A 143,029-nucleotide genomic window follows, 5' to 3' on the forward strand; every position below is an offset into this window, starting at 1 on the left:
ACAACAGTTAGAGCTACATAATGAGATCTTGTCTCAAAATCAGTAAACAAACATTCTTTCTGTCAGGTATGGAGACACATATGTAATCCCGACATTAGGAGGCGGGGTGTACAGGAGTCTAGTCTAGTAGAGAATTCAAGGCCAGTCTAGACTACATAAGACCCCGTCTCAAGCCTGCAAATAAAAACCAAATTAAGGGCTAGAGAGACGGCTCAGCGGTTAAGAACACTGATTGCTCTTCCAGAGGTCCTGAGTTCAATTCCCAGCAACCACATGGGTGGCTCACAACCGTCTGAAATGAGATCTGATGCCCTCTTCTGGCCCGCAGGCAGACAAACAAGACAGAATATTGTATACATAATAAATAAATATTAAAACAAAAAACAAATCAAAACGAAGGATCTTCCCACACTGTGCCACCCCCAGCACCTGAAGAATTCTCTCCTTATCCCACATGGATGCTCTGTCCCCAGTAAGCATTTACGTCCCAGACCTCCACCATTTATCTGTCTTTAAAAATGTCCCTACTCTAGGGACCTTGGAGAAGGGAGGTATTGCAATATTTGGTATTTCTAGGTATGGCATGGTGTGTAGGGGGAGTCAAAGGGCAATGATGAATATCTTTTTGTCAAAGGGCAGCAACGGCTATCTTCTTCAGTTGCTCTCCACTTTTGTTTTTTGAGACAGGGTCTCTCACTGGGCCTAAAACTTGCTCATTTTTTTTTTTTTTTTTTTTTTTTTTTTTTTTTGGTTTTTTCGAGACAGGGTTTCTCTGTGGTTTTGGAGCCTGTCCTGGAATTAGCTCTGTAGACCAGGCTGGTCTCGAACTCACAGAGATCCGCCTGCCTCTGCCTCCCGAGTGCTGGGATTAAAGGCGTGCGCCACCACCGCCCGGCTCCTTGCTCATTTTTTTAAGACCGTCTGGTTCATGAGCTCCAGGGAGAGAAAACTGTCTGCCCCAGTATCCTCTTGAACACACACTGCTAGGATTACAGGCAAACACAGGCACAACAACAACACTTTTTTTTTTTTTGAGACCAGCTTTCTCTGTAACTTTGGAGCCTGTTCTGGAACTAGCACTTGTAGACTAGGCTGGCCCCGAACTCATAGAGATCCACCTGCCTCTGCCTCCCGAGTGATGGGATTAAAGCCATGTTCCACCACTGCCCAGCAAACACCTGTTTTTTATGAGGGTGCTTGGGATCTGAACTCTGATCCTCATGCTTACACTGAGGCATCTCCCCAGCCCCAATATCTAGCTTATTTCACATACTATTAATCCTTAAAGTCCATCCATGCTGGAGAGTGAGTCAGAATTCCCTTTCTTCTTAAGGCTGAATTATTTAAAGATTTTGTTTTTGTTAATGTATGCCTGTGTGAGTCAGTGTATAAGAAGATCTCCTGGAGCTCTGGCTACAGGTGGGTGTGAACCACCCAGTGTGAGTGTTTAGAACTGAACTCTGGGGAGATGGTGGTGCACACCTTTAATCCCAGCTCTGGAGGCAGAAGCAGGCAGATCTCTGAGTTTGACGTCACTGGTCTACAAAGAGAGTTCCAGAGAGAGAGAGAGAGAGAGAGAGAGAGAGAATAATAGAAAAAAGAAAGAACTGAATTGAATTCTGATCCTTTGCCAGAGCAGTAGATGCTCTTTTATAATTTTTAAAGGTTTATTTTTATTACTTGAAGTTACATGTACTTGGGAATTTTATATGCATCAAGTACAGTTGCTGGTAGAGGGAGAAGCATAGGATCCCACCGGAGCTGGAGTTACAAGCACTTGTGAGGTGCCTGACGTGGAACCTGCGCCTGAGCTAGTGTGTGCTCTTAACTGCTGAGCCATCTCTCCAGCTCCTAAGGCTGAGTTACCACTCATGTGTCTGGACCACGTTCGGCTCGCCCTTTCTTCCACGGCCTTCTGGCTCACTGTGTAACCTTGCCGCTCTGGGCACAGGTGGTAGCACACCACACCTGCAGTCCCAGTCCTTCGTTGGCTGACGCAGAAAGATGGCAGGATCCAAAGCCAGCCTGGGCTACAGAGTGAGTTTCAGTGCAGCCTGGTGGAACACTCTAAGACTCAAAAGCAAGCAAAACAGTGTAAAAAAAAATCGTTTTTGAATTCCTGTCCCGATCCTTTTGGCTGGGAAGTGGAATTCCTGGGTCATGTGATAATTCTGTGGAAGAACGGCCAAAGTCCTCCACAGTGACATCACTAGTTGACCTTCTCACAACCCATGGCCAGGGCACAACATCCAACAGCTGTCAGTCTCTGTCTTTTGACAGTACTCATTCCTGTGAGTGTACTTTAATAAAAAAGATGGAAAAATCTGTATAGCATAAAGTTGACCATTTAAGGCCCAGAGAAGCAGCCTAATGGTCTAACATGAATCAAGCCCTGGGTTCGGTGCCCAGAACTGGAAAACAAAGTTACTTTTTTATTTTGTTTTCTTTTTAAAACATTTATTTTAATGCATATGTGTGGGGTTTTTTGTCTGCATGCCACAGGTGTGCCTTCCAAAAGAAGGGTATCAAAGCCCCAGGCACTGGAGTTATAGATGGCTATGAGCTATCATGAGAGTGCTGGGAGTTGAACTTGGGTCCTCTGAAAGAACAGCAAGTATCCTGAGTCATCTCTTCAGCCCTTGTTTTCTTTCTTAAAGCAGATTTGTTTATGTGTATTTGTGACCATGGGTGGGCAGGTGTGTGTGTGTGTGTCCATGGAGGCTGTCTGGAAGCTGGAGATACAGGCAGTTGTGAGCAGCCTGACATGGGTGCTAAGAACTCCTCTTAAGAATCTTCTAAAAGGGGCTGGGGAGATGGCTCAGTGGTTAAGAGCATTGCCTGTTCTTCCAAAGGTCCTGAGTTCAATTCCCGGCAACCACATGGTGGCTCACAACCATCTGTAATGAGGTCTGGTGCCCTCTTCTGACCTGCAGTCATACACACAGCCAGAATATTGTATACATAACAAATAAATAAATATTTAAAAAAAAAAAAAAAGAATCCTCTGAAATAGCAGCAAACACTCTTTTTGGCTTTGGTTTGTGTTTGACACAAGGTTTCTGTAGCTTTGGAGCCTGTCCTAGAACTCTGCTGGGATTAAAGTTGTGCACCACCACTTGCTGCAGCAAGCACTCTTAGCTGCTGAGTCATCTCTACAACTGCCAAAGTTACCTTTGATTGATTGATTTATTATTTATTTATTTATTTATTTTTGGTTTTTCAAGACAGGGTTTCTCCATAGCTTTTTGGTTCCTGTCCTGGAACTAGCTCTTGTAGACCAGGCTGGCCTCGAACTCACAGAGATCCACCTGCCTCTGCTGGGATTAAAGGCGTGCGCCACCACCTCCCGGCTCTTTGTTTTATTTTTATTTATTTATTTTTTCGAGGCAAGGTTTCTCTGTAACTTTGAAGCCTGTCCTGGAACTAGTTCTTATAGACCAGGCTGGCCTTGAACTCACAGAGATCCACCTGCCTCTGCCTCCCAAGTGCTGGGATTAAAGGCATGTGCCACCACTGCCTGGCTCCCAAGTTACCTTTTAGGCCAAATCACACAATTAATTCAGTGCACCAAATAAATACCTATAGTGTTGTCCAATCTATCACTGCTGTCTACCCTAATAACTTCTTGCACTGAAAATTATTATTTAGCCAGACAGTGGTGTGCATGCCTTTAATCCCAGTACTCAGAGGCAGAGGTAGGCGGGTTTCTGTAAATTCAAGGACAGCCTGGTCTACAAGAGCAAGTTCCGAGAAATCCAGGGCTACTATATAGTGAAACCTTGTTTCAAAAAAAAAAAAAAAAATCAAAAATCCAATTAACCAATCAAACAAAACCCCAAACAAATGAACTCTTGAAGATCTTCCTGCATCTGTCTTAGGAGTGTTGACATGGGCTTTCAGGTCAGGCTACAAGAACTTTTCCTTCCCTCAAATGGGAGCTTCATACCCAACAGGATTCCATAGAGCTCCTGCTGACCACAACCTGCTGTCTGTCTCTGTGGATCTGCCTATTCCGGCTCCTCACATACATGACATCATATAATAAATATGTGCTCTCTTCCACCCAGGATAATATCTTCGAGGTCTGTCTGTTCTGTAGTGTGCACCAGCCACTTCTTCCCCTTTATGTCTGAGTGACATTCCATTTTCCAGCAAGGCCATGCATGACCGGCTCACATCTGTCACTGGCCGTGTAATGACTTCCACATTTCCGCTGTTGTGAACAGTGCTGCAATGAGCGTTTATGTATTAAATTCTGCTTGCATATCTAATTTCAGTTATTTGGGATATCTGCCCAGGAGTTAAATCTGGTAACACAGTATGCGTGTAACTTGAGGGGTTGTTAGCCTGTTTCCCACAATACCCAGATCATTTGTAGTCCCAAAAGCAGTTTATGAACTTTATATTTTTTCCTTTCTCCCTTTCTGTCTTTCTTTCTATTTCTTTTTGTTTTTGTTTTGTTTTTGTTTTTTGAGACAGGGTTTCTCTGTGTTGCTTTGGAGCCTGTCCTGGAACTTGCTCTTGTAGACCAGGCTGGCCTCGAACTCACAGAGATCCACCTGCCTCTGCTCCCTGAGTGCTGGGATTAAAGTTGTGTGCCACCACCACCTGGCTTGCTTTATTTTCTTTTGAAATTTTTTATTTATCATCATTATCACCATCATCATTTGTATAAGATGTGTGTATAGAGGTCAAAACACAAGTTAGTGAAATCATGGTTTTCTTTCCACCTTTATGTGGGTTCTGAGAATTGAACTCAGGTTGCTAAACTTACATGGTAAGAGCCTTTCCCCACTGAGTTATCCTGCCGTGGATGGTTCCTATTTTCTACATTAGAGGTGTTTCCTCTTTGTATGTCTCTGTGTGTCAACAAAGTCTGCACACATTCAAATCAAACCCAAGACCTCCTGTATATTAGGTGTGTGCCACTCAGCTACACCTCAGTCTGCAAAGGAAAAGGAAGACTATGGAGAGAAACACAGAGAGGGGTATAGACTTAGTTTTTTTGCTTGAGACAGGGTTTCTCCATGTAACCCTGGCTCTCTTGGAAGTTGCCCAGTAGACCAGGCTGCATTAAAAGTTTACACCACCATGCTTGGCTTGCTTTTTCTTTCTTTCTTTCCTTTCTTTTTTTTAAAAAAAATTAGATATTTTCAAGGATTGGAGAGATAGCTCGGTGATTAAGAGCACCGTCTGCTGTTCCGGAGGACCTGGGTTCAATCATCAATAACAACGAGATGACTCACTGCCACCTGTAATTCCAGTTCCAGGTCTGACAAGTTCTTCCGGCTTCCTCAGACTCCAGGTGCGAACTCTGTGCACAGATGTACATGCAGGCAAACACTCATACACAGAATGAATAAAAATGTTCATTTTCATCTTTATTTGTGTGTATGCCCACAAACTCTTGTGCACACGTGTGCAAGTGCACATGAGAAAGCCACGTCAGTGCCCATGGAGGTCGGAAGAGAGTGTCAGATCCCCGGAAGCCGCACACAGGCAGTTATGAGATACCAGACATGGGTGATGGGAAGGGAATTTGGGTCCTCTCTAAGAACTACTGAGCTATATTTCAGCCTTTTTTTTTTTTTTTTCCCGTTTGTTTCTGAGACAAGGTCTCAAATAGCCCAGGCTGCCCTTAAACTTGAAAAGTAGTCAAAAATGACCTTGAACTTCTGATCCGATCCTCCTTCCGAGCACCAGAATTACAGACTTGTGCTGCCCGGCCTCCTTTGTGTGGCCTGCGTATTGTGCGCAAGGCAAGGACTCTGCCAGCTCAGCTACATCCATAGCTCATGAAGCTCTTTTATCATAATTGCTTAGGCTGAATTTAACTCTGCATTTATTTGTAGAGGTTCACCATGAATCATTATTAAGACCTTAAAATATGAAAGAAGAGCCATAAAAAGAATAATGAATTCAATATATATTATTCTGACATTGAAAAGGAAATTTTTTTAGGTCACACCAAAAGCATTAGTATATTATGAATAGGCACAATGAGTAGATCCTTAAAACTGTTTCATAATTTAAGTAATAAAAGAGTGTGAAACAAAAGATTTAAATTTGTGGTTAATTTATATACAATATTAACATTGATGAGCATGAGCTGATATAATCACTACACACCATGATGCCAGAAAAGCCAAATGGGTTGATGCACACATTGATTCAGAATATTATAATTAATCAGAGTATAATCCAGCACTTGGTGGGCGGGGGAGGAGTAGGAGGCTCAGAAATCCGAGGTCATCCTGGTCTAGGTAGTGAGGTCCAGACCAGTCAAGACTACAGAGTGAGATTCTTTTAAACAGAAATGACATCCTTCTAATAAACACAGGGGTACATACTTGTGATCTCAGGGTTTGGGAGGTGGAGGCAGGAAGATCAAGAGTTCAAGGTCATCCTTGACTAAATAGGGAGTTTGAGAACGGTCTGGGCAATGCGAGCCCCTAACTACCTAAATGTTGGTAAAAATCCCTTGCGCTGGGGCTCTAACTCACTGGTAAGTTGCTTGTCAAGCATATGGGAGGCCGTGGGTCTGGAGTTTAGTACTGTAAAATAAGAACAAAAAACTAAGACTCATTACTTGCAAAGTTAGAGGAAAGGAGCCCGTGGGATGGCTCAGTGGGCAAATGTGCTTGTCATCAAGTCTCCCAGAGTTTGATCCTGAGAACCCAGAAGATGGAAGGAGAGCACTGACCCCAGAAAGAAGTCCCCTGACCTCCACACACATGCTATAGCAGGCACGTGCCCACACATACACACTCAACACACATAATAAATACACGTAAAAACATTTCATTCTTTATTACTTAAATACTTTTATTTTTTGTATTTATTTTATTTTTATGTGCATTAATGTTCTCCCTGTAAGTGTGTCTGTGAGTGGGTGTCAGATCTTGGAGTTACAGACAGTTGGGAGCTGTCATGTGGATGCTGGGAATTGAACCAGGGTCTTCTGGAAGGGCAACCAGAGCTCTTAACGGCTGAGCCATGTCTCCAGTCGCATAAAGAAGTAGTAAGTTACACGAAGTTTTTTCTTTTCTGCAAGTAGACCCCGAGTGCTCTCACGACAGTGGGCACTGGGCCCTGCCAGTCAGTGCATACTAACATACTAACACTTGAACCCTTGGGCGTGAGCCTGTTAGAGGAGGTGTGGTTTAGCGTCTTCTTATTTTGTTCTAGCCACAAAACTGAAGCCGGATTGACCCCACGGACAGAACACTTTGACATTAAAATTTAAGCTTAATATATTAGTGGAAAAATTTTGGAGCAAGAGATAGAATTAGCTCATTTGGCTATAAAATAAAAGCAGGGTCAAAATGTTCTCAATTCCAAGGGATTCTGAACATTAATTCCTGACTGCATGGTGGTGGCACACACCTTTAATACCAGCACTTGGGAAGCAGGGGCAGGTGGATCTCTGTGAGTTCGATGCTAGTATCTAGCATGGTCTATAGAGCTGAGTTCCCAAACAACCAGGGCTGTTACACAGAGAAGCCCTGTCTCAAAAAACAGAAACAAACAAAATAAATTCCCGTGTTTTGAAATGGGAAAATATGGTTGTAAGGAAATTGCTGCTGGGTAGATTTGTGTGGTAATATTTTGTGTTTTAACAAATAAAGCTTGCCTGAAGGTCAGAGTACGGAATGGATTACTGTGAGGAGAGAGACATCATGACCATGGCAATTCTTTTTGTTTTTCCGAGACAGGGTTTTTCTGTAGCTTTGGAGCCTGCCTGGAACTAGCTCTGTAGACCATGCTGGCTTCAAACTCCCAGAAATCTGCCTGCCTCTGTCTCCTGAGTGCACCACCATCACCTGGCTGACCATGGCAATTCTTATAAAGGAAAACATTTAATTGAGTCTATTATCATCATGATAGGGATTATGGTGGTGTGCAGGCATAGGTGCTGGAGCTGAGAGGGCTATATCTTTTTTTTGTTGTTTGTTTGTTTTGTTTGTTTTTGTTTGTTTGTTTGTTTTCGAGACAGGGTTTCTCTGTAGCTTTGGAGCCTGTCCTGGAACTCCCTTTGTAGACCAGGCTGGCCTCGAACTCACAGAGATCCGCCTGCCTCTGCCTCCCAAGTGCTGGGATTAAAGGTGTGCGCCACAACCGCCTGGCGAGAGGCTTATATCTTGCATGGAACAGGAAGTAGACTGACACACTGGGCAGGGTCCTGAGCATAGGAAATTTTAAGGCCTGCCCCCCAGTGACACACTTCCTCCAACAAGGGTATACCCACTCCAAAAAAGCCAACCTTCTAATAGTGCTACTCCTATGTGATTATGGGGTCAATTACATTCAACTACCACACTTGGCTACAGCTTGATCTCCACATGACTGTGTGGCTATGCTTAACGATAGGCCCGTGTGGTTGGTTGCTAAACCCAGGAAGTAAGCCAGTGCTGCTGACTCAAAGGGCCTTGATCCATTCTTCTTTTTAGGAACCCCTCATCATACTGCATTATGGGCAAAGCCCTATACAGGACACGGAGGTGAGCTGGTCAATTAAGGCATACTAATCATGACCTTGCCTGTGACATACAGACAGACAAGGGGAAAAAAACAGAGAGCTAGACTACATGCTAGTTACATGTCAAAAAGGTTTAAGAGAAAGCATGAGCAACATCCGAAGGCTTTTTCTTTCTTCCTTTTTGGGGATGTGGCTCAGTGGCCTCCCCCCAGTCCTGTGCAAAGGAAAAAGATGAGTTCATCTGGTAGACAGCTTAGCAGGTAAAGGTACTTCCCACCAAGCCTGTTGACCTGAGTGCAATCCAGAAACCCACACAGTGGAAGGAAAGAACTGATTTCTAGAAGTTGTCTGGGTTTGCAAGAATGAAGGCTTGAGTTCAACCACTGTATGGAGGCATGTGCTTGTCAGCCCACAACTGGGGAGGTGAGGAGACAGGAGGATCCCAGGACTCACTGGCTAGTTTCTAACCAACTGTTAGAGACCCTGTTTCAAAGGAGGTGGATGGTGTTCCTGAGAGGATATCCAAGATTGTCCCCTGGCCTCACACACATGCACACACACATACATAGATGTGCACATACACAAACAGGCACACATGCATGTATACTTTTGGTAAATTAATGAATGCATGAAGGAGGAAACTACATTTAATCCAAAACCTAAAAGCTAAGAAGGAATAAACCATGCAAAATCTAGGAGATGAGTCTTCCAGGCAAAGGAGACACCAGTGTCAGGCGTCAAGGAGGGAAAATGTTTACCTTTCTGAACCATGAAAGGGCAGTGGAGTTGAAGGACTGCAGGAGGCGGGGTGTAGTGTTGGCAGAAGCTGTTGGTTTGTTTTCGGGTGCTTAGACCTGAAAGAATCACACAGAAACTATATTATTTGCAATACTGCTTGGCCAATAGCTTAAGTGTATTTTTAGCTAGCTCTTATATCCTAAACTAACCCATCTCCATTAATCTGTGCATCACCATAAGGTCACTGCCCACAATCCCCATTCAAATGCTCTGTGCGAGAAGACAAGAGAGACAGGTAGTTCAAGTGCAGTGGACCTATGGCTCCTGCCTGAACAGGAGCTTGGGTTTAGCTAAGTGGAGGTTAATTAGGCAGCTGCCTGTCAGTATAGCAGGTCTGCCTCGGCTAATCATCTTACAGGAGAAGAGATTGATCTGGCTTACAGTTTTGGAGGTTCCACTCTGTGACTGATTGCTCCCGCCGTTTTTGGGCCCAAGGCAAGGGAGAACATCATTCCCAGGAAGCAGAGTGGGGATGTGTAGCATGACTTCTAATTATTCTTTTTAAAATTGAACTTATTTTATTTTTTTAAACAATCTTTTATTTTACATACCAATTTCAGTTCCTTTTCCCTCCACTCCTTCCACTTCCCATACCTTTCCCCCACCCTCTAATTGTTCTTAATAATAGAAACTCAGAGTCATATATTAGGGGGTGAAAGCTGAAGGATCAGAGAAGCAGAGCAGTCACTACAGAGCTCTTATCTCTACCAATGCTCAGACCTCAAAAGGGGCAATCCTGTCTCTACAAATCTCTAGCTACACAGAGAAACCCTGCCTCAAAAAACAAAAAACAAAAAAAAATTTTTTTTTTTTATTGCCATCCTTGCCCTTCCACCACATGCTTCTTTGTCATAAGCCTAAAGGTAACAGGTCCAAGTCTCCATGAACCAAAAACTAACTCTCTCTCTCTCTCTCTCTCTCTCTCTCTCTCTTTTGAGACAGGGTCTCTCTACATAGACCTGGCTGTTCTGGAACTCACTATGTAAACCAGATTGGTCTCAAACTCACAAAAATCTGCCTGCCTCTGCCTCTCAAGTGCTGGGACAAGGTGTATGTGCCACCACACCTGGCTAGGAATATTGTTTGTCATTAAAGAAATGAAACACTGTTGATGTGCTGCAAGACACATGAATCATGGGGGCCAGATGAACAGATTGTTTGTGATGGTGCACACTGGTAGACAAATGCTGAAGAGAGTTCAGGAGCCGGGGAATCTGAGCTCCATCTGGGCTACACAGAAAGAATAAAGGAAAGAAAGAAAGAGGGCTGGAGGCCGGGCGGTGGTGGCGCACGCCTTTAATCCCAGCACTTGGGAGGCAGAGGCAGGCGGATCTCTGGGAGTTCGAGACCAGCCTGGTCTACAAGAGCTAGTTCCAGGACAGGCTCCAAAACCACAGAGAAACCCTGTCTCGAAAAACCAAAAAAAAAAAAAAAAAAAAAAAAAAAAAAAAAGAAAGAGGGCTGGAAAGATGGCTCAGTGGTTAAGAGCATTTGCTCCTTACAGAAGACCTGGGTTCAGTTCCCAGGCCCTGTGTGTGGCTCATCTGTAACTCCAGTTCCAGGGGATCTGATACCCTCTGCTGGCCTCCTCAGGCACTGCACACATGTTGTATACATACATACATGCAGGCAAAACATATGTACCCATAAGGGAAAGCTAAAAAATAAAGATTTATTAAGAAAAAGGAAGATGGGAGGATGGAAGAGAAAGAAAATACAAGAGAACGTGAGAAAAGAGGAAGAGTCACTAGAAGTAGAATGTTTGCTTTATTTGTTGTGAAAGGTGCGGAATAGGTGAATCCATGGAAACAGAAGGCAGATTAGTTACAGGAGGTAGTGGCAGGAAGAGGAGGGACATTTATTTAGTGTGTTGGAGGGTTCCTTTCTTGGGTGATTAAAATGTTCTGGAATTAGAAAGCAATGATGTTAATCAGCTATAACTATCTTACAGCCATTGTATACTTTAAATGTGTGATTTAATCTGAGGTTACATGGCAATTATGATGTTTTTTAAAAAAAGACAGTGTAATTAGCATCAGTGTTAACTAGGGGTCCAGAACAGCTCACACAGAATTCCTTTCCTGAAAAGTAGAATGCCTTCCTGAAAAGCCTGCAGACTTCAATTTTAGTCACAGATTCTTTGCATATCTAGTAGTCATGTTCCCATTTTTAGCATGTAGCAAACAAATTGTAGCTATTTTAGTCACTTCTCGGCCTTTCTACTAAGATCAAATGTAACTCTTTTAGGCTAGAGTGGAATGTTTAAGATTATCGTTCAACTAGGAGTAGCTGTGCACTCCTAATCCTAGCACTTGGGAGGGTGAGGCAAGCTGATCTCTGTGAGTTCAAGGCCAGCTCAGTTTACATAGCCAGTTCCAGGCCAGTGAGACCCTGATACAAATAATAAAGAGACATAGCCGGGCGGTGGTGGCGCACGCCTTTAATCCCAGCACTCGGGAGGCAGAGGCAGGCGGATCTCTGTGAGTTCGAGACCAGCCTGGTCTACAGAGCTAGTTCCAGGACAGGCTCCAAAGCCACAGAGAAACCCTGTCTCGAAAAAACCAAAAAAAAAAAAAAATAAAAAAAAAAATAAAGAGACATAAATAAATGGTACAGTTCGATAGTCTGTGATGGCGGCACACACTCCAGCGTCAGGCAGGAGGATTTCAAATTTGAGACAATGTGAGATACATAGCAAGATTCTGTTTAAAGTACAGTTAAGAACAAGATTATGGCTTTTGTACGCCAGACAATATATATTTTGTGGCCATATATTGTAAAGAAGTTTTTGTCGGGCTGAGCGGGCTGTACAATGGGCTTCCTTGAGAAGCTGTTCAACACATTTCTCAATCATTTAAAATGTCTCTCATTCACTGACACTTTCAGATTGTATCAATACTCTCGAGCACAAAGAAGAGCGCCTCTCTAAAAGAGCAAGGTAAAATAAAATAAATCAAATTCCCGTTAGTTTTCTTCCATGGGCTTTCTTGGGGGAGGGGAAGAGCGCAACAAGGCATCTGCAGCCTGGTGCAAAAACGCTCCCCGCAGAGAGCAAACGTTTCTCCGATTCCTCTCTTCTCCTAGTTTCTGCCGCAGCTCGCAGCATCCAAGAGGTGCGGGTGGCCCGATTCCCACGTCATTAGACAGCAAACCCGAGTAGCGAAAACCCTAGGGGCCAAGCAAGCGACCCCGGCACGGCCGAGCCTACCCGAGCCCCGCCCACCGCGCCCCTCGCCTCCGCGCGGTCTCCATGGAAACGCACCGTCCCTCCTCCCTCCCTTCTCAGCCTGGCAGCTCCCCTCCCACCCCTCCCCCCGCCTTGCGCAGCTGGGGGGGAGGGGGTGGGGCAGAGGGCGGGGACAGGATGCAGGGGAAGAGGAAATCGGCTGCGCGGCTCCCGTCGCTTATTGGCTGCCGCGTCCGGGCGCCAGAAGCCCCGCCTCCCCAGCGAGGGTCACGTGATCCCTTTCAAAGATGGCCGCCCTGTTGTTTTGATGAATAATACTTGGTGGGGCGAGGGGGTAAGAGTAGGGTTGGAGGGGTAGGAGGATTCACGCTCCCGGCGAGGGCTTCGCCAGTCCCGTCCCTCCCCTCCCCCCACCAGGGTTCTTGCGTGGAGGCGGGGCGAGCCTGGCCTGCTTTTTAGAGGGGCGGGGCTTCCCGGTCCTGCGCTGGGCTCTAGCTGGGCTGCCGTAGGGTCGCGGCGCCTCGGGGGCATCCAGTGTGCAGCGGAGCCGTTCCCGCCAGGGGCCAGGGGTGGGACCCGAAGCAGGGTCTGCGGGAGAGAAACGCAGCTGCCGCGTCACCGCCACGAAGACACGGCGCGCAGCGGGCACGAGCCGAGCTGGAGACCGTGCCGCCCGCTCTGGGTAACCTGGGAAGCTAGGGGAGTCCGTGGAGCCTGGAGAGGACCCCGTAGCTGCGGTCGTGGCCAGAGGAGGCGGCTCGGGGCGCTTGCAGCTGGAGGAGGTTGGGGCCATCTGAGCGACCGGAGCCAAGGCGATTCAGTGCCTCGTGTTCTTAGTTTTTAACCTCTGACTATGCAATTCTGAAACCTCCCCCATTGGGGGGGACCAGACAGCCCGCTAGATACCTTCCCGTCTCCTTTGCTCCCGCCCTGATCTCAAGAACTGAGGATCTCTTCCCTAACGCCTTTCACCATTAAGAGGAAAGCGATGGAGGAGCTGAGCGCTGACGAGGTAAGGAGGCTGGGGCGTGGGGGGCGGGGGGGCACCTTGAAAGGATTACTTGGCAACTCTTTGGAGCTTTGGACGGGGACGATTTTGCGCTAGTGGTGTCGGGCTTTTGGGATGGGGAGGCGACGGAGATGGCATTTTCAAGAATAATGAGATATTATGGGAGTAGTCCATTCATCATCAGGTTGGTTGTATTGTAAGAAGCCCTTGCTCTGCTTTGGGCTACGGTCTCGTCAGTATGTTTACTCAATCACTAAAATATTCCAGGGATAGAGAATGCAAGACTCCGGAGAGGGTCTCATGTTTTCTTCTCCTTTATTCTCTTTCCTTGTATCTTCATTCGGAACTCCACTTGCTTTTTTCTTTTAGGGTCTGAAGACAAGGAGAACATCTTGAAGGTGTTCGGTCTTTTTAAAAGGGTTTTCAAGAAAGAGGGCAAGATTTAGATCATGGTATACTGTGTATGCCTGTGTCTTTAGAGATTTAAAGAACACTTTTGTATAAAACCATAATATTTAATGGTTTTAAAAGGAAGTATTGGAAATCCCAGATACATGTGGCCATTTCATTGTATAAGTTGATAAGGTACCTTTGTGTTTGAGAGGTAGTTACAGATTCCTTGATATTTGACAAAGTGTATATCCTTTTTTTTTTTTTTTGGTTTTTCGAGACAGGGTTTCTCTGTGGTTTTGGAGCCTGTCCTGGAACTAGCTCTGTAGACCAGGCTGGTCTCGAACTCACAGAGATCCACCTGCCTCTGCCTCCCAAGTGCTGGGATTAAAGGCGTGCGCCACCACCGCCCGGCTTCAAAGTGTATATCCTTAATAGTTTAAAAGATTCCAGTTAAATCGTAGTAATTTTAACAGACTACTAATGACTGCTGGTCTGCTATTTTACTTTTTTTTTTTTTTTAACTCCCTTCCACCTTAAACTTGGGTTGTGCTGTGTATGATTGTCAGAAAAGCAGTGGCAGTTAGGGCACAAGGAATTTCCTGTGAGGTTGACTTTTCCCATCTTTCTACAAATTGAAGGCCTTCTTTTCAAGACCCCCACTGGTTTAATTTCTTCCACTGCTTCATGTAAACTTCCCCTGCAGTATATGAAAGTAGTCATCTGTCATCAGGTTGGTTGGAAGAGGTTCTTGCTCACTTTTGGCCATTGTCTCCTCATGTTTATTTAGTCACTAAAATTCTCCAGGGATGGAGTCTGCACATGGGTGGGTGAAGGGTCAGGTGGGAAAAGAAACAATTTTTAGGATTGTGATACTTTAGTTGTTAAGTCATTTTGTGTCAACTAACTTGGTTTTCCTCAACTACAGCAGGAGTGTAATCTTAAATCAGAAAAGTCTTGAGCAGTTTCAGGAAATACTGCCTTGGAAATATCTGGTATTTTAAGTTTTTAAAAGTATTCCTCGATTTTTCTTTAACTTTAAAAATACACAATCTGTGATTTTCAGTAATCTTTTACTTCCAGAAAGTACTGTTTTTTTCTTCTGACCTCTAAATAGTTTGTGTTTTAGAGGCCTTTACAGAGTTGAGTTTTTACTAATTTTTTTCAAACCATAAAGTATACAGACTGGCCACAGATACTGTGTCAAAGGTGTCTTTTCATTTTGCTTAGTTCTTGAGATGGTGTAACTCTCTTAGTGACCCTGAAAGGAATACATATAATCTTTGTGGAAGAAAATTTTCAAGGTCAACAGGACACTAAAACATTTATGAAAAATTAAATTCACCAGTGCAGGATTAGTATAAAGTTTATGTCAGCAAATTAGTTGGCCTGACCACAATGGTGGTATAATAAGTGGTCTTTTTTTTTTTTTGAACTTGCTGCTCTTTTTTTTTTTTTTTAAATATTTATTTATTTGTTATGTATACAATATTCTGTCTGTATGTCTGAAGGCCAGAAGAGGGCACCAGACCTCATTACAGATGGTTGTGAGCCACCATGTGGTTGCTGGGAATTGAACTCAGGACCTTTGGAAGAACAGGCAATGCTCTTAACCTCTGAGCCATCTCTCCAGCCCCAATAAGTGGTCTTTTTTTCCCCTCATTAGAAGCTAGACCAGAATCTCTTTAAAGTTTTTTTTTTTTTTTTTCCTTCTTCTTTTTCTCTTCTTTGCATCTAACTGGATAGCCCTGACTGGCTTCCAACTCACAGAGATATCCCTGCCTCTGCTTTGAATGCTGGGAATTAAGTTGTGTACCAACTTGCCTAGCTTTAATCCAGTTTCTTTAATACTGGGTTACGTACATTTCTCAACAGATAAGTTTCCAAAGTTTTTTTTGCCTTTGTATTGTTACTTTGTTAGTAGAAACCTGTATCACAGATATTGCAGGTGATGTTGATTTGGTTAAAAGATAACACACGTGTGTTATTGACTGTTGAAGGATAGCTTCAGAATTAAAGCAGTCATGCCAGTGATTCCCTCATCTTAAGTTAGGAAACTGGGTTAAATCAGAGTTTCATATTTTAACAAAATGAGAATATTTGTGAATATTTTTACAATACAGGCTAGAAGAATAAAAACTGGTTTAACCAGACTAGGTCCCTTTCTCATAGGTCACCTTGGATTCTCTTCTGTTTTCTGTGTATTTGAAAGAGTTGTTGGCCTGCATTGCTGGGTGTTATTTATGCAGTGCTCTACAGTGAGCTCTGCTCTGCAGAGCAGACAGGGACTTTACCCTCCTTACATTCCACAGCATCATCGTTTGCATTATGTTCCTGCTACTCATGTGTTGTTCTTTTTCTTTTTTTTTGTTTTTTGTTTTTGTTTTTGTTTTTAGAGACAGGGTTTCTCTGTAGCTTTGGAGCCAGCCTGTCCTGGAACTCCCTTTGTAGACCAGGCTGGCCTCGAACTCACAGAGATCCGCCTGCCTCTGCCTCCCGAGTGCTGGGATTAAAGGCGTGCGCCACCACCGCCCGACTCACGTGTTGTTCTTGTGGACCAAGTCAGTGCTGCAAGAAGGGCAGGCATTTTCAGCTGCTTTTCAGCAGTGGTGATGAAATTGCCTTGAAATGATTTGTACCTTTTCTCCCCTTTTTCTCTTGTAAATCTTTCTGACCTACTTCTGAGAGATGGTTGCCTGGGACTTAGGGTGTGGTCCAGGTTTAGAAGAGTTAAGTGTTATTCCCAAGTGTAGCACATATGACCTTGGAGTTTTCTTTATTTTTTTTCTTTATTTTATAAAATCATATTTATCAGTTTTTACTTATTTATTTGTTTGTTTGTTTGTTTGTTTTGAGATAGGGTTTCTCTGTAGCTTGGAACTTCTCTTCCTGGAACTAGCTTTTGTAGACCAGGCTGGCCTTGAATTCAGAGATCTGTGTGTGTCTCTGCCTCCCAACGGCTGGGATTAAAGGTTTAAAGGTGTATGCCAAGACCGCCCCATGGATTTTTCTTTATTTTTATCCAGTGAAGTAGGAACCAGTTTGTATATTTTATAGGTGAGGAAACAGATTTAGGTTAAATAACTTGGCAAAAGAGACCTGGTTTAGAAGTCACATGGTTAGAATTCAAACTCCAGGCTCCTGATTCCCAAGCCCCTTTATTACATTTCACTGCTTACCAGTTGGCCATTGACTGATCACAGCATCTGTATAAATATTCTATTACCATTATCTCGCTGACACTCCTAGTTTCTGTAAAGCGGTGTTTTTTGTGAGTACATTTATAATGTGGTCTGGTCCTTTTGGAATTGACTGATTGGCAGTAATGTTCCCTCACCAATTCTCCCTAACCCAGCCTCAAATGGTTCACTCCATAAGTTAGGAGGTTTTGTTGGGGGATGGAGATAGGAACCTAAAATGTACAATATATAGGGGCTGGAGAGATGACTTAGTAGCTAAAAGCACTTGTTCTTGGAGAGGACCCAGGTTCAGTTCCCACCAGCCACATGGTGGCTTTCAGACATCTGTATCTCCAGTCCCAGGGGGTCTGGTGTCGTCCTCTTCTGACTTCTCCAGGCACCAGGCACATATGTGGTCATACAAACATATGCACACAAAATACTCATACACATAAAATAAAACATAAAATTTATTTTAATGTACAGTGTAGTTGTGTGATGTCACTTGCACATGAGACACTCAGAATAGGAAGAAGGGACGCCCTGTGGAATGAGGTCTTAATTAAGACATTAGAAAAAGGTTATGTTGTGTTTTTGCCCCTGAAGGGTACTGGGAGTTGGGTGTGAGGGACAGGGGCTCTGAAAACAACACCAAGTCATGGCGCTGGGGTGTGGGAATTGTTTGCTGGTGGCACTGGCTGTCATCAGCCTTGGAGAGCTGTCTGAAAGTTTCAGCTCTCTGTGAGACTGTGATCTCTCCCCTGCAGGGTGTTAAGGCTTTAAGATGACTGGTAGGAGGCTGTTGTTAACCATGTGTCAGGTGGTAGAGCTCCATGGGCTGGAGATATTGACAGTGAGAAGTGGGGGCAGGCACACCAGGCATTGATGGTGAGACGTGGGGGCAGGCACACCAGGCATTGATGGGGAGACATGGTGAGCAGGCACACCAGGAATAAATACTGAGGTCTGCTTTTTCCCCTTCTTTTCTTCTTTCCTTCTTGTTTGAAATGAGATCTCACTGTCCATAGCCCTGACTGCTGCCCTAGCACCCTCTGTGGTCCACGCTGGCCGCAGCCTTGCAGATTTCTCCTGCTTCTGCCTCCCAGGGCTGGGGTGTGCTCTCATGGCCCATGCTAGAACCATGATAGAATGCTTCACTAACTTCATCCAGTTCCAACACCAGCTGTGAAGGGGAGGGGGATGGAGACTCAAACCCTTGGTTCTAACTAGGAGCAGGGTTGATTGGGCTTGGACACGGACAGGCTTTAGAGAAGGCAAGGTGAGTTCTTTGAGATTGTTGAAAGCGTTGTTAGCCTGGTGGTACAATTCCACTGGGAGGGTGCTGGTCCAGCATTCCTGAATCCCTGGATTCCATTCATAGCACTGTATATAACCAGATATGGCGGTGCATTCTTTTTTTTTTTTTTTCAAGACAGGGTTTCTCTGTAGCTTTTTTGGTTCTTGTCCTGGAACTAGCTCTTGTAGACCAGGCTGGACTCGAACTCACAGAGATCCGCCTGCCTCTGCCTCCCGAGTGCTGGGATTAAAGGCGTGCGCCACCATCGCCCGGCATGGCGGTGCATTCCTGTATTTGAGAGTTTGGGACACAGAGAAGGGTAAGAAGTTAGAGTTTGTCTTCTGCTACATAAGAGTACAAAGCTGGCCTGGAACACATGAAGCTTGTATCAAAGATACCCAATAAATAGATGCGTTCACCTGGTGTCTCCCACCTGACCTGTATACTCTTAATGCATCAGCCCCTCTTTTTCTTTCTTTCTTACCCAGAGATACATATTTATTTATTTTGAGGCAGGTTTTCCCTGTGTAGCCCTGGCTGTCGTCCCACTGGAGACCAGGCTGGCCACGAACTCAGTGATCCACCTGCCTCTGCTTCCTGAGTGCTGGGATTAAAGTCGTGCACCACCAGTGCCTGGCCGTTTATTTTATTTTTAAGTGTGTGTGTGTGTGTGTGAGTGTGCATACGTACGTGCATGTGAGAGAGAGAGTGCGCTACTTGTACATGCAGTTGCCTTCAGAGACGAGACAGATCTTCCTGGACTTGGATTACAGATGGTCGATTGTGAGACTTCTGATGTGGGTACTAGGAGCCAAACTCAGGTCTTCTGCAAGAGCAGTGTTTGCTTCTCATTGTTGAATCATCCAGTCAGCCTTTTGCCTCTTCTTTTTTTTCTTCCATTGACAGGGTTTCTCTGTGTAACAGTCCTGGCTGTCTTAGAATTCGCTCTGTAGTCCAGGCAGGACTTAAACTCAGAAATCTGCCTGTTGCTGCCTTCCAAGTGTTGGGATTAAAGGCCCCACTGCCTGGCCCTTTGCCTTGGGCTAGGGCAGTGGTGGCCCACGCCTTCAAACCCAGCACGCGTGAGGCAGAGGCCTGCCTCTGTGAGTTCAAGGCCAGCCTGAACTACAAAGCGAGTTCCTGGACAGGCTTCATAGATACTGAGAAAAAAACAAAACAAAACAAAAAACAAAAAAACGCAAAACAAAAAAAGATAAAAATAAGAGGCCGGGCGGTGGTGACGCACACCTTTAATCCCAGCACTCGGGAGGCAGACGCAGGCGGATCTCTGTGAGTTCGAGGCCAGCCTGGTCTACAAGAGCTAGTTCCAGGACAGGAACTAAAAAAAGCTATGGAGAAACCCTGTCTCGAAAATCCAAAAAAGAAAAAAGAGAAAAAAAGAAAAGAGGAGACAGAATGATGATGGTGATCTTTGCTGTCACTTCAGAGTTCTTTGTGCTAAGCTCTGAACTCCCCTGACACCTTTGCTATTATCATCTCTATTTTACAGATAGGAAAATCAAGGTTAATAGAAATTAATTAGCTTGCCAAAAGGCATGTAAATAGGCGAGCACTCTACCAGTTGAACTACACATAGCTCTAAGGCATACAGCCAGTTTAATGTGGGATCTGGATGCCTCAGTCCCTTTTCTAAAGCACCATTAGAAACCTCCCTTTATGAGTTGGGAAGAGGGGCAGTGGAAACCAGGAGACTTTTATTCTCCAGTTGTTGTGGCTGAGAGTACAGGCCTCAGACAGCCCTGGATGCTGTGTGGCTTGAAGGCGGGAAGGCATCTGTAGTGGACTTAGTCGCGGTTTGCCCTTAACTTTGCTGCTATTCCTTGCTGTATGCCCAGTTCTACTGAGACCTGCTTCTAGGGATCTTCATTTCCCTCAAAGGAGGCAGACACATAGGCACAGCAGATGGTTTTTCATGATCATCCCTATAAAGGGAAATAAAGTAGCCCGAAAAGATAGAGAACACTGGGGTGGCTTTTGTGGTTTTTGTTTTATTATTTGTGTGCCGGAATGTAGATCTGCATAGGTGGTTGTGAGACATCATGTAGGTGTTAGGTGCTTTTAACCACTGAAGCCATCTCTCTAGCCCCAAAATGTTATTGTTATTATTATTATTATTATTATTATTATTTAAAGATAGGGTCTCAATATGTAGCTCTGTCAGGCCTGGAACTCTATGTAGACCAGTCTGGCCTCAAACTCACAGAGATCCACCTACCTCTGCTTGAGGTCCGGGATTAAAGTCAGTTATTCTCACAGTTGGCATTTTTGAAGGGAGAGAAGCTTTGCTGTGTAATCCAGGCTGGCCTCAAACTCCTGAGCTTAGAAGAGCATCAGCCTCCTGAGTAGCTGAGACTCTAGGCATGTGACACTGCCCTTGGCTTAGGAGAAGGTGTCTTGCGTCTGTGCGTGTGTGTGCATGCATGCATGCCTATGTGAAGACCAGAGGAGTCTTTTCGCTTGCTGGCCTCCTATTTTCTGAGATAGGCCTCCTCGTTTGTCTTAGTCATTGTTCTATTGCTGTGGAGAGACACCATGATCATGGCAGGACTTACAAAGGAAGTCATTTAGTAGAAGGCATTGGAGTTTCAGCGGCTTAGTCCATTATTATCATGGTGGGGAGCCTGGTGGCAGGCATGGAGTAGTTAAGTGCTGCTGTATCCTGATCTGCAGGCAGAGAAAAAGAAGATGCTGGGCCTAGTGTGGGCTTTTTGAAACCGCAAAGCGCTGTGATGCTCTTCTGCCAGCAAGGCTACTTCTTTATCCTTCTCAAATAATGCCACTTCCCAATAACAAAGCTTTTAACTATATGAACCCATAGAAGGAGTATTCCCTCGCCTCCACCTCCCACAAGTCTTCTCTGTATTGCACTGACTGTTCTGGAACTTACTCTGTAGACCAGGCTGGTCTGGAACTCAGAGATCCATCTGCCTCTGCTCCCAAGTGCTGGGATTAAAGAAGTGTGCCACTTGGGTCCTTGGGGTTTGCTGTGTGGTGGCCATAGTGGTGAGAGCTGGAGTGTTCTAGAGTTCTCCCCTGTGCGTGTCAGCCGGGATGCCTCCCTGTTACCACATGTTAGTATCTGGAGCTGGGACGCTTCTCACTGTGGCTAGTGTAATTATTCTCGACTAATTGGTGTGTGACACAGTCATTACCTGGCCGTGTGCAAATCTGGTTCTACCTGTTGATGTCGTCCCTTTGAGCACTAGACCTGCTAAGTTTGCTTGCCTTTTTGAGTGTCTTTAAAAAACAAACATGCTTTGGGTTGGGAAATGGCTCAGAGGCTAAAGTGCGCCTGCTCTGCAAGCTTGAGGAGAGAGAGTGAAGTCTGGAGCCCCTGGTGCCCACCCAGAAAGCTGCTATGGTGCTTGGGCCTTGACGCCAGCCTTGAACAGGGAGACGAGATCCCCGGACTGATGGCCAGCAAGTCAAGTGAATTGAGGAACACCAGGTTTAGTGGGAGACCCTGTCTCAAAAGCCAGGGCAATAGAAGCGACACCAGCAGCAGGCCTGTGGCCTCCGTATGGGGTACGCACCACATACAAGTTTATAGCACACACTGTGCTTTCACGTGCCACCGTCAGGGAGCGCTACTCTGTCTAAGGTGGGATGGAAATAGCACTAGGGTCTGGGTTTGCCATTGGAGTCCTGTCAGCAACTCTTCATTGTAAGGCGACAACCAAATATGTTATCAGCGTTAGAAGGGCAGAAAGAGACAGTTTCACAATATAGCCTTAGCTGGTCTGCAGCACACTCTATATATAGATCATGCTGGCTTTGAACTCACAGACGTCTGCCTGCCTCGGCCCCCAGTGTGCTGGGATTAACGTGTGCACTACCTACCACACCAGCCTCTAGGGCCTGCATCCGAAGGTCAGAGGCACCTCACACTGTTTAGAAAGAGACCTCAAAGCAAAGCGACCATGCATGACCTTGTTTTTGTGTCCTTTTTGCACAGGGTCTCACTGTGTCCCAGGCTGGCTGTGCACTCGGGCTATAGGCCGCTTGTGCCTGTCTGTTGACGGGGCATTTTGTTGTGGGTTCATGGGCAGCCTTAGGCGGCGCAGTTGCCCGTCTGCAGCAGTGAGACTTTTGCTCTTGTCCTTTTCTTTCTTGAGACAGGGTCTCACCATGTAGCCCTGCTTTTCCTGGAATTTGCTGTGTAGACCAGGCTGCTGGCCCTGCTTCGGAATGCACTTGTCTCAGCCCCCCCGGTGCTGGACTAATGATGTGCACCAGCATGTCCAGCTAACAGCTCGTAGTTTATGAAATTCTGTACATGGTTTAGACGATGGGGCTATTGCAGTGAACAAGTAGGAACCTTCTGCCCACGGAAGGCTTGCACTGTGTCTTAGGGTTTCTGTTGTGATGCAGGCAGGCAGGTAGGTGATAGGCAGGCAGGCAGGCTGAGCAAACAGCTTGAGGAGGGAAGGAAGGGCTTATTTCGTGTTACAGCTCTCAGGTCACACTGTCACCGAGAGAAGCCAGGGCAGGAATTGAAGGCAGGAACCTGGAGGCAGGAGCTGAAGCAGAAGCCATGGAGGAACAGCAGTTACTGGCTTGCTCACTAGCCTTCTTCCATAGCCCACCTGCCTAGGGGATGGTGCTGCTCACTGGGCTGAGCCCTCCCACATCAATTGTCAGTCAAGACACAGTTTTACAGACACCAGCACAGGCCCATCTGGTCTATGTAACCCCTCAATTGAGACTTTCCAAATGATAAGCTGTGTTAAGTTGACAATAAAAACTAGCTAGCACACATTTGGTATTATGTTATCAAAGAATCCTTTTTGTCTTCTGTGAAGAGGATAGATCAATAGGGAAATGGTGAATTCAGATAGGTTAGGAGGCTGTTGCAGAAGTCCCAGGGAGAGGCTGTGTGTGTGTGGGGGGGTAGCCGGTGGTGGTGGAGAATGTGAGTGAGTCAGACCGTCAGTGGTTTGGAGAACAGGCAGACTTGGGTGATGGGCTGGCTGGCTATGGGGTTCAGAGAGAAGTTGATGCTGGAGGAGTCAGCGCGCTACTCCGTCAATGGTGATGAAAGAGATACTGAAGCCAGGTGGCCGTTGATTTCTCTCTGACAGAAGTCTGCCAGGAGGCGAGGACTGGTGTGGCCACTCTGCTCATCAGGGTCCAGCCACTGTCTGGGGTTTGTTTCCCTGACTAAGACTTCGTCTCATGGCCGTGTGTGTCCGCCTGCATTTCGTCAGAGAGAGGAGAGGAGAAGGGCTTGGAAGAGGCACACATTGCAGAGCCTGAGCCCCCGGCACAGTTACTTGTTGGGAAGGCTGAGAAATAGTTTTCACTGGACAGCCACACGTTCAGCTGAAAGTTTTCATGTTAGGGACTTCTGTCTAGACCTTCCCAGATCTAAAACTGCACCCTCCCGAGGTAGACGGCCCCACATTAACTTTCAAGTCCAGGAACCTTAAATGAAAACACAAGTTCTCTCCTGCCACTACTCACGTATGCTGGAGTAGGGCTAGGGTGTAGGGAGTGCCTTGCTGGGAGAGGAAAGAATGTAGCTTGTGGGCATCCCCTTCCTGGCCTTTGACCATTGTCACCTCCTTCTAGGGCCTTGTGTGAGGGCTTACTTTTGTATCGGTGTGGATTTCTGACCTCCCAACCAGCAGCCCCTTTGGTCCCTCCGTGGCTCCTCCTTTCCCCAGTTGTCCTAGTTGGGGTTTCTGTTGTGTGATGAAACACCAGGACCAGAGAAACTTGGGGAGAAAAGGGGTTATCTAGTTTACACTTCTAGGTTCATCACTGAGGGAAGTCAGGGCAGGAACTCAAGCAGGAAGGAACCTGGAGGCAGTAGCTGGTACCATGGAGGCTGCTGCTTACTGTTGCTCCTCAGGACTCGCTCAGCCTGCCTGCTGCCTGCCTGCCTACTTTTTTCTGGTTTTTCAAGACAGGGTTTCTCTGTGTAACAGCCCTAGCTGTCCTGGAACTCATTCTGTAGAGTAGGCTGGCCTTTAACTCTCAGAGATCCTCCTGCCTCTGCCTCCGAAGTGCTCAGGTTAAAGGCGTGCGCCACCAGCACTTGTCTTCGGCCTTACAGAACCCAGGACCACCAGCTCAGGGTCGACCCCACTCACAATGGGCTGGGCCTTTCCTCATCAATCATTGATTAAGAAAATTCTCTGCAAATCTGCCTACACCCTGATTTTATGGAGGCATTTTCTCAACTGGGGTTCCCTCCTTTCTGATGCCTCTGGCCTGTGTCAAGTTGACATAACATTAGCTAGTATACTTCTCACTGTTTTGCTGGCCTGGACACTCTTCCTGAAATAGGGCAGTTTCTCCAGCTCCCGCCCTCTGAATGCTGACAAAGTTGTCTTTCTCCTGAGGAAACCTAAACCGTAGGCCTGGGGACTTCTTAGCAGTTCCATCAGATCCCTGCTTACTTCCTTTTATCCCTGGATGCTGGTGCCACATTCCCTACGGTGGCCTGAGGCCAGGAAATAATCAGATCTGAATTGTTCAGTGGCTGCCCTACAGCTGTAGGCTGTGTTGGCGTTTGAGCTGTTTGCTAAGATGTCATAGATTTAAACATTTTGCTTTACTTATTTTATGTGTTAGGGAGGGGCAGAGCATAGGGGCTTGGCGAATGTGTGGAGGTCAGAGACCCCTTGCTAGAGTTGGCTCTCTCTTGCCACCTTTTGGGACCCAGGGATCAAACTCAGGTTGATATGCTTGCAAGCAAGTGCTCTGCTTGTGGAGCAGTCTCAGTTCCCCAGATGTCCTAAGTTTTACCAGATGACTTACTGAAGCCTAAGGAGGGTCACCTGCTCTCCATTCTGCCACATCCATGCCCATGCTGACCCCAGTCAGGGTCATTAATATCTATTAGTAAGGTCAGTGACTTCCACTTCCCAAAATCCGGAAGGTAGTTAGGATGGAGATTTAGCAAATACAGCAGGATAATAATGGCCTAAGCAAGACAGAAGCTTAGCTGTTGATTCGTGTGTGTATGTGTGTGTGCTGTCTGTATGCTTGTAGGTGTGACTAGATGTGCATGCACATCTGTAAATGCCTCTGGAGAGGTCAAAATCAGATATCTTTATCATTTTTCATCATATTTTTTGAGATGGTCTTTCTGAACCTGGAGTTCACTGATTGACTAGGCTGCCTGGCCAGTGAACTCCAGGGATCATCTGCCTGTCTCTGCTCCCACCCTACACAATGGCCCAAAAATGCACTCCTTGAAAATCCAGTGCTGGGGCCCTGAACTTGGCAGGTACTTTAACAACTGAGCCATTTTCCCAACTTGTTTTTACAAATTGAACGTGTGTGTGTGTGTTTCTGTCTGTGTATTCTGCAGCACTAGTATGGAAGTCAGAGGACAGCTTCTGTGGAGTGGTTCCCTTTTTTACCTTTATGTGGGTTCCGGGCCATGAACTCAGGTTGTCAGACCTAACATGGCAGTTGCCTAGGGAAAGATGTAGAGTGGACTTGGCAGTGTGGTTGTCATGAGACCTTGGTAGGACCGGTTGTGCTGCTGCCTAAGTTAGAAGAGAATGGGGAGAGTGAGCTTGGAAGTGAGGTGTAGGCCCTGGGAAGCCCCCTGTACGTAGTGGTGGAAGCCATAAGTTTAAATGAGAAGAAGAAAAGTTTGGAGAGCAGGTTCTTTTAAATTTTATTTTTCCCTATTCTGATCACTATTTTTATTAGAAAGCTAAAATGGGGATAGGATGGTGGAGGCTGGAGAGATGGCTCATTGGTTAAGAGCACTGCCCCCAGAGGGCAGGAATTTAATCCCCAGCACCCACATAGCAGCTCACAACCATCTGTAATTTCAGTTCCAGGGGATATGGCGCCCCCTTTTGGCCTCTGCAGGCACTGCAAACGTATGGTGCACAAACATAAATGCACACATGCAGATAAAAACACTTATACACATAAATCAGAAAGAAAATTAAGCTTGGGTTATTTATTCAGTAGTTATTTGTATACATTTGTATGTTTGTATAGTCTGATGCTTTGGGCCTGAGTCCCATATGTAAATTGTGAATCAGTCTAGAGAACACTGGATCATACTGTAGTTTTTCTTTTGGTTTTTAGAGGCAGTGCTTTCTTTACTCTGTAGCCTTGATTTGTTCAGAACTCTCTATGTAGACCAGCCTGGCTTTGAACTTGTGGCTCTTATTGCAAGCATATGTATGAGCTTAGAAAAGTCAGCTCTGGTGGTTCATACTTGTAATTCCAGCTCTTAGGAGGTGAGGCTCCAGTAATATCCATCCTGGTGCCATACAGTAAGTATATACCATATATAATATATGTAGTTCCAGCTTCTCAGGGGTCACATTGCGACTTCCAGCTCCTCCATTCTGGGCTGTATAGTGAGTTCCACCCCGTCCTGGGCTGTATAGTGAGTTCCCGCCCCTCCATCCTGAGCCGCATAGTGAGTTGCCGCCAGTCCTGGGCTACCTGTGTCCTTGTCTCAAAAGAACAACAGATTAAAAAAGAAACTGATGACAAACGTGCAAATGATGAAAGATCTGGTTATTATTATCCAGTTTAACGTTAACAAATACATGTCAGGTGCCTTCTCAGGGGCATACTGAGGTCGGGGATGAGAGAGGCCTGGTCCTCCAGTGAGCTAGCACTCCTGTCCGGGCACAGGAGCAAACATCTGGAGTTGATGTGCTAAGTAGATGGGAAGAGCGTACTGTGGGTGTGTGGAGCAGTTTATTCCAATGGGAGGGAGGTCTGAGGGTGTGCAGAATAGGCCAAGGAGGATGGAGACTTCACTATGTCCTCTGGGCAAACTGTTCATTGTTCTGGAATTGTTTCTAGGAGTAGATCTGGGATGCTGTTTTTGTTTCTGAGGCAGTTGTTTATGTAACTTATGTTATGTATACACCTGTTCTCACTTGTAGCCCAGGCTGCCTTCAGGTGGGTGCCGCAGTCTTCAAGTGTTGATTGCACGCGTGTACCATCATGCTCGACTCGGAAAGGTTTTACAGTGTGATTATGAGGCACAGGTGAACGATTAACCTCAACTCACTGTCCCATACTGCCAATCAGCAAGGGCAGCCTCAGCTGCGGGGAGGGCTTGGGACGAAAAGGAAAAGGCATCTCATTCACGATTAGTTTCCTGTCCCAATACCGGTCACTCCGCCTTGAATGGCCTATTCACTGATGTGGCTCCACAGGAACATAGACTCCCAGCTCATGCTCATTTTTAGCCCCTTTGTCTAGTTTTAAGCACAGGGCTGGGCACAAAGTGGCCCAGGACAAATGTTTGTTTGAGTGCATGGGTGGACAGAACAAGACAGTGTGTCTCTTTGTGACCCCAGTTCTTGCCTTGTGTTAGTGCCTTTTGTTTTGGGTTTATTGCTACATTAAGGTGCTATGGGTTTGTTGAGGGGATGCTTAGAAGAAACCCTTTCATCAGAGTTGTGATTCCGATCAGATACACCTGTGTTTCCTTAGGACTGGCTGTTTGGGTGAGCCTCTCCCCGTGTGTGGGTGACTGGGGCTCTGGCTCCTGGCGTTGTTCTTCCGCTCGCTGGGGTCTGTGCAGTGTGGCACTGTCTTTCCTGAAGGTTGACTTGTAAACATTTGATCATGTTGGTCCTCACCCAACTTCTAACAAACCTTGGGTTTGAAGTAAAGCCATCGGCAGTACTGGCCATGATGTAGTAGGCTTTTAGCAAACTGATCCTGTTTATGTGAGGTTGGTTGTTATGGCTGAGGATTAAAGCCACAGCTTTGCTTGCATCGGGTAAGTTCTTTATTACTGCACTACATCTCCAGCCTCCTCTCACCACTTTTACAGTTTACAAACTGTCACGATGTAGCTAGGCTAGCCTCTGTCTCCTGCCTTAGCCCCCTGACTAAGATTACAGAAGTGTGTGCCTCGCACGAAGGCCCAGTGTCGTACACCTCATTTCTCCTGTTTGTTTGTTTCTTTATTTAATGTGCACTGGTGTTTTGCTTGTGTAAGAATGTCGGGTCCCTGGGAACTGTAGTTACAGACAGTTGTGAGCTGCCATGTGGGTGCTGGGAACTGAACCCGGGTCCCGGAAGAATACTCAGTGCTCTTAACTGCTGAGTTATCTCTTCAGCCCCTATGTCTCCAATCTTAGTAAAAGTTTTGCATTTTATCATGTACAATACTATTTTGATCCTGTCTTTAAAATTTTTTTTTTCTTTTTTTGAGACAGGGTTTCTCTGTGTAACTACCCTGGCTGTTCTGGAACTCAAAGAGATCCACCTGCCTCTGCCTTGTAAGTGCTGGGATTACAGGCGTGTGCCACCACTGCCCAACAAGATCTGTTTTTTATATGGATGTATTGCCTTCACGTATATATGCACACTGCTTGCGTACCTGGTGCCCATGGAGACCAGAGGAGAGCGTCAGATTCCCTGGAACTGGAGTTAGAGACACTTGTGAGCTGCCATGTGGGTTCTTGAATCCTGGTCTTCTGAAAGAGCAGCAAGTGATCTTAACTGCTCAACTGTCTCTCTATCTTGTTTTCATGAAATATGAATTATACATGAGGCCATAACTTACATGAAATGTCTTTTAAAACTATAATCCTGCTGGGCGGTGATGGTGCACACCTTTAATCCAAGCACTTGGGAAGCAGAGGCAGGGGGATCTCTGTGAGTTTGAGGCCAGACTGGTCTACAAAGCAAGTTCCAGGAGAACCAGCACTACACAGAGATACATTGTCTCAAAACCCAAAACCAAACAAGAAAAAAAAGAGGTGTGTTTGTATGTGTGTGTTTGTGTGTGTGTATGTGTGTGTAAAATCTTGGACCAGATAGCTTTGCAATAAAGAGCACTGACTGCTCTTTCAGAATACTCAGATTGGATTCCTAGAACCCACGTGATGGAGCTCACAACTCTCTGCAACTCCAGTACCAAGGAATCTGACCCCCTCTTCTGACCTCTGATGGAAGCAGGCACACAGGTGGTGCACAGACATACAGGCAGGCAAAATACCCATACAATCTATACACACACACACACACACATTTGTCTTATAGTATTAGTGTTTTTTTGTTTTTTGTTTTTTTTTGTTGTTTTTTTTTTTTGCTTTTAAGATAGGAACTTACTATAAAGCTTAGGCTATCCTTGACTTTGGGATCCTCCATCCCCAGGCTCCCAAGTATTATAGTATAATTTTTATCTGTAAATACATATTAGGCTGGCACATCAGCTATTTAGGTCTCTTGTCTGGGGTTTCTGTTTTGTTCAGTTCCCGCAATCGTTAAGTCCCAAAGAAATCACATAGAGGTCTATATTAGTTATAAACTGATTGGCCCATTAGCTCAGGCTTCTTATTAACTCTTATAATTTATATTATCCCATTATTTTAGTATATGTTAGCCACATGGCTCTGTACCTTATTCGGTGGGGGAGTCACATCTTGCTTCTTCTCTGATCGGGTCAATACTGCGGAGGAATAGGCTTCCTTCTTCCCAGAATTCTCCTGTTCTTATTGACCCACCTCTATTTCCTGTCTGGTTGTCCCTCCTATACTTCCTGCCTGGCTATTGGCCAATCAGTGTTTATTTAAGATATAATTGACAGGATATAGACCAATTTCCCACAGTGTAGGTCAATCACAAATAGTGTACAGATTGCAGTTTTTCTTCTCCCTGAGACAGGGTTTCTCCATGTAGCCCTGGCTATCTTGTAAATCACTCTGTAGACCAGGCTGGCCTCGAACTTAAGAGATCCTCCTGGCTTTCTCTGCTTGCCTAGGGCTTGGATTAAAGGTGTGCACTACCACTGCCCAGACTACAAATTTTCAGAGATAATAAAATATATTTACAGAGAAAAATTTAATATATGGATGTCCTAATGTGGAAAATTAATTTTGTGAAGGAAATAAAAATTACTAGAAAGTGAAAAAAAATTAGTAGCCTTTATTATTTATAGTCACTTGGCCCCACCCCATTTTTTAGACATTATCTCACTCTGTAGCTAAGGCTGGCCTGGAAGTCACAGCAGTTTGGCCTGTCTCTCAAGTAGCGGAATTGCTGCCCTGAACCACCACATCAGCCATTCTCTAGAATTCTTTTTTGCAATTTAACAATAAAATTCCCATGTTTATAATATTGGGAACATTTTGAGGGTGGTCTCAGAAAAAAGTAGCAGTTAAAATTTTTGAGTGAATTGAGAGAAACAAAGTTGTTAAAAATAAAAAAGAATAGTTTTCTTGGCTGTGTGTAGATTTCCTAAGAGGGGCTTGTTTGTTTTTGCCATTTTCTGATTCAACTCAGGGAAGACATACTGGGCAAGTACTCTACCACTCAGCCGTGTGCTCCCACCTCCAGGAAGAGTGTACTTGGTTCTAAACAAAGATTATTCCTTGAGCCAGTCAGAGAGTGTAAATATAAAATGTCGATGCAATCCTTTAATCCCAGACCTTTGGAGACAAAGACAGGCAGACCTCTGTGAGTTCAGGATCAGCCTAGTCTACAGAGCAAGTTCCAGGACAGAGGGCTACATAGTGAGACTCTGTCCTCAGACCCTCCTTCCAGGAACATGTTAACACTAAACCTGCCCTGAGTAAGAAGGTATAGCCTGTTTGAACTCATTTGCGATGGAGATAGCATCTTGGCATTTCTGGCCTAGGATAGTAATGTTGTGTGCTAGTGTTTGTTTAGCCTTAATTAGCCTTATTACTTTGTATTAGTTTTGACCTTGTGATGCAGACTAGCTGTCCTTGCTGAGAAGAGCCACCTTTTGTTTGTCTGAGGCATGCTTTTACTATGTAGCCCAGGCTGTCCTAGATGCCTAGAGTTCTTCATTCTCCTTCCTCAGCCTCTTGATTGATTATAAATAATTTTGATAATCAATTAAAAAACATAACTATTTTTAATTAACTGGTTTGATTTTAATTTTACGTTTATTATTTGTGTGTTTGTTGGGCAACAGTGTGTATGTGGGGTTGGTAAAGTCGGGGTACAGGGACCACTCCCTGGAATCAGTTCTCTCCTTCCTCTGTATGAGTCTCATGGGTTGAACCCAGCTCATCAGTCTCATGTAGCAGACATCTTTACACACTGAGCAGTCTTGCCAGCCTGTAGCAGGGTTTTCAAAAATTTGTTTTTACTTAATTTTTCAAGGCAAGGTCTTCTGTGTGGTGTAGGCTTCGGGAGCTACAGGTTGTGCTCCCCCTCCCAGCTAAAAGATTTTAACTTTTTTCTTTTTTCTTTGTATGGTGTGTGTGTGTGTGTGTGTGTGTGTGAGAGAGAGAGAGAGAGAGAGAGAGAGAGAGAGAGAGAGAGAGAATGTGTGTGTGTAAACTTGTATTCCTGGAGACCAGAGGTCAGTGTTAGTGTTTTCCCCGATTGCTCTCCCCATTATTTTCATGAACAAGAGCTCACTGGATCCAATACTTGGCTCCATATACTGATTGGTGAGCTCTAGGAATCTGCCTGTTGACAACCCCCATCCCATTACAGATGCAAGCTCCTGCCCAGTTTTTATGTGGGTGCTAGGGAGCCAGGCTCAGGTCCTTAGAAACCATCCTTTCCCCAGTACTCTTAAAAAGGGTTTTGGTGCCCTTTGACACCTGGCCCTTATTGACACATTCTTGTAATTCCTCTTGGAGAAGCTGAGGCAGGAGTACCACTGAAAGTTCAAGGCCAGCCTGGGCTATACACAGTGAGACCTTGTTTCAAAAAAGCAAAACAAGCTGGCTGGTGGTGGCGCCTTTAATCCCAGCACTTGGGAGGCAGAGGCAGGCGGATCTCTGTGAGTTTGAGGCCAGTCTGGTCTACAAGAGCTAGTTTCAGGACAGGCTCCAAAGCTACAGAGAAACCCTGTCTCAAAAAACCAAATCAGGGCTGGAGAAATGGCTCAGTGGTTAAGAGCATTGCCTGCTCTTCCAAAGATCCTGAGTTCAATTCCCAGCAACCACATGGTGGCTCACAACCATCTGTAATGAGGTCTGGTGCCCTCTTCTGGCCTTCAGGCATACACACAGGCAGAACATTGTATACATAATAAATAAATAAATATTAAAAAAAAAAACAAATCAAACCAAACCAAACAAAAAAATCAAAAGACAAAAAACAAAAACAAAACAAAACAAAAAAAACAAAACTGAGGGTGTAACTTTAGTGGGAGACCTCTTACGCGGGTTTAACCCCAGCACCAAACAAAACCCCCTAGGGAAACCAAAGATGGTGGCCAAGCCTTAATCCCATCACTAGTGAGGCAGAGGCAGGTGGGCAGTCTCTGAATTAATAGGCTGCCTGGGCTACTAACAGTGCAGGCCAGCCAGGACGACATAGTGAGGGTCTATCTCAGAAAATAAAAACCAACCAACCAACCAAATGAACTAACCAGGAGCAGTGTGATTAAGCAGTTTCTTTTTGGGGCTGTCCCCTGCCATGTGATGTCTCCAAGAGGGGTCTCTGGATGCTCCCGGTCTCTCCTGCATGCTCTCAGTCAGCTAACGAAGGTGATGTGCCCTATGGCAGCTTTGTTACACACTCATATTATTGTCCTGGAGCAGAACCTAAGCCAGAGGAAAACAGTATCTGAGCCTCAAAGAGATTAAAGAGCAGAAAGATGGAGATGGCTCTGGGCTGAAATGTATCGGTGTGTGATGCGTGTCTCTGAGAAGAATGTTTCACAGGTCTCTAGGGGACAGTGGTCATTTGTTCAGCAAATATTTGCCAAGCATTTGCTGGATGAGACATTGTTAGGGCTGCTGAGGCTGAAGCAGTGAACAAAATAAACCAAACCCTGCTCTTCCCAAGTAAACAGATGCTAACCGAGATGGAGCTGTACAGCACCATATTCTGATGCTTACTGCGAAGGGCAAATGCTTCCCGAGAGGCAATCCCGGTAGACGTGGCTGCAACCGACCGAGGTTGTGGCTAGACCCAGCTAGAGGGTCACTGGCTTTGAGGCAAACTGATGATGAAGCAGTATTTGCTCAGCCACGGCCTGTGGTTACTGCTTTATTTTCAGGTCAAGAGATGAAGTACTTCTTCTCTTCCCTTTCTTCCTCCTCTGTCCTGGGACTTCGGATGCTGTTGCCTCAGCCTCCAGAGTGCTCTGATTGCAGGAGTGTGTCACCACACCGAGCTCAAGGGCTTTTTGAAAAGTTTGTAGAGCCCAGTGACTGTCACCCTTCCTAATGCTGTGACCCTTTAATACAATTCCTCATGTTGTGGTGACCCCCAGTCATCAAATTATTTTCATTGCTACTGTTGTGACTCATAATGTAAATATCTGACATGCAGGATATCTGATACATGACCTCTGTGAAAGGTTGGTTTGACCCCCAAAGAGGTCATGCCCCCAGGTTGAGACTGCTGGTCTAGAGCCTGTGAGATGGATCAGTGGGTGAAGGATCTTCCCATCAGGTCCCATCATGAGAGTTTGATCCTCGGGCCTCACATGGTGGAAAATGAGACCCTTGTGCCATGGTGTGTGTGCAACCCCTCCCTCAAATCAAATGTTGATGAATATCTTGGAAAATCCCCCACCTTTTGGGTCTTTTGGGGGACAGGGTCCCATGTAACCCAGACTGTTCCTGAACGACCTGTGTAGTCACTGATGACCTTGAACTACCGGACTCCCATCTCCCAGATGTTGAGATTTGGGATTCCAAGAACGAACACTGTATTAAGTATTAAGCCTTTATTGTTATATATTTCTTTGTGCTGTACTGAGGCTGAAGTGTGGGGTTTTTTTTGTTTGTTTGTTTGTTTTGAGACTAGGTTTCTCTGTATAGACCTGGATGTCCTGGTACTCTCTCTGTAGACCAGGCTGACTTTGACTTTGAACTCCCAGAGATCCACCTGCCTCTGCCTCCTGAGTGCTGGGATTAAAGGCTGCACCACCATTGCCCAACCTTTATAGGTTTATTTTGTTTTATGTGCATAAGGATATTTTTAACTTAAATTTTGTTTCATGTACATGGGTATTTTGCCTGCTTGTATGTCTGTGTACCACTTGGCATGCCTGGAGCCTGCTGAGGCCGGAAGAAGGTGTCAGTTTCTGTGGACCTTGATTTGCAGACTCTAAACTCTTGTCAGCCATTCAGGTTTTCTGCAGTCTGTCCTAGTTTAGCTGGCTTTATATCTCTTTATTTGAGAAAATAAATCAAATAACACATTGAAAAATTGTAAGGAAATGGATGGTGGTGATACACGCCTTTAATTCCAGCACTGGGGAGGCAGAGGCAGGCGGATCTGAGTGTGAGGTCAGCCTGATCTACAGTGAGTTCCAGGATGGGCAGGGCAAGAATCCCTGTCTTGAAAAATCCATAACCAAAACGAACCGAAGCAAAATCCAAAAGCCCTGTAAAGAACAGCATTAAAAGTAACTCTATGGAGATATGCAAGTTTTGAGCTTGTGTCCTTTGTGCCATACAATGGCTCAGTGGGTGAAGAAGGTGTCATGTGGATGCTGGCAGTCGAGCGTACATCCTCTGCTCAAGCAACAGATGCTCTTAACTGTTGAGCCATCTCCAGCTCGCTTGATTTTTTCTTTTTAATGGCCTTAATCTTTTTTTAGAAATCACGCCTTCCTTAGTTCCAGTTTTAAACATGCTCCCTTCTGGGCAAAATACAAGATTTTCAGATCTTTCTACTTCTTTTTTTTTTTTTTTTTTTTTTTTTTTTTTCGAGACAGGGTTTCTCTCTGTGGTTTTGGAGCCTGTCCTGGAACTAGCTCTTGTAGATCAGGCTGGTCTCGAACTCACAGAGATCCGCCTGTCTCTGCCTCCCGAGTGCTGGGATTAAAGGCGTGCGCCACCACCGCCCGGCCTCTACTTCATTTTTTAAAGTCCCCAGTTCTCACTAAACTTGTGGAGAAGCAGCCAGCAATAGTCTTGTCACAGCCTGGGTGCTGGCCTGCCTGGAAGCCCCTCCACCATGTTAAATAGTAGTCCTCCCTTCATTTAGAGTTTTAATAGTCTCCCTATGTATCTCAGGCTGACCACAGAAATGCTCTGCCTCAGGCTCCAAGAGATGGGATTGCAGGCATGCTCCTCAGCCTCTGGCTGACCTGAATTTCTTGCAGATACTTCATACCATAGTTTAATTAAAACTCCTCCAGTACCCTTCCCTCGTGTGTGCGTGTGTGTGTGTGTGTGTGTGTGTGTGTATGTGTGTGTTGAAGCCTGTAGAAGCAAAAGGTTAAGATCAATTCAGTTATTTTTGTTTATGGCTCGGTGGTATTATTATTATTATTATTATTTTGAGCCAATTTCACACTGAACCTGGAGCTTGCCATTTTGGTTGGCCAGAGAAACTCTGGAAACTACCTTTCTCCAGCTTTCCACTGCTGGGATGGATAGAGATACAAGCTGCTATGACCGTTTGGGCTCCAACAGTTATTCCCCACGTTCCCATGACCTGGCACTGCAGGTACATGCCTCCTGCCTGGCTGCCTTGCTTGCTTGAAGAAATCTCTTGTATTTTCAGTTTACAGAGTTTTATCTTCATGTAAATAGCCAGGCCTGAAATCTATACTTTCTGGTACTTCTTCTTACCTCACTTCCAAAGAATGACCAAGTTCTGTTGTTGTGTTCATTAAAAAATGTCTCTGAACTTGTCCTTTCTCTTCTATGTCCTCATTGCCAGGGTGGTGTTTGTCCCACCTTGGTGCTGTGGTGCCGAGTGGTCGTCTGTCCCAGTTGCTCCCTTGCACACTTCATTAGTCTTTTCCTTGCCTTCCTGAGCAAGTCCAGACCTCAGGGTGGTAAGCGATTTTGTCTCAGCCTGCCTGCCCTGACTGTGGCTCAGCTCATCTGGACACACTTGCCTTTGTTGGGGAAGCAGTGTGGGTTCCTGCAGACCCACCTGCCTCTGACAGTGCGTCTCCCTCCTTCACCCTGACTGCTTTCTGGGTCTTGGATAAAGATACCCAAGTAAGATGTAAGCATAGCTCAGGCTCTTGAATGTGCTAGTTGTTCACAGTTGTCCCTGGGAGGGGTTAAATACGACATTAATCCTCAGTGTAAGAGAGCCCAGTAGTGAAGAAGGCGAGATGCTGCTGTCCGCACACTGCCACGTGTCTCCGGGGAATGGAGACCACGGTAAGACAGCACAGCCTCCTGAATTTAACAAGCCATGGGATTTTGTTCAGGGATTCATGAGTCCTCTTCTGAGACTTGGAACAGAAAGATGCCTGAGTCACAGCATCAGAAAGAAAGCTGAGTCACGCTCTGAATGCAGGCCCTTATGCTTGGTCAAGCAAGAACTTTCTCAATTGTGCTGTCTCTCTAGCTCAGTGGTTCACAGGGTTGCAACCTCCTTGAGAGTAGTGCAAGCCTTCTACAGGGTGGCATATCAGAGATATACATTACAATTCATAGCAGGCGCAAAATTACAGCAATGCAGTAGCAGCGAAAATAGTTTGATGGTTGGGGGTCACCACAACATGAGGAAATGACTTAAAGGGCCACAGCCTTAGGAAGGCTGGGAACTACTGTTTGAATTCTCCTAATCTTGTTCTCAGATGATTTAATCCAGTTAAGTAAACCTAAACTAGTTACTATGTGAGCCACTCAGGTTTAGGGTGAAGGGAGGGGCTGGTATGTCTGTGGCACAGGCAGCAGGAGGAGCTGCTCCGTTTTGGGCAGAGGACTCAGGACATTTCCTTGGTCTGAGAGTGATAAAAGGAGCAGGAGTCCTACCGCGTGAGAATGACACACATCCTAGGTTCAAGTGAGTTTGTCCTTGTTACCATTTGCCGTAGTCGAGGCTTTTATCTTCTGTATTCCTGGTAGGAGTGTATCCAGGGTCTGGCTTCTTTCTGTGATGCCCGCTCACATCCAGCAGTTGTCGTACTGGTGCATAGCCCGGGTGAGGGGTGGTGGTGGTGGGGTGTTGAAGGGGTGGTTTGTGACCCTCTCGCCTAGTTGTCAGTCACCGAAATGGGAAGCATGGCTGTGATCCATCCGCTCTGTGTATTTTCAGTCCTTGGTGACTGGAGTGGTTGGGGAAGAATGGCAGACTATATTTTCTTTTTGATCATATGAAAAACAGCAAGAAAAGCAGCCTAAATATTTTGCTCTTGAAGCATATAAAATTTATGTCTTGTTTCTTTCTCCTTTTGGATGAAGTTGACTTTTATTTTAATTCTTTTAGATTTATTTTTATTTTGTATATGAGTGTCTTGTATCTTTTTGTTTGTTTGTTTTTTGTTTTTTGAGGCAGAGTTTCTCTGTAGCTTTGGAGCCTGTCCTGGAACTTGCTCTGTAGACCAGGCTGTGGGCTTTCCTCACTGAGCCTTGTCTTGGCTGCCCAAGCTTGAACCCACATAAAGCTAGACGCAGTAGTGTGTGCTTTATTCCCGGTGCTTGTGAGGGCTGTAGTAAAGAAACTGCCTGGATGAACACTCTATTAGGGGAAGATTTTTTTGTGTGAGTAAGAGAGAAAATAGCCAGGGCATCTGGAGGAGTGCCGAGTAGAGAAGAAAACCGCCTGGACATAGGCAGGCTAGAGAAGTGGGAGAGCCGGGGTGGGGTGGGAGACAGCAAGAGACCGGGCATAGCCAGAGTAGCAAGAGTTTGGGGCGGACAGATCATACAGATTACATGAGGCCGAGTAGCTGGAGGTGAGGGACGTCTTTTGGGGATAGAAAACCCGTCTCAGCAGTTCCTCAGGAGCGCTGACTTTTATCTAACCACCAGAAATCCTGTAGGTCAGTTTGAGTTTATTTCTAGACATGCAGGGGTGCGAAGTGGAGGGTGAAGGGTTGCGGTGGCTGAGTCTTCATAGATTCCCTGGAGGAAGGGAGGGCAGCTAGCATGCCCAGTGCAGCGGGGAACAGGAAGACCCAGGTTATATTAGGAGAAGGTGAAGGCTATGGCTTGGGATTGTCCTCGGACTTCTCACGTTCAGACTCACCTGCACAGCAAACACAAACCAAAACCTAGAGTACTGGCTTTGCCTCCTTACTTTTCTCAGTATATTGGTTTCGAGGACTGTTGGGCTGCTAAGCCTGGGAATGGTTGTTGACGGTCTTTAGTACATGGATGTCATTGTTCTTACAATGTTTGTTTTCTGCTTTTAGTTACGGAATGTCCTCTCTCTTTCCCTTTTGTAGATTCGCCGGAGGCGCCTTGCACGACTTGCTGGTGGACAGACCTCCCAGCCGAGCACCCCGCTTACGTCTCCCCAGAGGGAGAACCCTCCGGGACCTCCAATACCTGCATCAGCCCCAGGCCCTTCCCAGAGTCTTGGTCTCAATGTCCACAACATGACCCCAGCTACCTCCCCCATAGGTGCAGCAGGTGAGCCTCAGCCTCCGACTTGGAAGCAGTTGTACCTCTGATGTCATCATCCCAATGTTACCACACAAATTAAAACAATCAGTGGCCTAAAGGTTACTGCTGCGTATTTCACTGTTTCAGTTCATTTTGATAGTGACCGGAGAAGACTTGCAAACTCATTCCTCTCCCACCCCCCTCCCAGCTCTACCAGCAGGCTCAGGTCTGGCCTTTGGAGCTGGCCAAGACTGAATTTGACTCTGCTGGTTTTTTGAATTTGGTTGATGTGTCTCTCCTCCACCCCATTCCTTCTCTAATAGCATGTGCTTTACCCCAGTCCTTTGTCATCTCTTAATGTACTCTAGGGGTTGGGGAGAGAGCTTGGTTGGTGATTTCTGCATATGTATGAGGACCCACATTCTTATTCTCTGGACCCTTTTAAAAACTGGTTCAGAGATTCATGTCTGTAACCCTAACACTGAGTAGGTAGGGACTTTTAAGACTCATGGCCAGCCAGTCTAGTCAGTAGGTAAATTCCAGGTTCAGTGGGAGGCCCTGTCTCAAAAAAATAAGAGGAAGACAGCCATCATCAACTTTGGGTTCTTTTTGAGATAGGGTTTTTCTGTGTAGCCCTGGCTGTCCTGGAACTCACTCTGTAGACCAGGCTGGCCTCAAACTCAACAGAGACCCGCCTATGTCCTGCCTCCTAAGTGCTGGAATTAAAGGTGAGCGCCACCACCAACTTTTGACTCATGCTCGTGGGCATGCACTCAGAAACAAACAAAAAAATTGTTTGCAAATGCAAGATTGAAATAATGGTCAAATGGCGACGCTCTTGTCTTTGGGCTGCATTGGCACAGACTTTTCCTCTAAATTACATCGGGTGCCAGACGTGCTGTGGATGGCAGAGCACCTGCCAGCATGTGTGAGGCCCAGACGTGCTGTGGATGGCAGAGCGCCTGCCAGCATGTGAGAGGCCCAGGGTTCAGTCCCCAGCTCTACAGGAATCAGCTCCACCTGTATATTTGTAGCTGTCTCCTGGGGAGCTGCTTAACTCTGGTACAAGTTCTTTTCTTTAAAATAAATGAGCTCCTAGGCAGGCAATGTTCAGGGTCTTTTCCTTCTTAGGAAAAGATGATAACCACTCACGCGTGTGCCTGAATGTATTTTCTCACATGACGCTTCTATCAAACATGGTAATCTTGTAGTTTTTGCAGTTACGGAGAAGACGCAAAGGTGCTATGCAAACTGTGTGTGTCGTTTATAATAATCTGATGTCCAGCTCACTCCAGCTCTGTGAGCTCTGCCGTAGCCATCCAGACAGCCCCCTTTCTCTTGAAACCTAAGAGCATTTGCAGTTTCTGTTGCCTTGGGTCCTTAACCCTCAGTGGCGGCTTCTTGATGTGGATAAAAGCCTGTCCATCATTCTTGTAGTGATAACAGGAAGAACACCTGTGTGAGCGCGTGGGCTGAGTAGCTGTGGCAGTTTGCAGATAAGCATTCAGGATTCCAGGACTAAGTTGTCTTTTCCTTGGGAAATGTGCTCACAACTGTACTGCCTCCTTGCTGTGTTGGGCCATCCCTGCAGTTCTGGAATTTGTTTTTCTTGCTAGGTTGTAGCACAGTTGTGGTTACATCCGTTCCCCACCTACTGTCTGTCGCCTGCCCTGGAGCAAGGCTGGAGAAGAGCTCACACAGCCACGTGGTCTGACCATCTCATTTAGAATCCATGATCACAAGTTTAAGTAGACCCAACATGTCCAGGCAGCTATGCCATGTTTCCCTGTTTACTTTTCCACTCTGCCACCAAGTGTGCAACACCTCATTCTCCATGCACACTCTCAGTGTGTGGAGGAAACACACATGCAGAAGGGAGCCTGTATAAGCTTCATCATGGCTTCCATCTGGCTCCCTATTCTTGGTAGGACAACTATGCTGCCTCATCAATGCCTGTACTTGTGATACCATGTCCCATCACCGCACAAAGCTTCGCTTCCCATGGCTCCTTTTCCATTCAGTCTGGGGAGATTTTGTACCCCAGGTGAGCTTTCGCTAGCTGTGCCAAGACATCGCAAGCATGTGCACAGTGCGGTGCTTCTCCCTTCGACACCGGTTAAATGGAGCTCGTTTCTCCCATTTCTCTGCAGCTCCCACACATCTCCAGTCTTCTGGAGCAAGTCCTGGTCCTCCATCTTTTGCTCTTGCACCCTGTGCAGACCTGAATGAGTGTGTGGTGGGAGCTCTGCTGAGTCTATTTATCTCTGTCAGCCTCACTTGGTGGCTTCACCCTCTCTGCTTTGAAACACCCTTAGCTTTCAGAAGACCATCTTGTCCTGGTGTCCCCATCCTCTCTGTTCTTTTTCAGTTCCTTGCAGGATTCCTTTCCCTCCCCTGATGTCTGCCAGCAGGATGCCAGGGTTTACTGTTTAAACTCTTGGTCTCTTTATCTGTGCTTATTCATTTAATCGATCTCATCTTGTTTCTTGCCTTTAATTATTCCTTCCAATTTGATGACTCCTTAGTTTACATTTCCAGCTCTGACCTGTGTCTTGAACTTTAGATACTAGTGACCCATTTGACTTCACTTTCATGTCTAACCGGCATCTCTTCGTTCAAATGTTAGAAGGGATTTCTGTGTGTTTGCATGTGTGCATGTACAGGTATATGTGCACATGCCTATTCCTGTGTGTGGAGACCAGAAATGGATGTCAGTGTCCCACCTTATTTTATGAGAACTTACTGAACCAGAGCTTGTGAATTTGTCCCCGAGGTCCTCCTCAGCTCTGGAATTGTGGCTGTGCACTGCTACCCCTTGCTTTATGTGGGTCCTAGACATCCAAACTCAGGTTCTCCTGCATGCACGGCAAGCATTCCCAGCTCTTGAGCGTCGAGTTTAGGGGTGCTGAGATGACTTAGCAGGTAAATGTGCTTGCTAAGCAGACTTGATGACCTGAGATCAAACTCCAGAACCCATATAAAATTGGAAGGAAAGAACTGGCTCCACAGGGTGACCCTTTGACCTCCCTACACATACTGTGGTGTGCATGAGTCCCCTCCCCCATCATAATAAAATCAAGTTTTGATATTTCCTCATATCTCACCCCAGACCTACAAACTAGAAAATCAAAATTAGGCCTGGCAAGACAGCTCAGCAAGTAAAGGTGCTTGCTGCCGATCCTGACAGCCTGAACTCAGTCCCCTGGACCTACAAAACACACACACACACACACACACCCCGTAACAGCCACCCCCCCACTCTGCAATAAATGGTGATTCTTAAAAAGAAGAAATAAAACCCAAACCAGTCAAAGAAAAAGTTTTTAGTGTCCTTTTCTCAGGAAAACTGTCTTTGTCCGCTGTCTGAAATCGCACACATTCTAATGTAGCACTATCCCTCTCGGCTCTGGCCTCCAGTCTGCTTGTCCACCTTGAGTTTTCTTGTTTTGATTTTGAGATGTAGTATTGTCGTGTAACACAGGCTGTCTTCAATCTTGAGATCCGCCTGCTTTCACCTCCTTAGTGCTGGCTTTCCATGCCCACAAGACCATGTCTGGCTGTGTGCCCTGTCTTGTCTGCCTCCCCTGATGGTGTAGAAACTCCCTGGGTCAGGAAGTTGTGCTCATTTTTGCTCACTTTTGTATCCCCAGTGCTTCACCAGAGCCTGGCATAGAATTTAAGATGGGGTAAATTAGTGAATGAATCACCAAGAGGAAATGACCAAACGACATGGGCTTATGTAGCTTAAAGAAATTCCCAGAAATTATGACAGTTGTCATTTTAAAAATGAAGAGTTGCCAAGTATGGTATGCCTTTAAACCCAGCACTTGGTAGCTGGGCGGTGGTGGCGCACGCCTTTAATACTAGCACTTGGGAGGCAGAGGCAGGCGGATCTCTGTGAGTTTGAGACCAGCCTGGTCTACAAGAGCTAGTTCCAGGACAGGCTCCAAAACCACAGAGAAACCCTGTCTCGAAAAACCAAAAAAAAAAAAAACAAAAAAAAAAAACCAAAAAACAAACCCAACACTTGGAAAAGGGGGCGGGTATATCTCTTAAGAATTCATGACTAGCCTGGTCTACATAATGAGTTCCAGGCCAACCAAGGCCATATAGTGAAACCCTGTCTCAAATATAAATAGGTTTAAAATAAAGAAAAGCTGACTGGTTGTGGTGGTGCATGCCTTTAATACCCATACTCAAACACACTCACCCTATACACACACACCCATACTCACAATCACCCTGTACACACATACCCATACTCACACCTTCACCCTATACATACATACCCACACTCGCACACACTCATCCTATACACATATATACCCCTACTTGCACACACACACTCACCCTATACACACATACCCATACTTGTACACACACACAGGTAAATAAACAGATAAAATTTTAAGGATGAAAATGAAAAATTGGAAGAGGCTAAGGCAGGAGGATCGTGAATTCACAGCCACCCTGGACGGTATGTTGAGACCATCTCAGAAAAGAGGGAAGTTGCCCTGTGGAAGTGATTGCTTGTGTGTATTCTCTGCCAAGCTGAAAACTGGTCTAGAACCAGAGTTCTGGTATACAGCTGTGAAGGAGAGATTTGCATTTCAGAACAAAGAAATGTTTTCCCCTTTAGAGCTAAGTCTGTAGTTCTGTGAGAGAGCACTTCTTAGCATGCACTCGATCCTGCGTTCCATCAGCCCAGCCAACTCGTGTCCACAGAAAGCTCCATTAGTGTTAGCCGGCTCACTGTGGCTACGCCCTTGCTTCCTCCTTTTCTCTGCTGCTTATTTATTTACTTAAGATTTGGTTTATTGAGAATGGGTTTCACTATGTAGTCGTGGGTAGCCTAGAACTTGAAGAGTAGGCCAGGCTGGCCTTGAATGTACGGAGACCCTCCTGCCTCTATCTCCTGAGTGCTAGGATTAAAAGTGTGGTTGTGCCACCACAACTGACAAGGTTATTTTAAATCATGTATATATGTATGTGTGTCTGTGTGTGAATATGTGCACGTGTGTGCAAGTGCCCACAGAGGCCAGAAGAGGGCATTGGGTCCCTTGGTGCTGGACTTACAGGTGGTTGAGCTTCCTGACATGGGGGCTGGGCTAGAGCAGGACCTCTACAAGAGCAGCAAGTGTTCCTAACCGCTGAGCTGTCCCTCCAGCCCTTTGTTGGTCACGTTCTTTTGCCCCAAGCCTCATGCCAGCACATTCTCGTGAGTCACATTGTGGCCTGGTGAGAACAATGGTTTGGTTGGCAGCGTTAGAATCTAAGTAAGAGAAGAGTTTTACGCAGATCCCTCCTTTCCCTGAAAAAGAGAATTTATCTCTGTACTATGCATTTCCTTCTAAAATTAAAGAAACCAGACAAAATACTTGAGATGGATATGGAAATATAGCCAGGGCCTGTGAACCCCTCTGTGGAGGCCCTAACACTCCACCTATGTTTCCCCACCACCACCACCGTGGGCCTTAAGTTCTGACCTTGTACACCATTCCCAGAGGCCTCTTTAAGTTTTTCACTGAACTGCACTTTGAACCTAAGGATGGAGAGAAAAGCCCTCTAAGGAAGTGATGAATTCAGTTGGAAATGAGCAGAGGGTTGTTTGGGGCCGTGTGTTCTCTAGGGATCCCGGCCATGTGTGGGGAGGCGAAGGCAGGCAGTTTCACAGGTAAAGTGGAGAAGGTTATGTAAGTTGTTTTGTGTTATCATTGGCCACATGAATCAATAATAGGGAGGCCTTGGTTCAAGGTTGACTGGGGGAGTTGCTAGGCAACTGTGCTCATGGAAAGGTTGCCATGGCCTTTCAGCAAGGCCATGGTTTTTCTGAGAGTCTTTTACTGGCTTTTGTTAGGTGTGAGAGTGTGGGAGCGCCTCGCCTCGCTCATACTGTTCTGGCTTTGCCTTGGTCTGGGTTTGACAAGAAAGACTGAGTTACAAGACATAGCTTTTGAGTTTCTTAAGGCCTGGTGTGTATTTGCTAGAATACCACTGCCAGTGATTGCTGATTGTGCGCTTGTGTGGAGGCCAAAGGTCAGTATGAGGTGTCATTCCTCAGGTGCCACCCCCAAAGTCGCTGATTCGGACTGTATATGGTGTTAAGTCTGCCCTCGGCCTGGGGATGAAGCTGTGTGAAAGAACACCTGCCTAGGATGTGCAAGGCCCTAGTGTCAGTCACGCATGCTACCTTGTTTTTGTTTATTTGTGTTTTATAATTAGTTTTATTTGTTTGTTTATTACCTGCTAATCCCAGTTCCCCCCTCCCTCCTCACCTCCTGTTCCATAAGCTTATTTTAAGAGAGAGTCTCCTTGTGTGGCTTTGGCTGGCCTGGACCTCTCTAGACCAGGATGGAATTAAAGACTTATGCCACCATACCCAGTCACAAAACTACCTAAAAATAAAATAAAATAAAATAAAGGGCTGGAGAAATGGCTCAGAGGTTAAGAGCACTGGCTGCTCTTCTTGGGGTCCTGAGTTCAATTCCCAGCCAACCACATGGTGACTCACATATAGTGAGAACTGGTGCCCTCTTCTGACATGCAGGCAAATATGCAGACAGAATACTGTTTATGTAATAAATAAATAAATAAATAAATTTAAAAAATAAAATAAAAGAACATTATTAACTTTGAAAGTGGGATAATCCTCGTATATTCGCTTCGGGGTCATCTCACTCACCGGAATTCTCTTTTAGGCTTTATCTGACGCTTTGGTGTGTCTAGGTGTTGCTAGTGATGTGCCGATCTGACGCTTTGGTGCGTCTAGGTGTTGCTAGTGATGTGCCGATCTGACGCTTTGGTGCGTCTAGGTGTTGCTAGTGGTGCCAGATGCCTAAGTGGAAGCTGTTCTTTCGCAGTGCGTTGCCTTTGCCTAAGAGCGGCACTAGGAGCGACAGCAGAGTGGTAATCTTTGGTTCTGTTACCATTTGCTTATACTAAAATCCTTTTTCCTCTTATAGTTGGTTCAGGCTTGGGAGAAGGAAAGTTTTGCGTGTGGTCTAGAAGCTGACTTGCAGCTGGGCATGCAACCAGTGGAACAGGCCTTGGGTTCCATTTGCTAAGGTAGAAACAGTCAAAATAAACAGCTGGGCATGGTTTTATGCCTGTAAACCCAAGGCTTGGGAAGCGGAGGCAGGAAGATCTCCTCAAGTTTGTGGCCAGTGGAGGCTACATAATGAGATCTGTCTGAGGAAGTGGAATAAATAAAAGCAAATCTGGCTAGAGGCAGGGACGCAGGCCAGAGCCCCTAGGCTGAGGGCTGCATTGGAACAGAGACCCGGAGGCTCCTCCTCTTGGTTGGAGCAGTTGTGTTTTCCTGGGGCCACATTAATCCCCTTGTGAATCCAGAGCAGGTGTCGTCAGTGTCTTGCTGGTGACAGGCATGTCTACGCCAGTTGTCTCCATAGTCCTGCCATCCCTGCTGGGACAGCCTTTGCAGCCTGATCTGGCGCCAGCTGTGCACAGTACTGCTGGCATTCCTTTACCCTGTTTGCAGGCATTGTGAAGGCAGAGGAGCAATACTGAACACAAGAGCTCCTGGAAAATGTGTCCTTTTTGTGTGCATGCACACACAATTGTACACACAAACACCAGAAGACAGCAAAGAAAGGAAGGGGCAGAGATTTTCCTCCTTTATCCCCATCATTACACAGATAATAAACTGTGACACTAACTTACATGACAGATTACAGAGTTCATGGAAACCTGCTTGATGCTGCATCTATAAAGTTAGAAATAGCTCTCAAATTCCATGCGCCCGCGCGTGCGTGCGTGCCTGCGTGTGTGTGTGTGTGTGTGTGTGTGTCAGGAGGAGGATAACCTCAGATGTCATTCCTTAGGAACCTTCTTCCTTTTGTTTTGAGACAGGCTTTCGTAGATAGACCTAAAACTCTGCCAAGTGGCTAGCTAGCTTCCAGAGAGCCACCTGACTCTTGAGTTCTTGCTTTCCCTCTACAAGTGAGCATTGTGCCCAACCTTTTCTTCTTAAAGCATAGACCCTGGGGATTTGAACTCAGCAAGTGCTTTAGCCATGTTTGAGCCATGTTCTCAGCCCCTTTCTTTTAGATTTTTAAGAGTCTTGTTATGTATAGGTTAATCTCAAACTCCAGACACTTGGCTCTGCTTCCTGAGTACTAGGATTACAGCAGGTACCCCCATCATGACTTCAGAGAGCGTGATTTTACCTATAGAAGAGGGTGAATGCAGGGTTGGATGAGCTCTTTAAGATCAGCCCACATCCCTGTCTTTAATAAAAAATATTCTAGTTTATGTGTTTAGTTTACGCGTGGGGTGCTTTATTTGCGTGCATGTCTATGTACCTCGTGAATGCCTGGTGCCTGTGAGTCCAGAAGAGGGCACCACGTCCCCTGGAACTGGAGTTGGAGATAGTTGTGAGCTGCCATGTGGGTGTTGGGAATCAAACCCTCTGGAAGCGCCCTTAACCACTGAGCCATCGTTCCAGCCCCTCCCCTGTTTTCTAAACTCCACCCTCCCCCTTTTTGGGGGTAGATTTTTCAAGACAGGGTTTCTTTGTGTGTCCCTAGCTGTCCTGAAACTTGCTTTGCAGACCAGGCTGGCCTTGAACTCAGAGATTCGCCTGCCTCTGCCTCCCAAATCTCTAATTCCTTTTTTCTTGTTTGTTTTTAAAGGTTTTGGGTTCCTTTTGTCAGTTCTTTGCATTTATTCATTCATTTATTCGTGTGTATGTGTGTGCCTGAGTGTATGTGTGTTTACTTGCCATGCCGCATGTCTTGAGTTGGAGAGCAACATTTTACTTCTATTCCTTTTGAGGAATGTTGTTGCCATGTTGGGTCGTCAGGTCAGGCTCGGCAGCAAGGGTCTTTTCCCCCTGAGCCATCTCACTGGCCCTGGGGTGCTTCTGAATATTATAATTCCTTTTTTCCCCCAGCAAGCCTCTGTATGTGAGAGACAGGCAGACATACAGACAGAGACAGGGTGACAGGATGACCGGAACAAGTTGAGCAGTAACGAGTCCTAAGTGGGCGTTTAGTGTGGTTTGTATCCGAGCGGGCCTATTGCTGAGGAGCCGTGCTGATAGGGGAGGAAGGACTCAGCGAATCCCATCTTAGTTCCTTCAGCGTCTGCCTTTCCCAGGGTGTGAAGTGCCTTCCACAGCCCTCCCCAGCCAGAGCCTGCCAAGAGCCGAGCCCCCTTGCATGTGTCTATAATCCATGTGTATTAAAAGCAAACATGACTTTCTGTTTCATTTGCTTCATGCGCCCTCACTTTTAAAAGATTCATTTTGTAAGTTGATAGGTGCAGGTTGTTAATGTCCACGATGAAGTTATGCCTGGGCTTTCACCTTAGTATCTGGCCTTCGGAACATGGGAGGTGGAATAAAAAAGTCTTAATCTCAGAGGTCACTTCCTCCACTCTGATTTCTCTAGCAGGAAGTGGAAGAGGGTGACAACAGCACAGGGAGGTTCAGGAGAGAGGGACATTTTGTTTTTGCTTTCATGTGTTTTAGTCATGATATTTTATATTCTAAGTAAAACTGAAGGGGCCACCAAACTTTGTAAATTTTTAAAACAAGTAGATCATTGTGATGTTTAGAGATGGCTATGTGATCGATTGTGGGGCAGGTGATGGATTGTGGGGAGAACTGGGGTGTGAGGCCATGTGATGGATTGTGGGGAGAACTGGGGTGTGAGGCCATGTGATGGATTGTGGGGAGAACTGGGGTGTGAGGCCATGTGATGGATTGTGGGGAGAACTGGGGTGTAAAGATCTTTGAAGGGAGCCGGGCGATGGTGGCGCACGCCTTTAATCCCAACACTTGGGAGGCAGAGGCAGGTGGATCTCTGTGAGTTCGAGACCAGCCTGGTCTACAAGAGCTAGTTCCAGGACAGGCTCCAAAGCCACAGAGAAACCCTGTCTCGAAAAACCAAAAAAAAAAAAAAAAAAAAAAAAATATCTTTGAAGGGCAGGACAAAGTGAATTCAGATGATTCTTACAAAAATACTACAGACATGCTGTACTTTCTGTACGTCATGGTGCTTTGTTCCTATTATGTATAGTCTGTTGTATATAGTACACTGTCCTAAATAAAGTTTTTATGTTGTGTATACCCAGGCCAAGGCCAGAGTCAACTCTTGAGTGCCTTTGTTCTATCTCCCGCCCAGACATGGTTTCTCTGTGTATCCTTAAATGTCCTAGAACTCACTCCGTAGACCAGTCTGTCCTAGGACTCCCAGAGATCCGCCTGCCTCTGCCTCCCTAGTGCTGGGATTACAGGTGTGTGTCCTCACACCTGGCTACGGTGATTTTTAAAGTTCTGTAACAATTTTTAAGACATTGATGAGTAAAGTTCTCTGAGAAGTAGTCTGCCCCTCTGCCCTGATGCCAGTTTTATGTCACCGTAAGTAAGCTCTGTAGGGACAAGGACGGTGTCACTTTTTTATTTTCTCTGATATATTCTGTCATCAAATGGATGAATCTGTACGGAAGGAGATGGAGCGGTGAAGTTCTGCTGTGTTTTCAACATGTCTCAGAGTCTCAGTTTTGTGGCAAAGTCGAAAGACCGGCCACAGATACCTCCCCTCCCACCATCTGGATTGTGCATCCACATTTGTTGCTGGCTCTTCTGCATATCTGCCAGTTCAATAATGCATCTTATTTCCAGTGCATTTCAGGAGTTTTCTGTACTGTTGGGTTGGTGAGGTGGCTAACTGGGTGCGACACCTGCCTTCAATCCGTGGAACTCACGTGGTGGAAAGGGAGAACTGACTCCTGTCCTTTGTCCTCTGACATCCACAGGTGGCACACAGAGGTGTACACACATTCTCTCTCTCTCTCTCTCACACTCATAAAATGTAATAATGCAAAATAAAAGACAACTCGCTGTTTTGTCAGTTTGTGTCCAGGGCCACAGTTAGAACGTCTGAGAGTCATTCCAAGCACCACGTGTAGCGCCATGACTGACTGTACCATGCGTGACGACAATAATGATCTCTTGCTGACACTCCTGGGGTCGGCTGACAGGAGTCCTCACTACCAAGCGTCGTGAGGGTGTGTGTGTTGCTGCTGCCTTTCCTCTTGGGCTTGCATTTTGTCACGTGGGCCTTTCTCTGTCTCGCCTCTCGTGTGTAGGAGTTGCCCATCGGAGCCAGAGCAGCGAAGGAGTCAGCTCTCTGAGCAGCTCACCGTCCAACAGCCTTGAGACGCAGTCTCAGTCCCTCTCCCGTTCCCAGAGCATGGATATCGACGGCGTCTCCTGTGAGAAAAGGTAACTTGATACCACCTGTTCTCGCTGCTTCCCTTGGAGGAAGGGAAGTCTGCACTCTAGTCTTTAGTCTAGTAGTCTGAAGTGACAACCCAGAGACCCCATGTCATTACCAACCTGAATCCAATTTTCATTCCTAGGTCGAGAAGTGTTTCTGTGCTGAATGAAATAGTCTTTATACAGTTGCCTGAGTCGAGTGTCCTTATGAGTTAGAGAGGTGGCTCGGTAGTTATGATCAGGTACCACCTCTCCGCAGAATTTGAGTTCAGTGTCCAGGTGCTTTTTATGAGACAAGGTATGGATGATTAAACAGAATGGCCTCACAATAAACATGTGATACATGTGACTAGATCTCAGCGTGTAAATGATAATACCAGTGTGTGCAGCAGTAGTGAGACAGAGAATCAGAAAGGTTGGACGGCTCTGAAATATTCAGCAGCCGTAGCAGGTAAGCCAGAAAGGCCGCTATTCGACCAGGCACCCTTAGACCCTTGTGTTCAGTGTCTCCCTCTGTAGCCCTACCATGTAGTGCCAGAGTTGACCCTTCTTTCCACATTTTATGCCCTGGGCTTCCTTAATGTCACTCCTCTTAGACTTTGGGGCCACTGCTGAGTAAAGGAAGAGTGACCTGAAGACTAGGATGGCGACACCAGGTTTGGTAACCAAGCTGCCAAATAAAGTGAGAGCTAGCATCGACTTTGTGACCAAGGGAGGACTTCGGCCTGGGCAGAGTGCAGCAAGGTGCAGAATTTCGCCACGCTACTCAGCAGCATGCACTTTAGACTCGTGAATTGCTTACCTCTGAAACTTTTAGTTTTAGTATTGGCTGAAGGAGGCAAAGGCAAACCGTGGGCTGTTGTGTGTCCTGTAACCCAGCTTCATGACCAGAAGGAAGCTTTCTGTGACGACGAGTTTACCTGCAGCCATGGCAGCTCCAAGTGTGCACACGCTTAGTAATATAACATCAGCATGCCGTAAAGCGAATGCTGATAGGGTGTCAAGAAGCCATCACCATATGTAAAACCATCCTCAGGGGCTTCAGACGTGTCTCTTTTAGCCAGAAATAGATCAAGGAGAGGATGAACCTGAGTAAGCATACATTAAGCAGTGCAGTTAGTGAGCTTTATCTAATTGAAAAATATAGGGTTCTACATGCTCATCGGGTAGAAAGGTACGAGAGTCAGACACATAAGGGCCATGTGTTTTGACTTGTATATTAAGCCAGAAAATTAGCATAGAACTTAATAAAATACCCTTATACGTTTTCCGCCAAGGAGAAATCATAGTGGAAATTTGTATGGATCTAGAATTAGAGCAAGGCGTGATGGGACCAAAACAAGACCTGTTGAGACGTTTTGGTTGGTGAGACAGTGGCTGGCTGTGGAATAGAAATGAGTACCCCAAATGCCACATATTTGTGAGAATGAGACAAATGACAGAGCATCGTTCTTGTCGGGGTCAAAGGGATGATGTCGTACCTGTGCTGGACAGTCAATGCAAATAACTGTGCTTGCAGCATGCATTGTTTAAAAATAGCACGTCCTGAAAATCCATTCTGCTGATAGCTTAGATTTTGAAAGTGATCTCAAGGAAATGATACCTTGGGAGAATGAGTCCAGCACCTAAGACGGACAGGATGCTTCCATGCCAGTACATGAGGAGCTCTTAGATTTTCAGAAGGGAGCCAGTGTTATTCTGCTTTCCTGATAAATGCAGGTTGATATGTTAAAGTTTGTCACAGCCTTGACGCTGGGAGTTTTAAAAAAGATGAAAGCCTTGTTTGTCTTTTGTACTTGAAGCATGTCCCAGGTGGATGTGGATTCGGGAATTGAAAACATGGAAGTGGACGAGAATGACCGACGGGAGAAAAGGAGTCTGAGCGAAAAGGTTGGTGAGGAGGAGGACGGCGCTCTGTTCCCTTCTGGCGGCTGCAGTCTGCTGGGTGGTCCCTGTTCCCCACAGAGTTCTCACTACGTAGTCCAGGCTTCCTTGGAAGTGTCAGTCAACCTGTCTTTGGGTTGGGTCCCTGTGTTTTCGTTTTGTTTGTTTGTTTGGTTTGGGTTTTTTTTTGAGACAGAATCTTGCTGTACAGCCCTGGCTGGCCTGGGCTGTTCACAGATCTGTCTGGCTGTTCGTTCATTGTAGGGATTAAAGATGTGCGCCACCATGACTGACTAGGTCCGTGCTTTTCCTCAGTGAAATTTAAATTTTGTGGGTCTTTTCTAAGACAGTAGATCACTTTATCTTTGGCTGTATTTTGAAGTAATTAAAGCAAGGACATGTAAAATCCACCAGCAAGTGCAGACTTGGTGAGGCCTTTCTGTCTGTTTTATCTGAGCTCTGATCTCTGGACTGGGTGACGGGTTTGGGTGTGGATGTGGGTTTAGGTGCCATGCGGGTTTGAGTGTCACGTGTGGTATAGGCCAGTACACCACATTCCATTCAGGAAGTTTACAGAACTACTTTGGTGACCTTGTGATGGTTCTTAGACAATAGCTTCCTTGTGGTGTGGTCTGTTTGTGAAGTTGCTCATGTTTCTTGTATGTAATAGTGCTTCTGTCATGAAAGGCTGTAAAATTCCTCAGAGGAGAGTGTTCATGTCCCAGGGACGTAGCCTGGTTCTGCAGCGCTCACTCAGCAGGTAGATGACGTGGGCACACTTTGTGCCTCTTCTTCCTGGTTACTCCTGACAGTGCCTCTGCTCTCCCATCAGTGATGGCATCAGCTTAATGAGACCTTGACTTTGTAACTTACTCCCCCAGCCCACAGAATCCCATGCGTACCTCTGGATGACTTGAAACTTGCTTTGTGTTTGTAGAGATCCATTTGCCTCTGCTTCCCAGCTCGTACCACCTGCCCGGCTGAATGGTTTTATGCATTTAAAAATATCCCTGTTAATAAATGAATAAAAATTGAATCAAATGTCTTAACTCCTGTCTCCTACTGTACATTAACACTCAGATCTTCCCACTAGGAGCCTTCTTCAGGTCCTGAAGTGTCCGAAGAGCAGGCCTTACAGCTGGTCTGTAAGATCTTCCGCGTCTCCTGGAAGGACCGGGACAGAGATGTCATCTTCCTTTCTTCTCTTTCTGCGCAGTTTAAACAGAACCCAAAAGAAGGTGGGTTCTTTGTCCGTTCCCCCCCCCCCCCCCCAGCACCTATGTGTACAATGTGAGACTGTGGGTCTCTGTCCCCATTGTATGGAACCACACTTTTTGTTACGGGGCTGCTTGTGATGGAGACATACCTGTGTGTTCACTTTCTTCCCTTTCCACTGATCTGATTGCTACATGTTTTTTTTGTTTTTTGTTTTGTTTTGTTTTGTTTTTTGAGATTTTTTTTTTTTTTTATATATACGATATTCTGTCTGTGTGTCTGCCTGCAGGCCAGAAGAGGGCACCAGACCCCATTACAGATGGTTGTGAGCCACTATGTGGTTGCTGGGAATTGAACTCAGGACCTTTGGAAGAGCAGACAATGCTCTTAACCTCTGAGCCATCTCTCCAGCCCCGTTTTTTGAGATTTTTAAAATGGGTATTTACATCTGCATTCATTTTGCTTGTGCATATTGTGCATGAATGTATGGTCAGGTGGCTCTGGAGGCCAGAGGAGAGCATCAGATCCATCCCCTGGACTTGGAGTTGCAGATTGTTGGAGGCACATGTGTGAGCACGAGGAACTGAAGTTGGGTCCTCTGGCAGAGCGGCAAACGAACTGCCGAGCCATCTCTCCACCTCCAATATATATATAAATAAACGGATGGTTTCCATTGTCTCTGGCGAGGTTTTTGCCTTATGGTGGAATACTCTCTGAGAGGGCATTAGTCCCTGTGAAGTAGCATTCTTGCTGGCCCCGGGACTCAAGACAACCACCTGTTGTATCTGTAGCCTGCTGACTTTAGCCACAGTTGAGGAGATCTCGTCCCTTACTGCAGGTCCGTTGTCACTGTAGGCTCCGTGTTTACCAAGCCATGTGGTACCAATCCAAATCTTTTTATTAAATTACTTAGCAAAATGGAATATAATTATGTTTTGTTGTCTTCCTAGATTCTATTTTAAGAGATTAGCTGTACTGAACTATACTAAAGCTATTTTGCAGGCACTGTGGCACAATGTAATCATTTGCAGTAGAGGAGGAGTAGGGCCGCATTGCTGGGTACAGCTGTCTGCGTTGTGGGATCTTTCGCCTTTTGCCCATTGATGTCTATCCCGGATCTTCAGGAAGGCGTTTGTATAAGGAGTGCTAAAGAGATATGTTTTCAGTGCGCAGTCACTGTTATCACGGCTACAGTTCCCTTTTCACCCGGCCTGCCTTCTTCAGGGCAGTGGAAGTCCTGTGTTCTTGGAAGGTCGGGGGTTTCTGATGTTCGTGTCTTAGTAACTGGCTGGGAAGAGCCAAGCGACTGTAGGTCTTAAAGACTTGCCACACAATTAACTCCAAGGTTCTCATGATTTCCTTGTACACATCAACCATAATTTTTAATAATCTAACTATGTGAAACTGACACGGATCAGGGCTTTGGTTATTGGTATCTAGGATATATCTAAAGGTCAGTAGCAAATTAGCCAGGAGCTGCAAAGAAGAAGAAAGAAGCTAGACTGGAATCTGCTCCAGAAACCAGCTGGTGACTGAATATGGAACCCTTCATAGAACCTTTGGAGCTTGGACTTTCTGGGAAGTGTATGCTGGCCGAGAACCACTAACCTTGCTGTGTTTGTCATAGTTTGGCATGGGCAACTCTACTAGGGACCAGTTCCTTTCTATAGTAAGCAGTCATCTGTGGTAGCTCTCTGGCTGCACTCTAACTTGGTTTAAATAAAATTTAATTTTGGATTAGTTTTATATTTACAAAAAAATTGAGGAAAATAGGAAGAACTTCTGCATAACCTTTACTCGGTTTGCTCTAATATTACCTCTGTACAGCTGTGGCTGCTCAGCTTCCTCTGATGTCATCTCTATACAGCTGTGGCCGCTCAGCTTCCTCTGATGCTTCCTCTATACAGCTGTGGTCTCTCAGCTTCCTCTGATGTCATCTCTATAAAGCTGTGGCCGCTCAGCTTCCTCTGATGCTTCCTCTATACAGCTGTGGTCTCTCAGCTTCCTCTGATGCTTCCTCTATACAGCTGTGGTTTCTCAGCTTCCTCTGATGCTTCCTCTATACAGCTGTGGTCTCTCAGCTTCCTCTGATGCTTCCTCTATACAGCTGTGGTCGCTCAGTTTCCCCTAATGTTGCCTCTTACACAGTTGTGGTATGTTTGCCCAAACTTGTAAATGACTATGAACTGAACCAGTGAAATGGCTCAGTGGGTAGAGATGCCTGCCCCTAGGCATTAATGGCCTGAGTGCTGTCCCTAGAACCTACACGGTGGATGGAAAGATCCTGAAAGTTGTCCTCTGATCCCTACATGGGCATGTGTGTGCACATATATACACACAGAGAAAAATGTACAATAATATTTAGAAGAAAAAGAGGGGCTAGAGAGATGGCTGAGCGGTCAAGAGCACTGATGCTCATTAGGGCCCAGGTTCAATTCCCAGCACTCACATGGCCGCTCACAACTGTAACTCCAGGATCCAACACTCTCACACACATATGCATACAGCCAAAACACCAGTAAAATAAAAATAAATTTAAAAAAGAAAAAGAAATCACTGGAAAGACCACTGGACCTTTTTTGGGTTTCAGCTAGTATATTTTTAGTGTTGAGAACCCAGTACCGCATAGCGCACAGTGTCGCTCTGGTTCTGTTTGGCTTATGGAGGACCATGGAAATGACAACCCGTGAATAACCTGCTTTTTGCTCTGCCTTCCCAACAGTGTTCTCTGATTTTAAGGATCTGATTGGCCAGATTTTAATGGAAGTGCTGATGATGTCCACTCAGACACGAGATGAAAATCCATTTGCCAGTCTGACAGCCACATCTCAGCCTATTGCCACGGCAGCTCGGTCACCTGACAGAAATCTCATGCTGAACACTGGCTCCAATCCAGGAACAAGCCCCATGTTCTGCAGCCTAGGCTCCTTCGGCGCCAGCTCGTTGTCTAGGTCAGTGTGATTCTCTTGCACATCTCACTGGCAGTGAAAACAGCTGTGGAGAATGTTGAGGCAAGCCGTTCCACAGTGTTGTGTGTGTCGTTGATGTTACAGTGTCTTTAACATGCGGGGAGAGCGGGGGACAGGGTGGCTGTGGCCATTGCAGGTGGTGCTACCCTTCTTTGATTGAATTTCTTAGCCTTCTGTGGTTGGTTAGGTTGTTGGTAGGTTAAATTTTAGACACACATGGCTGTGTGTGCTCATTATTCTTTGGAAGGGGTCATTGGCACCTCCACATGAATGTAGCAATTAGTGTCTGGTCGTTTTTGAAATGCTTATCTACTTAAACTTTTAGAGTTTAGAATATGATTGTATTATCCTTTAAAAGCTGACGTTATCCATTCTTAGTTATCTCAAGTGTTTCTTTGATTTTTCTCTTCTTTCCTCCCTTTTCCAACTAATTTAGCCTCTATGAAACTAGCCCTGCTCCTGCTGCCAGTTTCTGGAGCTTTGCACCAGGGCTGAGTCCATCCTTGGCCTCACCTTCCCGTGCAGCCCCCCAGGTTGCTGTGCCTCCTGCATCCCTGAGTCCTCACAGTGCAGCCCGCCAGGTGGCTGTGCCTCCCGCATCCCCGAGTCCTCACAGTGCAGCCCGCCAGGTGGCTGTGCCTCCTGCATCCCCAAGTCCTCACAGTGCAGCCCGCCAGGTCGCTGTGCCTCCCACATCCCCAAGTCCTCACAGTGCAGCCTGCCAGGTGGCTGTGCCTCCCGCATCCCTCAGCCCTCACAGTGCAGCCCGCCAGGTGGCTGTGCCTCCCACATCCCCAAGTCCTCACAGTGCAGCCCGCCAGGTGGCTGTGCCTCCCGCATCCCCAAGTCCTCACAGGGCAGCCCGCCGGGTAGCTGTGCCTCCCGCATCCCCAAGTCCTCACAGTGCAGCCCGCCGGGTGGCTGTGCCTCCCACATCCCTCAGCCCTCACAGTGCAGCTTCTGGAACTGTGGCTGGAAGCCAAGCCTCATCCCCAAGGTATCGACCCTACACTCTCATGCACCCATGGGGGTCTTCACCTTGCCCCACCCCACGACCCTCCATTCAGGCTAACTCCCCAGGCTTCCCTGCCCGCCCAAGTAGTCCCCGAGCAGTACCTGTCAGCTCCTCCAGACAGAGACCCCGCAGCAGGGGCCCCGCCTTCCCACCCGGCTCGCCCAGTGCTGCCAGCAGACGTCCCTCCTCCCTGCGGACCTCTCCTAGGTATTTATTTGCAGGAGAGCTGTGTGTGTGTTTGCAGTGCAGGGAAAGAAATTAACATGGTTTGGAAAGAACTGCTGTGTGGCACTGACCTCAGTTGAATTCTGGGAGTCATTGGGTTATTAACCTGTGTCGCTTGCTAGCTCTCTGGTGGCCATGTGCCCTGCCTCCATGACTCTCCCAGGCTTTGGTCCACGAGAAAGTGAAGATTGCAGTGTTGTACGCTCCTTTCTTCCCGTCCGCCTCATCCTGTCGTCTGCACAAAAACCAAAGAGTTGCATTTTTTTGCGATCTAGCTCGTGTTTCTCATTAAAAATGAGTCTCAGAGACTGTGGTCAGTGTTGTATTTGAGAACTGGGGCTCACAGGGTGACGTTTTGGACCGGGCAGTGTCTGCTCTTTCTGTTAGCCATGCCTTATGCCTTGACGTCTGATTGCATGTAATTCCAGTCTCTCAGAAAGCAGCAGCAGCAGCAGCACCCTTGAGTCCGGTGGCCCCCTTTCTCAAATGTAATTCAGGGGACCGTGTTTCTGCATGTCAGTACAGCTTAGGTGTGAGACTGACTCCAGACGACAGCACCGCAGCAGCATCTTTCCCTCTCACTTCCTTTCTTCCCTGATGCCCTTTTCTGCTTTTGTTGTGGTAGTATGTACGACAGTCCTTTCTCCTTCCTCTTCCTCGCACTTTCTGGGGACAGTAGTGATGAAGAAGATGAAGAAGAAGAAGAAGATGATGATGATGATGATGATGATGAAGGTGGTGGTGGTTTTTCTTGTGTCCAGTTTGGGTCCAGGTATCAGAAGAATGGAGTCTTCCCCTGCATGTGCTCTAGGTGCTCAGGAACTAACGTTAGCAAGCCAGGCTTCGGCTCTGCTTTGAATCCAGACACGGTAGTTGTCACTGAGGGAGGCCAGCAATGTGCACTGAAGTGTGAGGACCTTACACTGGGACGAAGGGACACACAGGACAGTTGTTGCCCATTGAACTGGCAAGAAACTTAGCTGAATCATTTGTCAAACACCTGAAAGAAGATGGGCTACCACTCTGCCTCAAGATCACCCACCTTTAGGAAGGAAATGAGGGGCCCTCCAGTTATCCGTTATGAGTTCTGTTGCTTAGATTGCAGGTATTGGGGAATAGCCCTGTAGCTTGGCTGTGTGTCCATCCCTTCCACATGAGGCTCCATCTGGGCAATCTGATGAATGTGTGGGCTTATGTTGTCCAGGGTAACTGGGATTCTCTCTTACATCTGACCTTGCGTCTCCTTGAGCATCTCCTGTGTCTCAGTGAAGCAGGTCTCGTTTGTTTCAGGACACTGAGTTAAAAGCTCTGGATTTCTAGATTGTTTGAGCCCAAAAATATAATGACCTTTTGTTTCTACGTCCCTGGTTCATTGCCTTCACAGTTTTGTTCTCCAGCTGAAGTCCCCTCTGGACCCCGTTTGTGTTCGTGCCCATCGTTGTTCACAGATAGCTTCGGGCTCTAAATGGAGGCTGCAGTAGGAGCTGGGTAGACTTGAGTTCGACAGCTCATGGAGAGGGAGAAGAATGTTGACGTGGGGATGAGTAATGATTCCAAAGGTTGTTGTTTGTATTAGGTTGAAAATTTTATTACCATTTCCCATGTAAATATTCCTAAAGGGATCCTGTGTGGCTTACTGTTTACACGGTAGACATCCATAGGGATCCTGTGTGACTTACCATTCACACAGCAGACATCCGCAGGAATCCGTGCGACTCACCGTTCACACAGCAGACATCCATAGGAATAGCTTTCCATCGTGGTAAAAATGCTTCATCTGTTTCGCTTTGAGTTTTCTGTGGTGGCAGTTCTTTTTCTAATTCTTAGCAAGTCACAGCCTGCCTTTACTAATGCCTCTTCCTAGATTCCTGCCTTCTGACCTCACCTGAGATCTAGGTTCTGTGCTTAGTAGCCGTGATCCTGGTGCTGTGACATCCATCGCCCAGTGTTGTGCCTGTGCTCTCTTTACTGGGACTTAGACTCTAGAAGCCAGAACCAGAGCTCAATCAAGATCTGCTCCTCCACAGCGCCCTCTTTCTGGCCTGTGGTGTTTGTACAGCTCTGGGTCTCTACTAGTCACCTCACCACCCAGAGTCTCTGTTGCTTCTGTGCTTGCTGCAGAAGGTGCAGCAGACATTTATAGGCTCGGTTACAAGACTGTATACTTTTCTTACAGGCGTGACCTTCTTTTGCTACACTGAAACGAGATGATCTGGATTGTCTATTAGGTATCTGACTGTAGATTCCTAGTGGATAGATTCCAAGTTGTCTGTTAGGTAATGTAATTGTAGATTGCAGATAAAGCATATAACGGTGGTCCCAGAGCATATGACACTAGCACAGATAAAGAACACGTGGAAGTCAGGGCACCAAGAGATAGCAAAAGAACTTGTTAATTGGTTGAGTGAGAGTCTTTCTTGTGCCTATATAGTCCTGTGTGACTATGGTTCACACAGAAGACATCTGTAGGGATGACTTGTTCATGGTAAAGGTGCTTTGTCTGGTTTGCTTTGAGTTATCAGTAGGTAGTGTTATGTACTTAGGATGCCAACAAACAGACCAACAAATGGGTTTGTAAATAAGAAAGGAAGAAGTCAGATTATGTTTATGTGCAGGAGATGTGATTCTGTGGCTTTTTTAAAAAGATATGTTTGTTTTCTTTTGTGTGTAGGGTGGTTTTGTCTCCTCCTGTCTGTCTGTAACAAATTGGTGCCTGGTGCCCTTGAATCCTCTGGGTCTGGAGTTACTGACAGTTGCTTGAGGAATCCCTTAGATGGATTTTTCTTAGGACTGTCAACTCACAAAACAACACAGAGACAATATTAATTATGAATGCGCAACCTATAGCTTAGGCTCATTCCTAACTAGCTCTTATAATTAAATTAACCCATTTCTATTAATCTACTTTTTAACATGTGGCTTTTTATTTTTCTTTCATTCTGTATGTCTGACTCTTCTCCATGTCTCATTGGTGTCTTCTCTGCCAGCCTCAGTTAACCCCTTCAAGCCTCTCTCTGCCCGTAAGTCCCGCCTATACCTCATGCCTAGTTATTGACTGCTCAGCTCTTTATTAAGCCAATCACAACAATATATCTTTATACAGGTTACAAATATCCCACATTTCTCCATTTTTGTCTAAAAAAAAAGGAAAGGTTTTAATTCTTAATAGTAAAACTATATATAGTTAAAACAGTTATTAGGTAAGAATTATATTCACAATGTCCAGTCCATTTGTAACTTGCATATTTGGAAAAAATCCTATATTATCTACCTTATCTTGAAGATTTAAAGTTTTATACTTAAACAATTTTATATTATAACTTGTAATACTATCCTAAAACAATCTTTTAGACTTCAAACCACTAGGTACAATACCTTAAACAATAGTAGAAACAGATACAGCAGAACAAAAATAGCCTTAAGTTTGTATCAATATACAAAGATTCATATCAATGTAAAATATTTAAGACTAGTTTTTTGTTTGTTTGTTTGTTTAAAAGTAGATTCAATAATTACACATTTTCCTATCATTTCTTTCCTTTTTTTGGTTTTTCGAGACAGGGTTTCTCTGTGTAGCTTTGGAGCCTGCCTGTACTGACCTTGCTCTGTAGACCAGACTGGCCTTGAACTCATAGAGATCCACCTGCCTCTGCCTCCTGAGTGCTGGAATTAAAGGAATGCACCACCACTGGCTGGCTTTTCCTATCATTTTATAAAAAGGGAGGAGTTTTTCTTTTCAGATAGAGACCCCTGAATCCAACCACCTTTGCTGAGTTTCCTCCCTTACTATAACCAGTAATAATATAACCAACCCCCCTAAACGATGACAGACATTTATAATCCACCAACCAACCAAAACCCACCTACACCATCTCTTGGGAATGTGGGAGTTGTATTCTTAAAATTGCTTCCTCTTGTCTGAAGGGCAATGGCATTTTAGTGGACCCTGAGATATTTGGGATAATGGTCAAGTCCTGGGAGAGCTAGTTGTGATTTGTTGTCCAGTCTCTGCTGATGGGAAAGTGCAGGGCTTGAAGTCCTGACTGGAGGGGTCTGAGGCTGGACCATCTCAGCTAGCAATTTTGAAGTAGTTCTGGATACAGAATTTTGAGGAAACTGCAACAGAACCACTCTGAGAGCCTGGATCACCTGGGCTACTTGTTTTCATTGGTGTCTGGTCCTTTTTTTTTCTGAAAACACATAAACTTTTAAAGGTAGCATATATGAAATGTGTGGTGTGCACAAGTCAGCTAAAGATGATTTTTTTTATTTTATTTTATTTATTTATTTATTTATTTTGGTTTTTCAAGACGGGGTTTCTCTGTAGCTTTGGAGCCTGTCCTGGAACTAGCTCTTGTAGACCAGGCTGGCCTCGAACTCACAAAGATCCGTCTGCCTCTGCCTCCCAAGTGCTAGGATTAAAGGAGTGCGCCACCACCGCCCGGCCAGATGATTTTTTTTTATTCTGTGTTTGAGCGGGTAAAAGGCATCTGTCAACTTTCTGAGTCCACTTGGACTGCATACCCAAACTGTAGCCAACAAGATTTATCATGTCTCACCAGTCTTAGAGCTGTTCCCATAGTAGGGGGATCAGCATATACAAGACCTGTTTTGTAGTTTGTTTGTTTGTTTTTTCTTTTATGTTTGTAGCCAAGGATTTATGACATCTTCCCCGATCAAATCTGATCTTCATTAATTTTGAAGAGAACAATAACTCTTTGTTACCTGTGGAAAGAAAGGCATAACCTTCCCCCAGTGCAACCTATTTTCTGATTTCCATTTTGGAGTTGAGACATTTTAAAAATAATATAGGTTGGTTTAATTTAGCAGTTTCCACAATCCAGTGTCTCTCAGCAAACTCCCTGTTCATTTCCCGTCTTTATATGGCTTATTTTTATATTATTCTCTCTTTAAAGACTTTATTATTATTTTTTTTTCTGTGACTGACTACACCTGTTTTTATTTTGTCTGCTTAAAGGTTTTCTTCATCTGGACCACTTTATTGCTCATTTGTAGTGTTCTGTGACTCTGCATGCTGTCTCTGCCCCCCCTCCCCACTCCCGTTGATATGTCAGGCATTTTTACCTAGCGTGCCATCTGCTCAAGCTCCCTGCTGCACAGCAGGTCTACAGAGTGAGTTCCAGTACAGCAGAGGTACACAGAGAACCCCTGTCTCAATAAACTTAGAAGGGGGGGAGGAGGGAGAGAGAGATATGCCTTTGTATGCCGCTGAGCCTACCCGAGAGACTGCTTTCCCAGGTTCTACGTGGCTATTTGACTGTCCACATTGGACCACATTTGTAGTTGACTTTAATTTGGACCACCAGTTCACAAAGAAAATGACACAGAGACTTATTTTTAATTATGAAAGCTCAGCCTTTGTTTAGGCTTGTCTCATTGGCTCTTATAACTTAACCTGCTTCTATTAATCTACATGTGCCATATGGATTTTACCTTTCTTTCATCCTGTGTGACTTACTCTCCATGTCTCATTTGCATCTCCTCTGTGCCTTCTACTTCCTTTCTTTGCCCGTAAGTCCCGCCTAGACCTCCCGCCTAGCTATTGACTGCTCACCTTTTTATTAAACCAATCACAGCAGTGTAGCTTCACACCGTGTACAAATATGCCACAATGCATGGGCCCAAGTGTCTGTCTTCTTTTGGCCATACAAATACACAGAAGTCATTTGGGCTCTTAGCCACCCCTCTTTGCCTAGTTGTAGGAGCTTGGGGGAGCCTCTGGCGATCAGGGCTATTTAGATTACTAGCCACTGCCCATCTTGGTTGTAGGAGCTTGAGTGGCCTGGCCCAGCAGATGACACAGCTCACCAGCCTGTTAATCCCTTCCGATTTCCAGTTCTCTGTGTGGAAGGACAGACCTTACGTCTTTCCCATTGGAAAGACAACCCTGTCTTTCATTGCTTACCATTCTTGGTTTCCCTGGAGATCTGCGGGCTCAAGGACCTTTATGCTATGCTCCCAACATTGTTAACTGACGTAAGGCTGCTGGAAATTGAACTCAGATCCTCTGGAATAACAGCCAGTGTTGTTCATTGCTGAGCCATTTCTCCAGCCTGTTTCTGTAGCTTTTAAAAACTTTATTTCTTATAATTTTATGTGTATGTGCCTGAGTGTATGTGTGTGCACTGCAAGCATGTAGGTGTTCCTGGAGGCTAGAAGAGGGCATTGGGTGTCCTGGAACTACAGGGGTTGTGAGCAGCTATTGTAGGTGCTGGGAAACAAACTGGTTCTCTGCAAGAGCAACAAATGCCTTTAACCACTGAACCATCTCTCCATCTTTGTGATCCTTTGTTAAAATACTCTACCAGAAAACTACTAGGTCTAATATCACTTTCAGCGAGATGTCAGGATGCGGGAAAATGAGTCGTTTTTCTATATAGCAGTAATGATAACACTAAGAATGAAACCTGGAAGCCAACCATGGTGATGCATGCTGAAGCATGATTAATAAAAACTCAGAGAAATTGGGGTCCAACCTGAATATCAAAAAAGCAAAACAGCCGGGCGGTTGGCGCACGCCTTTAATCCCAGCACTCGGGAGGCAGAGGCAGGCGGATCTCTGAGTTCGAGGCCAGCCTGGTCTACAAGAGCTAGTTCCAGGACAGGAACCAAAAGCTAAGGAGAAACCCTGTCTCGAAAAATCCAAAAAAAAAAAAAGCAAAACAGCCAGCCACTGGCTCTTATCTTGACCTAAGTCTGAAATGGTGATTCAGGAATCTCAGAATGAGACTGTGTCTGAGAGCTGTTTCCTCCCCTTTTATAATCCTCTCTAGGGCTGGGATTAAAGGCATACACTACCAGATTTCTATGGCAAACTAGTGTGGCTACTGGGATTAAAGGTGTGTGATACCATAACCTGGTCTGTAAGGTTGACCAGTGGGGCTGTTTTACTCTCTGATCTTCAAGCAAGTTTTATTTATTAAAATACAAATGAAATGCCACCACAACATGCCTTTAATCCCAACATTCAGGAAGCAGTGGCAGGTGGATATCTGAGTTTGAGGCCTAGACTACAGAGCACGTTCTAGCACAACCAGGACTACACAGAGAAACTCTGTCTCAAAAAACCAAATAAGTAAACAGAAAGAAACCTGGAAAACAATCCCTCATGAGTTTTACACAGTTAAGAATAAAATGTCTCAAGGACAACCAGCCTCTAAAGAAATGAAGGACTTCTACAGTGAACTTTTAAAACTTGGAGAAAGAAGTAAAAGAAAGTACCAGAAGTACTTGGTGTCAAAGGTCAGCTGAGTCCATGTGGAAGTGCTCTGCCATGCTAAGGGGAGTAAGCCAAACTCTCAAATGCAGAGTCTGGACTTAGTAAAAACTTGGTAAAAACTGACGGACGTGGAGATGGCTCCCCAGTCTTCTAAAGAACATCCTCCTCCGGCAAAGGACTAGCCTGACAGCTTGAGTTTGACCCGCACAGTGGGAGGAGAATAGGAGAAGACTGACTTCTGAAGATTTCTTCTACTTCCCTACTGGTGCTGTGTTTCATGTACACACACACCACACCCCACAAGCATGTGTACATATTCACATGTACTCACACATGCATAGCTGTATACCTTAAATAAACGTAATTTTAAGATAAACAAGCAAAGATGAAAAGGTGTGGGGGAAGGAAGATTCCTTCTATGGAAAGAAATGCTTCTCTTGGAGTGAGGGAAGACACCTTGTGATTCAGACACCATGAGGAAAGCCTTCTAATTGTTTCTTGGGAACTTGGTATCTAGGAAGAAATTGAACGGTGTTGTCTTTTGTATTCTTCCTTGTTTGCCCAGTTATCCCAGTGAAGGTCGTGAGTAGAGAGGGAAGCTGATGTGCGCACTGCTGCGGTTCCTGTTAGAGGCCGCAGTGTGGGAAAAGTGGGCAGGAAGTTTCCATCTCCCACTTGTCCACTAGCCTGGCCGCTGACCTCTGCTCTCTGCACTGACTGTATGCAGCGTTCTAAAGACTCATGCTCTTGAGGAACAGCGCTCAGTGGTGACCACACATGCGCCCACACACACACACGCACACCCACAGAGCTTGGTAAATGGGAAGTGAGTTCCTGTTAGAGAAGGAAATGCACTGGCGCCCTTTAAGAAGCAGGGGTTGGTGCATTTGAAATGTAATTCAGTCTATCTGCATATGAGGCATGCATTATGTTTTTTAGAGTACTTTTTTGTTTTGGGAACATTGTGCTACATTCCTGTTATGTTCAACGATTACCTGATTAATTCAGACTGCTGGTGTACTGCTGGTGAGTGGCTTACAGTTCTTAAGTGGTGGTGTAAGTTTTTAATCTGTTTTTGTAACCTAAATTTGAAACATTCCCAGGATTTTATTTGTTTGTTTTTTTTTTTTTTTGTTTTTTTGGTTTTTCGAGACAGGGTTTCTCTGTGGTTTTGGAGCCTGTCCTGGAACTAGCTCTGTAGACCAGGCTGGTCTCGAACTCACAGAGATCCGCCTGCCTCTGCCTCCCGAGTGCTGGGATTAAAGGCGTGCGCCACCATCGCCCGGCTTCCCAGGATTTTAGAATGTCAGAGATCTGAAAGTGTATAAGTCACCGTCTTTTAGAAATAGAAAGGAGCAAGTTGTTTAGTGTGGTCGAGGGCTCTACTGTGTTATTGGTGCTGGCTTTCAACTCCAGGACGTCATCCACCCCCTTTCCTCAGCCTCCCGAACAGCCAGGACTAAAGGTCCAGTCTGCTGGACCTCATCTACATATTGGCCAGTGTTTAGAATGTCATGTATCCGTATAAATACACCCTTTCTCCTCTGGTGCAGTATTCACAATGTGGATGTATTGAGACTTCACAGTCGTCTTGACCACTGACTCTTAGCCTCGACTTGGTGTTGATGAGAGTGGTTGCCTCTGGCACCTCAGACATCATGTTGATAGACACAGGGATTTCTCTCTATTTCTGTGTTTGGTGAAGGTTCATCTTCTTTCTTCTTTTTTCTTATGAAAATCAGCTGATTGTTTGATGTCTGATTCATGAAACATCTCTTAGCTTTGAAAATCCCCCGATTTGTTTTTGGTCCTTTCTTTGTGTTGTCTAGATAGATTGTTATGTACCCTGTCACAGGGTCTCACTATGTAACCTAGGTTGATCTGTTATCTACTACTTTGCCCCTGATTACTGGGATTTTAGGTGTGCCACAGACTTGTCTCCTCTCTCCCTGAGTGCTGGGATTACAGGTGTATGCTAGAGTACCTGTCTCCTGTCTCCCTGAGTGCTGAGATTACAGGTGTATGCCTGGGTACCTGTCTCCTGTCTCTCTTCATGGTCTAGTGGAAGGAACACTTGCAACAATGTTTGAAGTGACAGCGATTGTTAATTGGAGTATGTTGGTGGGAGCAGTTTGTGACTCAGCCGCAGTTGCATGTTGTATTCCCTCAGACACAGTTCACATGCTCATCTGGTTGTTAACTCACTGCCTGCAGCTGGTAAGGAGCCACAGGCATCAAATGTAAGTTGTTCTTTTAATTTCAGAAAATGTTTGAAATGTAGGCTTATCAGGAAAACAGTTTAAGTTTTTCATTTTAAACACCAAGTATGTTTTCATTGACATCTGTGAGAGCTGCTACAAGGAAAATTACTATTAATTACACATACATGTAGGCTGTATTAGCAATGCCCGTCTTCAGATTGTGCGGTAAATAGAGAGTCACAGATGAACTCAGACTGCTGTGGATCAGGCAGGTTTCCCAGGACTCACTGCACTCAGCACGCTTGTGCTGGATGAGTTTCTCCTGTGCTTCATCACACAGTGCAGGCTTCTACTGTCTAGCCAGTTAGGAGCTGCCAGAGGTCCTAAGATAAGGCACGCCCAGACTCTGGTTGCTGCCTCAGAACGATTGTACCCTGCTTTAGCTTCCTCAGGCCGCCTTTGTCCAGGATCCAGTGAGGTGCCCTGCAAACCGGAGGCCTGCCCTTTCCTCTAGACTGCCCCTTAGCCCCCTTCCTCCCTTTCTTTTAAAATTTTTATCAGGCTGTATTATAAATTCTAGTAAATCAGGTTTGTTAGCCTCTGTTCTGAAGTCTTGGCTCTATAATGTTATTTCCACACCCTGCTTTCATTCTCTCTCAGGTCAGCTATGTGGAGTCCCCAGTGCCAGGGTGATTTATTCCTGGATTTCCCAAAGTTAATGATGCGCTCCTCTGAGTGCATAGCATATTATTGCTATCTCAGTTCCTGGGCCTTTTAGTTTCTATACTTTGTCTGCGTGAGGTTGGAGGAGAAATGTTTCTATCACGATTCTGGTTATTTCCGTCTTTATCATCTTCCATATGTGATGTGTGGTTTTTGCCTCCCCCCCCTTTTTTTTAGAATTCCCTGACTTCTTCCTCCATCTTAAACTTCTTGTGATCTTTGTATGTAACAGATGAGTGTGGTAGTTGAACACCCAGTTTGGTTTGTGATCTGTTTGTGGTTAACCTCAGCTTTACTCAGTATCCTTGAACCTAAACCACTGTGATGTTTGGCCTTTGTGTGGGAATAGTCACTGCAAACAGCAGCAGTGTTCCACATTGCCCCCTGCAGGTGTGGTGAAGGCTGTGTGTGCAGGTAGAATCTAAGCTGGAAGACAGCCCAGGGGAGCGTACTCCTCGCAGCATTTTTGTTTCCTTCCACTTTGGTATTTTCTGTAAGTTCTGGCCTGTTGTCAATGCTGAGTGAAGTCCGTACAGGTCTGAGTAGCTGTCCTGGAGGTGAGAGATAGTATCTATAGTTGCTTAGAGCGTCTCTCCTGAGGTGATGGATTATAATATTGTCTGGCCACTTGTTTCTGCCCAAGTGATACTACTCGGTTTGGCTTATGAACCTGTGGTTGACTCTAGCTGTTCTATAGTCAGCAGCGATTCCCAGTCCTGATTTATAATGTGCCCTCCCTAGAAAGGCCAGGTCCCATTGACAGGCTAGAACATGTTTACAAGAGATCACTGGTTGGGCTGGGAGCAGATAAAGCATCAGTGAGCTCCAGTCTGGCTGCATGGGTGTTTGTGCTTCACCGTGGATGCCGGGCTCCTAACAGGCTTTCTGCTGCTGAGTGTCAGGCTTCTCTGTAGGAATGATCACTAAGAGGTAAGCATGATCAATGTTTTTTCTCTTCTCCAAAGTTTGGGAGCCTCTGGTGGAGCAAGTAACTGGGATTCGTACAGTGATCATTTCACCATTGAGACCTGCAAGGAGACAGACATGCTGAACTACCTCATCGAGTGTTTTGACCGAGTTGGAATAGAGGAAAAAAAAGCACCAAAGGTACTGTGAAGTGGATGGACCAGAAAGAAAGCAAACTGGTTATCTTGTATACGTGCTTGTCGCTGCTCCAGGGGAAGCTGGTCATTGATTAGTCAGGAGTGATGGAGCAGCTGGTAGGTACCAGGCAGAACACTCAGGATCTGTCTGTAACACATTGCTGTGGAGAGAGGTGATGCCAGAGCTTAGACATGAGCCCAAGCGCCTTGGCTCTGGAGAACTCGCCTTCGCCTGCCCTGTGTCATGCATGGTCAGGAAGCTCACAGGAGGAAAGGTGCAGTGTGCTCACAGACATCTAAATCCACAATCAGCTGAGCTCTTGTTTCTGGGATGTGGTGAACGTTATGGTGGACAAGTGTGGTACAGCCATGTTGCTGTTATCATGGTGGCTGGGAAGCAAAGAAAAACAGGAAGAGCCCCAGGATGAGCTGTATCACTCAGTCACATGCTGACCTATGTCCCTTTATGAGGCCTTACCTACCAGGTCTGCTGTGTCATCAGTCAGCACATTGCTGAAGCTAGAGCCACAGCCATGGGGATCTCCTCACCCTCCAGCTCTCATCAGCGGGCTACCAAGCCTGTAACATGCGAGCCTTCAAGGGACATGCTTATCTTGAAACCAATTGCCTGATGTAATTCTGAAAACACCCGAAGCAGTGCTGTGGACTCTAGGACCTGTAATCAGCCATGAGCTTGGATTCTCACAGTTGCCCAGTGAATCCGAGCAGCCGTGTATGAGTAAGAACTGCCCCTCGGTGATAGAGCTGTAATTGTCAGCATTATTAAATAACAAGCTGCAGGATCACGCTAAACCAAGGAAGCATTACCCTTCCCCAGCCCCTTATTTTGAGATGGAGTCTCACTACATAGCGCTGGCAGGCCTCGAACTCACAGAGATCCACTTGCCTCTGGCACCTGAGATCAATGGCATGTTCCACCACACCCGGCCCATCTCATTCTCCACCATTTCACTGTTTAACTTTGCCTGTGTTAGTTTTAAATTTGTGGGGCCTCTTCAGGGATTGTCCTTAGTCTTAGCAAAAACAAAGACATTCTAGGTAGAAGTGGTGGTGCACACTTTTCAGTTCTGCACCCTGGGAGGCCGGGACAGGAGGATTGCTGTGAGTTTGAAACCAAACCGGACTATTGTATGAAAGACCCTGCCTCAAAGTATGATCTAACACCCCGAAAAGGAAATAGCTTGGGTGTGCCCCCCATTCTGCTCCGTGTTCCCTTACTACCTCAGTACAGGTGGCACAGGCCAGTGGCACACTTCCTGTGCTCTGTCCGTTCTGAGTCTAGGGAGAGGGAAGTGGAGCATTTTCTAGCCATTGCTCTCCTCCAGCCCTTTCAGATGTGTCATCCTGACTCTTTCTTCTCCAGATGTGCAGCCAGCCAGCAGTCAGCCAGCTTCTGAGCAACATCCGCTCGCAGTGCATCTCCCACACCGCGCTAGTGCTACAAGGTTCCCTCACACAGCCCAGGTATAACCGACCCGCACGTTGCGTGTTTCTGGTGTTTGGAGGGAGGGCCATCTCTCACTGGATTCCGTCTTCCAGCTGTTTTATGCTAGGCTAGATAACTCTGTGACCTGTACAGGGAGTGGGTTTGATTCAGTCTTCAAAGCTCAGGCTGCAGGGATAGATAGTTCGGTGGTTAAGAGCACTGGCTGCTCTTGCTGAATGAAGTCTTGGGTTCGATTCCCAGCATATACTTGGTGGGTAATAGTATCTGTAACCCCAGTTCCAGGAGATCTGATGCCCTCTTCTGGCCTCTGAGGACACTGTATACATGTGATGTAATACATAGACATACACACAGGACAAACACTCACACATAAGATAAAAATAGATCCATCTAAGGCCTGAGTCTTTCCTCCATGAATACCGTGGTAATAAAATAATGTTTTCATCTTCTAAATAGTATAGAGCCTATTTTTTGAAAAGAAGTTAGTTACCTTTTAAGAGTTCTGTATACCTTTTGAAATATGAAGAACCAAGGCAGAATATTAATAATTTAATTTAAAACCTAGTGTTTGAAGTTAGTGTGTGTTTGTGACAAAATGATCGTGTTCCATGTGTCTCCACATTGGTTTCTGTTACTAGGTGTTAGAGAATAGTGGGGGGAACCAGGTGAGGGGGCACATACCTATATTCCTAGCAAGAGGCAGAGGCAAGAGGATCGCGACCAATTCAAGGCCAGTCTGGCCTATGCAGTAAGTTCTAGGCCAGCCTGGATTTAATGGTGAGACCCTTCATAAAAACTAGATAAAATAAAATACAGTAGGGAAATAATTAGGAAATTGGCCAAAATTCTGTGATTTGCCTGTATCAGAAAATTCTGTATCGCTTTCAAAATTAGTAAAAGATTGCATTTTTAAAATGTTTTATTTTACGTGTATGAGCGTTTTATCTGCTTGTATATATGTGTACCATGTGCATGCCTGGAGGCCAGAAGAAGCCATTGGCTCCCTCTGGAACTGGAGTTAGAGACAGTTGTTAACCTCTATGTGGGCACTGGGAATTGAACCCAGGTCCTTTGGAAGAACAGCCTGTGTTCTTTAAGTACTGGCATCAATCCCTCTAGTCCTGTGTTTGCTGTTTTTTATGCAAAAATAGCTAAAGGAAAAATGGAAAAAATTGCATTTTTCCTTTCTGTCTATTCCCTGTACTATAACTATGTTTTGTATTCTTTTCAAATGAAGGAAAATTAAGCTGTATGGTGCCACATGTCTATAATCCCAGAATTTGGGAGGTCTAGGTTGAGCATTGCTTGAAGTCTGCTGGACTCCATAGTGATTTCTTGGTTTTAAAAAGCAAGTAACATGCTGGGCAGTGGTGTCTCATGCCTTTAACCCCAGCACTCAGGAGATAGAGGCAGGCGGATCTCTGTGAGTTCGAGGCCAGCCTGGTCTATAGCGTGAGTTCCAGTTACACAGTGAAGCCTTGTCTCGAAAAACTAACCAAAATAAACCAAACAAAAAAACAAGTAACAACAACAAAAAAAAGTGTTTGATTACAAATCTTCTTTTCCTCAATGTGGATAAGGCATAAACAAATAAATGAACAATAATTCTTTTTCATTGTTTAAAGGAGTTTTTAGGTTCACTGTGTGTACAAGCATTTTGCTTGTGTGTGTGTGCACACTCACGCGCGCACCGTGTGCTTGCGGTGCTCTTGGAGGTCAGAAGAAGGCGTTGGATCTCCTGGAACTGGAGTTAAAAACAGTTGTGAGCCACCACATGGGTGCCGGAAACCAAACATACCTTCTATAAGAGCTCTTAAGTACCGAGCCATCTCTCTCATTCCCGTAATTCATTTTAGGTGCGTTTATTATTTATTTTTCATTGCCAAGGATCCGACCTGGGGCTTCCCACTTGCTAGTAAAGTGTCTTGTCGCTGAAGTCCCAGCCCTGACTCTTCACTTTGATAGGACTCCACAAAGAAAGAGTTGCTTGTGTTATTTCTTCTGGTGTCTCATTTAAAATGTATGTTTGTGTGACTGGGTAGTCTGTGTGGCCATGGTGTTCCACACGCTTCCATCACAGCCTTTGCTTCTCCTGGGTCTGCAGGTCCTTGCAGCAGCCGTCCTTCCTTGTGCCGTACATGCTGTGCAGGAACCTCCCGTACGGCTTCATTCAGGAGCTGGTGAGGACCACTCACCAGGATGAAGAGGTGTTCAAGCAGGTACAGTGGCCAGTGGATACTCCACCTCTTAGCTACATGCATCTGTGCTGAGTCATGGAGTAGGGGAGGGACTCATGCAGCTCCACCCCTCCCCTGCAGTTAGTGGTGACTGGGGGATGGGATGGAAAGTTACTTTCTCGAGTGATACAGCCACTGATAAAGGTGCCCATTCTCCTATGAATAGCCGATCCCCCGTGTTTCTTCAGGTGGCCCTAAGTAAACTTATTGGGTCAGAAGAAGAAGGTGTGTGTGGGGGGGTGCAGGAATATGAAAATAGTGAAGGAACTGATTTAAGAGGCACGAATGGGAAGGAGACATGGAAGTGTAATGCGGTAAATACGATAAAAATACATTATGTTTTTGTATTAAAATTCCATAAAGAGCCATACATAATTAATATATGCTGAAAAGGAAACAAATAAGAACATCAAATGTGGGAAATGCCTCTGATTTCACTGTGTATGTTATCAGTTGACATGATTTCCTTGACTTTGTTTTATAGCTAGTATATTCATAAGTCTTGATTTTAAGAGCTTTGAATTTTTAAATATTTGTAAAAGCACAATCCATGCTGGGCGGTGGTGGCGCATGCCTTTAATCCCAGCACTCGGGACGCAGAGGCAGACGGATCTCTGGGAGTTCGAGGCCAACCTGGTCTACAAGAGCTAGTTCTGGGACAGGCACCAAAGCTTCCGGGAAACCCTGTCTCGAAAAACCAAAAAAAAAAAAAAAAAAAAAAAAAGCACAATCCATGTCACATCAGGTGTGATGGTGAATGCCTTTAATCCCAGCACTCACCAGTCAGAACCTGCTAAATCTCCATGAATTAGAAACCAGCCTGCCTGCTCTACATAGTGAGTTCCAGGCCAGCCAGGGCTACATAGTGAGACTTCATCTGAATGGGGGGAGGGGACAATTCAGGACCCCAGAAGAAAAGTTGTGTTTCAGGGTATGCCCTCTCTGACGTTGTTAACTGTGGCCTTTTGTGATGTCTGTGGGCATGCAGAAACAATAAAGCGGCACCGTAAGCTCTTTCTCTTTAGGGAGATAAGTGAACTCCAGTGCACAAAAAAATTGTCTCAGGAGGTTTAAATGAAGCGGCCTTTAAGTGTGGTCAGCATTAATGAATACTTTTTTACATAAAAGCAAGCATTTGAAGAACCCGGAGTAGTTTTAAAAATCAGGCCCAAAATCACCTGAAATGGACATGTTATTTATGCTTATATTATTGATAAACTTGAGTTTTATGTGGAGAGAAGCCCTGCAGAAACAGAGCTGCTGACTGCATTGGGCCGCGTCCTCCCTTTTTGCCTAACAATGGCAGATGTGATTTGTAAGTCCTCTCCCGGCTTCCGCTTTCCTTTTAATATTGGGTGGACGCACAGCTGAGGCAGACTGCGAGGCGCTCACTCGGAAAGTAATAGAGTGCTTTGCAGTATTGCAGGTACAAAAATAACGTGGCACCAGGCTGTGGCTGCCTTCGTGGGCAAACATGCTTGCTGTGTAGGCCAGGTGCCCTGGAGTTGGTCCCTGAACACACAGTAGAGGGGTAGTACTGATTCCCGAAAGTACTGATTGCCCTGTGACCTCCACGTTTAGTATGCACACACCCACTTATACACACATTACACAAACACAGTAAGTTAAATAGAAACAATAACAATCCTTGATGTATTTTGGGAAACATTTTATTCTTATTCTTCTTTTGCCTGCTTATTATCTAATAAGCTCTTACCTGCACAAGGGGATACTCTACTAAAAAAAAGTAAAGTTAAAGTATTTCTTAAAGCCTATCTAAAGATTTTTTCAGATGAACAGTTAATGGCATTTATCTGTGGGATTCTAGAACTTGTTTTGCCTTTTCTTCTTGGAGGCAGTTTTGGCATCTCCTGCTCCCATGCTGACTGTTACTCCCCTTTGGAGCTAGTTTACGAAGGCACATTACTTTTGCCCTGATACCCCAGTTACGGAAACCACGGTGATCTCTCCCAGAGCCGTTTTGATAGCGCAAAATGCTCTGCAGGCGCGTGTGATCTTGGGCACTGTGTTTGGTCCCGTGTCTTCTCTTGTGCTGAAAGTTCTCTGTCCTGAGGGGCAGGTCCAGGTTTTCTAGTGGCTTCACATAAGCTCCTTTTTCAGCTCATGTGCAGATTGCCAGCTGCTGTGCTCATTCATTTCCCCCTTGATGTTGTTGTCTTGGGTTTTAGCCCACTCCTATTGTGTGGCTCAGTGACAGGGCGCTGTGAAGTTTGAGGTGGGCCATGCTGAGCAGGGCTAGCACTCAGTTAGCCTATCATGCCAGCCTTGTATGTTTCTGTGCCCTTGAGGTCCAGATCAGGTGACTATACTAATCACACTGTGTGTGCAGGTGAGGCATTCTTAGTCATCATTTACCTTTCAGTTTGAACATCCATCAGCTGTCTCCTTGCTCTCGGTTAAGCTGAATGTAACAAACAGAACACAACTGGTTTTCTAGTGTATGTGGATTTGAGGAGAAGGTGGAACACTTAGGTGCTTTTCCTACAGATCATAGGTGTGTGTTAATCAGTAACTCGGGGAGGAGGGAGGTGCTGGTGAGGTGTGCGGGCGTCCGCAGTGAGGCAGGGACCCCTCACAGTTACCTTGCTGGCTGTTGTTGGATGTCAGTGTCCCGCTGAAGTGTTCGTGCTCATCAGCATCCTTTTCTGGAAAACTCAGCTCCTTTACTCTGTGGTGAGTTTGAGTGACAGGTCAGCACTCCAGAATTCTACAATCCTTTATAAGGAAGAAAGGTTTCTCCTGGGGGAAGAGCAGGAGTGCCTGGCCCCGCAGCCCCAGCACCTTGCCCGACATGCTTTGTTTGCCTTCAGTCTAACGTCTGTGCCTTTCTTTCTTACAGATCTTTATCCCTGTTTTACAAGGCCTGGCTCTGGCTGCCAAGGAGTGCTCTCTCGACAGTGACTACTTCAAATACCCCCTCATGGTAAAAGACACTTTCTCTTAGATCTCTGTTCAGTCTTGTTTTCAAATGTTTTAGTTTTTAGCCGGGCGGTGGTGGCGCACGCCTTTAATCCCAGCACTTGGGAGGCAGAGGCAGGCGGGTCTCTGTGAGTTCAAGACCAGCCTGGTCTACAAGAGCTAGTTCCAGGACAGACTCCAAAACCACAGAGAAACCCTGTCTCGAAAAACAAAACAAAACAAAAAAAAAAAAGTTTTAGTTTTTGAGACAGTCTCATGTCTTCAGGCTGAAGATGACCGTTGATTCTGGTCCCACCATCTCTACCTTTCATGTGTTGCAGTGACGGTGTAGATTAATCCCGCATTCACATGTAAAGCCCGAGAGCCTGGTGTGGCCAGATGGAATGCAGTTGTGTGCTGAGCTGCCTGGGTGCATTGTAGCCCTCTGCACTCCACCCCTGCCAGTCCCAGATGCAGTGAGTGAAGCTCTAATGCCAGCATGCTTTGCCAGCCTAGATTGCTAGCACAAAGCATCACTTTTGGGGGCAACTTGCTGATTTTCAGAACAGCAAACAAACCATACTTGGGATTTCAAAGAAAAACCCTTAAGAGTCTGGTTCATCTTAAAATTCTTGCTGTGCAAGCCTAAACCCACGTAAAGATGAGAGAGAGTACCAACTCCATAAGTTCTCCTCTGTCTTGCACATACATTCTGTATCCCCACACACACAGTAAAAATAGATGGAAAAACAGCATCAGCAAATTGGGGCTGGAGAAGTGGCTCAGCAGTTATGAATGTTTGTTGCTCTTCTATGTAACCTGGGCATGGTTTGCAAAACTGCCTGTAACTCCAGCCCCATGAACTTTGCCCTCTTCTGGCCTATACAAGTACCTGCACTCAGGAGGCACATGCACATATGCACATAAATGAAAATAAATCTTTTTAAAAAATCCCCAATGAATGAAACCATTTTAATATTTTCCTGGGTAGCCCAGGCTAGCCCTGTACTCATGAACCTCTATCTGCTTCCTAAGTGCTTGGCTTACAGTTGTGCGTGCTCGTGACCAGCAGGGGGAAAATCTTGTTTACTGAGCCACAGCTAGCTCAGTAGGCTAAAATATTTGCCACATGATCCTGTGGCCTGAGTTTGCTTCCTGTGGCTGCACATGAAAGGCCAGATATGGGGGCTTGTAACTGTAGTCCCAGTATGTCTTGGGGAAGGTCAGAGGTGGACACAGGACAACTGGCCAAAAGCTCATGGGCCAACTAGCTTGGAATAGCAAAGTGAAGTGACAGAAATCAGAGATTCTGCCCCCAAACAAGGTGGAAGACAATAACCAACTCCGAAAGTTTTATTCTGACTTCCCAACATGTGCTGTGGCATATGTGTGCCCACTTGCATACACACATATGTGCACATACTCACACTAAGTGAATCTGTTAATCTATGAATAGAGTCTGGGGAGATGACTTAGTAGTCAGAATGCTTGCCTGAAAAGCAGGAAGCCTGAACCCACATAAATCTGGGTGTGTCGAGTGCTCTGCTTGTCATTCTAGCCTTAGAAGGTGGAGCTGGAGGATCCCTGGATCAGGCCAGCTAGAGAAACTAGCCATTATTGCTGACCTGGGAGTTTGATGGAGAGACTCTGCCTCAGTGAGAATAAGTTGGAAGATTCCCAACATCACTCCCGTTCCTCCACCCACGTGAGCACACATGTGCATCCTTGCAAGCACCCATCCCTCCCTCCCCCACAGAAACAGATTACTAGGGGCAAGGTCAAAGGGCACTGTCCTACCTGTGAAGTAATGTAGTTTATCTCTGTATCCTGGGCACACTGAATCTATGAAGCCATGCGTCTCATCCGTGGTATTGTCTTCAGAACAGAGATGTAACTGATGCCCCAAGGTGCTCAAAACAAGCAGAAATTATGGGCAGAATCTTTAGCTAGATTTCCACTGGGGGTGCAGCTGTTGTAAACCACTGCTGTGCTTGTGAGAGCCATGGTGGCGCCGCCTTTAAATGCCAGCACTCGGGAGGCAGAGGCAGGCAGATTTCAGAGTTCCAGGACAGCCTGGTCTACATAGTGAATTCCAGAACAACCAGAGCTCTGCAGAGAGACCCTATCTCAAAAAATTTAAAAAACAAATGAGAGACTCTTCTGTTTAGAATTTGCTTCTTTGGAGTTTTGGGAGACATGCCTTCAGGTATTCCTTTTTGTTACAGGGTTGTAATGAAAACCGGCCAACCCATAAAACTCAGTTACTCTATGTACATTTACAACTTTGTATAAATTGATCATAGAGAAATTGATACTTTGTTCCTTGTACTCATTCTATTGATTTGATTCTATTATGCTATTGACGCCTTGGTACCTGGTAATAGTACCAGATCACAGAGCTTGGGAAACAAGCTCTCTTCCCTTAGAGCCATGCTCCTCATCCTCTCCAACGCGGAGACCTTTAACCCAGTGGTCCTCAGCCCTCCTGACGCTGAGACTCTTTAACACAGTGGTTCTCAACCTTTAATACAGTTCCTTATGTTGTGCTCACCCCCAACTGTGAAACTATTTTTGTTACTACTTTATAACTGTAATTTTGCTACTGTTATGAATCATACTGTAAATATCTGTGTTTTCCAATGGTCTTAGGTGAAAAAGGTTCATGGTCCACAGGTTGAGAACTGCTGCTTTGGGCTATTAATAATTCATGGTAAAAATTGTCTCATAGCAAAATATCTTGAGAATTATATACTGTGATAAATGCTCACACAGGTGACAGAACTGTTGCAGCATTAGCAGGGTGAAAGTCCTCACTCAATGAATGAGAGTGTGAGGCCTGGCCATGTCTGGTTCTCACGTCACCCCAACCGTTGGGAATCTGAGGCAAGAAGGCTAATCGTGAATTAAAGGCCGGATCAGCTACTCAGAGAATTCTAAGCCAGCCTAGGCTACAGAGTGAGCCAGGTCTTTCAAAGCAGGAGGATCAGGAGCTCAAGGCCATCCACCTCTACGTAGTGAGATCACACACATGTGAGATTACCCTGGGTGGAGGAAAACAGGTAAAGAAAGAAGTTAGATCCAGGTGTACTGTAGTTCTGCACTCAGGAGGCTGGGTTTGGCGAACCAGCCTGAAATTCATGGTGAGTTCCAGGCAAACCTGGGCTGCATAGTAAGATCCTGTCTCAAAAACCAATAATCAACAACAACAGAAACCACCAAGAAAGTAGGTAAATAAAACTGCGGATCTTGTTTCTAAGACTTAGTGTTGCAGTCATATTCCTCAGGTTTCCTATAAACTGTATGGCGAGGGCAGAGAGGACGTGGGACTGTCACTGTTGTTTCAGCTGAGGTTTTCAGCCGGTGCTGCCTGTACCCTCACTGTCGTGTAAACACTCCTTTGGGACTGTTGACTTCTCAGCCCTGATCTGGAGTAGTTTAGTGTTCCAGTGAAGAGCGTGTAGTGACATATCAACAAAATGTCCTCGTCAACGACAGAAGCATCCTTTGTGGTAGACAGTGGTTTAATTGGGGCGTGCTGTTGATGCCGGCACAATAACGAGGGTGCATCTAAAGGGCAGAGAAGAAAGTGAGGCGGGGATGAGAAATGGGCAGGAAGAGAAAGGCTGCTGGAGCTAGCGCAGAAATTACTGGATTATTGCTGGATTATTGCTTTGTTCTATGCTGTGATTGCTGGAGCTGTCTTTTATGCTGATGCTACTGGACAATGTGGCATATGTCTGCAGAGCCAGCACTTAGGTGGTTAGGGGGACGTAGCAAAGTCTCATCTTAAAGAAGCACACGCACACACAATAACACAATAACAAAAGCAACAATAAATGATGATGATGTCATATGGCTGCCAGCCTCCCAAGTTTGTCTTCCCTTGTGGATGGTGTGATGCCTGGTGGGGACATTGTCTTAGGCTTTCCCTGTGGTGTTAGTGCGGTGTGAGAACTTGCATGCCTCAGCAGTTCTTTGTATCAGTGACGTCACTGCGTCTGTTCATGGCTCGATGGCTGGTAGGCAGCTTCTGTCTAAGTAACAGAGAAACTAATTTCATATTCGTTGTGGCTTGATGGACTTCGGCTAAACTGTGGTCATGACTGTCTGGTATAGAATGAAGACAGCACTGAAGAAGAGTTACTGCATCTGCTCATGCCGGAAGCCATGTCATCCTTTTAAGTGATCTGCATCTGGTAGCTTCTTGGGTTCAGGGTAAAGCCCTGGTTAGCGCTGGCAGGATTAGCACACACAGTCCGTGCAACAAATCTTGTGTTATGAAATGACATTAAGCAAAAAAACTCAGTCTTTAGACTATGTTCACACCCTTTGGAAAGGACACCAGAGTGTCCAAGTGATTCCAGCTGTTCTCTGTGTGCTCCATTTCCTAAATGCTTTTTTTTTATTTAAATACTCTTTCATGAAATATTTTTTATGTTTTCCCCCTTCCCACAAAGGTATTTATTTTGTTTTGTTTGAGACAGGGTCTCACTATGTAGCTCTAGCTATCCTGGAATTCCATAGACCAGACTGGCCTCCAGTTCACAGAGATCAGCCTGCCTCTGCCTCCTGAGTGCTGGGACTAAAGGTATGCACCAGGCCACATAGACAGGGTTGTTTTTCTTTTCGTTGTTGTTTTTGTTTTTTTGAGACAGAGATTCTCTGGGAAATAGTCCTGGCTGTCCTGGGACTTGCTCTGAAGACCAGGCTGGCCTCTAACAGATCTCACAGAGATCCTCCTGCCTCTGCCTCCTGAGTCCTGGCATTAAAGGCATGAGCCACCACCACCTGTTTTTTTTTTTTTTTAATATTTATTTATTTATTATGTATACAATACAATATTCTGTCTGTGTGTATGTCTGAAGGCCAGAAGAGGGCACCAGACCTCATTACAGATGGTTGTGAGCCACCATGTGGTTGCTGGGAATTGAACTCAGGACCTTTGGAAGAACAGGCAATGCTCTTAACCTCTGAGCCATCTCTCCAGCCCACCACCACCTGTTTTTGTATGTGTTCTTTTTGTTTTGTTTTGCCATTCGTGTGTGTTCCTTTACTAAGTAGGAAAAGTAGTGAAGTTGATGCCCTCATAATGAGCATCATCAAGCATTTGTAGTGGAAATGAAAGTTGTCCCTTGCTGTCACACACGACAGCAGTGTGAAACAGAACATACCCAGTGATTCTGTCCTGTCTTATTTCTAGGCACTAGGTGAGCTCTGTGAAACCAAGTTTGGGAAGACACACCCTGTGTGCAGTTTGGTAAGTGTCGCCTGGTGAACCCATGCGCTGACTCTGTCACCGCGCAGAGGACAAGTAGTGTCAGCTACAGACTTCTCGTGAAAGACATGTGGATAGAGGCAGGCGCGGGGAGAGGGGGGCGATGCCCTCATGTTGTAAATCGCTGTTCTATGTGGTGTCTTCTGTGCTGACATATTTCCTTTGTCTGCTTTCCCGGGGGATAAGTACTCTACAGCAAGAGTAGCAGGTGCTGTGGGAAACGAGCAGATCCTCTGAGGAACATCACAACGGGTCTCGTAAGCTTCACTTAGGAGAAAAAAAGGACAGTAGGGAGAAATGTCAAACCACACACACATATACACACACGACATTCTGAAAGAATCAATAAAAAACGTAAAGCGCTTGTTACAAAAGTGTGGAAGTTGGAGAGCACCTACTGTCAGAGGTCAAAAATATTAAAAGGAACCTGACGTGTACCTTGTAGTTTGGGAGTGCTTGGTGGCCAGAACCACCTGTATAGCTGATTGCTGGGCACTCTGGGCTCCTCCCACATCATCTCCCTCAGCAGCTTGATGGGTCCCTCTGTGTTGTCTCTAGGTCGCCTCTTTGCCCCTGTGGTTGCCGAAGTCTTTAAGCCCTGGTTCTGGGCGGGAGCTGCAGAGACTCTCCTACTTAGGGGCCTTCTTCAGTTTCTCGGTCTTTGCGGAGGACGATGTGAGTACACATTTGATGCCCGCTTAGCCCTTCCCAGGTGGTCACTGTATGCTGATCGAGTATTTCTCGTCTCCTTCCAGGCAAAGGTGGTTGAGAAATACTTCTCAGGGCCCACCATTACCCTGGAGAACACCCGTGTCGTCAGCCAGTCACTACAGCATTACCTGGAGCTGGGACGGGTAGGTGTTGAGAAGGGAAGGCAGAGGCGAGGGCCTCCTGGGGGAAGAAAGCCTGTTTAATAGATGAGAGCTACCGGGTCTCCCGCGTCACAGAAGGCAGATGTGCTATGAGGAAGATGCTCCGTGTAGAGCTCAGCTCATTGCTGTTAGCTCTTATTGCTGCTTCGGGGCAGAGATGGAGCCCCGGCCCAGCACCTCGAGGGTGCAGTCAGGCGTCTCCCAGAGAGCCCCACTGTGACATGAGTAATGACTGAAGCCCAGCTATGCTGTTTCTCTGGGATTGTCACTGAGGGCTGGAATGATTTCTAGTGGCCGTGCTTTCCCTCCATCTTGCCATAACCATGAAAGCCATGAGGATGAGCAAAAGCTGATAGTGTGGCACCTTTTGCTGATCCCAAATACAGTTAACATGTCTCTTGACCTCAATTGCAAACGTGAAGTGCCTTTGCCAATTGAAGCCATATTGGTCATGGGACAGAAGTGACAGAGGCTGGGTTATTAAACCTGTGGCTGTTCAGTATCCTCCCCACTGCATGCTGCTGCCCTCCGTGGTCCTCCTGCTTTCTCACACACACTTCTATGTGCTGACTATCTTGGCTTCCATACAAGGAATGGGTGTGGGAGAGGAAGGGGAAGTGGTAGGCTAATCTCAAAGTAAAAAAGAAGTCAATTGTTTTTTCTTTTTGAAAATAATTTAGCAAGAGCTTTTCAAGATTCTGCATAGTGTGTTGTTAAATGGCGAAACTCGTGAAGCAGCTCTCAGTTACATGGCGGCCATCGTCAATGCCAATATGAAGAAAGCCCAGATGCAGGTACGAGTCCCCCTAATGCCTCAGGTGCTCATTGAACCTGTTTATCTTGCTCAGACTTAATGCAGCTCCTCCCAGGCTGAGAGCTGGGGATCAGGAAGACAGCGTGCAACAAGACAGGCTAGTCTCCCACTTGTGTGGATCCTGAGTTCTCTGGTAGGGAGTAGACGTGCAAGTGCAGTCTGAGATGGAAGTGCACAGGTTTGGGAGTGTCTGTGGAGTGCCAGAAGGAAGGTACAGGAATGAATTCTGATCAGGTAGCAGCGTGGCCTCTCTGAGGAGGCGGCATTGTATCAAAGCCTTGACTGAGGAGCCTGTTGTTACAAGGCTAGAACATACACAGTACCGATACAGTAGTAGAGCAGAAATGGGCCAGCTTCATTGTGAGCCAGGATGTAGGCCTTTGTGACTCGGGGCAAATACGCAGGTGAAAAAGAAGCTTGAGTCTGGTCAGGGCTTATCGGTGAGGACTGTAGTGGGATCCACTGAAGGGGAGGGGCGTCAGCCAGGAGATCACAGGGCCGGGATCAGGAGCAGGCCTGAAGAAGACCTACATTGCTCATGGTAAGAGCAGGGAAATTAAAAATTCCAGATTATTATTAATAGAATGAACTTGTAAACAAAATAATAAAAGTATAGAGAAGAGCCACATCTGCATTTCTCTGTGCCTCAGGGTCTCAATTTGGTGAATGGGGGTTAGGAGTGACTGCTGACTTGTGGGCTACTTCTACGTAAAGCATTAGAATAGTCCCTAACGTACAGTGGCCGCTCAGCTCTAATGGTTTCTTAGTTACTCACGTGGGTCTGTGTTCATTGTTTACACGACAAAACTGTCACATGGGGGTGCAGCTCGTTGTGCTGATTGATGTTCCTGAGAAATAGGAAGGAGAACGGAAGCTACATTTGTTCTGCCTTTGCTTCCCAATTCTCTGACCTTCACTCCCTCTCTAACTATGAATTGTGCTGTGCAGATGGGGGTGTTGCAGAGGTCAGTGAGGACATGGTTGTGGATAGGTGGGACCTCTCTAAATATGAATTGTGTTATGCAGACGGTCAGTGAGGACATGGTAGTGGATAGGTGGGACCTTGCTTGACTGGCATCACCATACATCCTGTTACTGACTTTAGGGAGTGATCACACTGGAATGCCCCGGGTGCTCTCATAGGAATTTGTACTTACCAGTCGTTTGAATTGCTTTCACTTTGTGTCCCAGGCAGATGATCGGTTGGTGTCCACAGACGGCTTTATGCTGAACCTCCTTTGGGTCCTGCAGCAGCTAAGTACAAAGATCAAGCTGGAAACAGTTGACCCCACTTACATATTCCACCCGAAATGTCGGATTACTCTCCCGAACGATGAGACACGGATAAATGCAACAATGGAGGATGTGAATGAGTGGCTGGCTGAGCTCTGTGAGTGCCATGTTCATGGCTGGGTCATCTCTCTTTCATCTGCGTGGCTCTGGGAGATGGCGATGCAGAGTAAAAATTAACATAGTGAAATTTCTTCCTTGAATACTGAACACAGATACATAGAGCAGATGGGCAGGAAAGAGAAGACTCGATAATAACAACTCTATTACAGATTTTATGTTGTATCGTGGCAGTTGAAAATATGGCTGTTTTAAGGTATAAGGATAATTATCTTGCTTCTTGGTAGCATAAAATATATTTGTAATTACAAAAATCAAAACCCCCTGCCACTTCTTTTTTTAATATTTGAAAATTATGTGTGGAATAAGATGAATTCCTATTTACCTGGAAAGGGAAATGCCATGATCAAATGTACACCTTCTAGGAAAGTAATCACTTGGTGCTCAGTCTTACTTAGTACATACTGGTAACCTCAGCACTCAGGAGGAAGGTAGGAGAATCACAAGTTCAATGCCAGTGTGGGCTACACAGCAAGATCCTACCTTATAAGACCAAGAAAAGAAAAAAATAGATGTTGTTTAATAAATTCGTTTCCTCAGCCTAAAATGAATTCTGGGAATATTATAAAATTATAACACTTTTTTTTAAAGGTTTTATTTATTATGTATACAACATTCTTCCTCCATGTATGCCTAAAGGCCAGAAGAGGGCACCAGATCTCATTATAGATGGTTGTGAGCCACCATATGGTTGCTGGGAATAGAACTCAGGTCCTCTGGAAGAACAGTCATTGCTCTTAACTACTGAGCCATCTCTCCAGCCCTAAAATTATAACACTGTTGAAGAGAAAAGGGCGACAAACACAGGATGGTGATAGAGCAGCAGAGGACGGGGAGGGGGGCACACAGGATGGTGATAGAGCAGCAGAGGATGGGGGGCACACAGGATGGTGATAGAGCAGCAGAGGACTAAGTTGCTTTAGTTTTTAAGTTAAGGATTTCCTGTGTTGTCCATGCCAGCTTCAAGTTCCTAGACTCAAGCAACCCTCCTGCCTCAGTCTCCTAAGCAGCAAGACTGCCCCTGAAGCCCTGCAACTGGTTAAGGGCACAGTTGTATAGGAGAAATCACCACTAATGTCCTTTTTTTTTTTTTTTTTTTTTTTTTTTTTTTTTTTTTTTTTTAAAGACAGGGTTTCTCTGTAGCTTTGGTACCTGTCCTGGAACTAGCTCTTGTAGACCAGGCTGGCCTCGAACTCACAGAGATCCGCCTGCCTCTGCCTCCCAAGTGCTGGGATTAAAGGCGTGCGCCACCACCGCCCTGCTACCGCTAATGTTCTTTAGCACAGCAAGGTAGCAGTGGTCAGCAGTAGCTCAGTGCATGTTTCATAAAAGCTGCGGAGGGGGTTTGACTGTTTTCAGTACAAAGATAGGATAAATGCTCGAATGATTTAACTATGACATTCTATACACACGTGTTAAGTACCAACTCTACCCTATAAATGAGTTGTTATGTACTGATTAAAAACTACTACATATGTAGCTGGGCTGTGGTGGCACACATTTTTTAATCCTAGTACTTAGGAGGTAGGGGCAGGCGGATCTCTGTGAATTTAAGGCTAGCCTGGTCTGCAAAGCAACTCTCAGGGCAGCCAGAATTGTTACACAGAGAAACCCTGTATGGAAAAACCAAAACCAAACCAAAACAACTGCAAAACAAATAAACAAACAACAAAACCAAAAACCTACTATGTAATGATATTCTCTCTGTGATTCTACTTTCTGCCTATACTCCAGAAGCTGATGTTCAAAGTACAAAGTTTTTCCTAGAAAGTAGGAAAACAAACATGTAAGAAAATGACTGTGATAGATTAATATGCCTAATACTATTGTCAGATTGAATTGATACGTACATCTTGGGATATGAAGATGATTTTGTAAGATATATTAGGAAGACATATCATAAAAGATTGATCTATATAAACATCTAATCCGCTAAGATGGGTTACAGGGCCTTTAACTAAAGCACGTAGGGATTTGTGTTTCTTAGGGTGCCACATAAGTTTGTGATTTAAAAAATATTCTTGGAGGCTGGCGATAGTGTTGTATGGTTTTAATCTAAGCACCATAGAAGCAGAGACAGGTAGATCTCTGTAAGTTCAAGGACAGCTTGCTTGGTCTATATAAAGAGTTCCATGACAGCCAGAACCACATAAAGAAAAAAAACAAAAAACAAAGAACAAAAAAAAAAAAATAAATAAAGAATGAAAATGCCTGAACTGCGGAAGGGCTCCCTTGGTCAGGAAAGCGCTGCCGTGCAAGTGTGAGGACGTGAGCTCAGCTTCCCAGCAGCCACATAAAAGCTGGGCCTGGTGGTGCACGTCTGTCGCTCCCAGCACTGGTGGAAGAAGACAGGACGATCCGAGTCATTGTCTGTCTAGCTTGTCAGTTGGTAATATCTGAGTTCAGTGAGATAGGTAACCAGTCTCAAAAAAATAAGCTGTAAAAGACACAAGACAATTTCATATTATGCAAATGCAAAATATGTCCTTACATCACAAAAACATGCACACAGAAAGTATTCTTCACCGATTTTCCTTCGGAATAAAACGTTTTCCTTAAGGCTTGTAATTGATTTTAGTTAAGGATACTTGTTGTTGCTTTTATTCTAGATGGAGATCAGCCTCCATTTTCTGAGCCAAAATTCCCTACGGAATGTTTCTTTCTCACCCTGCACGCTCACCACCTCTCTATTCTGCCTAGTTGTCGTCGCTACATCCGCAGACTACGAGCTATCCGAGAGCTCAACAGGTATGTGCCATGATCCCTTCCCTGCTCTGGCATTGGTTACTGTTACTGCTGCCTCTTAGGCACGAACTGTCTGCTGTGGTCAGTAGATCTGATATATTGCGGTATTCTATCTGCCTCTACTACCGTGTTGGTGCCTCCCGTTCATCCTGTGCTCTGTATGTGATAAAGTGGTGCAGAGGTTGATCTCTGAGCCATTGGTGTTTGTCTCTGGATGTGCTTGCTAAAAGCTTTCCGCTGGGTGTAAAGATTACCAGGAACCAGTTTGAGGAGCTCTTGCCTTTTCGGTGTACCTTCTTGCCCTGGACTGTCAAACCCTGTTTTCTGTAATCAAGAAAACATGGAATCCCCTTTGCGCTGTTGTCTGTGTCTGAACAAACCATAAATGGTACAAAACCTTACTTGTAATGTTTTCTTATGGATACATATTTATGATACAGATTGATAAATTAAGTACACTGTGGGATTAACAACTAATAACAAAATAGAACAATTATAATAATATGCTGTAGCCAAAGCTGTGACATGGTGGCATACTTCTGTGGCACCTCAGCACTTGTGAGGTGGAGACAAAGTTCAAGGTCTCCTTGGCTGTGTCAGTCAGTATCTCCCATTCCTTTTCCCTTTTTTTCTCGCTCTCTTTTTTCTGTAGGTGGAGTTTATCTGTGTCTCAGCAGATGTTCCCAAATAACCATTCAGAGGCTATTAATTATAAATGCTTAGCCAATAGTTGAGACTTGTTATTAGCTAATTCTTTAATTTTATATGTTACACACTGTAAAGGCATATTCCACATTTCCCCATTTTTGTTTAATTAAAAAGGAAGGTTTTGCTGGACAATAGGGGCTCATGCTTTTAATTACAGCACTTGGAAGGCAGAGACAGGCGGATCTCATTGAGTTTGAGGCCAACCTGGTCTACAGAGCAAGTTCCAGGACAACCAGAAAAACCCTGTCTCGAAAAACCAGAAAAAGGGGAAGGTTTTAACTTTAACATAGTAAAATGATATACAATAAAAACAGTTGTCGAGTAAGAATTAGAATTGCAATATCTAGTCCTTTTGTATTTGGCAAAATAGAGAAAATACTCCACTAGCTGTCCTCTCCTAGAAAGTCCAGAGTTTCGTACCTGATTTACTTTCTACCATTATTAGGGAGAACTGTAACTATAGCTGTCTCATCTTCAACCCCATCAAAGACCCGAGAAGATTATAATATTATCTGAGTAAACAAGAAATTCAGAGCAAGTGACTTCCAAAATTATGAGATGACAGAAACAGGTAGCTGCCTCCACAGTCACCCAGAGTTCTTCAGTAATGTTGGGTTATCCAACTTTGGCCTACAGGCCTAGTATATCTTATAGACAAATGTGGAATATTCCTTTACACTGTGTGAATATGTGTCACTGATCGGGTTAATAAGGAGGATGACTGCCCAGTACCTGGACAGGTAGAGGTTGGGTGGAACTTGCAGAACAAAGCATGAAGGAGAAGAGAGTCTCTCAGAATCTGGAGGAGACACAGAGAGGAGATGAATTTATCGTACTGAGAAAAGGTATCGAGCCGTGTGGCAGAATGCAGATAAGAAATATGGGTTAATTTAAGGTGTAAGAGTTAGCTAATAACAAGTCTGAGCTATTGGCTGAGCATTTATAATAATACGTTTCTGAATGGCTATTTGGGAGCGGTTGTCCTGACAGAAACTCCACCTACATATGGCACCCAGTGTGGGGCATCCACAAAAAACCTGAGAAAACGTCCACATAAAACCTGAGGAAAGTAAAGTTTTTAAACTTACAAATTGGAGCCAAACACAGCTTCCTGATAATGGCTTTTTCTTGGGTAGGATTGAAGCTAAGGGCAAACATGGGTGCAGCTCCTTTAAGAGGCTCTGCTATGGAACATGTAAATGGGGTTTATGAAAGGCAGACTCAGTTGGCAGCATGGACCCAACAACCTCCCAGAACTGGGTGGTAAATGTGACTCACAGTAGTAGATCCACCTACATTCTCCCCCTTGGAACTCACTGAACGCACAGAGATCCACCTGTCTCTGAGTACCCCCTCCCTGACACATACACCACGTTGTTGGGATTAGAAGCATGCCTTGCTTAGCATTATTTCATCCACAGTTTTTTATAGTTACACTGGGGTGGGGTTTTATGGCTGAACTGCATTGGATGTGCTATATCTAACTGATATGATATGCATTGGATGTGCTGTATCTAGCTGGTATGATATGCATTGGATGTGCTATAATCTAGCTGATATGATATGCCCTGGCCCTGTGTGGTCTTGGGCTTTTGAAAACAGCCATGCTTATTCATCTTTCTCTTGTTTTCCTCACCCTGGCTAATTTTATCCACTTTTAATATCAGCCACTAAAGACTGAGGACATGGCACAGTGGGTGAAGAAACTGGCCACCAAGCCTGGCACTCTCAGTCTCGTGCCTGGACCCCACGGGCCAATCTGACAAAGATATTTCCTCAGTTGAAATTCCCCTTCCCCAAATAACCCTGGCTTCTGTCAACTTGACAAAGCAAGAACACAAAACAGAGAAACCTACCCAGCGCAGTCACGTGTTGCAGATTTTGTCCCAGGATCAGGGTGCAGTGTCCTTACCTGGTTTATTTAGATTCACTTATTTTATGTGTGTGAGTGTTTTGCCTGCATGTGTGTCTGTGTGCCACTAGTGCCCTTGGAGGTCGGAAGAGGGCATCAGATCCCCTGGGACTGGAGTTAGGGATTGTTGTAGCCATCATGCAGGTGCTGGTAACTGAACCCATGTCCTGAGCTTCATTTGTTCTTGACCTTTGAGTCATCATCTCTTCAGTCCTTGGATATGACTTTTTTGGTTTTTCGAGACGGGGTTTCTTTGTAGCTTTTGGTGCCTGTCCTGGAACTAGCTCTTGTGGACGAGGCCAACCTGATCTACAGAGTGAGTTCCAGGACAACCAGGGTTATACATAGAAATCTTGTCTTAAAACACTTCTTTCCCCCAGAAGACACATTATTTATTATTTTATGAACAACCTGAAATAAAAAAAAAAATGCGTCAATCCAGAACTTACTGTAGTGGGATATGCTCTGGTTTGTATTTTATTTTGTTCGGAGACAGAATCTATGTGGAACTCTGGTTATCTTGGACTCATGCACCACCATGTCTGGCCTGTGGACTCTACTTTTTAAAATTCCTAAGTGTGTAAAGAACTACCTCGGAGAGTCCATGAAGTGGAAAGTGAATAGATGCAATGGACTTGGGTGTTTTATTTGATTATTAGTGTGCTTTGTTTGTTCATTTCAGAACTGTGGAAGATTTGAAAAGTAACGAAAGCCAGTGGAAAGATTCTCCACTGGCCCCCAGACACCGAGAAATGCTGAAGCGCTGTAAAACTCAGCTTAAGGTTTGTACCGTTAATTGGTGTAATCACGGACTGGCCTCACAATAGTAACCTTTCCCCCAGAGCAAGCGTCTTGATGAGCAGTTGTATGTCCTTAGTTTTTCTTCATCGTTCTTTTCCCTCAAGGTAAAGTAGGTTAATTTAAAACTTGTTGATACCTTGAATATTTCTATATAAGATTATTTAAATCTTAGAGAATATACATATGCTTATACCATTAATTCTTAGTAAGTGTTCTTGTCCTCTGCCTTGTGAAAGACCCTTCCCCCTGCCACACACATTCTCTAGTACACACAGGCACTCGTGGTCATGGTGTTGACAAGTGCATTGTGCTAAAGATCTCTTTCCCTTCCCTTGTTTGCCGTTTCTGATTGAAAATGATCTGTTACATAGAACCTAACTGTAGACAAAAGTTTCACTGCTGGTAAAGCTCAGCTAAACACACACTGGCTGACCTTGCACAGGAGGCAGAGAAGCACGTGTGCACCTTTTTTGTGCTTACGTTCAGATTGTAAAGCTGACTGTTGGCTGCTCGTGCTTGGTGGAATGATAAAGTATTGCTGTGACTTATGTGACGGGCTGAGATTTCAGGTTTTCATTTGCTAATAGACGAGACTACTTTTAAGATCCAAAATTGAGATGGCCATAGTGGCTCCTACTTGTAACCCCCACACTTTGGAGCCCAAGACAGGGGTAGCTATGAGTTTAAGGCTGGCCTGGGCCACAGAGGGAGGCCCTGTCTTAACAACAAGATGCAGAATAAGCCAGGGCTCCCCTTTCAGATCTGTCTGTACCCCCTTAATATTCCACAGTTTCAGTTCAAGAGACCTGTAATAAACTGTTGGAATCCACTTAGCGTGATGTCCATCTGTGTGGATCGCATTCTCATGACCGTCCTCTGAGGTGTAGCAGCCTCGAGGGCGGCACATTAGTGCTTGTGTGGGAAGTCAGATTCAATTGGTCTGGCTTTTTTCTACTCATTTTCCTGACACCCAGACGGCCTCCCAGTCAACCCTATCTATCCCCCGTCCAGGTTCTTGAGAAGTAGTTATCAGTGACTAACCTCAGCACTAGCTGCGTGCGGTCCTCTGTGCTCGATGAAAACACCCTACTGTTTTCAGGAAAAAGAAAGACATGGCACAACAGTCGGTGTCCTGCAGCTAGTTAGAGAACCTAGAGTCTGGTCTTAGCTCCTGGCCCCTCTCCCTGCCTAGTCACACTGAGGGGCCTTGGCTACAGTCTAATCTGTGGGTGGGGGCACGCCTACTTCCACAGAAACTGGTACGGTGCAAGGCCTGTGCTGACGCTGGCTTACTTGACGAGAGCTTCCTGAGAAGATGTCTGAATTTTTATGGCCTTCTCATTCAGCTGATGCTGCGCATCCTGGACCCTGCGTATCCCGAGTGAGTGTGTCTTCCCTCTGCCGAGTCACCACTGTGCCTGCTGTGTCCTCGTCCTTGTTCCTCATCATAACTAAAGGAAACCCTTACCCTCTTGAGGGTTCACCTTTCATTTGCCAGACTGTGTTTATATTACATTCACTATGGAGCTATATTAATATTTCCCTGTGTGTTTTTAATGAGTGGCATTTTAAAAAACTTTAACATTGGGCAAATAGAAAAGCAAATCTATAATTAGAAGCACAGTGCTAGAATAGCAGCCTACTGAGTTCTCCGCACCAAGTCCCAGAGAGCCAGGCATGACAGTCACTGCTGTCACAGTTATGGCTGTTTTGTGTTCATTATGAAGCTCCTGGGTCACAGGGATTTGTGAGGTTTGGCCTGTACCCCTAAGAGTGATAAGGGTATATAAAATATATGCATGGTTTGTGGGCTCAGTTTAAGTTGCTCAAAATGACAAATATGAGCTTGGACCTCTTGCTGTTTTGCCTGCTCTAGCCAGAAATCCTGACGAGGCAAGCAGCACACAGAGTGTGCCCGTTTCCTGCATCTTCCTTTCACTTCTGGAGATCACAACTGTTTGCTGTGTACATTTTACACACTTGTGTTACACAGGAAGGGCTTCTCTTTCCTAAATGAGCTGTTTAGTGGTGTCACATCCCTTGTAATCAACGTGCCGTTGATTCCGTTTTGTAAATTGTGCTTTTTCTTTTCTCTTCCACAGCGTAACACTGCCTTTAAGTTCAGATGTCCCCAAGGCGTTTGCAGCATTGCCTGAGTTTTATATAGAGGATGTTGCTGAATTTTTATTTTTTATTGTACAGTAAGTACTTCATATATGTATGCTCTGCTTATGCACTGTACATGGTGCTGTGAGCTGGGTTTCGAACCTTCATTTAAGCCTGGGTTTGGGTAACTTACTTTACCCAAGTGCTGCTGAGAAACTGGAGGATTAAACCCTGTTGAGCAGCTCATTCCAGTACCATCTCCGGGACAGAAGCAGGGTGAGCAGTGCAGGTGGCGAGCTCTGTGAGACCTCTGAGACGAGTGGGTGACAGTGGAGTGCGTTCCTGAGAAATGTCCCAGTGAACATCAAAACCAGATGTTTGTAAAATTGGAGAAGGTGTAAAGAAAAGGTTGCACCTTGTCTAATATTTGGAAGAATTTAGTTTTTTGTTTTCCTATAATACTCACTTGGGGGCTCAAGTCTTCACTGGTGGACTTCGGTGGCAGATTATCTGCCTAGATTTGATTCCCAGAACTGCCAAAAGAAAACCAAAAACAAGTAAAAACCCTTCACTTTTTGCTTTGGATACATCACCATAATGTGGAAACAGTACTAGGTGACGGGGTGTGAAGTCTGTTTACAAAAGCAGGGGCTGGAGGGATGGCGCAGTGGCTGCTGTTCTCTCAGAGGTCCTGAGTTCAGTTCGCAGCAATTGCACGGTGGCTGACAACCATCTGTAATGAGATCAGGTGCCCTCTTCTGGCATACAGCTATATAAGCATGCAAAAACACTGTCTATATAATAAATAAATAAATAAATCTTTATTTAATTAAAAAAAGACAAAAGCAGCGTAGACTCATTGCCCAAAGTGTAAATTGCAAACATTTTCTAGTTAACAACCAAAATCCAAAATTAAAGCTAGTTGAGTTATTATCATAAAAGCTATCCGCAGCTGAGCATGGTGTCCCACACCTGTAATCACAGTACCTGGAAGCTCAGGCAGGAAGATTATTCTGGGCCAGCCAGGTCTACACAAAGAGACTGTCCTCAGACAACAAAAGAACAGAAAAACTTTTTCCAGACAGGCCCAGTCAGTAGTGATAAATGAATTCTGAATGGTAAGAAATTTAAAGGGAGATTAAAGGTTATAGTTTGGTTGCTAAGTAAATCCAGTGTTATGATTTAAGTAGCTTCAGTCATTCCAAGCACAGTAATATAGACACATACTCGGAATTTTTTTTCTTAAAATTAAAACATTTAATTTTTTTTCAATTACATGTATTTATGTATTTGTTCCTGTGTATGCATTTGGACCTTGTGGGAACTGATCCTCTCCTACTGTGTGTACTGGAGACAGTACCCAGGGCCAGCCACTGCACAAAGTGCCCATGCCAGATTCAGCATCTTGCTGGCCCTAGAAGTTTAAGTTAGACATTAACTCCATCAAAACCTTTTTAAAGCTGGGCATGGTCATGCATTCCTATAACTCCAGTGCTTGGGAGGTTGAGACAAAAGATAACAAGTTCAAAGGCCGTCTAAGCTATGTAGTGAATTTGAGGCCGGTTGGAGCTGTTTGAGACCCTTTTAAAAATTAAATACGTAAATTTTTTAAATATGAAGATCTTTTGTTGTTGTTTTGTTTTGTATTTTTCGAGACAGGGTTTCTCTGTGTAGCCCTGGCTGTCCTGGAATTCGCTGCTCTGTAGACCAGACTGGACTTGAACTCACAGAGATCCTGCCTACCTCTGCATCCCGAGTGCGGGATTAAGCACATGCACCACTGCTGCCTGGCGTGAAGGTCTTTTTGTGAAGTTCAGCCATGCATGCTTTAGCTTCCTTTCTAAAGCGCAGCGAGCATAGCATGCTGCAGTCAGCACACATATTAGGCTTTGCATCCAGCAAGCACATCACTTGAGCCATCCGAAGGGACCCAGTACCTGTCCTCCTCCGCTGTGCCCTGTCACACTCCTTCCCTTTCCTACTAGCAAACTCTCCCATGGTTCCTGGAGGTTCATGGAGTGTCCTTGTCTCTCTATAGATACTCTCCCCAGGTGCTGTATGAGCCCTGTACTCAGGACATTGTGATGTTCCTCGTCGTCATGCTGTGCAACCAGAACTACATCCGCAACCCATACCTAGTGGCCAAACTGGTGGAGGTCATGTTTATGACCAACCCTTCTGTCCAGCCTCGAACTCAGAAGTTTTTTGAGATGATTGAGAACCATCCTCTCTCTACCAAATTGCTGGTACCTTCCCTCATGAAATTTTATACAGGTAGGTTCCAGAGTGTGCCTTCTGGCATGTGGTTATATGACAGACAAGGTTGTTTGAGTGAACATAAACGTAAACCTGCGACCTATAATCCATAAATAGAAAAGTAAATAATCCTGCCTTCTAGGCCCCGACATCCGCTTATGCAGTCACTTACCAGCCCCAGCCCAGGGCATGGGCTCTTCTGTCTTCTCCCAGGCATCTGAGAGATGACACTGGCTGCTGTGTGTGCTGTCTTCTGCTGGTTTAGCAGACTCCATTTGTCGTTTGTAGCCCAAGATGGTGTTTTCATCTGAGTAAAACTACCTGGTTCATTTGCCTTTAAATTTGCAACATTTGATATGTAATACCATCCTGAAATCGAGTTTTCAAAGTATAGGTAAAATAGGAAGTTTGTTTTAAAACAAAAAAAGTTTGCTCGAGGTCATCCTTGATAGCAAGTTTGAGGCTAGCTTAGAGCTACTCAGAACAACAACAGCAAAAAGTCTATTGGATGCTTGGACCCCTGACTGCCTTCTCTCATGTATTCGTTCCTCACACTTACTGAGCCCCTGATACTTGTGGGTGTTGTGCTCTGTGCCCTGTTACACTTGGAAGTGACAGAGCCTGGAAACTGTACTTCAAAGAGAACCTCCTCTTCTGGTCAAACTGTGTTCCACCTACTGAATCTCTTTAAAGTTTAGCCTTTAAACTGTTGGATTAGACTGTCTCCTACTAAAGGCCAAAGACTGTGCTACTCAGACAGTTTCTCAGGATGTTGTATGTGTCCAGTCTTCTCGTGTCTTGGTAAATTTGGCCACTCTGTAAGTGTCTGGCATTTAGTAGACCACACCACGTTCTACGGAAAATACAGTGGCTTATGACACATGCCCTTGCTGTTGACAGGGGCCACCTGTTTGAGGATGCCCAGAACTCAGGGACAGTAGTAGCTGTTGGGAACCCATCTGCCTGCTTTTCCCTTCCTCACTCTTACTCTGTTCCATCTGATGAGGTTTCCCCTCAGCCTACTCAGATTCTCAGAAGTCTAAAGTAAGCACACATTGTCTTGGATATTTTGTTAGCATCCTTCCTTTGGAGATAGTCCAGTGTACTGATGGATAAAAGGCCCCTTTTGGGGGTGTAAATCTTTTGATCTCATAGCCATGGTCAGGATTATTAGTTCAGGATACTTAGGTGCAAGTGGTATTTAGGTGTGTATTCAGGGCAGGTTGGAGGCCAGCCTGGTCTACAGTGGAGTTCCAGGCCAGTCAGGGATACATAGTGAGATCCTGTCTCAAAAAGAAAAAGTGCAGAAAATGCCAAGTTATAGCCACATTCCATAGGGGATGATGTGTTAATATTTTATAATAGATTTTGTTAAATATAATTAGTATTCAGTTGGTGGTCTGGGCACGTTATTGTAACTTCATGATAATTTTGTGTAAGTGTGTGAGTGAAAGAGAGAAAGAGCAAGAACGAACACACTAGCACACTTGAGAAGCATGTGGGTCCGTATTATTTGCTCCATTTCTTTATCCTGGAGCAGTGTGCCCTCCGGCCTAAGCCCCTTCCATGGTCATGGATAGACGATACCTTTCCTAAAAATAGTTGCCACTCATGGTCGCTGTCCACTTGAGCCGCATAACTGTCGCAGAGATGGGCACTATAAATACCTCCACTTTACAAATGAGGAAACTTGAGCTTAGAAAGGTCAAGAAACTTGCTGAAGGTCACTGGCTAGTGAGTGGCAGGTGCCCAGCAGCTGGGTTCTAGCACAAGTGTGCCTGACTGCTTACAAGAGCTGTGAGCCTGCAGGATGCCTCCCAGATACTCCCCACACCTATGCCACACCGCATCAGGAGCTCCCCATTAGATCCTGCTTCTGAATGGGCCGCCCTAAGATGGGCTGTAGAGTTGTAGATAGATTGCTGGAGCCAGCACCTCTCAGGCTACAGCGTACTGCACTTAGCAAGTACTTACACACAATCTTGTTTCAAAATGAAAATTAGACATCAAAATAAGAGGGTTTTTGTGTATCCTAACAGCCTTCCTTAGAAAGAATTCTGAGGACAAGAAGTCTGTGGATGGAGCTAGACGTCTTTCCAGGCTTCTCCTTCCCCAGAGCTGACTGGCTGTACAAAGCAGCAGCCAGGACAGAGTGTGTCACTAATTCAGCAAATACTTGTGTTGGGACTACTGTGGGAGGACTCAGATCCCTCATTTGGGAGGCAAACGTGGAAGATTTGGAGGAGCTGGAGACAGTAGGTGTGGGAGAAAGAAAATGAGGTACTTCAAGAAAACTGACCGGGGAAGGTCTGAGGAAGTGAGCTTCAGTAGATCGCAATTGTGGAGTGGTACAAAAATGATAAATCTCAGCCGCAGAGTGTTACAGACGTGAGCATCAGTAGATCTCGGCCGCAGAGTGTTACAGACATGAGCGTCAGGAGATCTCAGCCGCAGAGTGTCACAGATGTGAGCGTCAGTAGATCTCACCCGCAGAGTGTCACAGACGTGAGCGTCAGTAGATCTCAGCCGCAGAGTGTTACAGACGTGAGCGTCAGTAGATCTCAGCCGCAGAGTGTTACAGACATGAGTGTCAGTAGATCTCAGCTTCAGAGTGTTACAGACGTGAGCATCAGTAGATCTCGGCCGCAGTGTTATAGACATGGGCCTCAGAAGATCTAAGCCACAGAGTGGCAGAAAGAGAAAGCAGTAAAATGAATCTGGAAAGAAGGTAGCAGGAAGCCTTGTACAAGTTGGGCATGGTGGCGCATGCTTTTAATCCCAGACTCGGAAGGCAGAGGCAGATGGGTCTCTGTGTGAGTTCAAGACCATCCTGATCTATAGAGAGTTCCAGGACAGCCAGGGCTACATAGTGAGACTCTGTCTTGAAGAAAAAAGAAGCCTTGCTGAGAGAGGATGGGGCTTGTGAGTTTAGCAAAGGTCAAGTCTAGAGCTAAAACTTGGAAATTAAAACCTAGGTGGGGGTGATTTTGAGGAAACTTTAGGAGCAAATAAAAAAACAGAAATGGGGGGCTGGAGAGATGGCTCAGAGGTTAAGAGCATTGCCTGCTCTTCCAAAGGTCCTGAGTTCAATTCCCAGCAACCACATGGTGGCTCACAACCATCTGTAATGGGGTCTGGTGCCCTCTGCTGGCCTGCAAGCATACACACAGACAGAATATTGTATACATAATAAATAAATAAATATTTAAAAAAAAAAAAAAAAAAACAGAAATGGGGCTGGAGAGATGGCTCAGCGGTTAAGAGCACTGACTGCTCTTCCAGAGGTCCTGAGTTCAATTCCCAGCAACCATGTGGTGGCTTTCAACCATCTATAATGAGATCTGGTGCCCTCTTCTGGCCTGCATGCATACATGCAGGCAAAATACTGTGTACAAAATAAATAAATAAATTTTTTTTAAAAAAAAAAAAAAAAACAGAAATGTTGGGAGAGGTGGTGCTGGTGGGCAGTGAGCTAACACTAGTGACTTAGCTTGGTGTGTCTGGGATGCAGCCCAGAATGGGCGGCTTTAGGTGATAATGGAGGTGCGTGGGCCACTGGTTTTCTGTCCCTTGCAAGCTTTGCTTGAGTCACTGCTGACACCTTCGTTCACACTTTTGCATAATAAAATGGCACTTGGTTCTTCCAGAGAAGAGCCAGCTTAGTGAGTGTACATAAATAAATACTTTCAGATCTTAGCATGGGAGGAATGTCTTAGTCTTTTTCCTTTATTATTAAATAACTGGTTTCACCCCCCAAAATGTAGACTTTGGAAAATAGGAAGAAAGGCGGGGGTTAGTGTTTAAAATGATTGTGTGATATGTACCAGGCCCTGGGTTCAACCCATAGCACTGCAGAAGACTGTACCAAGCAGAATTTAGAAGTCCCACATCATCTTTGTGCTCAGAGTCTGTGTAATATTTTACTACAAATCTGTTACATTTTTTATTTTTGATATGTGTGTGTTGCATGAATAGAGGCCAGAGAACAAACTGCAGGTTCATTTCTGTTCCTCCAGCATGTGGATCCTGAGGATTGAGCTCAGTCTTGAGGCCTGGTGGCAAGCATTTCTTACTGAACCATTGTGCCGTCTCTTGGTCACTTTAAAAAGCTGTCATTCTGCCTAAACTGTGTAATCTCTGGTTTTCAGCCAGTGTGTGTAATGTTGTCTCTTAAACATTTGGATTATTCTTTTTTTCCCCTAGCCCAAAACAATATTTCTGTCCAGTGATAGAGCAATTGCCTAGCATCTCAAGGCCCTGGGTTCAATCCCCAGTATTGTAAAAATAAAAACAAGGCTGGGCAGTGGTGGCAAACGCCTTTAATCCCAGCACTTGGGAGGCAGAGGCAGGTGTATCTCTGTGAGTTCAAGGCCGGCCTGGTCTATAAGAACTAGTTCCATGACAGGTTCCAAAGCAACACAGGGAAACCCTGTTTCAAAAAAACAAAAATAAAATAATAAAATAAAAACAGATGCAGTATTTTGTTGGTCATACTTGGAAATTGGTCTCTGTACAAACCTGTGAGCGTTTTCTGAAGTAGAGTTGGTGGGCCAGTGGAAAGTATGCTGATTGTTAGGCTACAGTTTGTGAAACTGTTGAGGTTGGGGGTTGCTGCATTTGAGACAGTCCTGTGTACCCAGACTGACATCCAAGAGCACCTGACTTCCTTGCCTCTCAGTGCAGAGATTACAGGTATGCGCCACCACACCTGCTACCAGATTGTTTTAAGAGAGATTATGTCACTGTCGTCTCCCCTCCCCACAACCCCCATGTACAGTGTGCCTGTTTTCTTAAATCCTCACACTTCTTTTCAGTCTTATTATTACGTTTTGTTTTTTGAGACAGTGTTTCTCTGTGTAACAGTCCTGGCTGTCCTAGAACTCACTCTATAGACCAGGCTGGCCTTGAACTCACACAGCTTTGTTGTTTTTTGTTTTGTTGTTGTTGTTGTTTGTTGTTGTTTTGGTTTTCTGAGACAGGGTCTGATGTAGGTGGGTCTTCTATCTGTTGCTTTCGTTGGTTAATTAATAAAAAAAAAACTGCTTGGCCTGATAGGGCAGAACTTAGATAGGCGGAGTAGACAGAACAGAATGTTGGGAGGAAGAAGGCAGTGAGGCAGACGCCATAGCTCTCCTCTCCAAGATGGACGCAGGTTAAGATCCTTCCTGGTAAGCCTCATGGTGCTACACTCATTAATAGAAATGGGTTAATCAAGATGTGAGAGTTAGCCAGTAAGAGGCTAAAGCTAATGGGCCAAGCAGTGTTTAAAAGAATACAATTTGTGTGTTGTTATTTCAGGTGTAAAGCTAGCCATGCGGGAGCTGGGCGGGACAAAATGCAGGTCTACTCGCCTCCTCACTACAAGGGTCTCTCTGTAGCTTTGGAGCCTGTCCTAGAACTAGCTCTTGTAGACCAGGCTGGTCTTGGTGCTAGGATTAAAGGTGTGCGCCACCACCACTGGGTTTGTAACACTTAAGTTGTTACCAATAAAGACTCAGGAATCAAGTACCAGGTGTGAACCTGAGCGGTCAGAGAATCTAACGGTGGAGGAGCAACCAGCTGACCTCTCCACACTTTCCCGATTGCAGAGCCACGAAATCTAAGTCCCTCCCTATTCCTTCCTGTGCGTCTTCTCTATTTGTATTCCTGACTTTCTAAGGCTTATTCCAGTTAGCTAGTTGTTGACTTTGTCCCCAGTTCAAGTTAATATTAACACAGTCTCAGGGTGTCACAGTGCGATCAAATATCCTGCAACAGAGATCCGCCTGCTTCTGCCTCCCAAGTGCTGGGATTAAAAGCATGCGCCACCACCGCCCAGCCCATAACTGTCTTTACCTGACAGTTTTTCCCCTTTTTGAAATTCACAATGAATTTGGAACTTCATGCGTATGCTATTAGGCATTTGCATATCCGGGTTTGGTTCTCACCTGGCTTATATCACAGGGGTGCTGATGGCACGAGCCGTGAGTGTGGGGGCAGTCACCGTGCATTTCTCTACTTGGGGATGTGCTTGGAAAATGTGTCTGACACAGAAGTGTTTAAAATAATAGATATGTAATAGGTACATAGGAAATTTAGCCTATTTTTTCTCCTCAGAGATACATATATGAACTGCTCTGGAATTTCCTTAATTTAAACTAACAGCATAAAATGGGATGGAGATGTGATAAATGAGATTTTATTGTCGTTGAGCTTGATGCTGTCTTTCTCACATTCGTGTAGCTGTTGCATCCATTGCAGACTGACGTCATGAAACCTTGCTCTTTAAAGTCAGGTTATAGGAGAGAGACACTTTAGTCCCAGCACTCTGGGAGGCAGAGGGAAGTGACTCTCTGGCTTCCAGGATGTCCAGGGCTATATAGTGGCACCTGGTCTTTTAAAAGAAAGAAGCCAAGTGGTGGCAGTACACGCCTTTGATCCTAGCACTCAGGAGGCAGAGACAGGAGGATCTCTTGAGTTCAAGGCCTACCTGGTCTACAGAGCAAGTTCCAGGACAGGTAGGGCTACACAGATTAATCCTTTCTTGAAAAACCAAAATTAATTAATTAATTGAAAGAAGAGTTGGGGGAATGGAGTCATGGTTTCTCCTATGCCACTGTGGTAACTCCCATCTGGAAGGTCATTAAAGACAAATGTCTTTCCTCCGTAGATGTCGAGCATACCGGAGCCACCAGCGAGTTCTATGACAAGTTCACCATTCGCTATCACATTAGCACTATTTTTAAGAGCCTTTGGCAAAACATAGCTCACCATGGCACCTTCATGGAGGAGTTCAAGTGAGTATTGGGCCCTGATGGCGCGCGCAGCTTGCTCGCTGGTGGGAGAGCTCAGGTGGGAGCCGCTGAAAGGTTTTGCAGCAGGTTCTGTGACTGCCTGGCTTCAGCCTCCTGCAAGAAGCCACGGGAACCGCTCAATGTGGCCCCTAGTCTAACTGTCTGCTTCCTCAAAGTTATCAATCCTAGGAGTGGCTTACATGGGGGAATGTTCTGGGAAATGCACATGCGAAGTGGTTCTTGTGTTTTCTTTATTATATGCTGTTAAATGAAGCTGTCAGATTGACCCAGAAAGAAATGTTGAGAAAACAAGATTTAGAAGCACTTAGGTTCACTTGGTGTTCGTAGGTGCCAAGCCATGTTAATAACTATTCATGTGCCAGCTTAAAACTGCAGGGCCTTGTTTAAGCCTGGCCGGTAGTAATTCCTCTGAAGGAAGAAAGGCGAGTTTCTTCCTTGCGTTATTCTTCAAAGGAAGTTTTGTCCGTCACGTGTCAGATCTTTGATCAACTCTATCTATCTTGTGTTGACACCGCAGCAGCTTCCCCGCCTGTAGGGTAGCTTCTCCCAGGTGAACTAAGTTAAGCTGCTCTTCTGATCTGTTAGGCTCCAGGCAGTCCCCAGCTTGCGCTCGATGGTGCTGTTTGGAAATGAATGTCCTAGTGTCCCCACATTCCCGAGACTGAGGCCACCCACCTGTCCTTGTTCACAAAGTCCTGCTTCCCCAGCATGGGTTCTACCCATAAGTACACCTGGGTCCTGTGTGGGTCTTCTCTTTTGCCACAAGTTTGTTAGTTTCAGAACTTAGCAGGTAGGCCAGGCTGTTCCAGTTCACCACGGTGTAGTCGGCAGGGTCTCCCTAGACCTGCAGCTTTGGCTTCTATGCAGTGAGTCCCTATCTTCCTTTACCAATGTGACAGGACTTAGTTTTTGTCTGTCCATCTTCTCTGTGATAAGGAATCGCTCTCCGTAAGTAATTTCTTGTCTTCTGTGTTGGGTGAGTCTGTGCTGGCTTTGTCACACCGAGTCAAGCTCATTCCCTTCCCAGCCTGGGAGAGTGTGTGCTCCACTTACACTGAGCGGTGAGCCGGGGCTATTCTGTGAGCAGGAGGCATTCCAGCATTTGCTGCTTCTCCGTGGTATAACTATATACACTGTTGCCAGATATAAACTGCCAAGGAAATCAGCAGAAAACATTCTGGAATATTTAGCAGTTGGTTCATACCAGCCATACAGGGCTGGTCCAGCATGCTGCCCGAAAGAACTTATCACAGTGAATTAGGAAGAATAGTAGGGCTGGAGTTAGGTGGCTCACGACTGTTGTCCTACCTCTGTCGTGCTGAGGCAGGAAAGTTGTTTGAGATCAGCCTAGGGCTTTGTAGACCCTTAAAACAAAACAAAACAGCAACAAGAAAGACAATAGCAAAGTCTAAGGAGAGTTGATGTGTAAGTGCAGGGCCTGCAGTCTCCCAGGTGATCCGGTTGGTGCTTGGCAGAGGCTCACATTCTCAGTGACCGGCCACATGTGTAACCACGCTGTCTCTCTGCCTTTTCAGTTCTGGAAAGCAGTTCGTTCGCTACATCAATATGCTGATAAATGACACGACCTTTCTGCTGGACGAGAGTCTGGAGTCGCTGAAGCGGATCCATGAAGTGCAAGAAGAGATGAAGAACAAAGAGCAGTGGGACCAGTTGCCTCGGGTAGGGCGGCCTTGGTGCTTGCACAGCGCTGCAGAGTGTGCCTTGGGCTGGCTCCGGGGTGCACCTGCAGGGCTGCCTGGAAACACCAGATCTGAGTTGCTAGGACTTTCCTGCCTGTAGGCTTCCACGCAGTACCATTTCAGGTTTGAGCTAGGAGACAGCTTCCTAAAGGTTTTCTTCAGAAGCTAAGACTGGGGTGAAGGGTGTGGCTAAGTGGTCGAGGGCTTGCATAACCTGCTTAAGTCCTGAATTTGATCCTTAGTTCTGCCCCTAACCCTTGGGGAGAAAGAGTTCATTCTCTGCTTGAGTTTCAGGTATTCTCTGCTTGAGTTCCTTACTATTCTCAGACTGGCTGTCAGGCCTCCCCTCAAAGCCAGATTCTCATTTTCAAAAACAGTCTGGTGTGGAGAACTAGAGAGGTGACTCATCAGTTAAGAGCACTTACTCCTCTTCCCAAAGACCCAAGTTCATTCCCAGCATCCTCATCTGGCAGTTCACCGCTGCCTTTAAGTCATTTCTGATGGTTCATGCCTTCTGCACACATATAATGCACATAAGTTCAACACACACACATATTTGTATAAACAAAAATTTATGTATGTGTCATTATATAATTTCAGAGGGTGAAGGTAAAGCTCAGAAGTAGGACACAGGCTTGTCCTGTGGGGGTGTTCTGGATTCTAAAGCCTCCTGTCACAGGGAGAGCGGGTCCTTCTGTTTGTCCCACCCTCCCGGCTAGCTTACACCCAAAATAATCACACAGAAACTGTATTCATTTAAACACTGCCTGGCTCATTAGCTCTAGTGACAGTGCTGACATCCTGTCAAAAGCGTCTTCACTGTAGGACACTGAAGGGCATTTAAGGGACCCCCCCCCCTCTGCTCCCAAGGTGGAGTATCATTGTGACCCTGGTTCCTGGTTGGCCTGGAGCTCACAGAAATCCCCTTGTCTTTGCCCTCTGACAGTTAACATTAAAGGTGTGTACTACCATACCCCAGTTTAGGGAAGCTTTTCATTACAAGTATTCCTGCAGCTTTGATGAGAATTTCACATCTTGTTCTACCTGGGTGTCCATGACTGCCTGGCTCCCTGTTTCCCTGTCTCCACAGCCCTTGCCTCTGATGCTGTTGAGTTAGTGCAGCTTTTCCACTGGATCACGTTTGCCCCACTGCGTGTCTTCTGCCTGTTGCTCTGGCTCATGTTTGCCCCACTGCGTGTCTTCTGCCTGTTGCTCTGGCTCATGTTTGCCCCACTGCGTGTCTTCTGCCTGTTGCTCTGGCTCATTTCTAGACACTCCCCGTCTATTTGCTCCCATCTCTCTTGGGGTAGAATCCATGTGGCCCAGCTGCCCTATACCTTCCCAGTGTGCCCTAGCTTCTAATCAGGCTCTAGACTGTTGAAACCATGCTGAGAAACCAGATAAGGCAAATCAAAAGAGCCTCAGCTCTTCCATTCAAGGTAGGCTGGGTCTGTGACCTACAGGGACATTGTAAGCAGTAGCCCAGGACAGACTAGCCTTCAGTGTGCAGTGTTCTAGTGTTTCATTGGTCTTCCCAAGCATCAGATGTCCTGTCCTTAATGTGTGAGAATACTCCCCATTCTGTTCAAACCCAGCCGAATGGTTGGCTGTAGTCAGTGTCCTGCATGGCCCCACCTCACTTGACTTCCTCTTCAGTGCTTGTAAACCCTCCCGTGCTGCCTAGTGGAGACTCTTAGAGGTTGGTCTCTGGTCCTGAAGCACATTCTCTTTATCCTAGTCAGTGCATTTATTTGAGACAACAAATACTACTGATTCTTCTCTTAATGGGTTTTTAAAGGCACAAATGTCTCGAAGGTGCTTTTTTACAAACAACTTTTCCTTGAGCTTTGATCCAAGGTTGCTGCCTGCCTTCCACTTCCTCATCCCCAACCTCTGAGCAATGGTAGATTTAGGGCTCAGTCCTCTGCTTCTTCTAAGTATTCCCTACCCCTCCCCTGGGTAGTGTTTCTTAGTGGGGTACCAGCAGGATGCTGAAGCATATTGAAGCTTTGTTATCTGATGTCATTCATAGCAAACTCTATAATAAGCAACTGTGCCTGACACTGTTCATTTCACAGCAGTGATGTGTCTGCCTGTGTTATCCTGTCTCCGTCATCATTATACCCCAACCCCTCCCAACACACCAGCCCCCCACTCCTCACACAGCCAAATACACCTGCACATTCTATGATGACTCTGCTTGAAGTCCCTGCCAGGTGATCTCATCTTTTCCAGTGCTATTTTAAAGACTGCAAGTGCAGCTCCACTGCCGAGAGCACTTTTGCCCACAGACCTCTGAGCAGTGCTGGCTTGCTCTGCCGTTCGGTGTGCATGACTCTCTCAGTCCTGGCTTGTCCATGTTGTCCTTTAAATCTCCTCTCTGAGTTCTAGTCAACAACCTTAACAAATGGCAGCTTCGTTCTACTGAATGCTGGGTAACCTTGTTTCTTCTCTGTCCCCTCCCCCATCTGGAGGCTCTTTTATCTCCGTGAGGTAAAGCTCTCACTGGTAGAGCTCTTGCCCTACATGCATGGAGCTTTGGGTTAAACTGGATGTGGTTGTATACCTGCCATTGCAGTACTCCGGCTGCCGAGGCAGGAAGGTCAGTAAGGGTGTATGTGGCCTTTCTGCTGTCTCTTAGTCACCATTCTGTCCGGCCTGGGTGCTTGCAGTGCAGTCTTGGGCTCCCAGCCTCCACCCTTTCTGGTGCACATAGCATAGGGATACCCCCTCTAATCTCGCCCCACTCCTACACTGGCTTCTCTGCACTTGCTGTCCCCTCTTCCTACAGTGCTGTGCATCCAGACTGTTGTGACCCCAATACCACTCTTCTCTCCCTAAAGCCTCCCTAATCCTTCACCATCACTGTCAGCCTTTCTGGGTGTCTGGTTGAAGGGTGTGTTAGGAGTTTTCTGTTTTTGTTTTTTTGTTTTGTTTTGAGACGGGGATTCTCTGTGTAGCCCTGGCTGTCCTGGAACTCACCGTGTATACCAGGCTACTCTTGAACTTAGAGATCCTGCCTCTGCCTCCTGAGTGCTGGGATTAAAGGTGTGCGTTACTGCCACCCAGCTCGGTTTTTTTGTTTGATTGCTTGCTTGGTTGTTTTTTCAAGACAGGGTCTCTCTGTGTAGCCCTGGATATCCAGAAAGTCACTCTGTAGACCAAGCTGGCCTCAAACTCACAGAGATCCGCCTGCCTCTGCCTCCTGTGTCCTGGGATTAAAGGTGTGCGCCACCACCACCTCCGCCAGGCTCCAGCCAGCTTATTTTTATACTTTTGGTTGTGAGCCTAGCCTTTGACCTTAGATGTTCGTAAAATGGAGGTTGTGTGTTTCTGTAGCACATGTTACAGTGCTGTAATTTGCAAAACACAAAGTTTATTTTTTAAATTTAAATAAAAGCATATGAACCAAGAGCTGGAGAGTTGACTCAAGCTTGTCTCCAGGACCCACATGCCACCTTACAGCTGTCTGTAACTCCAGGTCCAGAGGATCCAGCACCTTCTTCTGACCTCCACGGGTACACGGTACACTGACATTCATCTAGGCATAATATGCACACATTAAAAAAATCAGTAAATGCTCATATATGGATGGATGGGTGGATGAACTGGTTTGCTATTTCTCTCATCTTAGAAGAATTACCTTTTATAAATGTAACTGTGAGGTGGTTTTGTGAGGTCTGCTGCTTAAATTTAGGGATGAAAGAGAAGGGCTAACACAGTTATACTCAAGGCCACACACATTCTGGCCCTAAGCACGAAAGGTTTGTTGTTATATCATCTTTGAGGTGTCTTTTGTTACAGCACTCGTCTCCATAGATGATTTTGTGTGATCAGTTGTAGTAAAGTTGCAGGCTTCTAGCTGGTTGTTGTAAATAAGTGTTCCCCTAATTTTCCTTGTCCCTCTTGCTCCAGCCTACATCAGAGCCCACAGAGTGTTTACAGATGGAGGGGCCGCCACTCAGACTGACACTGGGGACACTGGGCCTGGCCCTCCCTGTCTTTCCTGGTGCAGCCTTACCTCAATAGGCTCGTTCTAGACCGTGGAGAGCTGGGCAGCTCCCCATTCTTACTGCAGAGTCTCTGCCAGGCACGGACTGTAGCACCAAGCCCAAGGGTGCTCACTGGCCTATATCAGTTATTCCAGATGTTTGCCCTGACCCTCCCCTGGAAAAAAAAAAGGCCTGGAAGCTATGTGGTAGCACACAATTGTAATTCTATTGCTTAGGAGGTGGATACAGCGAGGTCCTTGGGGGCAAGTTAGCTTTGTCTACTTGGCACCTTCCAAGCCAGTGAAAGAAAATGTTTGTTTTTGTTTTTGTTTTTATATTTATTTATTTATTATGCATACAATATTCTGTCTGTGAGTATGTCTGCAGGCCAGAAGAGGGCACCGGACCTCATTATAGATGGTTGTGAGCCACCATGTGGTTGCCAGGAATTGAACTCAGGACCTTTGGAAGAGCAGACAATGCTCTTAACCACTGAGCCATCCATCTCTCCAGCCCCAAGAAAATGTTTTTGTTTTTTTTTAAAAAAAAAAAAAGATGTGTTGGGAATAGTCCAGGAGTAAGACATAAGGTTATTTTCTGGCCTTGACTTGCATTACCTACACATGTGAACATGCACAGACAGATCTGCTAAACTGAGTGTAGTGGCGTGCACATGTGATCTTGTAGGATGAGAACTTCCAGGTCTTCCTTAGCTGTGTAGCTTTTTGGTGGCCAGCCTGTGTTGCGTGGGACCCTGTCTCAAAAAATGAGTAAGTCTTAGCTGATGAGCTGGCTGCATTGCTCTACCGATTTTCCCCCTGAATCAAAGTCTATTTATTATCTTATTTCCTGGTCTGTGGCAGGATGGAGGCAAAGGATGGTGCTGTAGGTAAGCATGCTGGAGCTATATAGAACGGCAGCCTGATGGTGCCGAGTCTCGCAGTTCACACAGTGGCCGTCTGCAGGCACTTATGTGTATGTTTGCCTGCATGTGCAAGCTTACACCACATGCATACTTGGTACCTGTGGAGTCCAGGAGGCCTCAAATCCCTTGGAACTAGAGTTACAAGTGGTTGTGAGCCACCATGTGAGTGCCGGCAATTAAACCAGGGTCCTCTGCAAGAGCAGCCAGTGTTCTTAGCCACTGAGCCACCTCTCCAACCCTAGTCTCAATATTTTTAATGTTAATGACTAAGTGAAAGTTGTTTGTAAGGGGAGTGAACCCTCTCTGTAGCTCTAGTGTGTGTGTGTGTGTGTGTCAGGTACTCCGATAGTCTGAGTCATCCTTCCTGGAACTCAGTGTGGCCGTTCTCATGAGGTCAGTTATAGTAAGGAGGTCGCTTGTTTCCTGACTGCTCAGCCCTGAAATAATCACACAGAAACCATATTATTTGCAATACTGTTTGGCCAATAGCTTAAGTGTATTTCTGGCTACCTCATATCCTAAACTAACCCATCTCTATTCTGTGCATCGCCACATGGCTGTGGCTTACTGGGTAAAGTTCTGTCCGGTATCTTTCTCTGGCAGGGGCTACATGGCTTCTCATCACTCCTTTCTCCCAGCATGCAGTTTAGTCCTCCCCCCCCATCTACCTAACTTCTGCTCTATCAACAGGCCAAGGCAGTTTCTTTATTCACCAATGATATTCACAGCATACAGAGAGAGATCCCACAGTCAGTAACAGGCCAGGGCTGGGTGTGTAGGTCAGTGGTAGAGCCTGTGCTTAGCATGTGCCAGGTCCTGGGTTGTAATCCAACGCCACCCATCATACTACATGTCTAGAAGGCTGTCTGGACAGTGTGCTGGTGGTGTAGTTGTTTCCTCCTTCCCAGAGTACTGTGGGTTTGTCACACTCTAGGTTGTAAGCCAGCCATGTTTTTCCTTTGCACTTGACATTTTTATGAGCAGGTGGCTGGTACTGAAATTTCTTTGGCAACCATTTGATGTTTCCTAGGATCAGCAGCAGGCCCGGCAATCTCAGCTTTCTCAGGATGAGCGCGTTTCACGTTCTTATCTCGCGCTGGCGACTGAAACTGTGGACATGTTCCATCTCCTCACTAAGCAAGTTCAGAAGCCGTTCCTCAGACCAGTGAGTAGAAACTGGGGTGCTTGTGTTATCTTTGGGGTGACACATGTAGCACTTAGAACTCAGCACAGTTGTTAATTTTAACCACAGCCATCAGTGGTGAAATTCTTTCTAATTTTGTTCTATCAGTTGATAACACATTACATGCTATTCTACCTGTCTAAAATGAGACCCCTTAACATGTACTCAAATGCTCACTTCTAGGTGGCTTGCTTTTTTCTATTTATACAACACATCTGGATTATGGGTTTATGACACAATTTTATTGTTACTGATTTCTGGGTTTTTTTGTATCATAAAAGTATAACAGATACAGATTTGGAGGATATTAAGTGAAATGATGCCTTGGATGCTTTTTAAGTAGCTTTGTAACATTAAGGGCGCTGAAGGCCAGTGGGAACTGAGTAACATTGTAACACTGAGGCCAGTTGAAGGCCAGTGGGAACTGAGTAACACTGTAACATTGAGGCCACTGAAAACTGATTGAGGCTTGTGGTTGGTTAGAGGCATCTCAGTATCCACCGGCTCCTGTTTCTGAGGTTGAATCTGAGCAGTATACTCTAAGAGACCTGCTTGTTTTGACCACCCCGTTAAGAAGCTCTGATGCTTTGTGGTGTGGCGGTCCAAGGGGAGGGGCCATCAAAGGGAGCCGAGTCCTGTCAGCAGATAGCTCTGTGTGTCCTCCAGTTGTCATGTGAGCTCTGTGTGTCCCTCCGGTTGTCATGTGAGCTCTGTGTGTCCCTCCGGTTGTCATGTGAGCTCTGCCGTGTGTCCCTCCGGTTGTCATGTGAGCTCTGTCGTGTGTCCCTCCGGTTGTCACGTGTGCTCTGTCGTGTGTCCCTCTGGTTGTCACGTGTGCTCTGTCGTGTGTCCTCCAGTTGTCATGTGAGCTCTGTCGTGTGTCCCTCTGGTTGTCACGTGTGCTCTGTCGTGTGTCCTCCAGTTGTCATGTGAGCTCTGTCATGTGTCCTCCAGTTGTCATGTCAGCTCTACCGTGTGTCCTCCAGTTGTCATGTGAGCTCTGTGTGTCCCTCTGGTTGTCATGTGTGCTCTACCGTGTGTCCTCCAGTTGTCATGTGAGCTCTGCCGTGTGTCCCTCCAGTTCTCCGTATTTCCTCCTTGCTCATCACATGATTCATGTTGCCTCCAGCAGAGGCCCTGTCACCTAGTGGCCTGTCTGCAGCCTGAGACTGGGTCCTTTCCTGTCTCTTGATAAGCAGATCTCAGCTCAGCAGCAGGGAGAAAACAGCCCACCGTCCACTGCCTGCTTCCCTCAAGGATGTGCGGCAGGGATTTACTAACATTCTCTACGAAGCCCTTTGAAGATGCGTAGACTGCGTGTCTTGGGCAACTTGTCAGCTGTGCTCATATTAATAGCCTGGACATAAATAAGCCGGGCTGTTTTCCAATAAAGCTTTATTTACAAAATAATGGCCATACTTTAACAGAAGAAGAATCTGACCGGAATTGGTCACAGGTAGACTAGTACTAGCTCTACTCTTTTACAAGTGGGTGCTGGGGTCAATGTTGCCACATGTTTGCCAGTGCCTCTGGAGTCAGAAGATGGTGTCAGAGCCCCTGGAGCTGGAGTTACCCAGCAGTCATGGGCTCCCTGTTGTGAGCGCTGGGAACCGAACTTGTGTCCTCTGGAAGAGAAGCCAGTGTGCTTAACAGCTGAGCCATCTCTTCAGCCTTCATTTTTACCTTCCTTACTGGCTGGCTGAAGTACTTCTTATAGCCAAGAAACCCAGCAGCTCTGTCCGCTTCCCTGTCCCCGGCTGCTCCACACTGGACTATAGCTGTGTCCGCTTCCCTGTCCCCGGCTGCTCCACACTGGACATAAAGTTAACTAAATTATTTTTTTAAGTATGTATTTTTACAGAAGCCTCTCGTGGACACTCGTCCGAATGCCGTCTGTGCCATCCTATCGTGAGGTTTTCAGATCAGAAATGGAGGTGAAGGGATGTCTGATGGCAGCGTCAGCTCTCTCTAGCATTTGCACAGCACATTTCAGGGTTCTCTGGAGCTTAAACTAGCCAGTTCCTGTGGCTCCACTGGAGTGGGAGTTTCTGGTCCCCGACATTCTCAGCAGCTTGACCTGTCTTGTTATCTTCTCATTTCCTAGGAACTTGGACCCCGATTAGCAGCCATGCTGAACTTTAACCTCCAGCAGCTGTGTGGCCCCAAGTGCCGGGACCTGAAAGTTGAAAACCCAGAGAAGTACGGTTTTGAGCCAAAGAAGCTGTTGGACCAACTGACAGATATTTACTTGCAGCTGGACTGTGCTCGCTTTGCTAAAGCCATTGCTGATGACCAGGTGAGTGAGAAGTGGGCATTTCCCAGGATGCCTGATACCCATCACTGGGCTGTGCACTTTTGAATCTTCTGACTTCTTGGCAGACCCTGTACACTTCTCTCTCTCTCTGTCTCTCTCTCTCTGTCTCTCTCTCTCTCCCTGTCTCTCTCTCTCTGTCTCTCTCTCTCTCTCTCTCTCTCTCTCTCTCTTTCTCTCTCTCTCTCCTTGAGTTTTCCCCATTTCAAATGCAGGAAAAAGTGGGACTTGTGATATTTCTCAGGAAATGCAGGTCTTCCCAGGTACTCTGCCTGAGAACTGCCATGCCTCCTGCTGTTCACATCACTCCCTGTCCTTCATGAAGAGAGACTGGGGGTCAGGTCAGCCACTAGTACAGGTCATACTGTTCTCCATACCTTCCCTCTGGGATGGCACAGTCGAAACAAAAGGGGCTCCCCTGGTAGCACAGTCCTGTATTCCAGATACCCAGGAGGCTAGAAGCAGGACAGTCACAAGTTCAGGGCTAACCTGGACTTACTGAGATCATTCTGAAAATAACCCTGAGCTGGGAATGTAGTTCAGTGATAGAGCAGCCGGATGTGCAAAGTCCGGGGCTCAGTCCTCAGTCCAGCCACAGAGCTCTTAAAAAGGAAAACCAAGGGCTCCTTCCTTCCTTGGTCTCTGGTCCTGCTTCTACTTTTTCCCAGGTCTTTTGAGATAAGGTCTCCTCTTGGCTAGGCTGGCCTTGAACTCCTGATCTCAAACTCTGCCCCTCAGGTACTTTGATGTGTGCCATCATGCACACAGATGACCATGACATTTGGGACATCTTCAGCATAGCAGTGGCTCCTATTAACTGTACCACTTGTGGCCACCTCTCATGTTTGCATTCATTTAGTAATCGTAGAGTTCAAGGACTCAGTTTCTACTAAATTCTTTGTTTTAAAATAAGGAAAGTGGGGCACAGAGGAGCACATAGTGTGGTGTGGAGGGCAGATCTGTGGCAGCGGTCTAGCCTGTACCCAGATTCTTCTCCCTTCTCCCTAAAGGCCGAGAAGCTGCGTTGTTGGTTGCAAGTCTCTGTCTTCACACACATAACATATTCCAGTCTGACTCATGCAGTGTTACCCATCCTTACACAGTCTAAAAGTCTTCCTGTATCTAACCCCAAGGAGGAAGTGAAAACAGAAGAGCTGTATATGCTTCCATCTTCTTAAGATTTTTGAAACAGGCTGGCCTCGAACCCACGATCCTCCAGTTGTCACCCTCCTGAGTACTGCAGTCACAGGTGTGTGCTACCACACACTGCCTCGATGCTTTTTGATGTTTCTCTTATTTTTTGGAGACATGGTCTCTCTGTGTAGCTGGCTGCTTCTCCATTGCTGGAATTGTGGGTTTGGTGAGTAAGGGTAGGGGTGGATATGCAGAGCAAGCGAGCTATGTAGTTATTTAGAAATGGAAGATTTTGAAATGTAGCACTGAGGAGGCAGGGGTAGGTAGATGGGGAGGGATCCAGTACTGCAGCAGAACGCAGCTATGAGATGAGTCTGTATGTAGGTGTCAGTGTGGATCCTGCTCAGAAATTCACAGGACATCTGGCTGGTGGCTGACTCTTCTCGCTTTCCTCTTCCCAGAATCCTCCTAGTCTGGTCACCCCACCTATATTTCATGCCTGGCTACTGGCCAGTCAGCATTTTATTAAACTAATATGAGTGACAAATCTTTTTTTTTTTTTTTTTTAAATATTTATTTATTTATTATGTATACAATATTCTTTCTGCGTGTATGCCTGAAGTCCAGAAGAGGGCACCAGACCTCATTACAGATGGTTGTGAGCCACCATGTGGTTGCTGGGAATTGAACTCAGGACCTTTGGAAGAGCAGGCAATGCTCTTAACCGCTGAGCCATCTCTCCAGCCCCTGAGTGACAAATCTTTACAGTGTGCAAGAGCATTATCCCATAGTGCCAGAGCCTCTTATTTCCTATAAAAATAAAAGCAGAACCTCTTTACCTAAGTAACATATCTTTTGACTTAAATTTTGAAGTCAGGATATTTTAAAGTATATAGGTTGGTTTAATCTAGCAGTTTTTATCATTAAATTTCTCTAAGTAGTTATTTGCTTATTAAATTTTAGTAGCTTAATTTTAAAATAAATGCTTACTAGCTCCCATAGTAGTCCTGTAGCCTTTTCCATAGATGACTATGGACAGTTGGCACATGTCATTCTCTGTCTGCATTCGTGACTATATTCATCATTGTCTGTGCACATGGCACAATCTGTTGGGAAACTGGAATATAGAATTTATAGTTGTAATTTTTAGGAGCAATAGATCAAATGCATTGCACTTGGACTTTTTTTTTTTTTTTTTTTTTTCCAAGACAGGGTTTCTCAGTAGCTTTGGAGCCTGTCCTGGAACTAGGTCTTGTAGACCAGGCTGGCCTCGAACTCACAGAGATCCTCCTGCCTCTGCCTCCTGAGTGCTGGGATTAAAGGCGTGCGCCACCACCACCCAGTGCACTTAGACATTTTCTAAAGATTTTCTTCCTTTCAAGTATATTCTCATCTCACGGCCTTTCCTCGTCTGCAGCGATCCTACAGCAAGGAGCTGTTTGAAGAAGTCATTTCAAAGATGCGGAAGGCAGGAATCAAATCCACCATTGCAATAGAGAAGTTTAAGCTTCTTGCTGAGAAAGTGGAGGAAATAGTGGCCAAGAATGCACGGGCAGAAATTGACTACAGTGACGCGCCGGATGAGTTTAGAGGCAAGTTATTTTGCTCATGTCCATGTCTGTGGTGTAATGGGAAGTGTGTGGCATCGAGAGGGCTGTCTTTGTCACTGTTCTACTGCCGTGAAAGGTCATTGTGACCAAGGCAACTCTTTTTTCCTTTTGGTTTTTTGAGACAGGGTTTTTCTGTGTAGCCTTGGCTATCATCAAACTCATTCTGTAGACCAGGCTGGCCTCAAACTCATAGACATCTGCCTACCTCTGCCCCCTGAGTGCTGGGATTAAAGGCCTGCACCATCACTGCCTGGCCCCAAGGCAACTCTTATAAAAGAAAGCATTTCATCAGGGGCTTATTTGCAGTTTCAGAGGGTTAGTCTATGACTAATATGGCAGGAAGCGTGGTGGCAGGCAGGTGGGCAGGCATGGGGCTGAGAGCTGACATCATGATGCGCATGATCCCACGCCCAGTGACACACATCCTCCATCAAGGCCACGCCCTCTTAATCCTTTCCAAACAGTTCTACTAACTGGGAATGAAACCTTCAGCTATATGAGCCTCTGGGGACTATTCTCATCAAAGCCACTACAGGGGCACTATCTGTGTTTTTTGATTGTTTGGTGGCATGCTATAGGTGTTTTTTGAGAGTTGTCTAAAATTATGTATACAAATTTTGACTTATAGTGTAGACTAAAGGATGAACATCCTTAGTGTGATTTCACCAGATACCCACGAGGACTTTAAAAACAGCTCTACCTTCTTAAAGGGAGGAGTCTGGTTTTCAGGCAGAGTCCCGTCTCAGGGACCTGCTTCCTGGCTGTCCATCCTTGCTATTTTCTCCTCCTAGATGCAGGGACCTGGGGTTCTGTACGCAGCTCTCCCTCTGGCTGTGTCTCTCACTGGTCGGACAGTGTGCTTCTTCAGTTGTAGCTTCCACCATTGGCTTAGTGTGCTACGCTTTGTCTCTGCAGACCCTCTGATGGACACCCTGATGACCGACCCTGTGAGACTGCCCTCTGGCACCATAATGGACCGCTCCATCATCCTGCGGCATCTTCTGAACTCCCCCACTGACCCCTTCAACCGCCAGATGCTGACTGAGAGCATGCTGGAACCAGGTAGGAGGCTCAGCCTGCCTTGCAGTGCTGATGCTCATGCCCTGGGACCTGTAATCCCAGCTAATGGGAGGATGAGGCAGAAGGGTAGCCTGTTCAAGACCGGCCTAGATCACTTAGTTGAGCCACCGCCTCAAATAAAGAAAAAAGGCAAGTTGACTAAATCTCTACCCACAGAACCCTTGTCTAGCGTGTGCACACCCCCAAATTCAGTCCCCAGCACCAACGTCAAAAACAGAGACACCGCATCCAGAAAGTACCCAGGTGAAGCTCTTTTTAGGGAAAAGCCAGAAAGCTCTCGGCCTGCTTTTTCTGTAAATGCCCCCCTCTCTGTGGCTGCTTCTGCCAGGGTCTTCAGCGCTTCCACCTAGACAGAGCTACAAGCTGCAGAGCCTGTCTGTCTAGGCCATTAATCCCCCGTCTTTTCTCCCTCAGTGCCAGAGCTGAAGGAGCAGATTCAAGCCTGGATGAGAGAGAAGCAGAGCAGTGACCACTAAACCGTCCCCGTCGCACTTCTCTGCTGGAAACAGCCACGCCAGCCAGCCAGGCCGAAGCAGCATCCACCTCAAAGCCGCTGCTCAGCCCTGCAGCCAGATGTGGCCAGATCCTGAGAGCCCACCCCGAGTGACCAAACAGTAGAGATCTGAGAGACATGATGAGAAGAGGAGCCTGATTCCTGTACATATATTTAAGTGACAAACCGTCAAAAGCTTGAGGGACGAGTTTTACGATTGCCTGTGTAGTAAAGCGCGTCCCTCGCCTGTCACGACCTGGGGCTGTGGCGACGGAAGTCTTTAGTGATGGCGAGCGATGGCGAGCGGGTCTGGGCAGCATCCCCCTGAGCTTTCGTTTTGTTTTGTTTTTTTCGATGTGACTAGAGAACTCGGACATTTTGCTGCTAAAGAATCTCCCCTTTCCTCACCCTCCTTGCGCTGTGGGTTTTTTAAAGAAACAAAACCAGACTCCTTTCCTGGCCTCCAAACACGTATTCTGTGAGATACCTGTGCCTGCGACAAAGTGTTAATCTTGGGATCGTATTTTTATATCATATTCACATACTTGTTTTTTTAATTGGTGTTAGATGACATGATTAATAAAAAAGGCAAGATATTTTCAGAATTTGAATTTCAGTTTTTTTTCCCTTTTGAAATAGCCCCTTCACATTTTTTTTTTTTTTATTATAAACAAAATGAAGAGAGCCCTGTTGCCCTGGCCCTTCTACCAAGCCCTCGATTAAGATTCTGAGGAACAGGTGCAGCATCAGGATGGCTGAAGTGGATCAGAACTCGTGTGACTTGTGGGGTTTGGGGAGGTGAGGGTTGTGTTTTGGTTTTTGTTTTTTTAATCCAATGTGACAATTCCAAACCTATTGCCATTATCCTCTGGGAATCAATAGATTCCCCAACCCTGGGTTTATTTGTATGCTGTGTCCTTTTGGTGTTTGGCCTTACCAAAGCAAAAACAAAAAAACAAACAAAAAAAAAGAGGGTAGAAGAAATGTGAAAATCTGTCTGCTTGTTTCCATGCCCGACAAGCGCCACCACGCTGGCGCACGCGAGCAGAAACCCTTTGTATTACCGCTCCCTACGCAACATACTTGAATTCTTGAACTTCCTGTGGGGTAAAAAAAGGATTTGAAACCATAAAGTGTTCTAAGAAAATGAAATCGTCAGAAGCATATTTTCTTTTTTTCCCTTCTCCTCTTCTCCACAGACAATGTGCTCTGTTCAGTTCCCAACACAAACTCCAATAAAGAGTGATGCCCATTCGGAAGGAGTCCTCTGTGTGTAGTCTTTTTGTGGAAGAGAAATGGGCGGGGACCGGCTGGGCATAGAGTGGCTCACACCTCTAGTCCCAGGGCTTCCAAGGAAGAGGCGGGAAGATCTCTGAATTTGAGACCACCCGGATCTACATACAGAGTTCCAGGCTATCCTAGGCTACATCATGAAATGCTATATTTAAAATAGATAAGTAAATAACTTGACAGTGGTGGCGCACACCTTTAATGCCAGCACTCAGGAGGCAGAGACAGGTGGATGTCTATGTATTCGAGGTCAGCCTGGTCTACAGAGTGAGTTTTCAGCAGGTACAGGAGCATTTATGGCTCTCACAGTGGGTGCCTGGTCTAGTTCCCAGCATCTACAGCTCACAGTTGCCTGGAACTCCCGTTTCAGGAACCCATGGGCACTGGGCACACACATGATGCTCACACACACACACGTACACACATATGCAATCAAAGCATTTACACACATAAGAATAAAGGGACGAGGGCAAAGAAGAGCCAAGTGGGTATGCATGTGGTGAAGTGCTCTTTCTGGAGCCAGGTAGGAATTGGTGGTTTTAAAGTAAAGCATTATGGGCCATTGAGATGGTTCGTGGAATAAAGGTGCTTGCTGCCGACCCTGGTGACCCGAGTTTGATCCCTGGGATCCTGTGCTCAAAGGAGAGTTCTGACTCCCACAAGTTACCCTCTGTCCCCCACACATGGTATAGCACACCCCCATACTATAAATAAGTGTATAAAATGTTTACTTGAAAATAAAATCATCTCATCCTCACTCGTCTTCCTTGACGTGGCCCTTGGTTCACATTCCACTCTGCTGGTGTGAAGGGCCTCGGTGCTGTCTCTTCAGGTACCTCAGAGGTCCCTGTGGCCAGCCTGCTTACTCAGGTGACATCCATTCCATTAGCTCCCCAGTTAGCACAGGCCGTACTAACCCCAGTCACACGTAGCACTTAGATGGTACTTCCTGCATGCCAGGCACTGTGCAAAAGCCTTTGTATTTATAGTGCCGGCCCCGGGTAGATAGAACCACCTGTTTTTCTCTGGTTTGTATGGCTGTTTTCAATAGGTCAGGATACCAGCTGGAGACAGATTAGGTGCCTTGTCCATTGTCCCCTGGCAAGTATCCTGGCTCTAGAGCCCATGCCATTTATTTCCTTGATGTCTACTTCTCTTGAGCACATTGGACTCACTATCCCCCTTCCCCCATCCCAAACAGAGTTTGGGCTAGAATGTTGCTCAGAGGTAAGAGCATCTACTGAGCATGTGTAAAGATCTGGGTCAATTACCCATGATCCCACTTTTCAGATGATTCTATTCTGTTTGCTTGTTACTAGGCTTATTAGCCACAAGCCTATGAAGTTAATTATATTAATTAGAACCATGCCTAATGTTTGTTGGTTTCAAGATTGAGGGGTGCTTATCTCCTGTCCGCCCCTAGGAGGTGCTGTTTTTGCCCTATCAGTGTTAAGGGGTGCTGCTTCTGGCAGTGTTCCAAGGGCAGTCTTTAGGAAAAGTGGGGCACGGATGCAGCCCATCTCCTTGCATCTAGGGGCGCTGTTTTTTTCTTTATTGGAGTCTTAGGGTAGCTGTTTTATGGAAACTCATTATTTGCCTTCAATCTACTAATTATAGGATCCAGAATATTTCAAAAGTATGTCTGGATTGAAAGGAAGATGGTCCAACAAGGAGACCGGGCATCCTGTCAGCAGAAGGGAAGCCTTTGAGCAAAAAGAGGACAGGTACATTGTGCTCATCTTGTGAGTCACCGCTGTGTGGGTTCTGAAAGGGAGTGGGAGAACACCGTCATTTCTGGTCTGTGTGGTGCTGGGGATCAGATCCCAGACTTCTCATATGCTACCGAGTCTACCAACTGAGCTACATCTCAAGCCTCCCCTCCCAGCAGCTATTATTAGAAAAGACAAGAGGATGATCTGCGTGTTTATGATGATGCTCTTACAATAATCCAGGAGATAGCCAACTGCGAATGACTCAGAGCAAACCAGTTGGAATGGAGCCAGGGAGGCTGGATTCTGGGACAGGTTTGATGATGGAGTTGAGATTTGTAAATAGATTGGAAGAACTGCACAAGGGGTCAGGAAGACTTTGAAGGACATCAGGTACAATTATGGGGACAGTGAGTGGAGCAGACTTGGGGTAAAGTGCGAGGATTTTAGGCTATGTAGCTGGGCAGTGGTAGCACACACCTTTAATCCCTGCATTCGAGAGGCAGAGGCAGGCTGATCACTATGAGTTCAAAGCCAGCCTGCTCTACAGAGTGAGTTCCAGGACAGCTAGGGATACACAGGGAAATCCTGCCTTGAAAAACCAGTAAAGAAAGTGGAAATGCAGTATAGGAAATGTCCGGACTGGAGACATAAATTTGGGGCCAAGAGTTCTTGGAATGACTGACAGTTGTTGGATTGAAGGCGTTGGACTGCGGTGAGCGTGTGAGATGACCACAGTGGCAAACACCCGGAGTCCCAGCACATCAGGGGAGGATGTAGGAGCACTGGGACTTCAAGGTCATCTTTGGCTACACGGCTAATTCATGATGAGACCAGGTTGGCCTCCATGGGACCACTTCAAAAAGAATAGAAAAATAATAGCAGTGGACGGCTATGTCTGGAATCTCAGCTGTTAGGAGGTAGAAGCCAGAGGTTCTGGCGTCCAAGGACAGTCAACTACATAAGGAATTCAGGGCCACCTGGAGCTACCTGAGCCCCTGTCTGAAACCCAAACAAACAAGCTTCAGTATGCTCTGTCTTCATCTGCTGCTCTGTCCCAAGCCGCTGTTTGCCCAGTTCTGAGGACCTAAGTCTTGGTCTTTTTTTTTATTATTATTATTTATTTATTATGTATACAATATTTTGTTTGTGTGTATGCCTGAAGGCAGAAGAGGGCGCCAGACCTCTTTACAGATGCTTGTGAGCCACCATGTGGTTGTGGGGAATTGAACTCAGGACCTTTGGAAGCACAGGCAATGCTCTTAACCACTGAGCCACCTCTCCAGCCCCCTAAGTCTTGGTCTTAAACAGATCACCTAAGTTTTTTTTTTTTTTTTTGGTTTTTTCGAGACAGGGTTTCTCTGTGGCTTTGGAGCCTGTCCTGGAACTAGCTCTGTAGACCAGGCTGGTCTCGAACTCACAGAGATCCGCCTGCCTCTGCCTCCCAAGTGCTGGGATTAAAGGCGTGCGCCACCATCGCCCGGCAATCACCTAAGTTTTGTCAGTTAAACCAGGAACTGAGATTCATCATTGTAAATCAGGGCTTGAGTTGACTGAGCTCTGGAAGCTCTCACTAAGGGAACTGCTGTGTTTGAGGTCCAGTTAGAGCTGGGGCTGAAGATATCTTGAAGGCCTCCTTACAACGTTTCTCAGCCTACATACCTACAATGGCCTCTAAGCTGCTCTTTGGAGAATTTTGTCATAAACAGTAAAGAGACACGGATGGAAGATCCTTGCTTCAGTCATTTCCAACCCCGGGAGCCCAGGGCGGGAGGAGGGCTTGTGACGCTGCTGGTTTCCAGCAGACAGTCTAGATCCTCCACCCTTTTGTGTCGTGTGTCACTTTATAGGCGTTTAAATTATTTATGTTGTTTTGTTGAAAGCGAAGCATGTTAGAGAACTGTCACCAAGGGAGGGGCAGGAAATGGCAAGCACAGAATTGTGGCAGGAAGAGGCAGGCAGATCGCTGTGAGTTCAAGACCAGCCTGGTCTACAAGAGCTAGTTCCAGGACAGGCTCCAAAACCACAGAGAAACCCTGTCTCGAAAAACCAAAAAAAAAAAAAAAAAAAAAAAGAATTGTGGCAGGACAGACATTTCAACGTTGGTATAACTTAAGACTCTTGGTGAAGGAGTGTGTGTGTGTGTGTGTGTGTGTGTGTTCATCAGACACAAGAGACAAAGATGACTGGATGTCAGTGCTTCTTTGGTTACCTAGTCTCTAATCTCTGTGTGCTCTCTCTCTCTCTCTCTCTCTCTCTCTCTCTCTCTCTCTCTCTCTCTCCAGCCTCACTATGAGCCATGGCTGTCCTGGAACTTGTATAGATCAAGCTGGTCTTGAACTCACGGAGATCTGCCTGCTTCTAGGTTAAAGTGCACACCACCATATCTAGATATCTAGCTCCTGTTTCCTTTTTCTATACATCTGTATGTATCATGTACACTCATGTGTATGCATATATACATATCTGTGTGTATGCAGGTGCATGTGCTTATGTGTGAGCATACATGTGGAGGCCCGAGGTTGACAGCACAAATCTTATTAGATGGCCCTCCATCTTATTCATTGAGGCACGGTCTCTCAGCGGAACCCAAAACTTGCCAGTATGGTCTGGCTATCTAGCTTGCTTCACAATCCCGTTTCTGTTTTAGAAGCGTAGGGTTTATACCTGTAATTGTTATTATTACATTTTTAGCATACAAAACACTAGGTTTCGTTATGACATTTTCAAACATATAGCACATATTTGCCTCATATCCACACACTTCCTTGTCTACACACATTTATAACTGCTTACATTATACTTCTCTCCTTCTCTGCCTCTCTATAACATCTCAAAGATGGAAGGAAATTGATGACGAAATTACTTTTTAGTTTTCTTAAACCTTGAGGTCTTGTGAGGAAAGCACACTGTTAGTAACTACATAGTTAATTTCTGACTACCGCCCCAGAGTCAGCTGCTTCTGCGAAGGGTACAGATTTAATTACTTCACGCTCCTTTGAAGATATCCCAGACCTCAGTTACTTTTCAACAGCTGTGAAGAGCAAGGCCATGAGCAGGGCAGCGTATAAAGAAATCATTTAACTGTAGGCCTGCTTATAGACCACACCTCATAATCCTTCCTGAACAGTTCCATCAGCTGGGAACTGAGCATTCGTGCACGCCTTTAATCCCAGCACTCGGGAGGCAGAGGCAGGCGGATCTCTGTGAGTTCGAGACCAGCCTGGTCTACAGAACTAGTTCCAGGACAGGCTCCAAAAAACCACAGAGAAACCCTGTCTCGAAAAACCAAAAAAAAAAAAAAAAAAAAAAAAAAAAAAAAAAAAACGAACACATGAGCCTGCGGAGGCCTTTCTCGTTCAAACTACCACACCCTGTCTTAAAAGGCCGTGCTCTGGTCCTTGTGTACCTCCCTGATAGAGACCATGGAAACCACATCTGGAGAGCTGTCCACATAGGAGAGCCGTCTAAACACACTGCTTTGTGTCCAGGATCCTAAGTTGCAATTAATATTTAATATAGAACCACCCTCCTTTGCACATATTGAAGTGGCAAAACAAAAAAAGTTGAAGAGGAGATAAGAAGAATAAATGCAACAGGCAGACACTGGTAAGTACGAGGGATGAGGGGCTGGGGGTGTTTCCCAGTAGGAAAGTGCTTGCCCTGGCATTCATGAGGTCCTGTGCACCACCTTGGTGCCAGAGAAGGAGAGAAAAGAGGTGGGAGAGACAGACAGATGAGAGAGAGAGACAGAGACAGAGGGGGGATATTAAGAATAAAAAATTATGATAGGCAGTGGTGGCACATGCCTTTAATCCCAGCACTTGGAAGGAAGTCAGAGGTAGTCAGATCTCTGTAATTGAGAGGCTAGCCTGGTCTACAGAGTGAGTTCCAAGATAGCCAATAAACAAAAAATATATTCAATCAAAAGCTAGGCATGGGCAAGTGTAGTGTTGCACACTTGGAGTGCCAGCTATGGGTGAAGCAAAGGTCATCATCAGAGATGTAACGAGTTTGAGACCAGCCTGGATTACATGATACCCTGTCTCAGAAACAAACCAACCTTACACACACACACGTAGCCAAACATGTCAATGCACATCTGAAATCTCAGTACTTAAGAGGCTGAGACAGGAGGATTGTGAGTTCCAGAACAGCCTGTGTCCAAACAAACAAATCTAGTTATAGATCAGGATAGAATTCAACCCTATACCCCAACTTTCCCATTAGTTGGCTTTCTGGACAACCGGGACAGTTCTGGGGTACCTTTATGTTTGTATGTGTGGCGCTGGGGACTGAGCCCGGGGCCTGGCATAGCACGAGAGGCCAGTGTTGTGCTTCTCAAGCCCCAGCCCCTATTTTCCTTTTCAGAACCCCAACTGAAGTAACAAAAGGGAACAAACATTCTGAAAAGATAAGCAGCTCCTGCTTCTTTGATGGCCACAAGAGCCTGAGATTGCTGCCAAGTACACTCTTTAGCTACCTCCTTTGTACAAAGCGCATCTTCCTGTTTAAGTTCTTGGCGGGGATGGCGATGGTGACCTAATTCTGCTGTAAAGCGAGTGGGAGAATGAACTTCTAAAGTGCATCCTGGTATTTGCACAAAGGAGAATCAGTTTGGTACCTTAATATTGATGGAGTTTGGAGATGTGTTACTTCTTTCTTTGTTTGTTGGTTAATAGTTCGTTTCTGTTTGTGCTGTGTTTATTTTATGTATAATGAATCCAGTGCTGCTCTTAAAACCATGAGTCAGCAGCCTGAGTTTGAGTCCCGGGTCCACAACCACAGCGAATTGTGACCTTCAAGAAATGACCTTGGAGCCGGGCGGTGGTGGCGCACGCCTTTAATCCCAGCACTCGGGAGGCAGAGGCAGGCGGACCTCTGTGAGTTTGAGACCAGCCTGGTCTACAAGAGCTAGTTCCAGGACAGGCTCCAAAGAAAAGAAATGACCTTTGTGTTGATTTCGTAGGACTGCTATAACAGATTGCCACAGACTAGCTCACTTTGGTTCTTCTGTAGTTCTGTGTGTGCGCACGTGTGTGCATGTGTGTGTGTGCATGTGTGCGTGCATGTGTGTGTGTGTGCACGCACATGCCATGGTGCACACATGGATATCAGAAGACAACTTTTGGGAGTCACTTCTCTGCTTCTACCATGTGGATTCCGAGGGTCCAACTCAGGTTGCCAGGCTCACAAAAGCAGGTGCTTTCGCCTGCTGAGTTGTCTCACCAGCTCTTCTGGGATAGTTCTTTTTTGTTTGTTTTTTGAAGACAGGGTTTCTCTGTGTAACAGCCCTGGCTGTCCTGGAACTCGCTCTGTGGACCAGGCTGGCCTCGAACTCATAGAGATCTGCTTGCCTCTGCCTCCCGAGTGCTGAGATTAAAGGTGTGCGCCACCACTGCCCAGCTTACCTCTGTGTTTGTGTGTGTGATGCTGGTGACTGAGCCGGGGATCTGACATAGCGCAAGAAGCTTGGCAGCACCAATGGCCTTGGACTGAGATCTCTGAAACTGTGAGCTTCGTAATGTGACTATCTCAGGTACTTTGTCACTGTGACAGAAAGCTGACTGAGAGTGGCAAGGCCAGATGCCTCTCCCTCGCGCTCTCTTTGCCAGCCGACATCTTCTCGTGGCACAGTTATATCCTCATCTAAAGAGCCTGCTCAGAGTAGCAACATCTTAGGACCAGTGAGATTGGCTCAGCAGGTGAAAGTGCCTGCCACCACACCTGACACCCGGGTGAGAGCCCCGGGGTTGAAGTTGTCCTTCGCTCCTCACACACAGGCTGTGTGGTACATGTGTGCTCACACACGTGCAAACACAAAATAAATAAAATGTAAATTTACTAAAAGGGATAAAGTTCAGTTCCCAGGAGCACTGCCTGAGAGCCGGAGGACTGAGGTGCCTGGAGCTGTCAGGATTGTCTCCTCCGACTGGGGACTTGGTGGAGAAGATGAGTCCCTTAGGATATTGCAACTGTTTAGCAGTGGGCATTGTACTCTGAGTGCTAGGAACCTCCTCTTCCCTCACACCCTCGCTCCCTCCCTTCGTTTGTCTGTCTCTCTTTCTCTATGTCTAATTTCCTCTCTCTGTTTATCTCTCTTTCCCAGTCTCTCTCTGTGTGTCTGTCTGTCTCTGTCTTTGTCTGTTTCTGTCTTGTGTGTGTGTCTATCTTCCGCCTCTCTCTCTGTCTCTGTCTGTCTCTCTGTTTCTGTCTGTCTGTGTGTGTCTGTTTATTTGAATCTTTCTCCCCCTCTCTGTCTCTTTGTCTCTGTCTGTCTCTCTCCTCTGTCACCCACACATACCCATGCTGGGATTTGAACCTGGGGCCTTGCACGTTAAGCAAGCGCTGTATCCACAGCCCCCGTTCTTGTTTTGCAGGGCTCCCTCCTGGTGGCTGAGCTCTCTCTGGTGCTGCAGGGAGCCCATTTCAGTTACAGTCTCTTGCCCACGTGTTCCAGGGCCATCTGTCACTGGCACAACAAGCCCAGTAAACAACAATTTTGTTCTCAAATCATGGCTTTAAGAGCGAAGTTAATTGATACAAGGTTGTTCCTAATTAGTAAAAATGCCTGTTAGGGAAAAATAATGCACACACTACAATTCAGAAGAGGGGAATCTATGCAGAGTGTTCTTATCTGGCTGAAATGAGAGATACCCAGTGGGACCAACGAAATCGAAAGACGCTCTGATTATAGAGGCTGACGGTGCATGCGAGAGCCAATAGCTGATTAGAACAAAATCCCAAATAAACCACTGCAAACCAGAAAAAACACATCAAGCCAGGTAGTAGTGGCGCACGCCTTTAATCTTAGCTCTTGGGAGGCAGAGGCAGGTGGCTGTCTCTGAGTTCCAGGCCAGCCTGGACTACAGAGCAAGTCCCAGGACAGCCATGGCTAGAGAGAAACCCTGTCTTGTGGGCAAACACATCAAATAAAAGCTTCCTATTCAGCCAGGCCAGGCAGCCGTGCCTTTAATCTCAGCACTTCAAGGGCAGAAGTAAATGGATCTGAGTTCAAGGCCAAGTTGGTTCACTACAGAGTAAGATCCTGCTTCAAGAACAAAAACAAACATTCATTCAGTCTTTACCGAAGCATCCAAGTTTTTCTAAATTATTTTTATTTGTGTATGTGTATATGTCTGTGAGTGACATGTGCAGGTGTCTCTGGAGGCCAGAAGAGAGTGGTCATGGGATCTCCTGGAGCTGGAATTATAGGTAATAGCACCCAACATGGGTATAGGTATGCCCAATATAGGTATAGCACCCAACATGGGTGCTAGGAACTGAACTTGGGTCCTCTTAACCACACCATCTCTCCAGCCCTAGAGTTTGGATCTCAATCCTTTCTTTTCCTCCCTCCCCGCTTCCTTTTCTGAGGCAGGGTCAAATTATGTATCTTAGAGTCACCTTGAACTCACTGCGTAGCATTGAGGGGAAAGGGAGGAACTGTCACATTTTGCTGTTGCTATTCCTCTAAGGTCATCAGAAAAGGTCACTTGGAAGCTAAACACTTCCTCTCTTCAAGGTCATCTAGAGGACTAGCTTCTTTATTATGTTTTGTTTTTCTACCTATTTATTTAGTATACACTTGAGTGCGCGCGCGCGTGTGTGTGTGTGTGTGTGTGTGTGTGTATTCCCCTCCTCCACCATGTGGGTTCTATGGATAGAACTCGGGTAACCAGGTTTGGTGACAGATGCTTTTACCCAGAGAGCCATCTCACCAGCCATAGAATCTTATCTTCTTGAAGGTGTCACTTCTGTCCTTCACCCAACAGGCCTCTACCTTCCCTTGTTAATGTTTGTTCTAATGTCAGTGATTGACGTAGGCTTCATGCATTCCAAGCTCACCAGCTGCTGAGCTACATCCCTGTGTCTTAGGGTTTCTCTTGCTGTGAGAGATACCATGACCACAGAAACTTTTATAAAGAAAACATTTAATTGGGGTTCAGAGGTTCAGTCTATTATCATCATGGTGGGACGTGGCAGCCTGCAGGAATCTTGGAGCTGGACAGAGAGCTAAGAGTTCTACCTTTGACCCACAGGGAAAAGTAGGAGTCTGTGTTCATCTGGGCTTAGCTTGAGCATAGGAGACCTCAAAGCCCGCCCCCACAGTGACACACTTCCTTCAACAAGACCACACTTACTCCAATAAAGTCACATCTCCTAATAGTGCCACTCCCTATGGGGACCATTTTTTTAAAGCCACCACACCCCAGCTCCCTATATATGCTTTTTAAAATGTCAGTCTCTGTTGGGGCTGGAGAGACGGCTCAGTGGTCAAAAGTACTGGCTGCTCTTCCAGAGGACCTGGGTTTGATTCCAAGCAGCCACACGACCGATGACGTCTATCTGTAACTACAGTCCTAGTGGATCTGATGCCCCTTCTGCTCTCCGTGGGCACTGCATGTACACGATGCACGTACGTACATGCAGGTTTGGCATGCACAGTAAATTTTTAAAAATCTTAATTAAGATCAATCTTTGTAAATAATCCGAGCTTCCCCTAACATTGAGATCTCTCATCTTCACTTTCTTCTAACTTCTTTCTCTAGCTAAAATTTCAGGCTGGTTGGGACAGGGCTTGGTAGTGGACTTGGACTTGTATTTGCCTAGCTCTGGGTTTGATCCCAGAGAGAGAGAGAGGTGGTAAAATCATGATAAGCAGGCTTTTTGGTTAAGGTCACCCTGAGATGCTACTGTGTGACCCTGCTTCAAATAAATATATGAATGTGTTTCTTTTGTTAGTGGGTTTTTGTTGTTGTTGTTGTTGTTGTTTTATTTTATTTTATTCATTCAATGTGCATTGGCATTTTGCCATGGGTGTCAGGTCCCCTGGGTCAGAGTTACAGACCCTTGTGAGCTGCCACGTGGGTGCTGGGAATTGAACCCAGGTCCTCTGGAAGAGCAACCAGTGCTCTTAACCACTGAGCCATCTCTCCAGCCCTGTTTGTGTTTATTTTGTTTGATTTTTAAGACAGGTATCTCATGTTCCAAGTTGTCATGGAACTTACTATGCAGCCCTGACTTTTTAAAATGTCAATCTCTGTTGGGGATCACTATGTAGAGCAAGGTGTCCCCAGACCCACAGCGATCTGCCTTCCTCTGTCTACCAACAGCTGGGACTAAAGATATGCATTCTTCAAGAACCATCAGGCCCAGGGATGGGCCTAGCCCTAGCACTTGTAGCTGTTGAGCTATCTCTCTAACCCCTGAGAAAAACATAGATGAAGAAGTAGACACTGGGTGCATGCTTGAGGAACTCTGTAAGTAGGGGACCTGTGTTTATAACAATGATTCTGACAGATTTGTTTCTTTCCTTCTGGATTCTGCCAAACAGGGGTGCAGCTCCGCTGGTAAAAGGCTTGCCTTGGTCATCACAGGAGGCCCTGTGTTCCATTCTGAGTACCACATAAGCTGGATGTGGTGGCACCTCCATGTCGTCCCAACACTGGGGAAGCTAGAGGCAGGAAGCTCAGTTCAGAATCATCCTCCCTTTGTTTTTTGTTTGTTTGTTTGTTTTTGATTTTAGTTTTTTGAGACAGGGTTTCTCTGTAGCTTGAGAGTCCCGGAACTAGCTCTTATAGCAATCTGCCTGCCTCTGCCTCCCGAGAGCTGGGATTAAAAGTATGCTCCATCACCGCCTGGCTTGGTTTGTTTTTCAAGACAGGGTTTCTCTGTGTAGCTTTGGAGCCTGTACTAGAACTCACTCTGTAGACCAGGCCAACCTAGAACTCACAGAGATCCACTTGCCTCTGCTTTCCAAGTGCTGAGGTTAAGGGTGTGTGCCACCACCGCCTGGCCATCAAAGTCATCCTTCTTCCTACGTGGAAGAGTGCCTTCCTCACCTGTACTGAGTTTGTGCTCCACTACAGCACCGCATAAAAAACCAGGCATAGTGGCTCATGCCTGCAGTTATAGCATTTTGGAGACAGACCAGATGACCAAAATTTGAAGTCATCCTCAGTTTTAGAGTGTGTTTGAAGCCTGCCTGCTCTATATGAGACTTTGTCTCAGAGGAAATTGAAAACAAGCAAACAGCAGCAACAGAAACAAATGCAATGGTTCAGATAGCAAAAATGTTCCTTGTATGAACCTGATAAACTGAGTTCAAGTCCTGGGACCTGGAGTGGAAGAAGAGAGCCATCTCCTCCCCTCACGCACATGTCACATGCCTACCCGTCCCTTCCTCTTCACAAATAAATTAATAACATTTTAAATTAATATATTTTTAAATGTTGGCGGGGGGCTGAAGAGATAGTTCGGCAGTTAAGAGCACTGACTGCTCTTTCAGAGGTCCTGATTTCAGTTCCTAGCACCCACATGGTGGCTCACAGCCATCTGTAATGACATCTGATGCCCTTTTCTGACAATAGAGCATTCATATACATAAAATGCACAAGTAAATGAATCTTTGCTGGGCAGTGGTGACGAACGACTTTAATCCCAGCACCTGGGAGACAGAGGCGGGCAATCTCTATAGGCTAACCAGCTTGCTCTGTAGAGCAAGTTTCAGGACAGCCAGGGCTACAGAGAGAAACCCTATCTCAGAAAGCAAAACAAACAACAAACAAACAAACAAAATTGTCTTTTGTTGAGAGTTCCAGGCCAGTTTCAACTGCATAGTGAGATGTAGGCTAGCCTGGGCTCCATAGCAAGACCCTGTCTCAGAAGAAAATCCAAGTCCACTTTTAATCCCAGTAAGTGTCTATAAATTTAAGGCCAGCCTGGTCTACATAGTGGGTACTGAGTTCTAGGTAACCAGGGATACCTAAAAAAAAGGAAAGAAGGAAGGAGGGAAGGAGGAAGGGAAAAAAAACTGAAAAGGGCAGGTGGGCGAAATGGCTCAGTGGGTGAGGCCTGAAAGCCTGGACTTGAACCCCAGAACCCACAAACAAAATCCCATTCAATGGCCTGCATCAGTAACTCCAGCACTTCCATGGTGACGTAAGAAACGGATACAGTAGAATTGCCCCAGCATTCCATGGGTCAGCTAGCCTCAGATACGCAGCAGAACAGAAGCAAGAGAGATTCTGCCTCAACGCGGTACAAGGAGAGAACAAACTCTGATGTTCACATGCAACATGCATGTGCACGCGTACCCACGCGCGTGCGCTCACACACACATGCACACCACTAATAATAAATGAAACTTAAAAGACAACTGAAGCGGCCGGCACACTCGAGGCTGGCTGTGCGCATCATTCCTTTTCTGACAGAGCAGACTAACTGGTTCCAAAGTACGTTCAGGTTTCGATTTTCTGGTTCCAAATAACCTTGGCATGTGCGGTGTCACCATATGTTAATATGAATGAGTCAAACCAAATTACACTCTGTTGTTAAAATACTCCCGGGAAACACAGGGCCTTAACTGACGCTCAGCAGCTTCTCATACTTTAATACAAAGTTTAATGCAATCTGTAGATGTGCCTATATAAAGTAGGTGTTGGATAATATGTGGAAAGACTTTGTATAGGAAAGTAAACTTGGGGGACTTAGCAGGGTATAGATTTCTAGTTTCCTAGGACCAAAACCATAAGTGGCTCCTATTTTTAAATATGCAACATGATCCGAGGGAACATGTGTCCCTTGACCTTCATTAAAGTGCCTGGAGAATGCTTTCTCTTCAGGCGCCTGGACAGCTCAGCAGAGGTCTTGAAAATCTTCCCTCCCCAAAATAAAAATAGACTTTTCAAATGGTTTTGGCAGTGGCAGCTTGTGGCAGTTTAGAGTGGAAGCAACTCACAGCCGCACTAAAGCTGAAATTCCAAGCTTGCCCCCCACCTATGGCCCCACCCCCCTATCTCCACCACTCCCACCGCCCCCTTCAGTCAACTCTCAAAGAGCTTCCTGCGGCCCCAGGGAGGACATCTGTGTCCCTTCTCCGCATTTTACCAACTGTTTGGCCAAGATGTGGAGGCTTTGACAGTGCAGGCTGGCAGCTTAGTGTGCTTTAAAGCCAGGTCAGAGGAGGGCTATGGGCCTCTGGGTCCCGCCCACGCAGCATCTCAGGCTGGGTCCAGCTGCCAAGGCCCCCAAGCACTCTGATCCAGTGGCTGTCCTAATCTACAGAGGATTACTGTGGTATCATGGCTCAGATGCTTCTGAATAAATATAGCCCATAATTTGTAGCATTTTTATTACCCAGAGCCGCACACTCTCAAATGTTCCACTGAGCTATGTCCTCCAACCCGAGAACTATTTTCTTTAATGATCATTTAGCTTCATTTTATGTGCATTGGTGTGAAGGTGTCAGATGCCCGGGAACTGGAGTTACAGATAGTTGTGAGCTGCCATGTGGGTGCTGGGAATTGAACTCGGGTCCTCTGGAAGAGCAGTCAGTGCTCTTAACCATTGAACTGTCTCTCCAGCCCCCAAGAACTATAATAGGAAAAGTTCAAGAACTATATATATTGAATTCACCCATGTCCCTAAAACAAAACAAAAATAAGAAGCCAAGTTTTTTCTTGGGGGCGGGGATTGTTTTGTTTAAAGGTTTATTTATTTATTTTATAGTCTATGTGTGAGTGCCTACATGTATGCAATTCTTTCTTTCTTTCTTTTTTTTTTTTGACTTAAAGAAGAATTTATTTTGGTGAAAGTTTTGACAGGCTACTGTAAACAGAGACTGTACTTTTGTTTTCTGGCTGTCCAGACCCAAATAATCACACAAAAACTATATTAGTGATTATTTATTTTTGGGTGTGAGTGCCTACATGTATGTAACTGCACCACAGGTGTGCCTGGTGGTCTAGAGGGCAGAAGACATTGTCAGATGTCCTGGAACTGGACTTACAGTCATAAGTCTCCTTGTAGATGCTGGAAACTGAACCTGGGTCCTCTTCCAGAGCAGCAAGGGCTCTTAGCCACTCTCCAGCCCCACAGCCCCACTTACGAAAAAAATAACAACAAAAAAACCTTTTATTATTATTATTTTTTATGAGGCAGAATCTCATGGTGTAGCTCTGGCTGGTCTGGAACTCACTATGTAGACCAGGCTGATCTTGAACTCACGTAGCTCTTCCTCTGCCTCCCGAGTGCTGGATTTAAAGGCCTGAGTCACTATGCCAGGCTTTTAAGTTTTTAATCTATGTGAATTTCTATTTTATACGGTATGAAGAAAAAAAATCATGCTGGGTGGTGGTGGTGCATGGCTTTAATTCCAGCACTCAGGAGGCAAAGGCAGAGGCAGGCAGGTCTCTGTGAGTTCAAGGCCAGCCTGGTCTACTGAGTGAGTTCAAGGACAGGCACCAAAGCTAAATAGAGAAACCCTGTCTCGAAAAAACAAAAAAAAAACAAAAAAAAAAAAAAAAAAATCATGTCTTCCACAGTTTTCAATGTTGCTCTTTGAGACGGAATCTTGTACGGCTTGTTGTCCTCAAGCTTGAGGATGACCTTGAACTCCTGCTCCTTCTTTCTCAGCCCCAAGAGTGAGTCTTCAGCACCACACCCTGCTACGGTACTTGCTAGTGTCCTTTAAGTCCTTCACCATCGTGCGTGTGTAGGTCAGCACGGGCCCAGATACTGGCTTGTAACCCTGCTGCGATTGCACTTCCTTCCACAGCTTGTGTGCATGTGCACCTGATTCCTCTGTTCCATTTCTAGTGAATTTCCTTGTGTCAACACAACTGAGCTCTAATCCGTACAATGTTACAGAGTCTAACTATGGGCAAATGGCCTTTCTCTCTCCCTTTCTTTGTACTTTTATTTCCTTGTATTTCATGCGTAGCCCCATCAGACCATGGTGCATTCGCTCACTCAGTAATTTGTGATCTCAGGGAGAATCTTTTATACAAAATCTGTTAACTGACCAATTGAATGACTGCAGAATGGCTTTATTCATCAGAGGGCCAAAAGCTTGTGCCCAGCAGCCTTATCTGCCTCTGTTGATGCTTCTGTTTTCCTGCCGCACTAGCTCCAATGAGATTCTTTTAGAGTGAGCTCCACTGAGTGTTCAAACCATAGTCACTACCCTAGGGGTCTGTAATCTTGGAGCTCTACGCTTGGACTTAAGTGTCTCCGACGACACGTGGAGCTCTGTTTATTTAGCCATTGCACTTGCTGTCTTGGCTTGGTCGTCAGGAAGCTAAGGTATGGAATCTATGCTCAGAGGTAGCATATTTCCCTGGCTCTAGTTTTTTGATATCATCTTTCTTTCTCTGTATTCTGCTTATTCGAGCCGAAGCAGCCTCTTTTTTGTTTGATTGATTGCTTGGTTTTTCGGGATAGGGTCTCACTGTGTACCCCTGGCTAACTTACTCCATATATAGCATGGCTGGTTCCCGATTTGCACAGCTTCTCCTGCCTGTCTGCTGAGTGCTGGGATTATAGACAATCCACCATTCCTGGCTTGAGCAGGCTTCTCTTCATAGCTTATTTGCTTAAAAAAATCTTTATGATGTATGAAGATATTAAAATTAGTTGAGAGGAGTGGATGGGGGGGATGGTGGAGGACATGGGAGGAGGGGAGTGGGAACTGGGATTGGTATGTAAAATAAAAAGATATCATTTTCTTTTTTAAATTTTTAAAATTTATTTATTATATATACAGTGTTCTGCCTACATGTATGCCTTCAGTCTAGAAGAGGCCACCATATCTTACTACAGGTGGTTGTGAGCCACCATGTGGCTGCTGGGAATTGAACTCAGAACCTCTGGAAGAGCTGGCAGTGCTGTTAACTCTGAGCCATCTCTCCTGCCCCTTAAATTTTTTTTAAAAGATTTTTTATTTATTATGTATATAGGTTTCTTCCTTCATGTATCCTGCAGTACAGAAGAGGACACCAGATTTTATTACAGGTGGTTGTGAGCCACCATGTGGTTGCTGGGAATTGAACTCAGGACCTCTGGAAGAGCAGCCAGTGTTCTATTCCTCTGAGCCACCTCTCCAGCCCCTAAATTTTTTTTTTTAAAGTGAGGAAAAAAATAAAATTAGTCGGGCAGTAGTGGCCCACACCTTTAATCCCAGCACTCAGGAGGCAGAGGTAGGTGGGTCTATGTGAGTTTGAGGCCAGCCTGGTATATAGAGGGAGTTGCAGGTCAGCCAGAACTGTTACACAGAGAAACCCTGTTTCAAAAAATCAAAACGAAACAAAGTAAAACACCAAATATATTGAATAAGGTTTAATTCAGGTTTAGCTTATTTATCTCAAACATTTTAAAAGGATTTATTTTTTAACTTAAAAAGTTATGTGTATGTGCATATCTATGTGTTGGAATTTACACATGAGTGCAGGTGCCCTTGGCGGCCAGAGATGTTGGGTCCCCATGGTGACTGTGAGGTGCCCAAATGCAGGTACTGGGAACTGAACTCAGGTCCTCTTCAAGAGCAGGAAGCCTTCTTGACTGCTGAGCCATCTCGCCAGCCCCTCCTCAAACATTCCTTCATCGTGAAAACGTTCGAGGTCCTTTCTCCTAGTTTTCTGAAGTGTGTCACTGTGACCGTGGACATCCTCCTGGGAACAGACAGCACATCAGAACCTCTAGCTCCTGTGCAGATCCGTTAAGGGATTCATCTCTTCCTCCTCCTTCATTCTAGGGACTACACCCTGGGCCTCCCCATCTGCTTAAGAAGCGCTCCACAGTTTAGCTACCCTTCCAGGTCAACTTCTTGTTTTATTATTTTATTATTATTTTTGTCTGTTAAATGTTTATTATTATGGCATGGTGTATGAAGTGTGTGTCCAAGTCAGAGGACAACTTTGCTGAGCAGGTTCTGTCCTCCCCCCTTCAGAGGTTCTGGAGGCGGAACTCAGGTTGTTAGGCCTCATCAGAATCACTTTCACCCACTAGCCATCTTGACGACCCTGCTTGTTTCTCTATGTAGCCCAGGCTGTCCTTCAACTCATAAGATTGTTCCTCCCAGCTTTTTAAGCAATTTTATTGCTTGTATGTTTCAGTATAAAGTACATCAAATCATTTTGTGAAGTATAAATTCTAAATAAAATGAGAACCGGTCGTAGGGGAGTCTTTAATCCCAGCAGTCAGGAGGTAGAGGCAGACAGATCTTTGTGGGTTTGAGCCAGCCTGGTCTACAAAGTGCGTTCCAGGGCAGCCGGGGCTACAAAGTGAGACCCTTTTACAACAAAACAAAACAAACGAATAAATACAATGAGAACTGTCCAAAAAATATGGAATTACTGGGTCATGGCGATTTTCCAGAACCGTTAGTTTAGAAAGTTAATTTTCATTTTCATGTTTTGGTGTGTAGGCCTTTCTCTACCCAAAAATACTGTATTAAAGTCAGGAAGGAGAAAAAAAATCCTACTTTCAATTTCTGCTAGTAAACCCAAAAGACGTTACTCAACCTTCAAAGGCAGTGTGATTGGCAGGTTGTCATTGTAATTTTTTTTTAAGTACTGAATTGAGCTGCTCATGAACGGCTGTGGGCTTTTCCTTTGAGCTGAACCTAAATCTGATTTTTTTTTTTTTAAAAAAAAAAAAATGGTTCGTAGAGCTTTTGTGTTCTGAGTTCTGGAACCCCCTTTAGGGGCTTCTCTCCCGGGCCGCTCAACCCATTCACTGGGCGCCACACAAAGCGTTTTGTTCCCTCGGCTCACACCAGCGCGCCGTCTCCCAAGGAGACGCTGAATGCCCACGAAGTCATGCTTTCCCATTACTCATTCCTCCTTTTCTCCCAAGGTGGCGTGTGGGAGGTGCTGTGCTGGGGTTCGACAAGAATAGGCCAGGAAGCTTTCTGCTGGATACACTCCTGCCTGCGCGTGCTTCCCTTCCCACCGCGCCGGGCTCGGCGGCTTCACCCGTGTGAGCTGTTTTCCAAACCGACAACGACTCCACACTCGGCCGCTCCCACAGAATCCCAGCCCTCGGATGGCAGCTGGACCGTCCAGTCCTGCCCGGTCACTCAGCCAACCTTTTGTCCCTTTACCAAGCGGGTCATCCGGCCACACAGGCGCGGCTGCTACGCACGAACACCCTTGGGGGGTCACCGGCTTCGCCCACCCGACACACCCGCACCCGCACCCGCATCGGAGCCTGGGCCAGCAGGGGGCGCGCGAGGGTCTCCGTCGCTCCGCCAGCCTCTCCCGCCCCCTCTGACGAACTCGCCTTCCTATTGGTCGATCGTTTCCCGATCTTCCTCTCGATTGGTCATCTTTCGCGTCGGTCTCGGTTGCTGGGCGGGCCGAAGTGACGCGCGGCGCTCTAGCTCGGGGCGGTGTCCCGCGCCGGCGGCTTCGGGCGGAGTTTTGGCGAGCGGCGACGCGGTGTAGTCAGACGGCCGTGGTCCTGGGAGGCGACAGCTCGCGTCTGAGCTTCCCCCTGCTCCCTCGCCGCAGCCACCGCCGCGCCCCGGCCTCCCGCCAACCCTCGATGCAGAGCTGGGCGGCTGCGTGATGGGGTTGCGGAGCGGCGCCCTGCGGCTCCCGGCGGCCGCTGCTCGCTCTGAGCTGCGTCGGTGCCCGGCCTCCCGCGCCCCTGCGCGCCCTGGCGTCTTCTGACTTCGGCCGGCTCGCCCGTCGGTCCGCAGCGCCGCTGAGGTGAGGAGGCTGAGCGGAGAGGCGGAGCTGGGCGGCTGAGGGGAGGTGGGCGGTGGTGCGGCGGCGGCCGGTCGAGAGGGCCGCTCCCGCGGGACACACTCCGGGCTGGGGTCGGGCCTGGGGTGGGCGAAGCAAGGAAGCGGGGCGACCGACCGGAGCAGCGGGTCCGCGCTGAGGAGCCTCGCCCTCGGTGGAGAGCCCAGGCTGGCCGATCGCGAGCTCCGGGCTTTGGTCCAGCGGCCTGCGAGTCCTCCGCAGTGCCCTGCACCGGCCCTCCACTTCCCCCGGGCTGCCAGGCCCCGCTCTGTCCTCGGGCCAGCAGAGCCGTCGCTGTCCCGCCGCCGTATCTGCGCACAGTGCAGCTCTGAGGGAGCCGGCCCTGCCCGGCTTGAGGCTAGCTCACCCTCTCATCCCCATTGTGGTTGACATCAGGGTTCCGACTGGGAATGTGGCATTGCCCCTGCGCCCGATGCAGGTAGGAAAGGGCATCCGGTGGTGCGGAGGGCTCAAGGGCTGGACGGAGGAAGGATGCAAAGGGAGGGGGGCTTGTTGGATGCTGGCCAGCTGGGAGGAAGGCTGGTGTGGGCTCGACGTTCAGCCGACCAGGATTACTCTGGCAGCCATATTGGGAGGATGATCTGACAAATCGTTTAGGAGCCAAGTCCGGTTGCTGGAAGGCACCGAGTGACAACCCTGGCAGCTTTCAGGGTGACTAGCCGCACCAGAAGCCAAGTTGTGGGGGTTGGGAGGCCGCTTGGAGCAAGCGAGTCATTGTTCATGCAACGCAAACCCTCCCCGACTGTGAAAGCAAAACTGAGCCCCCAAATCACCCTTTCTCTTTGGTGAATTGCTGCAGGAGCCTTTAGAGTAAACTGGCCAAGAGAGTCCATTCTTGTTGGGTGGGACTCTGGGATTCTGTTTTTATCACCGCTGTCCATTGCTGCCTTGGCCCTCGAAGGCCTGTTGATGCCCATCCTCCTGCGAAGGCCACTTTACCACGTTGGAGACTCTCAGCATATTGCATTGCGTGGATAGATTTTCACAGTAGCCCAGCATGCAGAGATTAGGTAAACTGGAATGTTCTGATAGCAGAGAAGACTTGCAGCAGGGGCTCTGAGGATGCGGCTTGTCATGGCTGTGGAATCTGGAGGTAGCCTAAATTAGATTGTCAACAGATCTCTTGCTTATGCAGCTCTCACTGTTCCAAGCAGCTGTTCTGGCAGCACTGCTTTGTGTCGTTGTGTGCCTGTCCTAACCCGGAGAGAGCGGTGATGGGGTTTGAAGAACAGTTAAAAAGCCACATTACGGTGGATATTCCATTCGAAGGCTGTGCACTTGGCTTAGTCATAACATTTTAGGTTGTGTTTTCACTTGAGAAGTGTGGTAGCGCTTTCTAATTTTGTTGGTATTGATTATGAAGTCATTGAAGTTGTTAATGTTCTATTTGAGGATGGATTATGAAGATTACTCATCTTGGTATTAAAGTAGATCTAGAAATGATCAATAACTGGGTTCAGAGTGAGCCTGTAAATGTGGTTTCCTCTATTTTGAACATGCACAGAACTTGGGGAGATGGCATGACTCCTTCTTCCATATGCTCTTCAATTTAAACTTTATTTATTATATATGTATATTTTGTCTTTGGCAATGGGTGGGGGCTGGGGAGCCAGCTCAGGTCTTAGGCATGTTAGATAAGCTGTCTCCTACTGAGCTATACTTCCACCCTCCATACTCCATTTTTTTAGTGCATAAATTCTTTGTTTAATTTTTTTCTATTTTTTTTTCTTCTTGAGAATGACTACTAAAAAAGTTCCAATGTTTTTCCTAAGAGAAGTCAACACTTTATTTTTTGTAATTTTTATCATTAAGCAATCTCTTTAACCTTCAACAGATACTAGTTTTTTTTGTTTTGATTTATTGTATGTGTATGAGTGTTTTACTTGCATGTGTGTATGTGTACCATGTGTGTGCCTAGTGCATTCTGAGGACAGACAAGGAGGTTGGATCCCATGGGCCTGGAGTGACAGGTGGTTGTGAGTCACCACATGGGTGCTGGGAACCCATGGGTCCTCCTCAAGAGCTTTTAGCTGCTGAGCTATCTCTCTAGCCTGAAGTCAGTAGTTTTTCCTGTACATTAATATTCAAGAAATAAAGAGTGTCTGTTTTATGATTCCATGTCAGAAATAAGAAGAAGTTGTAAGTATATGTTAAGAACTATGATTAAATATAATTTAAGCATTTGATAAAATCAGACCTGATTGTGAGTCTGAAGTGGAGGAAAGATTTCTTAAGTCTGTATAGGTTCTTAACTGTTGAATATCTTTCTGGAATTTATCCAATTAAGTACAATTTCTAAGGCATAGGTCAGACTGTTTTTCATTTCAAGACCAGCTATGAATGCAGTTTTTTTTTTTCTACTAAATTTGTGCAGGGAACAAATTATTGCCCAAGAAAAGTCTGCTAGCAGTTTCCCAGGCCAAAGCTTTCTAGCCTACTTTTTCAGTTTGGGTCTTGTTCTAGGTACAGAATAGAGACAGCAGTGGGTCCTTGCTGCCTTGTTTGCAAAGCCCTTTCCAGGCTTTTCCTGATCACTGTGATCAGCCTTTCCCAGGAGGAAGCATACCCCTGTGGTCTAGTACACCGACATGATATGGTTTCACGGTGTCCTGAAGTTAAAGATGTATCCTTCCTATTCTACCAAGTTCCCTTTGAGCAGAGTCTAGTAAACTTGTAGACTCCCTAAGAGAGAGAATAAGTATGGATACTTCTAGAACCTTTATTTTGGTGAAGGATAGAAGACATCAAACAGATTTTTTTTTATTATTTTTATTCTTTTTTAATTAAAATTTCCACCTGCTCCCTGTTTCCCATTTCCCTCCCCTCCTCCCAAATATTGCCCCCTCCCCCCAGTCCCCTCCCCCTATCCCCATTCCTCTTCTCCTCCCCCCACACCATTCCCCCTCCCTCTCGATACTGAAGAGCAGTCCAACTTCTCCATTAAACAGATTTTTCTGTGATAGGAAAATCTTATGATTTGGATTTTTCTTTTTCTCTTTTGGTTAACAACTTGGTGATTAATTCGTTCTCATAGTCATTAGGAGATAATCCAGCCCCTATAGGGATTCAGGCCTTTATCCTAAAAGAATGTCAACTCTACCATCTGTACTCAGACTCCAGCTCTCTTTATTCTAGGGCAGTTGGTGTCTGCTGCTTGTGCTGTGGAAGCTCCTGTGGTTTCCAGCTAGCCTTTCTCCTTCTCATGCTGTGTAGTATTAGTGATTTTGCAATTGTTTGAGACTGCATATGTGTTTTAAGTTAAAAGTCTGAAAATACCTGTTGGATACAAAACCTTTGTTTGGTTGGGGGAGCAGAGGATTGAACCCAGAGCCTAGAAGTTGTTAGGCAAGTGTTCTACCACTCCGCTAAATCTCCAGCCCCAACTATCATATTGTTTACAACAAAGCTTGTCATTCAGTTATGTATTTTTCTGCCATTTCCACCTTTGGTAACTTGGGCCCTTTGGCCTAGTTTTCCCTTCCATTTAAATTGTATTTTATTGTTATTTTTTGTTCCTAAAGATTGTACCCTGGGCCTTGCACATGCTGGGCCAGGGACTCTAATACGAGCTGAGATTCTAGCCTCATACAGATTTCTCACGTCATCTTGGCAGATGTCTGCAGCTGTATAAATAAACAGTAGTTGTAGAAGCAAGAATGATAAAGTATAGTACTCATTTTGAGCACTTTCTATATGCCAGACCCTTTTGTAAGCGCATTTATTAATTTAATTAATAGGCAACCATGCCAAGAAGATACTGTTATTGTCCCATTTCTCAGTGAAGAAACTTAAACATGCTAAATGACTTCCCTACCATCACTAGCTCTAACTGAGTTATCCTTGTGCTGAACTTCCTAAGAGACACCCATCTCTTCAAATTCTTCACTTCTGCTCAGACACTGCCTTGGCTCTTTTCTAGTTAGTGAAGTTCTGTGCTGCATCTTTTAAGTAATTTATTTATCTTACATACATTCGTATTTTGCCTGCATGTATCTCTGTGTGAAGGTGTCAGATCTTGGAGTTACAGACAGTTGTTAGCTGCCATGTGGGTGCTGGGAATTGAACCCAGGTCCTCTGGAAGAGCAGTCCGTGCTCTTAACCATTGAGCCATCTCTCCAGCTCCTGTGCCCCATCTTTTAACATGTCATCGCTTTCAGATCTCACCCCGATAATTTAGAGCCCCCTCTTCTGTAGTCTCTGTTTGTGTATTCCATGTTAGGTCTCCGAGGCTCTTAGTTTCTTCTTCTCTCGTACTGTCAATGGCTCGCGTTTATTGCTCCAGCTCTTCTTACAATATCAGTATTGGCTGTTTTAATCCTTTGCTCCTCTGAAGGTCAGCTTGAGTCATTCCTGCATCCATACCTTCTGTTCTTACTCTGGTTTCATGGAGAAGCTTCACAGGGCTGGGGATTAGTGCCACCATCCATATTGAGTCCCCCAGTTCTTTGATGTTTGCCGAAACAGGTCTGCTTGGTGTCCTCTCAGGATGTCCACAGTGGCAAAGGTCTCCCACTGCCTCTGCTTAGCAGAATATATATTTACTGCCTCCTAGGGAAAAGGCACGAACTCCTTCAGTCTCCCCTTCCTCTTCTGACAATCCTCCCTGCCCTCCTCCTCTCCTCCAGCCTGAGAAAGGTTATCTTCCCCCAACTGCAGCTAATCCCTTGGCATGTGCTCTGTGTATCACTGGCTCCTAATCTTTCGGGATTTGTTTCACTGGTTGCTCTTATTTCTCCTTTGCTGACTTTCCCCCACTGTTCCTTGAACATTCCTGGCGAGTTCTACCTTGGGACTCACGCTCTGTCTTTAGCCTGGATTGTTCTTTCTCTCTAATCTGCTTGGCTAACTCTTTCACCTCTTTTAGATTTTCACTTAGATCTCAGCACTTCACCAAAGCCTCCCCGACTTAGCTACATACAGCACGTCTCCTTCTTGACTTTACTTCCCTCCCTCCAGTGACATTCACAGTAGCTCATCACTTTTAATGCTTCTTTCCCACTAGAATGGGAGTGCCTCCAAGACAGGGATTCCCTGTATGTATGCAATGTATTGATCAAACATGCAAAAGTGTGAGTCTTTTCTATTAAAAAAATTAAGTGATAAGGAGAGAAAGATTTCTTCTTCATTCCTGTTCCCTTTCTCTTGTTTATCACAGTCACTTATGATGGCATTTTCTCTTTTTGCCACCCCAGCATGAGTGATTCTAGATCCTAGGGAATCTAGATAGATCTTGGACACTGTTCTTGTTCAGGGTTCCAGCCTTTATAGCTAGGTGAAGGTGGGGCTCTTGAACTTTTGTCTTCTTTTGTTTGTGGTGCTGGTGTCACCTACTGGGTCCCCTGCGTTTCTGTCCATTTACACAGTTATCAAGTTCATTGCACACAAAGTTTTATTTATTTATTTATTTTTTTTTGGTTTTTCGAGACAGGGTTTCTCTGTGGCTTTGGAGCCTGTCCTGGAACTAGCTCTGTAGACCAGGCTGGTCTCGAACTCACAGAGATCCGCCTGCCTCTGCCTCCCGAGTGCTGGGATTAAAGGTGTGCGCCACCATCGCCCGGCACACACAAAGTTTTGTATAATTTTTAAAGGCTTGCTTTGTTGTTTGGTTTTGAGAACTAGCACTTGGACCACATAACTATGTATCCCAGTTAAAATACAATTTTGTGTACTTATAATTTGTAATATGAGGGCTTGGGAGATGGCTCAGTGGTTAACAGCACTGTTTGCTTTTCCAGAGGACCTGGGTTCAATTCCCAGCACCCACATGGCAGTTCACAACTGTCTGTAACTCCAGTTCCAGGGAATTTGACACCCTCATAAGACATATATTCAGGCAAAAACACGAATAAACATAAAATAAAAATAAATAATTAAAGCCGGGCGGTGGTGGCGCCCGCCTTTAATCCCAGCACTTGGGAGGCAGAGGCAGGCGGATCTCTGTGAGTTCGAGACCAGCCTGGTCTACAAGAGCTAGTTCCAGGACAGGCTCCAAAATCACAGAGACACTCTGTCTCGAAAAAAAAAAAAACCAACCCCCCCAAAAAAAAATTTAAAAATAAATAAATAAATAATTAAAAAAGATTTCTTTAAAAAATTTGTAATATGAATTGCCTTTGGAAAGTATTTGAGCAAATTACTATAAGCTCCACATATATGATAAAGTTGTTAAAATAAGTAAGCAAAAATCTGTGTACTGAGAGTTAACTAAAATATAGCTTGCCTGGCTAATGTGGTTTAGTTTAGTTTTGAAACATTTAGAAATCAAAGCAAAAAGGAAAATATTAATCATAGAGTTTTTAATCTGGCAAAAAAATGTTAATGGTTTGTTAAGAGACACTTTTTCCAATGTTAAATTCTGAAGCGGATCAGGTGTGGTAGGCATGCCTATAAAGCCAGCAGCACTCGGTCGACTGCAGCAGGAGGAGGTGAGCCTGGTTCTCAACCTCCGTTAAGGCTGCAGCCCTCTAATACAGTTCCTCTTGTTGTAGTGACCCCAACCATAAAAATATTTTTGTTGCTACTTCATAACTGTAATTTTGCTACTGTTATGAATTGTAATGCAAGTATCTGTGTTTTCTTATCGTCTTAGATGATCCCACCAAGGAGGTTGAGACCCACTGGTTGAGAACCGCTGTTCTAATTGAAAGGTGTTTGGTCGTTCTGTACAAAGAGGATCTCTGTGATTTCAAGACCAGTCTGGTTAACTTAGTGAATTTCAGGACAGCCAGGGCTGCATAGTGAGACCCTGTCTCGAAAAAACAAAAACAAGCAAATAAACAAAAGGTCCCTTTGACAAACTAATCCACAGGCTGGCAAGATAGCTCAGTCAGTAAAGGTACTTGCCACTAAGCCTGATGACCTGAGTTTGATTCCCAGCATTCACTTAAACAAGTTTTCCTCTGACCACCACACTGCTGTGTGTGTGCATAGACACACACACACAAACACACACATATACACTCACACATAAATGTAAATTGCTTTCAAAAAAATCCAAATCCACTCGTTTTCCAAGCTGGAAATATAGTATACCTGAATTGCTTTCAGTGAAAAATATAACTGGTGTGGTTTAAATGTACAATTTTATATACAGATTAGTGAAAATCAGCCCCAAACTCATGGTTCTATGTTGGGGAAAGCCTGAAATACTTGTATTTTGTGTTCTCATCTAAAAGAAAACATATTAAATTCAGATCAGTTTATCATGTGATACTTGGTTGCACATGGAAAAGTTGGCCCTTCCTTCTTGCCTCCAAAAGTGACTTATCACCCAGGTATGTAGGTGTGATGAGAAGCTGATTTCAGAAATAAATATTAATACATTTGAATTGTCTTTTGTTTAAAATTTGCCATTT

The 143,029-nt window shown here is 45.8% G+C and overlaps 2 protein-coding genes across 11 annotated transcripts in view; both read left to right on the forward strand.

Annotated features, from left to right (window-relative positions):
* Positions 1-12,746: 12,746 nt before the first annotated feature.
* Ube4b (ubiquitination factor E4B) lies at positions 12,747-116,382 on the forward strand. 2 transcript variants are annotated; one of them, XM_057784102.1, is made up of 28 exons: positions 12,747-13,476; positions 38,402-38,588; positions 49,674-49,809; positions 51,606-51,693; positions 52,781-52,925; positions 55,625-55,853; positions 56,308-57,093; positions 68,241-68,382; positions 69,763-69,863; positions 71,951-72,065; positions 74,944-75,027; positions 80,203-80,259; positions 80,836-80,952; positions 81,033-81,131; positions 81,830-81,943; positions 83,155-83,353; positions 85,983-86,121; positions 89,421-89,520; positions 90,793-90,920; positions 91,642-91,740; positions 93,684-93,919; positions 100,551-100,677; positions 102,231-102,375; positions 108,343-108,477; positions 110,600-110,791; positions 113,358-113,532; positions 114,466-114,612; positions 115,045-116,382. In XM_057784102.1, exons 1-28 carry the CDS (start codon positions 13,453-13,455, stop codon positions 115,104-115,106), a joined length of 4,308 nt encoding a protein of 1,435 aa, XP_057640085.1. In that variant the 5' UTR covers positions 12,747-13,452; the 3' UTR covers positions 115,107-116,382. The 2 variants fall into 2 exon arrangements, with proteins under 2 accessions (XP_057640085.1, XP_057640086.1); XM_057784103.1 differs by lacking the exon at positions 56,308-57,093.
* An 18,951-nt stretch (positions 116,383-135,333) lies between these two features.
* Kif1b (kinesin family member 1B) overlaps positions 135,334-143,029 on the forward strand; it is a 140,543-nt gene continuing 132,847 nt past the window's right edge. For 8 of the 9 annotated variants that reach the window (XM_057785182.1, XM_057785188.1, XM_057785184.1 and 5 more), the window contains exon 1: positions 135,348-135,617. The gene's annotated coding sequence lies outside the window, so the exon portion shown is untranslated. Of the gene's footprint in view, positions 135,618-143,029 lie in introns of all 9 variants that reach the window. The other variant, XM_057785191.1, reaches the window with a different exon arrangement.

The sequence above is a fragment of the Chionomys nivalis genome, chromosome 11 (assembly GCF_950005125.1).
Source record: "Chionomys nivalis chromosome 11, mChiNiv1.1, whole genome shotgun sequence".
Lineage (NCBI taxonomy): Eukaryota > Metazoa > Chordata > Mammalia > Rodentia > Cricetidae > Chionomys > Chionomys nivalis.

Coding starts and splice junctions, on each gene's coding strand:
- Ube4b (XM_057784102.1), top strand. CDS start 13,453: ATGGAGGAGCTGAGCGCTGACGAG. Junction 13,477..38,401: donor AGGAGCTGAGCGCTGACGAG/GTAAGGAGGCTG, acceptor TCCCTTTTGTAG/ATTCGCCGGAGGCGCCTTGC. Junction 83,354..85,982: donor TGAGTGGCTGGCTGAGCTCT/GTGAGTGCCATG, acceptor CTTTTATTCTAG/ATGGAGATCAGCCTCCATTT.